The sequence below is a fragment of the Meriones unguiculatus genome, chromosome 16 (genome assembly GCF_030254825.1).
Source record: "Meriones unguiculatus strain TT.TT164.6M chromosome 16, Bangor_MerUng_6.1, whole genome shotgun sequence".
NCBI classification, from domain to species: domain Eukaryota; kingdom Metazoa; phylum Chordata; class Mammalia; order Rodentia; family Muridae; genus Meriones; species Meriones unguiculatus.
Window position 1 is genome coordinate 52,804,518 of NC_083363.1, and position 140,640 is coordinate 52,945,157.

General features: G+C 37.4%; 1 pseudogene; it reads left to right on the forward strand.

Annotated features, from left to right (window-relative positions):
* The first annotated feature begins 63,741 nt into the window (after window positions 1-63,741).
* LOC110563921 (ADP/ATP translocase 2-like) lies at window positions 63,742-121,620 on the forward strand (annotated as a pseudogene).
* Window positions 121,621-140,640: the final 19,020 nt, after the last annotated feature.

A 140,640-nucleotide genomic window follows, 5' to 3' on the forward strand; every position in this document is an offset into this window, starting at 1 on the left:
AAGGACCACGTATGAAGAAAACTTAGAACCCCTGCACAGATGTAACCCATGGCAGCTCAGTCTCCAAGTGGGTTCCCTAGTAACAAGGAACAGGGACAGTCTCTGACATGAACTCAGTGGCTGGTTCTTTGATTACCTCCCCCTGAAGGGGAAACAGCCTAACCAGGCCACAGAGGAAGACGATGCAGCCAGTCTTGATGAGACCTGATAGTCTGGGTCAGATGGAAGGGGAGGAGGACCTCCCCTATCAGTGGACTTAGGGAGGAGCATGGGAGATGAAGGAAGGAGGGTAGAATTGAGACAGGAAGAGGGAGGGGGCTACAGCTGGGATACAGAGTGAATAAATTGTAAGAAATGAAAATAAATAAATAAATAAATAAATAAATAAATAAATAAATAGATAGATAAATAAATAAAACTTTAAAAGGCTGAACATACCATTACATCTCAACAACCATTACATTTCAACCATTGCATATCTATAGGATGTTTCTCTTTCTGTATCCAAGAAAAATTACTAGCAATCAATTAAAAATATACTACAGCTATCCAGTTTTTCAGCCTTGACTATCAATAGAATTTAAGTAACATATTTCTCTTCAAATGAAGTATGAATTTTGATTCATTGGAATAAAACGTTAAGCATTAACAGTAGTATGGATATACTTTACGTTAAAATTTAGTTCCCTCATATTATTACCCTTAACACTTACACAAATTTCATCTCCTCAGAGCCTCACAAATGTGATACTGTGTGAGCCTTAATCAAAAGTTTCCTGACTCAATATTTTATACATCCAGAGATTTCACACTTTGCAGCTTTCCTAGTGACTATTACTGTAATGTCTCTTATCTAATGTGTCTCAGTGTTCTAGTTGGCATGACTTTGTGCAAAATATTTCAATCAATTGCCAAAAACAATAGTTTTAAAATAAAATAAAAAAATGTGATAACTTACAAATAGTATGTTTTTTTTATTTGACAGGAAGAAATAGATTGTTTTAGAAGAAATTATGGTAGGGGTGATACAAATGGCATTCCAGAGTGCCAGCAACCAGAAGAGAAACTAAAGCTAGGAAATAAACTTGTTCTAAAAATTCAGAGATGGGGAACTTGGAAATGGCTCAGTGGATCAGGTGTATAAGGTGAACTCTACCACCCCCCATTCCTGTCCCAGTACACAAATGGGGTGTGATTCATGGGGAAAGCTGGCTAGATAAACCAGCCAAAATAACAAATTCTGGGGTAGTCACAGACCCTGGCTCAGTAAACACACTGACAGCAATTAACAAAAGAGACTGGCAACCAGCATTTAGACTCTGTGTGCACATGAACATACGTGCAAATATGTACACACTTATATAGTCCCATAACGGAAACAGATTTACACAGATGCTTGCGTAACACACACATATATATGCAAATTAATGAATTAGAAATGTTATACAGCAGCTACCTAGAAAATCTCTAAAAGCAATGTTTTCAATGCACTCTGCAGAAAGCACTGTGCAGGAAATCAGAATCTGAGAACTGGCACTGGGTAGACAAAAAAGACACGGTTAAATACTATGATAATAAGCAGAAAGAATGGAAACGTTTTTCTGCCAAAGAAATGAAAACCAACTAAGAAAAAGTGAAAGCATGCACACAGGTAACATCATGCAGACTAGGCAGGTTGTATTTATATATTTAGGAACACACATATGTCAACAATTTTAAAAGGTTATGGATTTAAAAGAGAGCAAGGAAGGGGTGGAGACCTGGGAAGACTTGGAGTTAGGAAAGGGAAGAGGAGAAATGAAGTAAATATTTCAAGAAATAAAAGCAATATTTTTGAAGTTGAGCTGTGTTAATGATATACATAAAAGCACACATACCTCCAATACATAAATAACAGTTTCTCAACACAGAAAAGGAACAAAAATGTATATGTGCTTTAAAATTATACAGTCTTGCGACTGGAGACATGTCTCGGTGATTAAAAGCCCTTGCTGTACATTCATAAGGATTGAAATCTGGACCCCAGTAACCATGTAACAGGGCCAGGCACCCAGCACACATCTGTAACCCACTTCATATGGAGACAGACACACAGAGATTATTGACACTCACTGGCTTCAAGGCTGGCCAGCCAAAGGAAGCCCTGGCTTCAGGGAAATACACTGCCTAGAGAAATAAGTGATGATGTAGGCAGTCAGCAGATGCTCTGTTCTGGCTTTCATTTGTGCACACAGGCACATGCACCAGCACACACACACACACACACACACACACACACCACACGTTTAAATGCCATATACTCACATACACATACATAAACAACTACAAGACCCTCTTAAAGAGCTGAACTACCTATCAAAATGACATGTATGTATGAAATAAAATGTGTGTATAGTTAATTAATACTGCTAGTTTATGGTGAGAACCAAATAGCAAATACTACTCATCTGTCCTTTTTGTTTGTTTGTTTCCTTCATGAAATTTTCTCTTCTGTTTAGGGATTCCATTCATTGGGTAAATGGTTCCACTCACTTTCCAGGCATGTGGGATATATCTAGGTATATGTAAAATCAGTGAGACCATTCAAAATTTATCTTTTTAATCTCTTTTTTAAATTATTATTATTAATTACACTTTATTCATTTTGTATCCCCCCATAAGCCCCTCCCTCCTCCCCTCCCGATCCCACCCTTTCTCCCCTTTCTGCATGCATGCCTCTCCCCAAGTCCACTGATAGGGGAGGTCCTCCTCTCCTTCCTTCTGATCTTATTCTATCAGATCACATCAGGAGTGGCTGCATTGTCTTCTTCTGTGGCCTGGTAAGGCTGCTCCCCCCTCAGGGGGAGGTGATCAAAGAGCAGGCCAATCAGATTGTGTCAGAGGCAGTCCCTCTTCCCATTACTATGTAACCCACTTAAACACTGAACTGCCATGGGCTACATCTGTGCAGGGGTCCTAGGTTATCTCCATGAATAGTCCTTGGTTGGAGTATGAGTCTCTGGGAAGTTCCCTGTGTTCAAATTTTCTTGTTCAAAATTTAATTAATAAAATAAATTTCATACAAAAAGCATGTGTGTCACAATCAACTCTTATAATGTCAGTTGTCCATTTTTCTCTTCACTATGAGATTCAGTATTGGGGAGCATAATAAAGAACAGGGATGGTCAGGCTTTAGTCCAGTGGATGTAAACTAGCGTCCCCAGGTAGAGGGAACCTTGACTGAGAGATTGCCTCCATCATATTGCATACAGGTAACTCTGCGGTGGCATTTTCATGTAGGAGGGCCCAGTCCTTCATGGGAGGTGTGTCACCCCTGTGCAGTGCTCCTGCATGGCATAAGGTAGCTGAAAAAGACCAGAAGCAACATGTCTCCACAGTGTCTGATTGAGTTTCTACCTGCTTGATTTCCTGCCCCAATTTCCCTGCATGACACATTATAAGCTGAAAGCTGAGAATACCCTTTCTCCTGACAAGTTGTTTTGGGTTATGGTGTTTATTAAAGCCATGGAAATCAAACTAAGACAAACACCTACAATTTCCATTACAAAGCTGTTAAGTTGTATCTTGGAACAAATTGTACAGGAATTCCTCCTTTTAGTTAAGACTTCTGTTACCTCAGTCAACAATCAGGAAGCCAGTCTCCCCATGCCACAAATTTCCGTATTTTTCTTTCTTTTGTTCTATTACTGCATGTTTATTTTCTTCAATAAAGTAGGAGAACTGACTGTTTTTTAAAGTTAATCTATGTAGCAGCAAATTGTTGTCTGTAATGACGCCATTAGTTTGTGTCAACCCATACTGACAGATCATGTACATATGTATATATGCACAAAATATGTATATTGGCATGTTGCATTAACTTTTCTTTGGGAGTCAAGTACAAACACTTTTTTTTTTCCAGGTAAAGCACCAAGGACAAACAAAAGAAGGGTTTTGACCAAAGTCCAACATAGGGAACCAATGAGTTCACTGTTCTGAGTTATAGATGAGAAGTTACTTACAGGAATGTGAGCAGCCCCAAACCACTGCCTCGAGACAAAAGTACCTCCTTTTCAAGGATAATGGAGTCTCACGTTCACCCATTCAACTTGTTTCTTTTAATATTCTTTTTATTTAAAAAATCATTTATATATTTACATCCCGCCATAGCCCCTTCTCTCCTCTCCCCCCAGTCCCACCCTGTCTCCCCCATCCTCCCTCCCCTGTTCCTCATAAAAAGGGAGTTCCCCTACCCGTCCACCCCAGGTCATCAAGTTGCATGAGGACTGAGTTTGTCCTCTTCTCCTGTGGCATGGTAAGGCGATCCCATCAGGAGGAAGTGATCAAAAAGCAGGCAACAGAGTCCATGTCAGAGACAGTCTCTGTCCCTTCCTAGTGTACTCACTAGCTTGAGCTGCCCATCAGTACTTAAGAGGACTTAGAGGATTTAAATCCAGCCCATGGACTTAAGCCCTGTTCTGTTCTGTTCTGTTCTGTTCTGTTCTGTTCTGTTCTGTTCTGTTCTGTTCTGTTCTGTTCTGTTCTGTTCTGTTCTGTTCTTTTCTTTTCTTTTCTTTTTTTTTTTTTTGAGCAATTTCAGCCTAGGCTTTATTTGATAGATATATTGTGAGAAATACAGGTTACAAGTGACTTGATACATCATTTTGTGTAAGCCTCATGAAGCCAAGCTTCTTTCGTTTGCGTTTGTGATGCTCTATAAGGGATTATTGTATGAAAAACTAGAAAGAGAACAACGCACAATGCCACACACTTTTACACTGTTAAAGTAACATACTATTTCTCTATTTTTTTCCTGTTGGTCTTCTTATGGAGCTCTTGTCACCTCTATCTCATTTTGTCCTTCCTCCACTTTTTCACTAGACTCCTTAGGCTTCACCCAGTGTTTGGCTGTGAGTCTCAGTAACTGTCTCAAATGGTTGATGGGTGGAATGTCTCAGAAGGAAACGCTGAAAGGCTCCTCCTGTCTGCAAGCATAGTACAGAATCCTTAATAGTGTCAGAGGCTTGTTTTCTCCCATAGTGTGGGGTTTGGGTTGGGCCAGGCATTGGTTGGACATTCCCTCATTCTCTGCACTATCTGTTCTAGTCACTTTTTATGTACTCTAACACTTCCCAAGATCACTTCAGCTGGGGGAGGGCAGGAATGAGCAACAGATGGAAACCCAGGTGAAGTTCCTGTGACCCTTTCTGCCCTCATTCTACCAGGAAGTGCTCGAGATCCAGTACTTTCCCAGGGGCCCAGCTACCACTGTACTGTTCTGCTTCCTCGGTTTCCAAGGCTGCCATCCAGGGACATGTTAATCTGTACTCAAAACTGGCAATAGGACATCATGTCTAGAGGGGAGGAATCCATACTGCAACATCACAAATAAATCTTGTTAGATGACACCATTTCAACTAGTACTAAAAAGTGGAATTAGTAAATTAAACAAGGATGTTTAATTTACTTTCAGATTTAATATGCTGACAATACTATCCAAGGAATTTTTATCACAAACTGTGATTATAGAGGATAATATTAATTACCTGTAATTGAATATATTGACAAGCTTTTTATTGATTTTTTAGTGTTTTTTTATATTTCATAGTACAGGTTAACGGTAGCTCTAAACATAAATTTCTAATATCAAAAATTGCCTTTCTGAATGACGATAGATCATCATACCCCGTGTCTGCTTTCTTGATTATCTTCTTTAGGTGTATAGATTTCATTATGTTTATCATATCTTTTAGGTCTATATAAGTGAGTATATTCAATGTTTGTCTTTCTCCTTCTGTCTTTCTACTTCACTCAGAATGATCTTTTCAAGATCCCACCATTTGCCTGCAAATTTCATGATTTCTTCCTTTTTGATTGCTGAGTAGTATTACATTGTATAAAAATACCACAATTTCTGTATCCATTCCTCCGTTGATGGACATCTGGGTTGTTTCCAGGTTCTGGCTATTACAAATAAAACTGCTACAAACATGGTTGAGCAAATGTCCTTATTGTGTACTTGAGCAAATTTTGGGTATATGCCTAGCAGTGATATAGTTGGGTCTTGAGGAAGCACTATTCCTAATTGTCTGAGAAAGCGCCAGATTGACTTCCAAAGTGGTTGTACCAGTTTACATTCCCACCAACAATGGAGGAGGGTTCCCCTTTCTCCACAACCTCTCCAACATGTGTTGTCATTTGAGTTTTTCATCTTGGCCATTCTGATGGGTGTAAGGTGAAATCTCAGGGTCGTTTTCATTTGCATTTCCCTAATGGCTAATGACGTTGAGCATTTCTTTAAGTGTTTCTCTGCCATTCTATATTCCTCTACAGAGAGTTCTCTGTTTAGCTCCGTTCCCCATTTTTTAATTGGATTACTTGGTTTGCTGCTTTTCAGCTTTTTTAGTTCTTTATATATACTGGATATTAGCCCTCTGTCAGATAAAGGATTGGTGAAGATTCTTTCCCAATCTGTAGGCAGTCGCTTTGTTTTGATGACAGTGTCCTTTGCTTTAAAAAAGCTTTTCAGTTTCATGAGGTCCCATTTATTGATTGTTGCTCTTAAAGCCTGTGCTGTTGGAGTTCTGTTCAGGAAGTTCTCTCCTGTGCCAATGAGTTCTAGGCTGTTCCTCACTTTCTCTTCTAACAGACTTAGCATATCTGGTTTTATGTTGAGGTCTTTGATCCACTTAGACTTTAGTTTTGTGCAGGGTGATAAATGTGGATCTATTTTCATTTTTCTGCATGTAGACATCCAATTAGACCAGCACCATCTGTTGAAGATGCTATCTTTTTTCCATTGAATGGTTTTGGCTGCTTTGTCAAAAATTGAGTATTCATAGGTATGTGGGTTTATTTCTGGTGCTTCTATTCGGTTCCATTAATCCTCCTTTCTATTTCTATGCCAATACCATGCAGTTTTTATTACTATTGCTCTGTAGTACAGCTTGAGATCGGGGATGGAGATACCTCCAGATGATCTGTTGTTGTACAGGGTTGTTTTGGAGATTCTAGTTTTTTTGTTTCTCCATATGAAGCTGAGAATCTTTTTTTCAAGGTCTGAAAAGAATTGGGTTGGTATTTTGATGGGAATTGCGTTGAATCTGTAGATTGCTTTTGGCAGGATGGCCATTTTCACAATGTTAATCCTACCAATCCATGAACATGGGAGATCTTTCCATCTTCTGAGATCTTCTTCAATTTCTTTCTTCAGAGACTTGAAGTTTTTCTCAAACAGGTCTTTCACTTGCTTGGTTAGTGTCACCCCAAGGTACTTTATGTTATTAGTGGCTATTGTGAAGGGTGTTGTTTCCCTAATTTCTTTCTCGGCCCTTTTGTCTTTGGTATACAGGAGGGCTTCTGATTTTTTTTTTTTTTGAAAACAGATGCATGGTATGATAATCTATCCTCATTTAGAAAGACAAATGGGATATGCATTGAACATATGACAGGAGTCTACCGCAGAAAGCATCTGAAGGACTCTACCTAGAAGTGCTCCAAAGTAGATACTAAGACTCATAACCAAACCTTCGGCAGAGTGCAGGGAATCATATGAAAGAAGGGGAGCTTGATGTGGAAAGGATAGGAGGTCCACAAGGACCAAACATATCTGGGCACAGGGTCTTTTCTGAGAAGGACACTCAACCAAAGACCATGAGAGGATAAAACCTAGAACCTCTGCTCGCATGTGAGCCGTGATAGCTCAGTAATCAATTGGTTTCCCATAGTAAGGGGAACAAGAACTGTTTCTAACAGGAACTCAATGACTGGCTGTTTGGCCTCCCCACCTCCCAAGGGAGGAGCAGTACTGTTAGGCCACAGAGGAGGACTTTGCAGCCAGTTCTGAAAATACCTGACAAAAAGGAGTCATATGAAAGGGGAGGAGGTCCTCCCCTATCAGTGGACTTGGAAAGGGACAGGGAGGAGATGAGGGAGGGAGGGTGGGATTGGGGAGGGAATGAGGGATACAGCTGGGATACAGAATTAACAAAATGTAACTAATGAGAAAAATAAAATTAAAAAGAAAAAAATTGCTAAAACTTTGAATATGTGTGGTTAGTTTTCGAAACACACCATCACTAATTCTGCAAAAATCAACAGATAAAGATTTCTTTTGACTAGAAAAAATACACTTACAGTGGAACTAGAGATTTCGTCCTTCATATCAAACTCCTTGAAGCTGTGGCTGAGAAGTTGGAACCAGTTTTTAAAATGCTTGCTTCCTACACATGAGGATCTGAATTTGCATGCCCAGAACTAATATAAATCTCTAGGTATGGCAGTACGTATCCCAGGGACCTATTGCCAGCCCGTTTAGCCAAAAAGTCAGGTCCAAGTTCGGCAAGAGACCTTGTGCCAAAAATTACAATGGAAAAGTAATTATGAAAGACATTTTGACATCATTTTCTAGTCTCCACACATGCCTACATGAGATAAGTAAAGTTAGTATAATTTCTCTAATTAAATTTTAATAAATAAAAAGTTTATTCTATAATTTAATTTTAAATGGTCTCTTATATATTATGCTGATATAAAATATGTTCCAAATGCATTTAATAACATGTCTCTGATATGCAAAATAAAATAAGTAAAAACAAAATTTCCTGAAATCAAAAACACATCAATGAGTTCAACTGAGCAATGAGTTAACAATAAAACTACATATTAAAAAAATCAATTATAAAACCAGTAATGTAATAATAAAAAAGTTATTTAATTTCAATAAAAACATTGTTTTATAAGGACATATAGTTTTTAAGGAATTGGAACTTAATATTAATTGGCATTTTTAAAAATTTAAAATAAAATATTCCCTAAAAGCTACAGAGAAATGATTTTAATTCATTGAGCTCTTAAAGCATACACATAAGTTTACATTTTATGATTGTAACTCCAGATTGGAACTTCTTTTGTTATAAAAACATAGTAGCTAAAATTCTGTAGTCAATGTAAGTTATTTACTATATTTTCAATATAGTAGAATTGTTTGTTGCTTGCTATCAGATACTAATTATACTACATCTTAAGAGCAAATATGTAAAAATATGTAAAATTCCTTATGATACAAATATGTAAAATTCCTTTCTGGAAAGACTTAGGTATATTCTAAATTTAAAATGATACACACATTTTCTTATTATCTCTAGGCAAATGCTTAATGAAAATCCTAGTTGAAGACTTTAAAATTGTCAAGTATCACGAATAACATTCTTAGTTATCAACACTTTATTTTTGGTAAAAAAATGTTTACTGCTTCTTCACTGTACTAGTGAAAATATTTAATCTATGATTTAAATAATTTAGTAAAATTTGAAATATGACCTGTGAACTAGCAAAATAGTATGTGTTTGCAGGTGTTTTTCTCACTGAAGAGGAGAACATGGACAGTCTTAGAGTGGACACACACTACAGAGCTTTCTATTCACTCTAAAATCTCTCTACTTTCTTGCACTGTGCTCGAATATCTCTTCCTAATTCTTTTTGCTGGAGCATATCAATCTATACTTCACACAATTTACAACTTTTAAAATTCATATCTAAGATGTTCTGCTTGACATAACTAATAGTTCCTCAGACTTGTTTTCTACTTGAGGATTGTAAGCTTCTCCGCACCTGCCCTCTATTAGTACTTTTTATTGTGCTTTAACACGAATTCATATATAATTTATAACACATCAAGCAAAGTTAGATGCTTTATGTTAATTTCTTTAATTATAAGTAATCTTATTAAATAAGGACAGTAATTACGCTAATTTTTTCTCTTTTAATCAGTATAGTACCTGGCATATAATATGACCGTTAAATATCAAATTTGAATTTGATCGTGTATTTAATGAATATGCATTTACTAATGTCCAGCCTGACCGCAGGACAATGTGTGGAATGCCTCATTCTCACTTTCTCATCAAGTCCAAGAAAATAGAACTGACAGGTTAGCCACTATGTTTTCTAGCAGGAAGGTGAATAATCAGGCCACATTTGAGAATGCATTGTTTCTTTTTAACGTGCATATTTCAGGTAGCTAAGAGGAACTTACATATTCTGAGCAATGGTACTACAAACTATGAAATTTGAAGTTCTATGGCCACAGCATAGAACAAAATACAGTAGGCCCAACTACCTTTGCCACACATGCCAGACCATGTTTGATCCTGATTTTTCAGTGCTTCTTAGAAAACACTTGTTTTACATGACCTTCTGTGAAAAGTTAGGTAGATGAGCAGAACATGTAAAGCAATCTACATTCATACTAAGGGAACTATATTAAAGATCACTTCTTTATTCAAGTTGCAGTAGATTAATCACATTTTATGATACATTCTAATTTTTGTGCACACTGCACATTCTACTAAAATATTAAATATTATGATAGAAGATATATGCTATTATACAGAAATGAGCACTTTGATCATATTTACAGTTTTTTTATTCTTTCTCTGATATAACATATAAAGTAAATTATGTTTTAGTTGTGTGGGGAAAATATTGTTAGCCACCATAATTTTATTCCTTATTCACTTCAGTTATTATTTAATAGTTACATTTCATCAAACTTGTCAGTTTAAGATCTGACAATACCAAGGATGAGGATGTTAAAATATTTCGAATAAGATGCCAGGAAAACACAAATGTCCCTAAAATTCTATTGCCAGGGCTGTTGAAATCCTGCCATTTGCTTACAGCAATGGGCTTGTAGGCATCATTTTATTAAACGCCTTTTATAATAACAAAGAGAGAGGGGAAGAGAAGAAGGCCCTTGGGCCTGGCACATCATTTCATTTTGTCCCACTCATTTCCATTTCTCAACTCTCTTCTTGGTTGTTATTTAAAGTAGGCACTGGAGCCTGCCATATGCTGTGCCCAGGAGCTCTCATAGAAATGCATTGCTTTCTCAAATGTATGATCATTTGTTTTCTTAAAATATTTAGTAAATCACTATGTTTCATGCAGCTCCTAGGCTTGTTGTAGTTATTTACTTTTTATCTAGGTCTTCCTACTTACCTCACAAAATCATTTAAATATTTCAGCAGGGAAGAAACTTTTCCATGAGTATTTTTTAATGCAATTGTTTTTTCTAAAAGCATTGTTGAATAAACTTAATATGTGACTTCCATTGTGGAATTTTCTTTCTTTTTATGTTTTATACCGATGGTGTTCAAAATTACTGTGGATGGCCACTTCAGATTTAAGCCAGAATAAACCACAGTGATTTTGTAGCTTAATACTAGCATTTAAGTATTCTTATTAATGGTTATGCTAGGATTTTACTAAAAATTCCAGTTTTGCTGTTTGATTATGTTATTTAATCATGTAGAGTAAGTGATATAAAAAGACAAACAGAAATATCAATTAACATATGTGCCTTGACCTCTTTTCTCGGTTTTCTTTCTCTTTACTCATATTTATATAAATTACGTTATTACGTTCAAAGGTAAAATTTCATAACTGATAATATTCTGAAAAACAATTTCTTACATATATTCTATATATCCAAAAATAAAATTTAAAAGTATAGCATAGGTTAAATTACCAATAAATAACATTTTCACCATTATGTAATTTTAATTTTTTTTTTTTTTCTGCACTCAGGGTCAGCCGCTTTGGACCCAGAGAAGAGCCTGTCTGGTTGCATGCAGGTTGATGCCCCAGGTCCTGCCTCTGAGAAAAAGGTATCAGACGGGTCTGATGCTCTTTGGGTGGATGACACCTAAACGAACATCGGTACAAAGTCCCAATTTATTTCTAATATCAGAGATCAGACTCTTGCCTGATGCGTCTAAAACAAAAAGGGGGAACTGTAGAGAGCTGCGGAATGCTATGCCTTAAAGAAGGAGCTGGTTTCCGCCTTCCACCTTCCCGATGGTGAGTGCTCTCTGTCAGGAACAATTCCACATTTGGCTAAGGCTGAGGATCTGGCTTGCTTCCATGTATGTGGACCTATCTGCATTGCCCACGTGGCACGCCTGGGTTGGCTACCCAGAGGCTATTTAAGCTGTGGGCTGGCTTTCCCCAGGGTCAGATGATTGTTCAAGGTTCCTGAATAAACTGCATTGAAAAAAAAAATTTAATTTTATAGAAAATAACTAAAAGTTTAAGTAACAGAAACAGACCTCAATTTTTATGTACTTTTAAAATGTTAATTTCAATTAAACATACTAATATTAGTTATGAGTCTCTGTGTTGACTCCTATTGGGCAAAAGACTCAAAGGTAGAAGCAAAAAGATAGAGCAGGACATCCACTAGAGCTTTAGACATTAGAAATAACATGAAACAGATTTTAGTATGTTTATCCTATATTAAATGTCTAATATCCACTCATGAGTAACTGTCTCCCATTTGTGTCTTTCTGCTTCTGGGTTACCTCAATCAGGATGATCTTCTATAGTTCCCACCATTTGCCTGCAAATTTCATGATTGTATTGTTTTTAATTGTTGAGTAGTATTACATTGTGTAAAAGTACCACATTTTCTGTATCCATTCTTCCACTGAGGGACATCTGGATTGTTTCCAGATTCTGGCTACTATGAATAAAGCTGCTACAAACTTGGTTGAGCAAATGGAACAGGAGCTGTCTCTGACATGAACTCAGTGGTTTGCTTGTTGATCACCTCCTCCTGAGGTAGGAGCAGCCTTGCCAGGCCACAGAGGAAAACAATGTTGCCAGTCCTGATGGGAACTGATAGGTTAGGGTCATATGGAAGGAGAGGAGGTCCTCCCCCATCAGTGCACTGGGGAGGGGCATGGAAGAAGATGAGAGAGGGAGGGTGTGAATTTGGAGGGGATAAGGAAATGAGACACAGCTGGGATACAAAGTGAATAAATTGCAATAAATAAACAAATAAATAAATATGAAAAAATAAAAAAAGAAATAACATGGGACATTTGGAGAATTGGAAAACTGCTCTCTAATGACTTGGTTATCTGGCTTATTTTTCCTGCTATGATTATCTTTCTCCCTTCTTCAAGTAGAATTATACACTTTTTTAAATCCATCCAATGTCTCCCATTGAAACATTAGAATTATATTTCTATTGCTTCCCACCTGGGTTCCCTCTGCTTTGTGTTGAGAAGTGGATGCTGTTGCACACTGATATCATATTTTTTTTCAAATGCATAGAGTACAATATCAGAAGAAATTTACAAATAAGTATGTGAGAATATTCTAATATACTTTTATTCTCTCTCTTTCTCTCTCTCTGTCTTTATATATATATATATGCATTTTCCTTCCTCAAATCTGTCCCATGATTTGTCCTCACTCTTTCTCAAACTGATGGCCTCTCTTAATTATTACACACACACAAATATTCAAATGCAACCTGCTGAGTTTATTTAATAGTTTTTTTTAACTATTAAATAAATCCATGTGATTTTGGGACTGATCACTTGGTATTCTGTAAGTGAAGGCTCACTGTGAAGGTTCATCCCTGGGAAAGACTATATCTCCCTCTCTCAGCAGTCCTTAGTTGTCCTTAGTTCTTTTTGTGTGGGTGGAACCGGGAAGTTTCCCTCTTCCGTGCTCAGATATTTATTGATGCTGTCACTGTTCGGGTTTTTTTTATGCACCCACGTTGATGAGGTATAATAGGTGAGGCTGTTCTTTCATTTCTAGGAGACTCACTCTCACAGTCAACTTACTGGTCTTCTGGTACTTAACCAAATATTCTACCCTTTCTCTGGTTTTACCTGAGCCTTAGGTTTAGAAGTTATACTGTAACTTTGTTAATTGGAGCTGGGTACCCTATTATTAGCTGGTATCTGCATTTTGACCACTTGTGATTTTCTTTAATAGTTTCTGTCTTCTAAAAACAAGCTTGATGACATTGATGAGGAATGACGTATTTATAAATGAAAGAATAAGTTTTAGAATGCAGTTAAGAGTTAGGCAGGTCAGAGGGAAGGGGAGGAGAACCTCCCCTATCAGTGGACTTGGGGAGGGGCTACAGCTGGGATATATAGTGAATAAACTGTAATTTATTAAAAAAAACAAATTAATGGAAAAAAGAGGCAAGTCTAGAAAAGTGAAGATAGTAGTTGTTAATCTAAGATTCATAAATTCCCTATTTCCAGATGATTAGCTTTCTAGTACTGGTCATGATTTTTTTTTTCCTGTTGAGGGTCTGGAATTCCATTTAAACAGGTGTTGGTTACACCAAGATATGAGTGCCACTATGACACCTTTATGAATATCTTTCTATGATGGTTGTAGTTGTGATTTGTTGATGTCACAGCTGGGTAGGGTTGGTGATTGCTTTCCTCCCTTGGAAGCTTGCACAGCACATTCTCCTATTTTGAAAAGTAGACCACAGAGAGATTTCATGTCAGATCCAGGCTGAGTATTCCATTGAATTGATTTCAGGTTTGTAATTATTGATTCAAATATAATGGAAACATTTTTCAAAGACTTATTGTTACATTTTTTAACTTTATTTTACTTCAATTATTTATCCAATAATATATGTGTGCATATACAAACATTTAATTTTACCTGTAAATTAAAAGAAAGAATTTAATTACCTGTTATTGCTTGATCTAAAAGGTAGGGTTTTTTTAGATATGATCTTTTGTTTGATCTCTCTTTCACCTTGTTTCATGATAGAATCAGAAAAATATAAAGCAGAAACAATCCAAGCAATGAGGTGATCATGGAAATCCTTTAACCCGATGAAATTTAACATCAATATTTTGGTCATCCTCTCAGTTTTGTAAAATTTTTAAGAAGAAAAGCAAAGGAATGGGGGTTGTACAGAAACACGTATCAAATGAAAGTGTTGAACTAATTAATGTTTAAATCTAGTCTGTTCATTCAAGGAATTCTCCTGTTTCACTTGAGACAGCCCTTGGTCACTGCATTTTTCATTCCTTCTTTTTTTATTTTTTTTGGTTGTACTTTGTCCTCTCTAAAAAGTGACATTCATATCTCCTCATCCTGTATAAAATTATTTCAGTATTCTCCTCTAAACTTTGGAACCACTAACAGAAATCACAAGTTGGGAATTAAAATTCTCATTTCATGACCTTTCATGAATATCTCTCACTCTGCAGAATGATGCAGAGAACCCTTGCCTTGTGGATGATTATGAAGAAGTATTGGTGATGGAAGACCAGACAATGTCCCTCCAGCTTGAAGCTATTTATGTGAATTTACCCTGCGTAGACTGAAATAACAAACTATGAGAGCGATGAGGAGAAGAGCTGATGCAACATCCAAGGACCATGGAGAGGACCTAGACCCCCTGCTTAAATGTAGCTCATGGGCAGGTCAGTCCCCATGTGGGTTCCCAAGTAAGGGGAGTAGGGGCCGTGTCTGGCATGAACTCGGTTGCCTGCCCTTGCATCACTTCTCCCTGGCTATGCAGCCTTGCCAGGCCACAGAGGAAGAAGGTACAGGCAGTCCTGATGAGACTTGACAGGCTAGGGTCAGATGGCAAGGGAGAAGGACTCCCCCTTTCAGTGGACTAAAAGAAGGGGATTGGTGTAAAAAAGGGAGGGAGGGTAGGACCAGGAGGAGATGAGGGAGGGGCCTACAATTGGGACATAAAGTAAATAAATTGTAAAAAAATAAAAAGTAAAAATAAAAATTAAAAAAGAAAGTGATGCATAGAAAGAAAACAAAAGAGAAAGCTAACTTTATTCTACATTGCCAAAAAGTCCTACATAACTAATATTCTTACTTTGCTTCAACAAATCAATTCCTAGGTAGAAAAAAAATCACTGAAAAAAAAAGCATCTTTTTATTTATTTTATTTATTTTTTTACTCTTACCAACAGGATTGAGCTGTAAGCTCAAGTAGGCATACTAACCGCTGGCACTGTTACCTTTATTCTATAGGAAAAACAATTTATCAGCTTTAACTAGAATATAGTGTCGTGCCCTGACACTTTGGGTTTTTGTTTAGGCGCTTGCTTTTGATTTTGAGCAGACATTGTGAAAGGAATCTCTGCTAGGTTTAAATATATAATTGATTGACAGAATATTCTTTTGATCAGCAAACAGAAATGTGTAGTTCACATCGCTGTCACCTGAAGAACTTAGTATTCAAAAAACACTTAATGATATTTTATGCTTTGCCTTGACATTTGCTTTATTTACAGGTTGCTCTGTACACTTTTAACCCTCAGGAATCAAGTATATTTGAACATGAAAAGAGTTGAGTGTGTGGAGGACAACCAGCATTTCAAGTCAATGTCTTTAAAACATATTATGTATGAGAACGATAATTGCAGGCTGCAAAACTTCCTGTTCACCGTTCAACCTGTGAGTCTCCAAGCTCTGCATGCATACCCACAGGAGAAATTCAAGGAAGTTTGGGGACATTGAAAAACCGCATATCAAACTGGCTTCACGAAAGTCCATAGTAATGAACTTAATCAGACCTTAATAATATTGACTGTGTCCTCTTACCAGAATGCTTACTTGCTCTGATAGCACAAGAGCAATTTCTTTCCAATACACTCCATTTCTCCCTCAAGTCTCGGTTTTCCTTTGTAGTTTCCCCACATCCCTGTAGTTTAAAATAGTGTGTTAGGGCTAAAAATAGTTGCTCAGCTCACAGTGTCCTCGGGAATAAACTTTCTTTATATATGTTGCAGTGTGAAGTTTCCTTTTAAAAAAGATATAAAGCTGAGACTTTTCCCTGGTACCTATATAATCAGCTGATATTTAACGCTAATTTTTTGTGCTGCATGAGAAAAGACACCACATGTCAAAATCCTTTCCTCAACTTTTCAGATGTTGCAGTTTTGTTCATCCAACTGATTTATGATAATGGATCACTTCAAACTCCTGAAGATGATATTTATCTTAGCATGTTGCTCTCCCAGAAATGTATCTTTCCCAATGTTAAAGACGAATTTTTAAACACTTGAATGTGTATTTACTCATGATCTCTCTTTCTTTTGTGATTATCAAGTCTGAAAAATTGGAGGATTAAGAATACTTTTTAAAGATATAATTTTGTGTGTGTGAGAGAGAGAGCATGCACAAGTGTGCACACAGGTGGGGCACACACAAATACCTTGGAAGACTAGCTAAGAGAATCAGACCTCCAGGGCTGAAGTTATAGATAGTAGAGATCCCTGGATGTGGGTGCTGGGAACCAAACTCAGGTCCTAACTAGTAAGGCATCTCTTCAGATAGAAAAAGAATATATTACAAAAAAAAGCTCTGTCTTTTCAGTCCATGCACCAAGAGCTTAACAGCAAGGCAGAAATGGACCTTGAACTTCCATTGTATGTTCTTGAAATAAGTGAGTAAATCAGTAGAATTGCTGACATAAGCAATAGCACACGTAAAACAGTATAAGAGTAAAGCAGCAATAGAAAAAAAAAGTCACTAAGAAAAATCATGGGTAAACCGGATAAAATGTCAGGAGAACTGCACTGCATTAGAGGTTTAACTCAGAATCACTGTTTCTGTTTTCAGGAAGAATCTTTCAGTGAGAAAAACATGGACATGGAAGGTTACATGGGTGTCTGCGATTCTTTTTCTTCAATTTTATTTTTTATGTTAATTACAGTTTATTCACTTTGTATGCCAGCTGTAGACCCCTCCCTTGCTCCTTCCCAATCCCACCTTCCCTCCCTCACCTCCTCCCATGCCTTTCTCCAAGTCCACTGATAGGGGAGGTCCTCCTCCCCCCTCCACCTCACTCTAATTTATCAGGTATCCTCAGGACTGGCTGCATTGTCCTCCTCTGTGGCCTGTAAGGCAGCTCCCCCATCAGGGAGAGGTGATCTTTATGCTCCAGGCACATCTCTGGGCATGTAGCTTGAATCACTCCCTTAAATTTAAGAACTTAAGCTGGCAGAAATGTTTATCAAGAGTATTGTCAAAGGTGGGATTAGGAAGGGAGGAGGGAGGTGGCTACAGCTGGGCTACAAAGTGAATAAACTGTAATTAATAAAAATTAAAAAAGGAGTACTGTCTATGCCACAGAATAAAGCGATGGCACTATGGCATGGAACTTTCAGTGACTTCTAGACAAGCTCCTGAAACCTCTGAGAGCAAAGAAACACCCCTGAAAACACCCCTGATTGCCACTCCCAGGGCGCCCTTATCTTGTTAACCCTCAGACTCCCAGAAATGAGGTCTTCCTCACCTTTACCATAGAGGAGTGTCTTTTTTCTAAACTTAATATAGCTGAGGTATCAGATTCTGAGCTTTTGTGTGTTTTGTTTTGTTTTTTAATTCAAAAGTTGGTTTCAAAGTAAACAATTTAATACATGCTGTCAAGAAGTTCACAGTGCCTAGAGCAATGTTAAGTGGTTCCTTGAACAAGGGAAGATCTCAGGTCAAAGTTTTAAAGCGTGAGACCAATGTTTCTCTCAGTGTTGACCTTGCATTCACTCTTGTCAAATAGCAAATGTACACAGCCCTTAGATTTATTTCAACGGTGGATTAATTTGTTAACATTTACATCTAGCTTAGTAATATAGTGACATGGAGGCTCCCCTCAAAACCATGTCTTCTCTCCCGCAGCCCAGGCCCCAAGATGGGAAAGGAAAAGGCACTTCTTTTCATTTTGTTCTGTCTTTTATTATTAACCGGTGAACCTCTACAACTTAGCTGTGGTGAAACATGCTGCTGAAATGTTGATGTGCGAGTGTCTTTGTTGGATGTTGAGTTGGAGTTATTCAGATAGAATACAGGAGGGCTGTAGTTGAGCCGTATGGAGGGTATCTTATTAAGTACTGATTTCCACAGCTTCTGGAATAGTTCACACGTATAGCAGTACTAGAGGAGGTGTCATTCTAACTGAAGTAAGAGGAACCTGAATACAGGCAGCTTTTTTTTTATTATAATTACATGTCCTCCTTTCCTTTTCTTCATCTAAGCTTTCCCATACTCCCTGTTCTCCATTAAAGTCATAGCCTTTCTAAAGAATTAATTGCTATTGCATGCATATATACATTTAGAAATATATTTTCTCAGTTTGATGCAAATTTAATTTTAAGTTCTCTGATTGCTAGCAACCGTGTTTTTCTTAATGTTTATCAACTCCCTGTGTTTTAGCTTTTGAAAACTGTTAACTTCATCAGCCCAGCAATTTATTGGGATTTTTGATTGTTTAAGGTTGTTTTGTTTGCTGTTAAAATTTTTAGATATTAATCTTCTGTTAGATATGTAGCTAGCAATGATTTTGCCCATTCTGAAGGTTTATGATGAGTCAACTACTTATTTTGAATACAGATACTTTTTACTTCCTGAGGTCCTATTTGACAGTTATTGGAATTATTTGGTGAGCAAAAAAAGTCATATTCAGACACATTTTCCTTTCCTATATCTTATAGTTTTTCTACATCTTTCATGTAAGAATTTCAGAGTGTTAGCCTGGTTTGGTGCTACACTCGGGGAGGCAGAGGAGGATGGATCGCTGTGAGTTCCAGACCAGCCTGGTCTACAAAGCAAGTCCAGAACAGCCAATGGACACAGGGAAAACAAATCTTGAAAAAAAACAATTTCAGAGTTTCATATCTTATGTTAATATTGAATACTATCATCTGCATCACCTATCTCATTCCATCTACCTGCATTACGATGAGTGACCTTTTCAATATTATCGTGATAATTTGTAAGAATTGTATTAAAAATATGCATGTATTTTCATTAGAGGTATTTGTCTTAACTTCCTTTTTCCCTCTATTAAAAAATCTTGTCCTACTTTTGGCATTGTGGCAATGCTAGCTTTATAAAAAGATTTTAGTTTCATTTCTACATGTTCTCCTCAATGAAATAGTGGAATAGTTTGAAAATCATTGGCATCAGTCATTCAATGAATGTATGGGAAAATTCAACAGTGAATATATCTGGCTCTAAAATTGTTTCTAAGATGGTAGATTATATGTTAGTAAGTTTTAATGACCGCCTCAATCACACTGCTTGATTTGGTTAGTTCATCTGGGATTAATCTTGGTGAGTCATATTCATGCAGAAATTCATTAATATATATATTTTTCCAGTTTAGTAGAAAATGAGCTTTAGGTTTGTCCTAATAAATTTCTTAGTAACATTGTTATCTGCTATTACGACCTCTGAACTGTGATAGTACTAATTTGGGTCTTCTCTCTTCCCTTTGGTCACTTTAGCTATATCTTGATTATGTTTTTATGTTGTGAACTAACTCTTTGAAACACTGATTCCTTATATTTTGTTTTGTTTATATTTCATTAATGTTTGCCCTTATCTTAATTAATTTACATTTACTGATTTGGGAAGTGGATTCTCCTGAGTTTGCATCTGGATTGAGATTGTTTCAATAAGGCTCCAACCTACATTATTAATTAATTTGAGAGCACTTCAGTTTTTAAATTTTTTGTATATACTAGATATTAGTCCTCTGTCAGATATAGGGTTGGTGAAGAGCCTTTCCCAATCTGTAGGCAGTCGTTTTGTTCTGACGACAGTGTCCTTTGCTTTACAGAAGCTTTTCAGTTTCATGAGGCCCCATTTATTGATTGTTGCTCTTAGGGCCTGTGCTGATGGTGTTCTGTTCAGGAAGTTGTCTCCTGTACCAATGAGTTCTAGGGTCTTCCCCACTTTTTCTTCTAACTGATGTAATGTGTCTGGTTTTATGTTGAGGTCTTTTATCCACTTGGACTTTAATTTTATGCAGGGTGATAAGCATGGATCTATTTGCATTTTTCTACATGTAGACATTCAGTTAGACCAGCACCATTTGTTGAAGATGCTATCTTTTTTCCAATGAATGGTTTTGGCATCTTTGTCAAAAATCAAGTGTCCATAAGTGTGTAGATTTATTTCAGGGTCTTCTATTCGATTCCATTGATCTACAAGTCTGTTTCTATGCCAATACCATGCAGTTTTTAGTATTGTTGCTCTATAGTACAGCTTGAGATCAGGGATGGAGATATCTCCTGAAGATCTTTTACTGTAGAGAATTGTTTTATCAATTTTGGGTTTCTTGGTGGTGAAGAGTATGAAGGTGAGAATTTTTCTTTCAAGGTCTGTAAAGAATTGTGTCGGTAATTTTTTTATTACATTTATTATTTTTATTCAGTCATTCAGTCAGTGATTTGTTTGTTTGCTTGTTTCCTTTCTGGTTTTGTTTTTCAGGAGAGTGAGTGTGTGGGTGTGGGTTTGTACATACCACGATGTGCATAAAGAAGTCAGAGGACAAGCAGAGTGATCTAGGCCATTACCAATGGTTTGTTTCTGATTTCTTTCTCATCAATTGTATTATCAATTGTATGCACGAAAGCTGTAGATTTTCCTTCCTTTTTTCTTTTTTCTTCCATACTACTTCCTTTTATCCTTCCTTCCTTTTGTTCTTCCTTCCCTTTTTTTTCCATCTTTCTTTCCTTTGTCCTTTCATTTGTGGTATTGGGTGGGTCTAGGGCTATACACATGCTAAACCTGTACTCTGCCATTAACCTACATTGTCATCAATTGATTTTTATATCTGAATTATAGATTTTCCATTTTGATGAAATTACAAATGTAAACTTTTTGTGATGTTGTCTTTAAGGTCTGTTCAGCAAATAACAATATCTTGACTTTTCCCTTTCCTATTTGTACTTTTTTTTTCTATCTAATTCACCATTTTATTCATTGTTTGTGATGACATATGGTAACTGCATTACAGGGGGTTTAATGCTGCATTTCAGTGCATGTATGCACTGATGACCAGAGCAGACTGATTGGCATTTCTGTCACACTGGAGACACGTGGCCTTGCTTTGTGATGGTCCCTTTCAAGGTCCTCTGTTCATCGTCAGTCTGCGCCATTACTGCAGGCTGCTCATGTCACGAGGCCAGCTGAGCTTGGTAGTAGGCCCACGTCAAACAGTTGACCAGAGCTGCTGTTGAGTGGGCCTGCAGACATGTGATCTAGGCTGCACACATCTCATAGCATTGCCCTATGGTCTTCACCATTTCCTGAGCTGCCACTGAGACCATTCACCCCAGTCTACAGCCTCCATCTAGCCACAATATAAATTTTCTTCTCCTGTCTTAGTGCTGTAGCTCAAACTTCAAGTAGTACAGTCAATGAAAGCTGAAAAAGTAGACACCCCACATTTGTTCTTGGCAAAGATATATTGTACCTATATTGGCTACTTATTCCTGATATAATGAAAGAAGTGTTTAGTTTAGCTCATAATTCATCAGAAGAGTACAGGCATGGTGGCAGGATATTGAGAGAGCTGATAATAACATGGCATCTAAGGTCAGGAAGCAGGGAACGGCAAAGCTTATGCTAAGATGGCTGTATTCCTTTCATGCAGTCCTGGACCAAGCCTATAGAATAGTACTGTCCACAGCTAGGGTGTGTCCTCCCATGCTGATCAACATCTGGATGGTTTATTTTCTTAATCAATAAAAATGTGTCTGTACCTTTTTTTCTCCTGGATAATTTTGGTTTTAAGTCAATTTCTTTTTGGATCCAAGGACAGAGACACCTGCATGCTGTTAGCTCTATTTGCTTGGAAATGCAATGCTACACCCTTTTACAATGAAGCAGCTTCTACCTTCGGTGATGCGTGATATTTCTTGAATGTAACACGTTTATGTATGTTGTTATGAAAAAAATATTTTTTTCTTTGTTTTATGTGTATGGGTGTTTTCCTGCATGTGTGTATGTGCATTGAAGCCAGAGATTTGCCATATTGCCTAGACCGAAGTTACAGAGGATTGCAAGTGACTGAGTGGGTCATGGGAATCAAATGTAGGTCCTCTGCAGGAGCGGCAAGTGTCCTAAACCTATAAGCTGTCATTCTGGTCCTCATCATGTACTTTAATTCAATCCTCTCATCTCACCTTTTGTTTGGCCAATGGAGGCAATATTCAGAATTTCTACTGAGAATTGTGTATACGTTTGTTCTTTTTTATTTTGTTGATTTTGTACTGTTGGATATTTAGTTGTTCTTCATTTGCTTAACTGATGTTCTAGCATAGTCTCTTGTGTTTTTCTTTCTCTTGAGCCAACTTCTTTAAAAACCTTCTATAGATATTGTGTAGTACTCACCTATTCTTTTAGTCTGTATTTTTAAGTTTTTTTCTTCCCTTTGTATATTTTTCTGTGTATAATAGTCTGGGTTAACAGTAATATTTCATGTCTTGAAATAGATCCTCAAAAAACCCTATTGTGTTTTTTTATCTGCTGAGAAATCTGCTGTTACTCTGTTGCGCCTGCCTTTATAGGTGACCTGGTTTTTCCTTGCAATTTTCAATATGCATTTCATGTCATGCATATTCAGTGCCTTAATTATAATAAAATGTGGAGAAATTTCTTTCTATTTATTTGTTTTTATAAATATCTCTGCACTTGGAGGAGCATATCTTTCTCTGCATTTCTGAAATTTTATACAGGGTTTTATGTTATTATTTTTATTTCAAATAAAACTTATTCTATGCTTTTGAAGAGACAAAATCAATTTATTCAGAAAACTAAAATTTTTCTTGGCAGATATTTTCAGGAGCAGAGTTTTGAATAATTATATCATTGGAAGCAACCATATTTTGTACAAGTAATTCATCACAGTTCTCTTTGTTCTTATACTTTACAGATTTAATCTTTCTACATTGTCTCACAGATTGCAAATTTCTACTAATATTTATTAAAAAATTCATCTTTGCCAGTGTCTGAAACAGATTTTTCTGCCTTGATTTTAAGTCCTGAAATTCGGTGCTTTTCTTTTTCTATTTCATTGGTAAGATTATCCACATAGTTTTATATTCAACTTACAGGTCTTTTTGTTGTTGTTGTTGTTATTTCCAGTTTTCTGTCAATGTTTCTCTCTTTTTTTTTAATTAACTTGCACTATCATCCTGTATTAATTTCCTTATTTTGCTTAGCTTGTTTGTTTCATCTTGGATCTCAATAAAGAAATTGATTTCCATTTGAATTCTTCATGTATATTTTTTAAAAACCTTTCAAATTATTTTTCCAGGGCTTTATCTAATTTACTCCCATTGGAGACAATTACTGTAGAGTTAGTACTTCTTGGATGAGTGCATGGTGCCTGGAATTTTAATGTGTTTTGACATTGGATTTTCCACATTTGAGGTTGATCCACTTTTTGAAAAAAAAAATATTGTTCATTTTTGGAAAGGATTTGCACTAGATTGTAGTAAGATTGAGGTATTACTTTCTTCTACTGGATTTGTATAGGGGGTACCTTGATCTTCGCTATTCCCCTAAGAGTAGAATACTGTCTACAAATAGACTCAGTAGGAAAGGTTAGGCAGACTAGAACAATACAGAAGTAAATATAAACCAACTCTTAAGAACAAACCATTTTGAAATAAGAAGCACCAACAGCACTGGAGACTCTATGAGACAACATGAGAAAGCCCAATCTATGAATCATGGAAATGTGAAAGGGAATTTCATGCTATATGATGTTCCCCTGAGAATGTGAGACTTCCTAAAGAAAGTCAGTCCCTCCAAGAAGGACCATGAATGTTCCGTTTTGTAAAGTTCCCTGTTTTGCTTTTCCATTTAAGATAGAGGTATTTGGGCATCTCCCAGGTTTGGTAGCTGTAATTCTGCTTTCCTCAATTAATTCTCTAGAGACTCTACAGGGTTATACCTTATACCATTTTCAACTTCAAATGCCAAGTGAAAATTGTTTAGTTAGTTTTCCCCAGAAAATGTTTACTATAGTTTTTGTTAATGTTCACATGATTTTGTCAAAATATGTACTTGGCCATTAAAATTGAGTTATACTATAACCTTGCATAACATTTGAATTAATCTTCAAAATCCCTTCAGATTGTTTTAATTCAACTGAATGAAAAAATGCCCCTTATCACTTTGCAGCTATATCTCTTACCATAATAAAAGATGAAATTGATCATCTTACCCCGGGTCCACTTTCTTGTTTATCTTCTTTAGGTGTACAGATTTTAGTATGTTTATCCTATCTTATAAGTCTAGTACCGAGTTATAAGTGAGTATATACCATGTGTGTCTTTCTGCTTCTGGGATACCTTACACGGGATGATCTTTTCTAGATCTCACCATTTGCCTGCAAATTCCATGATTTCCTTGTTTTTCATTGTTGAGTAATAGTCCATTGTGTAAAAGTACCACCATTTCTGTATCCAGTCCTCCACTGATGGACAGCTAGGTTTTTTCCATGTTCTGGCTATTACGAATAAAGCTGCTATAAACATGGATGAGCAAATGTCCTTGCTGTGTACTTGAGCATATTTTGGATATATGTTTGTGAGTAGTATAACTGGATCTTGAAGAAGCACTATTCCTAATTGTCTGAGAAAGCGCCAGATTGATGTCCAAAGTGGTTGTTCAAGTTTGCATTCCCACCAGCAATGGAGGAGGGTTCTCTTTTCTCCACATTCTCTCCAACATGTGTGGTCACTTGGGTTTTTGATCTTAGCCATTTTGATGGGTGTAAGGTGAAATCTCAGGGTCGTTTTGATTTGCATCGCCCTGATGGCTAACGATGTTAAGCATTACTTTAAGTGTTTTTCTGCCATTCTATATTCTTCTACAGAGAATTCTCTGTTTAGCTTTGTACCCCATTTTTTAATTGGATTGCTTGATTTATTGCTTTTCAACATCATTAGTTCTTTATATATTCTGGATATCAGGGCTCTGTCAGATATAGGGTTGGTGAAGGTCCTTTCCCAGTCTGTAGGGTAAGATGATCACTCCTCACTTAGATAGACAAATGGGATGGGCATTGGAAGTAGGAGAAAACAAGTAACAGGACAGGAGCCTCATGCAGAGGGCCTCTGAAAGACTCTACCTAGCAGTGTATCAAAGCAGATGTTGCTGAGACTCATAACCAAACTTTCGGCAGAGTGCAGGGAATCATATGAAAGATGAGAGAGTTAGTTTGACCTGGAGAGGATAGGAGCTCCTCAAGGCCCAAATATATTAGGGCACAAGGGTCTTTTATGAGACTGTTTCTCCAACCAAGGACCTTGTATAGATATAACTTAGAAACCCTGCTCAGATATAGTCCATGGTAGCTCAGTAACCAAGTGAGTTTCCTAGTAAGGGGAACAGGGACTATTTCTGACATGAACTCAATGGCTAGCTCTTTGACCTCCAGAACCCCCCCTATCCCGAGGGAGCAGCAGCCTTGGTAGGCCACAGAGGAGGACATTGCAGCCAGTCCTGAAGATACCTGATAAGCTAGGGTGCAATGGAAGGAGAGGAGGCCCTCCCTTATCATGTGGACTTGGAAAGGGGCAGGAAGAAGATGAGGGAGAGAGTGTGGGATTGGGAGGGAATGAAGGAGAGGGTTACTGCTGGGATACAAAGTAAATAACCTGTGATTAGTATAAAAAATAAAAATTCTAAAAAAAAATAAATAAAATATTTTTTTGTTTTTTATCTTCAAAGTTTTTTTTTAATTTTTCATCAATTACACTTTATTCATTCTGCATCCCCCCATAAGCCCCTCCCTCCTCCCCTCCCAATCCCACCCTCCCTCCTCCCTCTGCTTGCATGCCACTCCCCAAGTCCACTGATAGGGGAGGTTCTCCTCTCCTTTCTGATCTTAGTCTATCAGTTCACATCAAAAGTGGCTGCATTGTCCTCTACTATGGCCTGTTAAGGCTGCTCCCCCCCAGGGGGAGGTGATCAAAGAGCAGGCCAATCAGATTATGTCAGAGGCAGTCCCTCTTCACATTACTATGTAACCCAATTGGACTCTGAACTACCCTGGGCTACATCTGTGCAGGGGTTCTGGGTTATCTCCATGAATAGTCCTTGGTTGGGGTATGAGTCTCTGGGAAGTTCCCTGTGTTCAAATTTTCTTGTTCTGTTGCTCTCCTTGTGGAGACCCTGTCCTCTCCAGCTCTTACTATTTCCCAGTTCTTACCTAAAATTCCATTCACTCTGCCCAACAGTTGCCCATTTTACAAATGCGAAAAAGATGAAATTGAAATGATTGATGGAAAAAAATGTATTATGCCAGGTCTCTATTAAACCCTTCTAAATTAAAACAGGTAATGTCTTTTTCCTTTCAGTGTTGGACTCTAGCTGATCCTGTCTGGGCCTTTACTTGCACGCTGTGCTGTGAGTTGTTCAGACCTGGGGAGTCTTGTATTGCACTTGCTGTTCAACATGTTCATGGTTTAGGGCGTAACTGTAAAGAATTCATCTTTCACTCACCCGTTACACCATCTGCTGCCCAGATAGATGTGTACTTCAATCAACTTTGTGGTCTTTTAAGTAAATTTTCAGAATACTTTAATAGCCTTTGATTTTTAATATTTGATTTGCTGTTTTGAGATTCATTTAATAGTACAAAATCATAAATTCAAATTACATGATGCAATTATTACACAATAATTACATTTTAGATGACTTTTAAAAGCTGGAATTTAATGAATATATATAAAAGAGAAAACCTAGTTAATATACAATAAAATTATATGGGAATTACTTAAACTTGGATTATAAATGTAAATTATATTCTTATTACCATATTAAACTTTCAGTATTACTGTTCTCAAGATATTTAGGCCTAGCTATAAAGCATAGTTATAGCTAGAGTTAATATTTTTAATGAAAACAAAATCTTTTTATTATATTTTCTGGTGGTTATAAAAGGAATCTCATTATCCTCTTAACAATTACATTAAGTAGAAATTAAGAAATAGATACTGTGAGCAATGCATAAAGACTGTATCATGAACACATAATTATCATTTATAAATATGTACGTACAAGTAATTCACACAACATGCACACACATATCTGTTAGTATATTAATACCAACCTTTAATAAGCTCTTTGAAACTTAGAAGTTGTGTAATGAGGATCTATTTTAAAGAGAAAAAACAATATCAAACAATATCAAAAGAGACTTCATTTTCTTTTTTTTTTTGAGACAGGGTTTAATGTATTTCAGACTGGCTTCAAACTAGCTACAGAACAAAGAATGACCTTTAAATCCTGAACTCCTAACTCTTGATCCTCCTGTCTCTCTACCTCCTGTGTGCTGGGAATACAGGTATATAACACCACACCCAATTGAAATGATGATAGTGATTAAACTCAGGGCTCCATTCTAGTTCCTACTCTACTGACTGAATCAAGACATCAACCCAGCTGTTTTTAATTAACACACCAAAGAACATAAGATTATTTAAATCTGAACAATTTCAACTTGTTATATCTATTTCTGTAACAAGTGTAGTCAAAAGGTATTTACTTGTGTAATTCAGTTTATATTATAATTTCAAATTATAGTTTCAAGCAATTGAGCACATAGAAAATCAAATATGATTTTGATATCGAGCTACAGATTTCAGCATGTCTAGAAAATGCAAATCAATCTACAGTAATAGATTAAAACTGTGTGACTATCATTTTAAGGTTGATAACATGCCAGGCATGATTTGTGGCACTCAGATAATGCACTGGCCTTTGTGTTTGTTGATAAGAAATGCTGCTCTCATTATTTTCTTTCTCACCTTAGTTCCCTTTGATCTACTGTTCTTTCCCTCCTTTCTCTCTGCTATCAAGATTTCCCAGTTTTGAGTTCTATAGTCTCTTCTCTCTACAGTTTATTCTTTAATGATTGTGAATCTGGTTCTATCTGTATAGGCCAACTGAAGGGTTTTTTTTCCCATTTTTTCTCCTTTTTATTAATTATTATTATTTATTACAATTTATTCACTTTATATCCCTGCTGTGGCCCCCTCCCTCATCTCCTCTCAATCTCACCCTTCCTCCCTCTTCTCCCCCTATGTCTCTCCCCTAGTACACTAATAGGAGACGAACTCCTTCCCTATCTGACCCTAACCTATCAGGTCTCATCAGAACTGGCTGCATTGTCTTCCTCTGTGGCCTGACAAGGCTGCAACCCACAGGGGGAGGTGATCAGAGAGCCTGACACTGAGTTCATGCCAGAGACAGCCCCTGCTCCATTACTAGGGAACTCACAACTATGCAACAAGGACATTTGCTCAACCATGTTCATAGCAGCTATATTTGTAACAGCCAGAAGCTGGAAACAACCCAGATGTCCCTCAGTGGAGGAGTGGATACAGAAATTGTAATACATTTATACAATGGAATACTACCCAGCTATTAAAAACAAGGGAATCATGAAATTTATGGTCAAATGGTGGGAAGTAGAAAAGATCATCCTGAGTGAGGTAACCCAAAGGCAGAAAGACACACATGTTATACACTCACTCATAAGTGGATATTTGCCACATAAGATAGGATAAATATACTAAAATCTATAGTCCTAAAAGGACTAAACAACAAGGAAGACGCCAGGAAAGATGCTTAATCCTCACTCAGAAGGACAAATGCGATAGACCTCGGGAGCAGGAGAAGACAGTTGATTCTTACATGGAGGTCACAGACTCTTTACTTGAGGAACAGATATTTTTGTAAAAAGCTGGATAAAAAGAAAACCACAACAAGAGAATAATTACTCATTTATTTTCCATCTCTGGATGTGTTTTGGAGACCTTCAGTCACAATCACAACCTTTGTGGCATTCCCAGGTGCAGACGTGCATCACACCAGTCATTGATCTTACCTGGTTCAGATGCACCATAGTCCAAGGTATAATTATAAATAAAATCACATTCATGTCAAGATATCTGAGAGCATATGGTCTCGGATTTTCTATGTCCCTAATACTGTTTTCTCCTGGACTTGCACATTGGCTGTGAGATTGATTGGCTTCTGCGTAACTACTATCTCAGTGATTTTTTTTCCCTTCTCTTATGTAATGTTACAGTTCGTCAGAATTTTCCTGAGGCATATAGAAGGAACGTAATTATAATAATGAAAAGAAGAGTTGGAGAGCTTAATCCTGAATTGCAGTTTTATGTGATAAACACCCCTGTGATCAGAGAAATAGAATTCTGTACATTCAGATGTAATGGGAATCAATTAGGAATTTTAATTCGTTGTAATTCTTTTCTACTCTCCTACTCCTGGCTTTGTCTCACTGATTCCAGTCTGTTCATCGTACATTTTCTTCTAAAAATGTTCTTCTAGCATAGGAACATTCCATACCATTTTGTTTTCTCATACCTTAATTGTTCACCTTTATCAGTTACAGAAGGAAATCTGTGATCTTTGTCCCACAAAATTTCCACACTATTTTGCTACCATAGGGCACCATAATTACACTTATGCTAATCATATTTCTTATATTCGAGGGCACTGAAAACTACACTGATTAAAACATCATCATAATTGATATTTTTACCTATATTTTATTCTGTATCTGTAATGTACGACTCTCTGTCCTTCTTTAAAATGTCATTGATAGCTAGACATTAAATGTCAATAACAAGGTATAGCTTTCCTTGACTGCCTTGGCCTGAGGAATTCTTCCTAGTGTTATCCACTGGCTAAACATTAATCATTATCTACTTAACACTTAATCATTTGTACAGGGACAAGGACAATAACCACTTACTTTCTACTTAATGTCTGAGCAAGTCTGTAGGCTCAGAATTCTAACCTAAACCAATCATTTTCTGTCTTTAGACATATTAGTTTACCATTTCAAATATTCTCATGGGGAGTTAGTTAGTTAAAATATAAATAAATGAATCAATATACATCAGCAAATATTTTAACATGGAAAATTGTGTATTAAGTGATGAAAGTTTTATAAATTTGCAAAGTCTTGTAGGTAGGGAAAACAGATCACATACTGCTGATAGATTTTTAATTCAATGATGTGCTCTTTAATGAATCATGTCACCTCTCATAAAAATGTCTACCTGTTGCTTTTGTAATTAAAATTAAATTAAATTTCCTAGTAGGGTTCAGCCTTAAAAGCACCTTATGTTAAAACAATTTCACAATTTCTATAGAAACAAATAGAATAAAATTTTCTGGTCATGGACAGTTGGAGTATTTGTGCTTCATTCCCCCTTGTTCCATTAGGAAGAATTGTATTATAGCCCTGAGTAACATATCTCCTGCTATTTCAAGATGTCTTTATTCTAAAAATGTTCTTAGAGCATACCAATATTTGATGTTTTGTGTTCTCAGAACCTAATTGTTCAGCTTCTCACTACAGAATGAAATGTGTGATCTTCATGTCATTGTTTCAAATTTTCACAAAATGTACCCACCATGGATCACCATAATTATACTTATGTTAATCAGAATACTTAATATTCTGATTATACAAAAAAGTATAATACCAAAAAGCTATACTGATTAAAACATACACTTGTAATTTGGTCTCTTTCTTATAATATGCCTCTATTTCAAGACTAAACAAATATACTATGTAAAAGGAAAACAAAAATACATTAAATATATTTTTTTCTTAGAAGTATTTCATACTTTTGCAATGTACTTAGCACTGAAAAACTGGTTTAGAGCCTACCACAGAATGCCTCTGGAAAGACTCTACTGATCAAGGTATCAAAACAGAGGTTGCAACTCACAACCAAACTTTGGGCAGAGTGCAGGGAATTTTATGAAAGAAGGGGGAGACAAAAAGACCTGGAGGCTGCTTGACAATGCAGCCACTCCTGATGAGATCTGATAGACTAGGATCAGAAGGAAGGAGAGGAGGACCTCCCCTATCAGTGGACTTGGGGAGGGGCATGTGTGAAGAAGGGGGGGTGGGATCAGGAGGGGAGGAGGGAAGGGCTTATGGGGGGATACAAAGTGAATAAAGTGTAATTAATAATAAAAAAAGACCTGGAGGGAATAGGAACTTCAAAAGGAGACCAACAGAGCCATAAAAACTGAGCCCTGGGTCCCTGAAGAGGATGATACCCCAACCAAGAACAATGCATGGAGAGGACCCTGGCTCAGATGTACCCATACTTAGTCTCCAAGTGGGTTCCCTGGTAAGGGGAGGAGGGGCTTTCTCTGGCATGAATTCAGTGGCAGGTTCTCCGATCATCTCCCGTTGGTTTTGCAGCCTTGCCAGGCCACCTAGGAAGACAATACAAACAGTCCTAATGAGACCTGATAGGCTAGGGTCAAATAGAAGGGGAAGAGGACCTCCTCTAACAGTGGACTAGGGAAAGGGCATAGGTGAAGAAGAGAGAGGGAGGGATGGTGGGATTGGGAGGAGAGGAGTGATGGGGCCACAGTTGGGATACAAATTGAATAAATTGTAACAAATGATAACAATAACAAAGGTTTTCAAACCTACAATTACTGTATCTCTCAACTTCACTTTCTCACATGTGGACTCACTATTTTTCCTAGACAAATTTCTATCCCTGTATGTTGCCTTACTATTACTCTGTTTTTATATTTACATCTATGTATTTATGTTTATTTCATCCACCTTTACATACATATTTATACCTCGAATTCTTCCTTTGTCTTTGATCTTCCTTTCCTTTAAATATTACAGATCAATTATAGACTAATTATTAGTTTTGGGAATTAGTAGGACTATTACATCATTTAATTATTGTCATTTTGTCATCTTTTCTCTCCATCGTCCAAGCAGTGTGGTTGCTGCTTCTCCTCTCCTTAGAATATGAACTTACAGAAATTTGTCAACCACAGTCTCAAAGTCTCTGGTCTTCAGAGTGTTTTTATTTCTGATAAAAACCGAGAGCTCACTTCTGGAACTGAGTTCCCACTAAGGCCAGTGCTCTCCTTCCCATGTCCTTTCTCTTAATAGTGCTCTGACCTTTACTGTGTCAATGCTCTCCAACAGCATAAACTATGTTCTCAGTGTTTACAATTTTACAATAAAACAGGTCTCAGTTACAACCAGTGCGACCTAACTCTGGGTAACTTCATTAACATGCACATCACACATATTCTAATAACATGTATAGCATACAAACACATGTGTCGTTAAACAACCGTGCAAATGTGAACATATACATTTGTATGAAAGGATGACTTCTGGATCAGAAGGAAAATCAGGAGAAAAACTGAGTTTCAGCATTGCATTCAGAACAGTCAAGAACAACTAGCTGGTGCTACTGCAGGACACGTGAGAGTCCTTTCCTGGGGTCTTGCTTCAGGTATCACTATTCACAGATGATACGATAGTATACACAAGTGACCTCAAATACTCAACCAGAGAACTCCTTCAGCTGATGAACACCTTCAGCAAAGTGGCTGGATACAAAATTAACTCAAAAAAATCAGAAGCCCTCCTGTATACCAAAGACAAAAGGGCCAAGAAAGAAATCAGGGAAACAACACCCTTCACAATAGCCACTAATAACATAAAGTACCTTGGGGTGACTTTAACCAAGCAAGTGAAAGGCCTGTTTGAAAGAACTTCAAGTCTCTTAAGAAAGAAATTGAAGAAGATATCAGAAGATGGAAAGAACACCCATGCTCATGGATTGGTAGGATTAATATAGTGAAAATGGCCATTCTGCCAAAAGCAATCTATAGATTCAATGCAATTCCCATCAAATTACCAACACAATTCTTTACAGACCTTGAAAGAAAAATTCTTCACTTCATATGGAGAAACAAAAAAACCAGAATTTCCAAAATTATCCTGTACAACAACAGATCTTCAGGAGGTATCCCATCCCTGATCTCAAGCTATACTACAGAGCAGCAGTAATAAAAACTGCATGATATTGGCATAGAAACAGAATAATGGATCAGTGGAAACAAATAGAAGACCCAGAAATAAACCCAAACACTTAAGGGTACTTTGTTTTTGACAAAGATGACAAAATCATTCAATGGAAAAAAGACAGCATCAACAACAAGTGGTGCTGGTCCAACTTGATGTCTACTTGCAGAAAAATGCAAATAGATCCATATTTATCACCCTGCACAAAACTAAACTCCATGTGTATCAAAGACCTCGACCTAAAACCAGATACACTAAATCGCTTAGAGGAGAGTCTAGAATTAATTGACAGAGAAGACAACTTCCTGAACAGAACATCAGAAGCACAGGCTCTAAGATCATCTATCAATAAATGGACCTCATGAAACTGAAAAGCTTCTGTAAAGCAAAGGACACTGTCATCAGAACAAAACAACAGCCTACAGACTGGGAAAGGATCTTCACCAACCCTATATCTGACAGAGAAGAAACCCCTGTTTTCATTCCTCAGTGTGGCATCACTGATTTTGGTATCTCCACTGGGATTCTTGAATGTGCAGTCACCACTGGAGCTAACTCGTAGAAATAAAACTCTAGCTATTTTATGAGAATAAATGAAAGTAGATTGAGTAGGCTGAAACAACAGCCAAATGTTATGTCTTCCTTTCTTTATCCACCCAAAAAACTGTCCTTGAACTGGAATGTGGTTAACCTATAGAAGAAAAGGACCCAAAGTTGAGCAGATGCAGAAGGCTTTTGTGTCTGAGAGGAATTCAGAAAGGATAGGTCCTTGTTATGAGAAGATAAACAGAGAAGGAGTTTGGGTGTAAAGAGATATATTAGTGAGGTAACAGGGTAGAAGAGCCTATGGGTCTCAGCATCCAATGCCTGCCGCCATCTTTGATCAGTAATGCTTCACAATCATGACAAAAAACAGGCCACATAGAGATGACCTGACAGAGGAACACAATTACTATGTGCTATATTAGAGAACACAGAGTTTGTATTTTAGACAGTTTTAGTTGAGCACCACTCCTTCTCAAACATTGCTCCAAGATTTCCTAATGAAAGGCACGTTAATAGACAATTTGGAAAGAAGCAAAGAAATAAGTATTGTTTCTACATAAAGGAATCTTCTGCAGGATAACATGTTCAGATGACTCACATGTACACCTAGCTCAACCCTGTGAGAGTTCTCCCTTCTCTTCATAGGAATGGGAAAATCACACATGAAACGAAAGACTGGTCAAGAGTTGTAGGTGAGAAATTAGTAAGTTGTAGAGAACATCATTTCATTATTACTTATTTGCATAGGAATATTTTATATCAAAGTTCAGATTTACAAAATCAACACTCATTTTTCCAGCATTTGGTGCAAGTAATCTTAGAAGAAAAGGACAGAACAAATGATACCCTGTAAACACACACACATATACATACAAAAACACACACATATACATGCATACATAAACACAAACAAAAACACAGAGTGCGCACACACACACACAAAGGGGAAGTAAGACATCCTGCTGAGACATAAACTGTGGTAACAATATTTGGAAGAAAATTATTGGGGCTGTTTTCAAGATATTCTTGAAATAACCTTTATTCAACATGTATTAAACATGTAAGAGAAACATAGACTTTCTAAGTTATTGCGTCTGTATTTAAAATCTGAACATATTTATTTCTATCCTGCTTTGATGACTCTTTGGCATTCTGAAGTTACTCATATTCGAATTTTCATTATAAACTCTTATTTTAAAATGCTAAGTCTAAAACAGCTCACATTTTGTTCAGTATGCTATCACCTTCCTTAACCAGAGTTCATACAGGAATATTTTTAACATTTAAAAGTAGCTGTGTTTCATGATTTTCAAGTATCACATTAGTTTTCATATGGTTTCAAGCTCTTAAGGCAGAATGAAATAAAGAATATTCATGAATGAATTTTTCATAAGTTTAAGATATGAATTTCACATTAGGAATAAAATTTGGAAAAAACATTAAATCTTAAAAAATGCAGAATTGTAATAAGTTATTTTGGAAAAAGGGAATTTATAAAAATCAATTTCTCAACATAGTTGATAATTCGCTATTTTATGATATCACATATATTTACATTTTCATTATTTGAAGAAGTATAACGTTAGGTAACATTTAGCTAATAATTTTTTTCAGGATTATTCTGTCCTTAAATTGTTTGTAGAATTTCCATTATTGTATGCCATCCTATGTTCTACGTGTTTTTATCTGAAAAAAACAATTGGGGGTTTATTTGCTTATTTTCACTTTTCCAGAAATTAGTGTCCAAACATTGTGTCCAGTGTATAATAATTACTGCTACATGGAAGTTTCTACTGTGTAGACTTTAATAAACATTACAAAACTGGAACAAAAGGTAATAAAAAAATTTAAAAATAAAATGATTTCCACTATTAATTGTGAGAAAATAATAGCTATACCAAAATTTGCATAGGGGAAGAGCATTACACACACCTAGCTTTGTGAATTTGCTTGGCTTCTGCATATGGTGTTCCAGAAGGAGCACTTTAAAAAAGTCAGTCATTAGGTTTCCTTTTCATTTTTATTTTGTGGGGTACAATAAATATTACACACATAAGTTCTGCCAGGTTAGAACAGAGTAATACCCAATCCCTTCATGACTGTTTTTTATAATCATCATCAAGAGAGCTGTTCCTGAGGACTACGAAGGCCTATTGATAGGTATAATTGCAAAATGATCCTTTTGCCACAGAGAAATGACCATACGCCATGCTATATCCGTTAATGAGTACTTCGTACAACTGTAATTGATTAGTATTTTAACGGAGCCATGATGGTAGCTCATCAGTGCGTTCCTAAGCCCATCTACTGAAATGCATATAATTTAAGTTTGTTCCCATAACAACTATGAGTGAAAAGAAGAACTGCAGTATGGTACCTGTCACTTGTCAAAGAATGTGTAATTTCAAATAAGTACTTGTGGTATAAGCAGGTGGGAAAAAAAAATGTGTCATAGCTACAAAGAGTCCTAGGGATCTGCAGCCTCAGATGACAAGGGAAAGACAATCCAAGGCTTCACTGGGCAGACAAGCCAGGGAGAACGGAGTGATGCCTGGGAGAAGCCGTATACCAGGAAGCAACCTCACTTCATCTTCACAACAGCACGGAAAACACTTTAAAATCCAAGAAAAACACTCATAATGTTTTAAAAAGAAAAAAAAAAAACTCGGGAATTGCCACAGCTCTACTTTAGTAAATTTTTATTTTTGTGTGTTAACTTTCATATTTAACTTTGGATGAGAGAAAAACCAGATATTAACAGGATGAACCCTACCAACAATCCTGTTTTTGTTAGTGAGACCACCGTAATACTGTTTAATTCTCCTTAACACTCAATGAAATAATGAAACTCTTGAGCGTTTCTACCTACACGGCATAACATTGAACACCATTTCAATTTAATAACCGTTTATATAAAATCATCTTACTTGTGATTTCCTTTAAAAACATTCTAGATTCTGATATCATACACGGTTGACATTAGGGAATTTACACCATCACTCCTCAATTCTCTGTTGCCTATATTCTACAGTGTGCATGCAATTAAATGTTATAAAAGGTTCTTCTAATACAATTAAATCCACTATAATATTTATTGAAAATTAAACTCATTCACACACGCACACACACACAAATTACACTTAAAACCAGTATGTTCACTCTTCGTTAAATATTTGAACCATTCATCAATTTTCATTTGGAGGAAGTAGACAGTAGCAATCACCTTCAGAAGAATCCTGAGAAAGTGTCAGAAACCCTGTGTAAAAGCCTGAGCATCTTGTCTGAGGTGACAGCAGTCTGGTAGTTTATTGTTGGTGTTAGATTGACAGGAATAGATTAATGGTATACAATGTGATATTTCAACACATACACAGAACGTATATTGATCAATCAAGATAATTAACATTTTTTTCTCTTTGTGTCTGAGATGCCAATAAGGAAATTAATGCCTTTTCTCCTAGGATTGGTTCTGAATCTACCTAAACTGATGAAACCTGAGAATTGCAATGGAATCTAGACAGAAATAAGTGATAGTCTTTGTGTCCTCGGTAATTATCAACATAGGAAAGTTATGACATGATAGCATCCAAAACCAAACAACAAAAACACCTAATCTAAGATTACAAATCACACAAAATGCAAGATGAATTCGAGACCAAGCATACAGAAAAACCTGTACCATCATAGTTATGAATCGTAGGTAGTTATCTGGTCCCAGAGCTTAAAAAATAAGCAGAACTTGCTCTTCTCATGGATACTTAAGATGCAACTCAGAATATAAACAACTGGTTGGCATTTAACACTAGCCAGGAACCCATGAATGTTGGTGGGAGGAGGGTGAAAGTCAGAGAGGCCAGTGTTATAGAGCTGGTTTCTCTCCTTCCAACATCTGAGGCCCAGACTTCAGATTTCAGGATAGGTGGCAAGCATCTTCACCCACTGAACCATCTCTCCAAGCACAAGAACCCACTAATACTCTTAACAGTTTTTCAATGGTGTGTTATTTATAAAATTTATATTATTTTTTATTTTGATTTATGTTGTGGTCTGAATGGGTAATATTCCTAGTAGGCTCCAAGTCTTCAGCATTTTATTGCTAGTTGGTGATGTTGTTTGGTTATAGACAATGAGGAAATGGAGCTTCTGGCATTACAATTCATCCCATGGTCTACCATACTTCTCTAGCTCTCTCTCTCAGTTCAGAGAACCAGATGAGTACAGTATGCCCAGCTATCTTTCATTCAGTGGTTCATATTACTATTTTTTTTCCTTCACCTGTGGCTTTCATTAATGTGCATTATCTTCTCATGCAACTCAAAATTTGAGTGTATTTTTTAAGCTTTGCTTTTCAAAAACTACTAGACTAGTAGTCTTAAAATGTACCAGACATCATTCTTCTAATTACAACACAGGAAGGGTTCCTGCGCAGGCTGTCCTCCCTGAGAAGCTACTCAGCAGGAACAAGATGGATTGTATCACCAGCCTTTGTTTTCCAACTTTTCCACCTTCAAGTTAGTGGTGAATTAAATGCAGTGCAGTGAATCTAGGTAGCAGGAAGTGGGAAGTCAGAGACACACCGGCTCTCCTGGAGAGCTTTCCAGCTTTACCAAAAAACTTCCAATTTAGTAGAGCCAGTACTTGGATACCTTTAGCTATGAAGGTTCCAAGCAACATTTTTAAAAGCGATAATAAAAGCAATATGCGGTTGTATCCCAACATCCAGCAGCAAATAATCAAAACGGAGAGAAGAAAATTAGCAAGTTGTCATTTCCCATACGATAGTTTTTTTAAAGTTACTAAATTTCAAGCTACTAGGTGATGATGAAATTTGCTTAAATTAGCATACATCCATTGTTTTTTAAAATATGTAATAATTAGGAATTATTTAAATTTGCAAGTCTGATAGTATGAGATTTTTCTTTTTTGCTGGTGGCACCATGAAAGTAAGCGAGAATACAAATATATCTAATGAATATTAATTTTTTCCTAGGGAATGTTTTAGTGTAATAAATAATATTATGCATGCATTGCTTTTTCACATCTGTGGAGAGGAAAATGGAAATTGTCTTTTCCTTTTCCGACATGGTTTTTATTAAACCTCTCCCATTACATCCTGCTGTGTGTTAGAAAACCTAAACATTTTGATATTTAACAAAAAGCCACCAGATACTCATTCTTCCAAGTGGTCGGGGTCGTTCTACATGGCTTCTGCTTAGTTGCTACTGTCAGACACAGAAATCATTGTGTTTCAAGGCTTCCTCTTCTCTTGTTGGGGTGCCCCACATATACTATTTTCTGTCTATGAAAAATTGTGTTCTTAGTTTTTGTTTTTTTTTTTTTTTTTTTGAAGCTAACAAGATATGTAACTGTCTTTCAAAATAAGGCAAGCTGCCATGGGAAAGGTGACCTTCCCAGCCTTCTAGCTGAATAAGGAATGTGGCTTTTTGCATAAAAAAGAGCTGGTGCCAGAGCTGGTGCCAGAGCTGGTGCAGGAAGTATAAGCCAGACTTCTGGGTTGACAGAGCTGAGGAGATAGAGGAGATAAGTAAGGCAGAAAGTAGAGGGAAGGTAGCAAACAGGTAGGCAGTGTGAACCACGTGGAGAGACAGAGTGCCTGAGACATCAGGTTAAGTTTGAAGCTAGCTGAGAGGCTGCCCTATGCAAAAGACCAACAGCATTAAACTATGTAGACATCTCTGTGTCTTTATTAATAAACCCCAAGCAGGATCTGAGAAAGCCCAGCAACATTCTCTAATGTATTTTAAAGAGACATATGCTCTCAAAATCTCCAACCAGGAGAGGATAGAAGTTGATGGTGAGACTCACAGCCAAACTTTGGACAAAGCACAAGGAGTCTTATAGACGAAGGGGGATATAAAAGGACCTGGAGGGGACAGGACCCACACAAGGAGATTAATAAACCCAGAAGAAAAAAGCAGGGCCCATGGGGACTGCAGAGACTGATGCATCAATGAAAGACCATGCATAGAGAGGACCTAGGCCCCCTGCTCAGATGTAGCCCGTGGGCAGCTCAACTAAGTGGGTTCCCCTTATACAGTCTCTGACATGAAGGCAGTTGCCTGCTCCTCCATCACTTCTTCCTGGTGGGGTGACCTAGCCAGCCCACAGAGAAAGAGGATCCAGGCAGTCATGACAGGACCTAACAGGCTAGGGTAAGATAGTAAGAAGGAGTTTTTCCTCAGTGAACTAGGGAAAAAGGATAGGGGAGGAAGAGGGAGAGAGTGCGAATGGGAGAAGATGAGGGACGGTCTACAACTGGGATACAAAGTGAATGAATTGATGATGATGATGATGATAGTAATAGAGTGATAAAATATGTGTTCTCAAAAGAAAATGTTAACTTTAAACTATGTATACTAACAAGTGCATAGATTTCAACATGCATAATAAAGACTTGTATAATTTGCTCAGATAAAAGTTAAAATATAATTTTACTGAAGCAATTCATTAGCGTACATTACTTTAATTATTATAGTGGTTCTGTGAGTTAATGATTTGTCTTAAACAAGGCTACAAGTTTCAAAGATACTGTCTGGTTGCCTGGATAGTGGCCTCAGCGGTGTGGTAGGACTGTCTGTAATGCCACATCATATGTTGGATTGCTATTTGTCAGAGGTTCTCTTATTAATACGAAATGTTAAGATCAAAAGTGTTGGTAACTGTTCTTGTGTAGTTATAGATGATGAAATAAATGAAATAATTTCTGCATGTCTTTAACATTTAGTTTTTTTTTAATTTAGAAAATAATTTCATGAGGTCAGAGTGAAATTTTTACATATACTACTTAAATATGTTTGGTTTTCTTTTTTTATTTATAAAGTTCTAGAGCTAAAACATACGACTTTTCATATACTGGGCAAGTCACCCCCTCAGACTTTATGTTTAATAAATACCAAGCTTAATGACCTTTTCCTAGGCACATTAGCACAATGCTTACTTTATTTCTGAAATTAAAAATATTAAAAGGACAAGTGAGAATCATTATTAGGATAAAGAAAGAGTTTTGAGTTTGCAGTATTCTAAACAAAAGGAAAAACTGGGGATGTGAATGAGTGCCTTGTAAGCCACTTCCAAAAAGACTTGTTCAGGGTGAGTCTGTGGCTGGGTGCAGATAGGGTTGTTCCATTACCATTCCTCTGTTTGGAGAGGGCTGAAATACATCAACACAGTTGCCCTAAATTTTTTTATAAGTGTGTATTCATCTCTCTCAAAAGTATCCCCAATCATACTAGAGATGATTAATAACAAAAGTAATACCAGACTTAATAAAATTGAAACTGAAAATGCACTTTATGAAAAGGAAGATCATCTATTCCAACTATGAGGATCACATACATCTAAAGTGCAGCTATGAATTTTCCATCCCTCAGAAAACAGGAGAGAAAGGGTTGAAACATCCATACACAAAAGAATGATTATTAGAAAAGATCTAATGGATGCTCAGCCAACACTTGAACAGAACAAAGCAAACATGATCCAGCAAGGCAATTTCTTCTTGAAAAAAAAAAGTGGGAAAAAGAAAGTGATTCACCAAACAGTATGAGCAAGCATACATGGCAAAGGTGGCCTCACTGTTTTATTTCTAACGCAAGGGGGACTTGTCTGCTTCTTACTATCTGAAGCTCAGTCCCACAATCTTCTATAACTGACCAGTTTGAAACAGAGAATAAAGGCACCCAAGGGGAACAGATAAAATGAAGAGAAAAACTAGGACACACAGTCTTTAAAGCTCTTAGTAAGAAAGGTTGTATTTTTAACAATATTTAAATGTATCCCAAACCCAATAGTATGTCGCATCAGATTAAATTCACAAGATTTAAGTATATGCTGTTTTGAGGTATACATGCTAGAATCTGGAAATACAAGAGATTTTCAGAGGACAGTAATCTCATGATTACAGTAGAACCAATGAAATACAAGAATGTTGAAGCACAGAAAATAACCTGTTACAAAGTCATTTCTCGGATTGTCCCTCAAGAGAGAACTTACTGAGTTAAAACGCTTTTTGTACAAGTTCGTGAACGTAAGTCCAGATCCATGATAAAAAGCCAGGCATGGCAGCAGACCACATCTGTAACTGCAAAGGTAAGAGGATCCCTGACTTTCACCAGCCAGCTGGACTAGCCAAAAGATATTCCGGTTCATGAGAGACCATTTCTAAAACCTGTCTTGGACAGTGACAGAGTAGGGTACCCGGATTGAGCTTTGCTCTCCACAGTTTCATACAGGGACAAGCATACCTGTAAACAGATGAACACACTTACTATATGCACAGCTACACAGACTGAAACACACACAAAGAAAAACATAGAAAAATAGATTCTGGTGTTTCCGGTTGCATCCTTCACCCACTTTAAATCCATCATGAATTATTGGCTCAGAGAGGAAAACTGGAACTCTAGCTCAGCACACCAAATCTTTGCCACCTGCTCTCAAAGTGTCTTTTCAGCCCCTACACTTGGCAGTTTTCCTTACAACTATGTGGAACTTTTAGGAAACCACATAAGTGCTCTCTCATTGTTTATCTCTTATACTTATACTTTGGCAACCGTCAAATATCTTTTCCCAAAGCCTTTTCCCCTTCTTTGACATGAAAATATGTGTTCACAACTAAACACCATCCCAAATGTCACCTTTCTTGTAGGCCTCATCTTTAGTATCCCAGGAAGTTGCCTCTGCCAGGCCAGCTCTTGGCAATACCTGTGTTCTCTAGCTCTATTTGAGCGAGGTTTTGAGAGCATTATTGAACACCTAGCATCTACAAAAAGCTCTCACTTCCCTGGAAGTAGATCAATATGCCTTTGATAAATAAAAGAACAAAAGGTGAATGGCATTTTTTGAAGAAAGGTCTTTTTGCCTCATTTTAAATTATAGCAAAAAAGTAAGAGCTGTTATCTAAATCCATTACATTAGAGTCATTCACCATCAGAATGTAAGTGTTGAAGAAATTTCCAAACCTGAAAGTTTTATACAAATACCACCGAAATTTGACAGAATAACCATAAACAAGGATGGAGCTCACTCTGAATCCTGAAACAATGAATGAACCCTCTTAGTTATCTAGCCATCCATGTAAATGGAAGATGACATGTCTCTAAAAAGAGATGTTGCCATAGGACTCAAGTTCCTTTTAGTGTTTTTAAATGTTTCAAAGCATACCCTGTACCCAGCAGCAGATGACCAACACAAAAGAAACTCAAGGGCATTTGGAAAGGTTCTTTGTCTCATAATGTTTTGTTTGTTTTCTTTGTTTGATTTTTTTTGATTGATTGTTTCTTTGTTTTACCTTACGGGTCCTTTGTATATTTATTATGATTCTTGGTTTTGTGTTTTTATGGGATTTCTGTGTGTGCTGATGTGTGTGTCTGAATCTATATGCCTTTCTTGAGCTTTTTCTTGCTTTTCCTTTGGCTTTTTTTCTTCTGTTGATTTCTTTGTTTTGTCCTATTCTGGTTTTATATATATATATATGTATATATATGTATATATATATTCACATAAATCTGTACATAAAGCTTTATATTATTATTTTAGATATGTGTTTAAGGCATAATAAGAGAGAAAAAATCTGTGGATTGAGTGGTGAGAACACAGGGATGATCTCGGAGGAATGGGGGAAGGTAAAACATAATCAGAATATATTGTATTAAAAATCTACATCCAATTTTAAAAGAGTTAATAAATGTAAAGGTCTTTACACTGTACCCAATACACAAATGGTTACCTTGGGGCTCAGCTAGGAATGTTGTTGCTCTGGAAGTGTAAGAATTGGCTTTGAGAAAAGGGAAGTAATGTCCATGTTGTCTCCTGAACATTCATCTCTCCATATTGTATTTCTGCATTTTCCACTTCTGTCACACCTAAGCTAGGTTCTCAATATGTTGCTCACCTCCTTCTCTTCTTTCCACGAAATTCTACTCCCAAAAAAATGGTCCTGATTAATTTACTCACCATGAGGTGGTAAGGGTTTATCTTATTTTAATGATCTCTGCTGTTAGGATATGAGTATGGAATGTCCCTACAATGGAATAAAATTTTAAATAAATATTTCAAAAGTGCATTCAGTGTACAGATTGAGGTATTAGATTCATAAGAGCTTCAAGTTGATGTTTCTAGACTGGTTTTTGGTTCCTAAATTGTTTAGATACTATAATACAAAGTCAGCATTGACAATTACTTCATTAGTGGAATTACCAGAAAAAATAATTAAACTCTTTCCAACAAGCTCTCATTAATATCCTTGGAGGCCATTGGAATGGCTAATGACCCTTTCTCAAAATCTTGATAATCTGGGCTCAGTCCCCAGGTGCTGGAGGAGAGAGCCAACCTCTGCAAAGTATCTTCTGACCTCCACTCAAGTCTGCCATCACGTAGGCAAATCTCACACAAACACAAAGAAGCACATACAGGCAGAAAGAGAGAAAGAGAGAAAGAGAGAAAGAAAGGAAGGAAGGAAGGAAGGAAGGAAGGAAGGAAGGAAGGAAGGAAGGAAGGAGAAAGAAAGAAAGAAAGAAAGAAAGAAAGAAAGAAAGAAAGAAAGAAAGAAAGAAAGAGATGAAAATATATGCTCGAACACCTCAATTATCAAAAAAACAGCTTTGCAAAAGTTTAAAACGAGTTTTTCTTAAGCAGCATTATCAGATACACCTTATGAGGAGGAAGCCTTGATTCAGACAGCTCACCACTCCCTTCCAGAATTTTGTAACAGAAGCCTGTGATGAGATGGTTTGACCTGGATTTTTTATTCTTCAAATGAAGCCAGCTGCATCAGCCATAGAGGATAGATTCCAAGGACTATCTGTCTTTGAGCTACCCAGTATTCCTGTGAGGAATATATAACTGTCATATTTTTGCATAAGTACCCGAACAAAATTGACTCATTTTGCAAAATTATCATATTGACTATTTGATTAAGTAAAGGTACCCGACAAAGGGAAATTCACGTTTTGACAGAAAACATGTCTTGTCTTGAGAGAAATAGCTGAATTCTTAAGACCTTAATAAAATACCGGCCACCCAGAGGACACAGTTGCACTCTAACCGTTACAGCAAAAGGATAGAAGGGCAGATCTTCAGCAACCAGTAGTGGCTCATTAAGAACTTCTATTCAGCTCCAGGACTCAAAAAGCTCAGATATATGCCATGAGGAATCATTCTTCAGAGGGCAAGGGGAATATTTTTGCCTGTCTTTGTTCTTGCAGTAAATTTAAATTCCTGATATTTAGAAAAATCAAAGACCTATTTTTCACATGATTTCAGTTTAATAAAATTGAAATTACTTTAGTAAAAGATTACTGATAAATCAACTGATGCTATTGTTTTCCTCTGAGTTCAGCACAGGATAAAACAGAAGTCTCCACTTACTCTGAGACTTATGGCCAACTGTTGGGCAGTGTGCATGGAATCTTATGTAAGAAGTGGGAAATAGTAAGGGCTGGAGAGGACAGGAACTCCACAAGGAGAGCAACAGAACCTGAAATTTGAACACAGGGGTCTTCCTGGAGACTCATACTCCAACCAAGTACCATGCATGGAGATAACCTAAAACCCCTGCACAGATGTAGCCCATGGTAGTTTAGTGTCCAAGTGGGTTACATAGTAATGGGAAGAGGGACTGTCTCTGATATAATCTGATTGGCCTGCTCTTTGATCACCTTCCTCTGAGGGGGGAACAGCCTTACCAGGCCACATAAGATGACAATGCAGCCACTTCTGATGAGATCTCATAGACAAAGATCAGAAGGAAGGAGAGGAGGACCCCCCTATCAGTGGACTTGGGGAGGGGCATGCATGAAGAAGGGGGTGGGAGGGTGGGCTCGGGAGTGGACGAAGGAGAGGCTTATTTGGGGATACAAAGTGAATAAAGTGTAAATAATAAAAATAAAAATAAATCCACTTACTCCTTGAAGAAAACAAAAAAGATAGCAGAAAAACAACTTAATCTGCAGTTTTCTTTAAGAATGATAGGCATAAGGAAGCCTTTTTTTTTCTTTCAATTAATGGATTATTAAGAGAATTGAAAATTACCCTTCAAAAAACACTAAGTTCTGTTACAATCTCGCATTTGTTTGAAAGTGTCTGTGCTCTCCTTCTCATATTCCCAAGCTGACTTCAGAGATACCATTAACACAGATCTCGTTCTTCTTGGAATGTATGACCTCTCGTAGGTTTCCCATGCTCCGGTCAATGACTCTCTGCCTGTATTATATAAGCTCTAGTTGGATTTACTGAGTTAAAGAAAATAAAAAGACGGTGATGTGAGGTTGAGAGGAGAATGTGTTGGGAGGAGGATTGTTGGGCCAGATGGATTGAGTTGCACTGGGGAAAAAGAGGATGGATGTGATCATATTTCACTGTATACATGTATGAAATTTGCAAAGAATAAAAATTATAGGATTTACTTGATACAAATACAGCCACCACAGCTAGCGTTGGTATCACATTGCTTTTAGCATCCAATATATGTAAACTAATATTTAAAGCAAATCTCTGAAATCGATGTTACATTATCACTACTATGTTTATAAGAAAACTGAGGCTCAAAGGTAAAGTAATTTCTCCAGTTGGCTGACCCAAGACACCCAGGACTCATTCTGACGCTTGAACATTGCACACAGGCTCATCTGTCTTATGTTTTATGCCAAGCAGGATCACCGTCATTTATGGTGATGGTGAGTCAAGCATAAACTCCTAGAAGCCTAGCCCTCAATATTCACGTTCACAAGTTTTTCATAAATGACTGATATGCTCATTCAGTTTTAATTTCTGAAAACTTGTGTAAACCGATTTTCTTAAACTGTGTATATTACCAAAGAGTTGTCCCTTGACACCAAGAAGCTTCAAACCCTGACTCTGTCATACCCAAGGGGATTATCCGTTCTCCAGTTGGTGAACACCTAGGTCATTTGCATTTCCTGGCTATTGTAAATAAAGCAGAACATGAAAGAAGTTATCTTTTTAGGACAACATAGGTAAGTTGTTTCTTTATTAAGATATAGAGTCCCTTCGGCATATTCCAAGAGCATTATAGCTGCAGACGGTGGCAGATCCATCTCCAGCTTATCAGGCAAACTGTATGCTGATTTGTAAAGTGGTTGTTTTAGTTTGCACACCCAACAGCAGTGAATAGTGACTCAGTGTTTCTCTTTCTCCGCAGACCTACATCTGCTTTTACTTTAATTTTTGAGAATATGATATAACTAAATCCATCCCCCTTCTTTTTTCTTCCTACAAGCCCTTCCGTGAACTCTTATTCTCCTTTTTCTAATTGTTTTTACGTGTGTGTGTGTGTGTGTGTATGTGTGTGTCTTTATTGAATTACTAATATATCTGTATTATTAGGATAAAGCCTACTTGGTCATTACAGGAAATCTTTTTGATGTGTTTTAAATCTTGTTTGCAAGTATTTTATTGAGAAATTTTGTGTTCATGTTTATCAGAGATATTGGTCCAGGTTTTTTCTTTTCATGTCTTCTTTTGGTTTTTGGTTTCAGGGAAATATTAGCTTTGTAAAGAAAAACTGTGAAAATTCCATCATTCTTTGATATTCCCTCTTTTGCTTTATCCTCAATAGTATTGAGACTTTAATCTGAAGTTTTTCTTGAATTCCTGAGTTTCTCATTTCAAGTTTTATTTGTTTTCTTGTCTAGATATTGTATTGCTATTTTAAATTTAATTTTCATATCCTGATTTTTTTCATTATTTCATTCAATTATTTGTGTTTTTGTAGTTCCGAGTGAGGCATTTGTTCATACTTTCTTTGAGCTCCTTGAACATATTCATAATTGTTTGATAGCATTGTTTTATATACTATCTAAGTACCTTTTAACATATTTATAATTTCTCTTTTCTATCACTGTTTTGTATAATATATAAATTACTTTTCTCAAGGAACATTGCAGTGTTGATTGCTAATTTCTGAAGGTGATATGTTTTCTTGGATATTCATGTTCTTTATGTTTTTGTGATAGGATTTGGCATCTGTAGTTATGCCATTGGTTTGTCTATCCTGGTGTGTATAATTGCTCTTGTCCTTATGGAATGGGTGTTTGGATCCTTGTTTTCTGTTACCCAACTTGTCAGTTTGTGGACCTGTTGAATGGTACTTGGTGTTCAGTCTTTGAATTAGTTTGTTTAGATATGAAAATGTGGTGTGAGAGATGGTCTCACCTCATGTAGGGGTAAATGTAATTTCTGAACTCAATAGTAGATTTTCATACTGATATTCATAGTTTGTGGCTTCCTTGCCAAGTGTTGCCCATAATATTTAGGTGGCAAAGGCTGGGGTCACAGTGAAAGTAGGCTGTGTTTGGGTCCTGGGGATCAAGAATCCACATCATATTCAGTCAGATGTAATGGAAGCCAGACAAAATGTCTTTATCTTTGGCCAGGAGTGGAAGATACTATGATTTCTAGGCATCTTCATAGACAGGTATGCTTTCAGGCTAGTTCTGGGAGTCTCATCCTGGAGTTCCTGGTAATACTCAGGGCGATTTCAATGGCTGGCATGTCTGACAAGCAAGGGAGAATGAAGAATGGGTGGTTCTGGGTGGCGCAGTTGTCTGACTGACTGGCAGTTGGCAGACAGATCAACCAACCTAGAGTTTCAAGTCTGACTTCACACGCTGTGTAGGGGCACAGCAGAGAGGTAAGCACATGGAATGTGTAGGAGAGGTAGTGGCTGTCTGGAGCTGTGGGTTGGACCCTAAATGGTGCCTGGTGGTAAAATGACTATGGTAACTGATATGTAGCGGAGACAGTTTCCTGAAGTCGCTCTAATAATCTGCTTTGCTTTATTTTCATTTCAGTACTTAACAGCTGGCAACACCACTATGTAAAACAAACAGACGTTGTCCCTTTGTTTCACTTACGTGGAATATTCTTTTGTTAAAAAGGCAATGTGTTCTAAGCTCCTCATTTTATAAAAATATTATGCACTTGGTCGTTGAGTATTAATAACTGTGGTCTTTTGTATTTCCAAGCACTGGAATTAGTTTAAAAGAACGAAAGCGACTGAGAATTTTAATCTGGGATTCAATATGGAAGAAAGAAATGTTAGGGTTTTATCTTTAATTTCGTAAAAATAAAGGGAAATAAGCTATACATAAACAACCCAAATAAAAGAAAAAATATGCCAGTGTCAATTTGTTATTTTCGTCAAACTTAATAAGCAAACCGGAGTTCTGCACAATTAACATAATCAATGTTATACAATCAATAATGAAAACAGCCAAAACACTGACTAAACCTTGCCATGGCCAATTTAGTCCCATCATCTTGACACAATCACATTGGTTTTCTTAAACAGTTTTCTTCCTGATGAATGTTCTGAGAACATAAAATAATCCATTTAAGGCTCTGCAGTAACAATTCACCTCAGTGTGCATTTGAATTAAAAATGTCTGTGCATCTTCCACTAACTCACTTTTATAAAGACTTCCCGGAACCCAATAAACTGAGATCATCCAATATAATAAAAAAAATCACAACTGCTTTTTGATATACACAGTAAGGATAGTTCAACACTCGTTGGTATTTAACAATTATAATATACTTATACAATTTATTTTTAAAGACATTAACATAATTTAAATGTATAGTTAAACCCAAAGAATAGTGTATTCAATAAACAAGAATATAATTTCGACACAAATTCTAGAGTTATCTTCAAAGCTGTAAAGGTTTATAAATGCATAATTGTTAGCATAACTAGTTCCTTATTTGTATTATGAAAATTGGTTGTATTTGGAAAGAATAACAATATGCTATTTCTAAGAACTCCTAAAAGTACTAACAGGTATTTATCCCTCCCTCATCTCTTCCCTGCCCCTCTCTAAGTCCACTGATAGGGAAGGTGCTCCTTCCCTTCCATCTGACCCTAGCTTATCAGGTCTCATCAGGAGTGCCTGCAATGTCCTCCTCTGTGGCCTAGCAAGGCTGCTCCTCCCTCAGAGGGGGAGAGAGAGGTCAAAGAGCCAGCCATTGAGTTCATGTCAGAAATAGTTCCTGTTCCCCTTACTAGTAGAAAAATTGTGGTCCTTCAAAAATCAATACAAACGTACCAACGTTAGACCCATTAAATTCATTAAGCTCATGAATATTTTAGAGCATGTGTGATCAGTATAAGTGAAAGACAGAAAAAGGGGGCTTTTCTTAGTAATGGTTTCTGTTGCTGTAATGAAACACCGTGACCAAAGCATAAAGCAGTGTAGGGAGGAAAGGGTTTATTTGGCTTACATTTCTTCCACATCACTGTTCATAATCAAAAGAGGTGAGGAAAATAAATCAAATAGAGAGGGAAGTAGGTGGACAGGGGCAGATGCAGAGGCCATGGAGGAGTGATTTTTACTGATTTACTTTTCATGGCTTTCTTTCTTATAACACCTAGGATGACCAGCCTGAGGGTGATACCACACAAAATAGCCTGGGATGTCCCACGTCAATCACTAATTAAGTAAATGCTCAACAGGCTTGCCTACAGCCAAATACTATGGAAGAATTTTCCTATTTGAGGCTCCCTCCAATCTGATGAGTGTAGCTTAAGTCAGGTTGACTTAAAACCAGCTGACACAGGACTGAATAAGAAAATGATCACAGCAAAAGGAAAAAGTGTGGAGACTTCATTAGACACAGTATCTAAGGCTTGGTTAACATCTGTTTGGGATGTGATAAGGGTCAAGCAACAGGACCAAAGCACAAAGCAATGCAGGGAGGAAAGAGTGGAGGGCGCTCAAGCTTCAGAACTGTTTCTGGGATTTGTAAGTTCTGTGCCATTTTTAAGAGCAGTTGGTTTCCCCACCAATAATATTGCTACTGTAGCACATGTGGAGACACCTTCTGTTCGGGTCACAACGTTCAAATCATTTCACTATATTTCAATAAACTGTCATTGCTTTTAATCTCCCTGCAACATCTGTCCTATAGAATTAGTAAGAACTTTTAAGTAACTATATAAGGCCTCTGGCATCTGTTTTCTTTTTTTTTAATTAAAATTTTTTATTGCTTAGGATTTTTTATTTTTTGTAATATTACTTACAATTTATTAACTTTGTATCCCCCTCCCAATCCTACCCTCCCTCCCTCATCTCTTCCCTGCCCCTCTCTAAGTCCACTGATAGGGGAGGTCCTCCTTCCCTTCCATCTGACCCTAGCTTATCAGGTCTCATCAGGAGTGGCTGCCATGTCCTCCTCTGTGGCCAAGCAAGGCTGCTCCTCCCTCAGAGGGGGAGAGAGAAGTCAAAGAGCCAGCCATTAAGTTCATGTCAGAAATAGTTCCTGTTCCCCTTACTAGAGAAAACGTACTTGGAGACTGAGCTGCCATGGACTACATCTGAGCAGGGGTTCTAGGTTATCTCCAAGCATGGTCTTTGCTTGGAGAATCAGTCTCAGAAAAGGCAACTGTGCCAATATTTTTTGGTTCTGTTGCTCTCCTTGTGGAGCTCCTGTCCTCTCCAGATCTTACTAACTCCCCTTTCTTTCATATGATTCCCTGCACTCTGCCCAAAGTTTGGTTATGAGTCTCACCATCTGCTTTATAAGTTGATACTCTGTTTTCTTAAAGTTAACTCAGATAGACTTCTATGTTCTATTGTGCCCCATACATAAGAGGAATAACTTCTAATAATGTTTGCCTTAAATAAACAATAAACAGCAATGTATAATCTTCATCATACCTATCACTTTCTGACACAATTATCATGTACAGCAATAATTCTTTAATACAGGTTTGACATATGGAGGATTTGAGGAATCAGACTATAGTTCAAGTAAAGATTATTAGAAATTTATAACTGCTTAACATAATTAAAATAATCTGCTGCCCTTTATTTGTAATACCCAGAAGCTGGGAAAAAAACCCAGATGCCCCTCAGTTGAGGAATGGACACAGAAATTGTGGTACCTCTACACAATGGAATATTACACAGCAATAAAAAGCAAGGAAATCATGAAATTTGCAGGCAAATAGTGGGAACTGGAAAAGATCATCCTAAGTGAGGTATCCCAGAGCAGAAAGACACACAGGGTATATAATCACTCATAAGTGGATACTAGACATATAGGATAAACCTACTAAAATCTGTGCACCTAAAGAAACTAATCAAGAAAGAGGACTCTGGCAACTTGCTCAATCCCCTTTCAGAAAGGCAAAGAGAATGGACATCAGAAAAGGGAGAAAACAGGGAAAAGGACAGGAGCCTACCACGGAGGGCCTCTGAAAGGCTCTACCCTGCAGGGTATCAGAGCAGATGCTGAGACTTATAACCAAACTTTGGGCTAAGTTCATGGAATCATATGAAATAAGGGGGAGATAGTAAGACCTGGAGGGGACAGGAGCTCTACAAGGAGAGCAACAAAACCAAATAATCTTGGCACAGGAGTCTTTTCTGAGACTAATACTCCAACCAAGGACCATTCATGGAGATAACCTAGCACCCCTGCACAGATGTAGCCCATGGCAGTTCAGTGTCCAAGTGGGTTCCACAGTAATGGGGACAGGGACTGTCTCTGACATGAAATGATTGGCCTGCTCTTTGGTCACCTCCCCCTGAGTGGGGAGCAGCCTTACCAGGCCACAGAGGAAGACAATGCAGCTAGTCCTGATGAGACCTGATAGATAAGGATCAGAAGGAAGGAGAGGAGGACCTCCCCTATCAGTGGACTGGGGGAAGGGCATGCGAAGAGGGAAGGGTAGTGGGTTTGGGAGGGGAGGAGGGAGGGAGCTACAGGGGGGTGACAAAATGAATAAAGTGTAATTAATTAAAAAAAGAAAAGAAAAAGTATGTTCACATCTGACACATTTTTTAAAGTCTCAATCACATATCAATGTGGAATGAAAGGGTGACTTAATATTCAAGAGTGCTTTCTATATTTCCAAAAGACACATGTCAGGTGGTTGACAATTGCCTGTACCTCTAATTTCAAAGGATCAAATGCCCTCTTCTGGTCTCATGGACACCTGCACATACATGACGTAGAACCACAGAGACAAACATATACATACACATGAACAAAAATAAAAGAAAATCTTATTACACAGATCTTCTAATGGCAATTTAATTAAGTTGATTTTGACCTGGCAGTTAGTTTTCCATTTTTTTTAACTGTAGTCATTAATGACTCATGCTACACAAAATAAAATGGTAAAATGAAAAAAATATGTAAGGAAAAGAAAAGTTCAATGTCTGAGTCTTCAATTTTTTATGCAGCCTGAGTTTATTCATTGCCCTAGTTCTGTAATTAACACATCATTGTGTTGAATAAAACACAAGTGGAATTTATAAAGCCTCCAGTTCTCTCAATTCCTTATTGGTGTTTTTAGTTCTTAGGACTCTGTATTTCTGACATTTTTTGCTGGGACAAAATGCCACAGTGAAGGCAACTTACAGGAAAGGAAGTTTATTTTGCCTTATAATCCGAAAAGAAAACATTCCATTCTGCAGAGGAAGGTATTGCAGCCAGTAGCATGTCTGGGAGCCACGCCAGGAAATAGAGGGAAGATGGCTTAGTGTAGGAAGGAGGCCTACCCCAGGGAAGGTACATTAAGCTTGAGAAGAAAGAAAAAGGTGTCAACAGACTATGTAACATAAGTCTAGGCATCTGTAAACTGTGCTAAAACTTTACGCTGTAGAAGAGAATGAGCTCACAAGACTTTTTCTTTTTCACTTAATATTTTTATTCAGTTAGTTGGTTAGTTAGTTAGTTAGTTAATTTGCTGTACCTCCAGACCGTCACCCCCTCCTTTTTTTTTTTTTCTTCTCAATGCAGTTTATTCAGGAACCTTAAACAATCTTCTGACCGTGGGGAAAGACAGCCCACAGCTTAAATAGCCTCTGGGTAGCCAACCCCAGCGTGCCACGTGGGCAATGCAGATAGGTCCACATACATGGAAGCAAGCCAGATCCTCAGCCTTAGCCAAATATGGAGTTGTGACAGAGAGCACTCACCATCGGGAAGGTGGAAGGCAGAAACCAGCTCCATCTTTAAGGCATAGCATTGCGCAGCTCTCTACAGTTCCACCTTTTTGTTTTAGACGCATCAGGCAAGAGTAGAGGTCTGATCTCTGATATTAGAAATAAATTGGGACTTTGTACCAATGTTCATTTAGGTGTCATCCACCCAAAGAGCATCAGACCCGTCTGATACCTTTTTCTCAGAGGCGGGACCTGGGGCATCAACCCGCATGCAATCAGACATGCTCTTCTCTGGGTCCAAAGCAGCTGACCCTGAGTGCAGTGCTTAGCCTCACATACTGAGCGTATCATTTTAGCTTTTTATGGTATCCAACCATGCTTGGGGAGACTGTCCTGCTTCAATGGCTGTAAAGGCCTGAATGATCATGGCTGCATTACACTGTTGTGAGACTCTAATCTTGCATATACACCACAGGCAAACCAAGGATACCAACACCAGAAGGCCTGCTAACGCTCCCATGCCCGCCCATTCCTTCAGATGATTCATGGCTGCAGCAATCCATGATGATAATCCTGTGGCTAGTCCTGCGTCCACTCTAGTAGAATTTACTATAACAATGGCCACTCTCAGCTGCTCCATTATAGTATCGAATTCTCCAGTCCAATTACCTAAAATATAGCTAGACAATTGTTTAGACAGATTTGCAGCACAGGGAAAATTCTCATGTTGTATGCTAGTGACACAAAGTCCAGCATACTTTCATTGACAGCCAAGTTGAGCTATTTGCCATAGGGTATCAATTTGTTCCTGCACGAGGTCAATCCTCTGATTGAACACCATCAAGCCTCCTTTTAGTTGAGTATTAATTCCTTTTTGTACATCTAAAGCATGAGCTACATTGGCTAAAAAATTATTTAGGGTCTGAGCAGTCTGCACAATATGACTCATGGCTAACGCCGCGGTGGTAGCTCCAACAGCTGCCAATGAGATGGCAGTAACAATTGCGGCTGTAATTCCAAGATCCCTTTCTGTCTGAAGAGAGTCATAGTGTGAGGGGCATCAACGGGCACAGGCACCCAGCGAGGCATGCGAGTAACCAGGGCATACCTAAATTCACTAGCATTCCAGCATTGGGCAAAAAAGCAAGTATCATTACCACAATTACTTGGCTCTATCTGGCTAACAATGAATAAAAATGGGGATAGGGCCTCCACAAAAAGAGCAACAGAACAAGAAAATTTGAACACAGGGAACTTCCCAGAGACTCATATTCCAACCAAGGACTATTCATGGAGATAACCCAGAACCCCTGCACAGATGTAGCCCAGGGCAGTTCAGAGTCCAATTGGGTTACATAGTAATGTGAAGAGGGACTGCCTCTGACATGAACTGACTGGCCTGCTCTTTGATCACCTCCCCCTGGGGGGGAGCAGCCTTACCAGGCCATAGTAGAGGACAATGCAGCCACTTTTGATGTGAACTGATGGACTAAGATCAGAAAGGAGAGGAGAACCTCCCCTATCAGTGGACTTGGGGAGTGGCATGCATGCAGAAAGGGGAGGGAGGGTGGGATTGGGAGGAGAGGAGGGAGGGGCTTATGGGGAGATGCAGAATGAATAAAGTGTAATTGATGAAAAATTTAAAAAAAAAGGAAAAAAAAAGATAATTTAAGAACCTTAAATGACTTTCAAAAGTGGAGGAAAACATGGAGTTATTCAATTTACATGTAGCACGTCTCGCCCCTGGGGGCAATGGTCTCCTGAACCTACTCAGACCTCGGATGTCACCCCTCCTTATTCTTCTCGGGTTGCACCGCCTTCCCTTCCTCTAGCTCCTGCCCCATCTCCTCTACAACTCAGTTTCAGATCACGCACTTTGATAGCAATCTCTTCCCAGCCTTTCCATAGTCATCAAGATCACAAGAAAAGTAGCCTCTCTGCTCTTCACGGTCAGCGGGAGTGCAGATAATGGACTTCCATGAGCCCTGTGAGACAGAAAGAATCCAGACATCACTAAAGCCTCTGGTGGCACCTCAGGCCATCACATCAAATATGGCCAGTGATGGCAGCAGGGCCTACTGACATCTATGCGACTTCAGCCTGCCTTCAGTGGTAGTGCATGCCACAGACATCATCTCCTACTCCAGAAGGGCACAGCCACACAGAACAAAGTGATCATGGTCCTGAGTGTCCACCCCGGCTCACAAGACTTTTAATCCGTTGAGGACTGTGATCAGAGCACACTGAATACTTTCTGCTGCTCACTGGAGGATGATACGAGAATGGACGGGCAAGGAAATCAATCCTGAGGAGTAAGGTGGGAGGCACATCCATTCCTCGGGACAATGAGAGTGACAGACAGAGATCTGCTCCATAGTAAACCTGTATTTAGCTCACAGAGTGCTGGATGACAGCGTTCTTACATACGTTTTTGTTTGTTTGTTTGTTTTCAGTACTGTCTGAAAAGGAACTGTTCGGCCCCGCATTTAATCTAGACAAGGAGGCTGTCGGCCATCTGATTCACAAAATAAGCTGAAACACCCTGCTTAGATGCCAGTGGGCACCTTTACCCACACTTAAATCAGCATCCTGTTTCTACGAGTAGGACCTGCACAAGTGAAGATGCTACCGGAAGGAGAGCCTACCTGTATCCCAGGGACTGTGACCAGATAGCAGTCACAGATAGCACTTCCCATAGCAAGTCGATCCTACCTCTTCATGTGCTTCTGTAATGTCAATCTGGACTCGTTCTTATGTTTAACTATTTTGATATGATACTCCTCTTTTGCGTTTATATTCCTTCTTGTAGAGAGCAAACTATTTTCTTTCTCTCTTAGTTTGTTAGCTTCATTTTATTGAGTAGTAGGTCCACCCGAATCAAGTTAAAATTAAAAACTTAAAAAAGGATTCTAATTTTCTTTTCATCATTGCTCCAAGCAGCCGTTTAGATATTCATGGATTGATGCATCATTAATTCCATTCATAGGAATTCTAATTCAAGAATGCTTCACACTTCTAACCTCATTTATTGCTATTTTCCAAGGATGCTTCCAAGATCTCCATAATTTGATGGGACTATTGCAGAGGAGGCAGAAATAGGTTCTCTTCTCTTCATCTTTGCAATCCAGCCTCTAGATTCCCCTCTAACACAGAGAAGACCATTTGAAATCTCATATAACCCACATTACTTTCTTTTATGCTTTCTCACCTCATGCCAGCTACACGGATTACTCTACAAGTCTGTGACTTTAATCTCTGAGCATTAAAGAGATTAATACACATAAAATATCTGTTCCATTATGAGGTGCTTAGAATTGAACACATGGAGTTGTACAAACTTAGCAAACACTGCCACTGAAGTGCACTCAGAATAGAAGGAGAAAGTAAGGATTGATGTGTGCTGTATATATATGCTCAGAGTCACTAGCTAGCAGTTTACTTTGTGCTGTTTTACTAGAAATCTAGAACTCCCACACAGATGTAACCCAGCTCAGTGTCCAAGTGGTATCCTAGAAAGGGGAACAGGGACTGTCTCTGACATAAACTCAGTGGCTGGTTCTTTGATCATCTCCCCCTGAGGGGCGAGCAGCCTTACCAGGCCATAGAGGAAGACAATGCAGCCAGCCCTGATGAGACCAGATAGGCTAGGGTCAGATGGAAGGGGAGGAAGACTGCCTCTATCAGTAGAGTGGGGAAGGGGCATGGGAGGAGAAGAGAGAAGAAGGGTTCAGTTGGGAGGGAATAAAGGAGAGGGTACAGCTGGCATATAAAGTGAATAAATTGTAATTAATAAAAAAATAATTAATCTTAAAAAAATGTGTTTTGTATGTATTTGGAATTTTCAAACCGTGTCCGTTTGTCGGTGGTTTTAGAATTAATGCTAATCTTAGTTCCCAACATTTCAGGCAATATTATTTGAGAAAAAGTAACAAAAAGGAATACAGTGGCCTTTTCAATATTTATAGATCTTCCATATACCTAGTAACTTCATTTCTTGTAATACTACATACTTTATTGCACTGTGTTGAATTTTAGAAAGGCCTTGTATTAATATTCTGTGTAATCTCATGATTTGAAGTCTTCATATCTTGATTAGAATGCTAGAAATAGTCATGTGCCCTACAGCAGAGGTTTCTACCATCATTAATCAAAAAACTAGATAAAAGCACAAATATGGCCGGATCTTGAGGAAGTGCTATTCCTAGTTGTCTGAGAAAGCGCCAGGTTGATTTCCAGAGTGGTTGTACAAGTTTACATTCCTACCAGGACTGATGGGCAAAGTGCAGGGAATCTTAAGTAAGAAGTGAGAAGTAGTAAGATCTGGAGAGGACAGGAACCCCACAAGGAGAGCAACAGACCAGAAAATTTGAACACAGGGGTCTCCCCAGGGACTCATATTCCAACCAAGGAACATGCATGGAGATAACCTAGAACCCCTGCACAGATGTAGTCCATGACAGCATAGTATCCAAGTGGGTTCCATAGTAATGGGAAGAGGGACTGCCTCTGACATAATCTGATAGGCCTGTTCTTCGATCACCTCACCCTGCGGGGAGAAAAGCCCTACCAGGCCACAGAAGATGACAATGCAGCCATTCCTGATGGGATCTGATAGACAAGATCAGAAGGAAGGAGAAGAGGACCTCCCCTATCAGTGGACTTGGGAGGGGCATGCGTGAAGAAGGAGGTGGGAGGGTGGGACCAGGAGGGGAAGAGGGAGGGGCTTATGTGAGGATACAAAGTGAATAAACTGTAATTAATAAAAAATAAAAAATAAAAAAGCACAAATATTTGAATTCTGGGTTATAACAATTTGCATTTGTTATCTATGGAAAATTTTCTTTGTGTATTTCCAAATGTTAATTTATATGAAGGGAGTAACCAGTTAGATATTGCCTATCTTTCAATCACCATGACACTTTTCACAGCTATTTAGACACTGAAAATTTCTTGGTAAAAATATTATAAAGAAACATGCTCTGATTCCTGAGATAAGTGGGTCCTTAATCAGTACTGACTTTAGAGCATTCATTTCTTGTTATTAGAATTTTACTTGTTTATTTAGGGCAAAAGTCAATTTCCTTTTTCCTACCTGCTCTCTCCTTGTTTGCCTTTTCTTCTTTTTAATAAGAAGTGTTTCAAATAAAAGCATATTTCCCAATACTAATGTCATATATAATTGATGTCATCATTGTTTGTTTTCATACAGCACTGGAACACAAGAATATGGAAGGATTCTAGCTAGGTAGACTTCCAACTTACAGAAAGGGGTGTCTTCAAATTCTTTATTGAAAGCTTCCTATTTGGAGCCACTTCTTTATGTAATCTTTTAGCTTAATATGTATGACTGTAAATAGACTAAACATTTGTCCCTAGGTCTCTGTGCTATAGGTTACATCATTGATTTGTCCCAATGCCTTTATATAGCAATTCATCTTACACCCTGGATTGCTACCTTCAGTAGAAGGAAAGATAATTATTGTTCTCTTCTTAATTTATAATTTCACTTTATGCTGCAGAAAGACAAATTTATTTAGATGAACAAACATTCTAATAATTAATAAAACTCTGTAAGAGCTAATTTAGGTTTGACATTAATTGCTTTGCTGGAAGACTGCCCTCTCAGAATGCCAAAGTGTGTGAGAGCCACTGTCATTATGTTACTCTGCAGTGAGCATTCTTTATGAAGCATGTGTTCTCCCAAGATTATGATCTAATAGGGAGAGACCTTTCTAAGGTTGCATGATATGTAACCAGAAACACAAACAAATCTCTTCTTAGAAGGAAATATTGAAACATCTAAGGAAGTAACAAATGTTTTCTATTATTTATTAGTTTTTATATTTTAAAAATCTACAAGTGTTAATTAAGTAGCAACAGTAGTCCATTAATCTAAGATGATAAAAGAAACATAGTATAACCTGTTTTTTAAAAAACTACAAATTGCATAGATTTCATACTATACTGTTTCTCCTAAGTTATATATATATATATTAAATGCTTGTTAGAAAATATTGCTTTTTTTATTTTTATTTTTTTAGTATTAGTTACAGTTTATTAACTTTGTATCCCAGTTGTATCCCACTCCCTCATTCCCTCCCATTCCCACACTCCCTCCCTCATCTTCCTCATCTTCTTCCTACCCGTTTCCGAGTCCACTGATAGGGCAGGGCCCTATGGCTACCTCGCCAGTCCAGTCACCATGGTGGCACACAGATTTACAGCTTTATTTTATTAAGAACCATTCTATTCGTGGACAGCTTGCATAGAACCTTCTGATATTGTGAAACCCAGTTCTCAAGGAGGACTCCTTTCGGGTCAGTTCAAGATCATTTCTTCCATTCCCTCTATCAGAGTGCGTGGTGTCTCAGCAATACAGCTCTTGTCTTCAAGTTCTGGATGGTAACGAGTGACAATACCCATACCCCATATTGTTTTGGGAAACTCTTATATTCCCCTGATGACCAACCAGAGGGGGAGGTTTACCATATCTAGCACTGGGGCTCTTATTAAACAGTGCACAGCTCTTGGGCAATGTACCATCATTCCATTTTTTATGACTGCATTTTTATGACCATGTGTGTATAGAGACACCACACACACATACACACACATGCACACCCTACACACATACATGCACCTACTACAATGTTACACATATATTACACATCATGCATGCATGCACATACACACACACACACACACACACACACAATCTCTCTCTCCTTCTCTCTCACACACAAATTGCTGAAGAGGAAATAGTGAAAAGAAATTACTACTGACAATTTCCTAAACCAGCATAATTTATCATTTCTTCAATAGATAAGTGTAACTCGTATCCCTCACCAGAGAAACTTATTTCTACAACAGAGAGACCATCACAGAAATCTACAGCTAGACATGATTCAGAGAACGCTGACTACGGGGTTCACATTCCTAGAAGATACAGACGCTACACAATCTGTTAGAACTAAGCCATACATAATATTGCAGACGTGGGAGCAAATTGTAAAAGCCAGAGGAAGAGGATGCCTGGTGCTAGAGAGCATACCCCAGACATGACAGGGAAAAACTCTGATGAATTCATAATATGATTGCCTGGACAAGGCTATCATAATGAACCATACACCAGCTGGCATGCCAATGGGCCCCGGAGAAATCCCATACAGTCTCATACTTGCATAAAGAGCTGCAGATAATCAACAACTACTGAAAATGGGAGAATTGGTTTTTCTAGAGAGATCACATGCATATATTCTCTAAACCATAATAGAAAAAGTATATGTGAGCGCTGATAAATGGCATCATAAATGTATGTACACACAATAACAGTGATAAATAAATATGATACCATGAATTGGGGAGGAAAGGGTGAGACAAGAAGAACTGGAGACAGGGTAGGCAACTAGAATGAGGGTAGTGAGCTCATTTATAAGGTTCATATAAAATAAAATTTAAAACAAGGCAAGTTCAAATATTACAGTACATTGAATTGTTTTAATAATAACAATAATTTCTAAAAAATGGTTGTGCTGAGCACCATAGATCACTTTATGAATATCTCTTTACTAACTCTTGAACTCTTCGACTTTCACCTTCCAGTTATAAAGAATCACAGAAAAGCATAATATATAAAGTATGATTCTAAAACTTTTCATAGATGAGACAAAGAGTAGAAGTCTAACATGCTATCTGTATGACCTCTCTGCCAAACTTATATTCTATTGAAGAAAAGTCAAGAAAGTAGCTGGTTTTATCTTTAAAAATTGTTTGATGGAAATATACATTCAGTATATAATATACATAAATATGTTAATAAAATACAGACTTAATTTCATGATATTATATGAACTATATAATATATAAATAAATAAATTTATATACTTAGATATAAATATATATTTTAATTATATACAATTGAAACTAAAGAATTCTTCTATAATTGTGGAATATTGAAATTGGAAGCAATGTAAATTTTTTCCTTACCATCTTAACAAACTAGCATGTATTCTCTGACTTGATAAATACAAAGCCAACACAAAATGAGCTAATCTCTCCTGGTGACAGAATACTTAGTTTTAGAATTATCCATGGCTGCTCTGTCTTATTCATGTGTAGCTTTATCTGTCTGTCTTCTTAAATTAAAGTATGAGACAGATCACAAAACTGATTTCAGGAGCAACGTGGTCATTTATTAATTCTTCAACTATACAAGGGTGTTTTATAAATCACAATGTATGGTTTTTATTTAACTTAGTAGTAAGTGTAGGCTATGACAGCAAAGAAACCTAAGTAGCAAACTACAACAGGATTCCCTCTAAATATTTACTTATGTTTTAACTCCATAGTCATCTCACTGTGAAAGGAGAGTATCTTACAGCACAAAACTGAATGACTGACATGGAGAGATTCTGTGCCCCAAGAGAATCCAAGTCAAGCAGTGACATTTGCTATTGACTTTTACCTTCATAGAACTTTCTTGGCACTCGGCCAGATCACAGCATTTGAAAATTCTTCTGGTGACCATCCTAAGATTTTAATTTATCAAAATATATTATTTCGATAAAGGCATTTTATCATATTTCCCTATGATATTATAATAATTCTTTTCTCTACATTAGGTCAAACAACCTTGCCATTTTATGTATGAAAAATAAAAATGAAGCAATTATGACAAATTAATAATTTCTACTTGATAAGTATAGAAATCACTTTCTATAGAGCCAGTTGAACCGGACATGGAGGCAACAAGTGCAGATAAATGCAAAAACTTCTGCTTTGTCATCCGGTGACTTTGAGGAAATTTGTTCAACTGGGATCTTTGTAGATAGGAGACAACAGATTTATAGCATGCACAGTTTACTCTATAAACTGGTGGTGTTTACTTCATCATTTTAATTGAGGTCTACCATTACATTCTTGTATTACAGTTCACATTTGAATTATCCTTACATTTTAAAAATCAACTTTAAAGTGTGAGAATTAATGGATATGTTCTTTCTTTAATTCTAACATTTGCATTGATATGAATGGTAATTTTTGCAGAAAATATAACTGATAATTCATATGCATTGAATAAACATTAATTCTAAAAATTATGCTCATCATTTAATACTGTGGTGCTAAATGAATCATATGACTAAAATACAAACAGTTTTGATTTTCTACAGCATTGCATTTTCCAAAGATCCATACATTATCACTATTGAACAGTTGGTTTTTTTTCTTTCATTCCCATTTTGTTTTCGATTACTACATAATTTCTGCTTAAGGACTAGTTCAGTAACAATTTTAACAGAAATAAACTGCTACATAAAATATTACCCCTAAGTTTCTTCAAAACTTTTGTGTCTACTTAATAGGAATAAAACATTTAAAAATCAACCTTTATCGGGTATTGTCAGTGAATCTTTATCGATAAGTCATCACAAATACTAAATAATTCTTTAATTAGTTGAAGTCTATCAAATCTTATTTTCTATTCATTTTCATCTACCCTATGGTAAAGTATAAGGAACAAAGCTTGAACCAAGTATTCTGAGATTCCCAAACTCAGCTACATGTTTATTCTAATAACCTGTATTTTCTAATGCATTAGCTACAAAAATAATCAAGAAAAAAGTTAATGTAAATTGTAACACAACGGCTGTGGCTGTAGGGGCGAGTCCACCTCCTGGGAATGTCATCATCCTTTTGCCTAGACAGGTCTCTCAGTCTCCCAACATTCATTATGCTTTGGTGATTTATTAATGACCACGAGGACTGAATTAGATGACCCTGAAAGCCTCCTTGGAGAATCACAATCCTGTGTTATTCTCAGATGACCTTCAGTACAATCCAGAATTGATCATTTCTGGGCCCATGGGCAGTTTCCTTAGAAACATAGCGAAGGCAGATGGTTAGAGTTCATAGTTTTAGCATAAGACCACATACCTGCTGCTCTGCTAATGCATGAACAATTTATCAAGTAAATAATTGTGCCCAGACGCCTTTGTCTACTTACCAGTGATACGTTTCATGAGTAATTTATAGACTATGAAAGTTTAAAATTGAACATAATATTACTTATCTTAAAATAAGATGCTAGTCAAACTCTATTAAGTGTTTTGGAGTTTTGTTAGTGGATCACATTGGACTCTGACATTCTACAGATACTCTCAAGCAAGTTGTAAGATAATTGAAGATACACTCTGCACTTTGAATCGTAGTTGATATATCTGAAACCTAAAATATAAAATCTTGATCCTGCCCCCAGAGTTCAGGAGTTGTCAACCCAGTCCTGCCCCGCAGTCGCCTGCCTCCTTTTTTTTTTTTTTTTCCAACTTGACAGATGCAACTGTGTCTTTTGCCAAAGACTTCTGGCTGGTGGAGTGGCCGTGGACATGTCTGAGACTGCAGTAATGCCCATCAAGTGGGTCAGTCTTCTGCTGCACGAACAGCATGCCAGCAAGCAAGTCACAGCAGATAAGCCATGCAAGGGCATTATAGACTGATCAGTTCATATCCCCAGCAAACAGGGAGTCCTGTCCTTCTGGTGTGGTAACTTAGACAATGTTATCAGATACTTCCTCACCCAGGCTCTCAACTTTGCCTTCAAAGATAAATACAAGAATACAAGAAGATCTTTCTGGGTGGTGTGGACAAGAGGACCCAGTTTGCTCACTACTTTGCAGGAATCCTGGCATAAAGTGTTACCAATGGGGCCACATCTTTGTGCGTTGTGTACCCTCTTGGTTTTGCCAGTACCTGTCTAGCAGCTGATGTGGGCAAAACTGGAGTTGAAAGAGAATTTAAAAGCCTTGGTGACTGCATGGCTAAGCTCTACAAATCAGATGGGATTAAGGGCCTGTACCAAGGCTTTAATGTGTCAGTACAGAGCATTACCACTACCTAGCTGCCTACTTGAATATCTGTGACACTGCAAATGGAAAAAAAAGTGGGTAACAGCCTAGAACTCATTGGCACAGGAGACAACTTCCTGAACAGAACACCAACAGCACAGGCTCTAAGAGCAATAATCAATAAATGGGACCTCATGAAACTGAAAAGTTTCTGTAAAGCAAAGGATACTGTCATCAAAACAAAACGACTGCCTACAGATTGGGAAAGAATCTTCACTAACCCTTTATCTGACAGAGGACTAATATCCAGTATATACAAAGAACTAAAGAAGCTGAAAAGCAGCAAACCAAGTAATCCAATTAAAAAATGGGGAACAGAGCTAAACAGAGAATTCTCGACAGAGGAATATCGAATGGCAGAAAAACACTTAAAGAAATGCTCATCCTCATTAGCCATCAGGGAAATGCAAATCAAAACGACCCTGAGATATCACCTTACACCCATCAGAAAGGCCAAGATGAAAAACTCAAGCGATAACACATGCTGGAGAGGTTGTGGAGAAAGGGGAACCCTGCTCCACTGCTGGTGGGAATGTAAACTGGTACAACCACTCTGGAAAGCTATCTGGCGTTTTCTAAGACAATTAGGAATAGTGCTTCCTCCAGACCCAGCTATACCACTGCTAGGTATATACCCAAAGTTTGTTCAAGTACACAAAAGGGATACTTGCTCAACCATGTTTATAGCAGCTCTATTTGCAATAGCCAGAACCTGGAAACAACCCAGATGTCCATCAACGGAAGAATGGGTACAGAAATTGTGGTATTTTTATACAATGGAATACTACTCAGCAATCAAAAAGGAGGAAATCATGAAATTTGCAGGCAAATGGTGGGATCTAGAAAAGATCATTCTGAGTGAAATATCCCAGAAGGAGAAAGACAAACATGGGATATACTCACTTATATAGACCTATAAGATATGATAAACATAATGAAATCTATACACCTAAAAAAGATAATCAATTGGGCGGACATGGGGTAAGATGATCAATCCTCGTTTAGAAAGACAGATGGGATGTGCATTGAATGTATGACAGGAGTCTACTGAGCCCATCTGAAAGACTCTAACTAGCAGTGTTTTCAAAGCAAAGACTCATGACCAAACCTTTGGCAGGGTACAGGGAATCATAAGAAAGAAGGGGAGTTAGTCTGATGGGGAAAGGATAGGAGCTCCACAAGGACCAAATATATCTGGGCACAGGGTCTTTTCTGAGAGTGACATTCAACCAAGGACCATGTATGGATATAACCTAGAACCTCCACTCAGATGTAGCCTGTGGTAGCTCAGTAACCAATTGGTTTCCCAAAGTGAGGGGAACAAGGATTATTTCTAACAGGAACTCAATGACTGGCTCTTTGGTTTCCCCACCCCCGAAGGGAGGAGCAGTCCTGTTAGGCCACAGAGTAGGGCTTTGCAGCCAGTCCTGAAAATACCTGATAAAACAGGATCAGATGAATGGGGAGGAGGTCCCCCCTATCAGTGGACTTGGAAAGGGGCACAGTGGAGATGAGGGAGGGAGGGAGGGGCTGGGAGGGAATGAGGGATCGGGACACGGCTGGGATACAGAGTTAATAAAATGTAACTGATAAAAAAAAATAATAATAATAAAGGGCCTGTTCCAAGGCTTTAATATGTCAGTACAGAGCATTACCACTACCGAGCTGCCGACTTGAATATCTGTGACACTGCAAATGGAATGCTTCCAGATGCTGAGAACACTAACATCTTCATAGGCTGCATGGTTGCACAGTCTGTCACTGCCCTTGCTGCCCTGATGCCCTATCCTTATTTTGTTTTAATTTATTACAATTTATTCACTTCGTATCCCAGCTGTAGCCCCCTCCCTCGTTCCCGCTCAATCCTGCCCTCCCTCCCTATTCTCTTCCCCTGCTTCTCCCCCAGTCTACTGATAGGCAAGGTCCTTCTCCCCTTTAATCTGACCCTGACCTATCAAGTCTCATCAGGACTGCCTGCATTGTCTTCCTCTGTGGCCTAGTAAGGCTGGACTCTCCCCCACCCCCAGGGAAAGGGGATCAAAGAGCAAGCCATTGAGTTCCCCTTACTAGGGAACCCACTTGAAGACTGAGATTTCTTGGGCTACATCTGTACAGGGGTTCCAGTTTACCTCCATGCACGATCCTTGGTTGGAGTATCAGTCTCAGAAAAGACCCCTGGGCCCAGATTTATTGTTTCTGTTGTTCTCCTTGGGGAGATCCTGTCCTCTCCAACTCTTTCTATCTCTACCCTCTTTCATAAGATTCCGTGCACTCTGCCCAAAGTTTGGCTATGAGTCTCAGTATCTGCATTGATACTCTGATGGGTAGATTCTTTCAGAGCCCTCTGTGGTAGGCTTCTGTCTTGTTCCTTGTTTTCACCCTCTGCAAGTTGTTTTTCAAGGGTTTATGATCCAAAGTTCTTGGGAGCAATGGTGATGCTTCTGTGCTTGTCTTGTATGATGAGATCAAGAACTACACATAATTATGTCCCAGGTGCTCCACCTGTGAACAGGCATGTTGTATAATGTACCATATCTTGCGCATTCTGGACAGATTCTCTGGGCTGGTCTGTTTTGTTAATGGCAACTACTGACCAGTTGAAAAGTGGGTAGCAATAATATTTATCTGAGCAGTTTTCTCTTAAAGACATTTCCATAATGACAATAATGATGGGACTCATTTATATTTTTTATTTCAATTGGTCCTGATAATAAAAACTAAAGTAATAAAAAATATCTGAAAACAAAAAATAAAATCTTAATATAGATTTTTACAAAGCCATGGAAATAACTATGTTCTCATTTATCTTTTGTCACCTGAACCATAATTTTCAACACAGAAAGAAGTCTCAGTTTTATGAGCTGACGACTTATGTTTTTCATTTCTAAAATTCTGCATATAATAATCATACAATTTTGCTATACCCTGTAACTATGAATAACTGTGTTTCATTTGCAACAAAAAGCTTAACATTATACTAAGGTTTCCTCTGAGACTGATACTGTCTTTTAATATATCCATCAATGTAAATACAATTATATTGTTTAAATATGGATGAAATAATTAAAATGAGAGTTGCTGATATTCCATGGATAGTGGTGAAATCCTAAATGAATGTATGTTGTTGATACAAAGACAGTCATGTCAAGGATGTCAGTGCCTCATAACCACAGGAATGGCAATGCCTTCCCTGATCAGAGTCAGGGATGTGGCACAGTCTTTCTCTAGTCACCTACAGATATTGTTGTGTGCAGAGGAGTATGTACCAAATCTTCCCCCTCCCTAAAGTTTACAGCCTGAGACTTCTCCCATGTAGGAGAGCCCTGCCAGAATTAGGTAAACCTGCTCCTTGTTCAACTATATACACTAAACTCATCTCAAGTCAAGTGTAAAATATCTTTAAAACAATCATACAGAGTTTTGTGGCTGCTACTTGGTGTATCTCTGCAAAAATCAACCCAATTCTGGTGTTTTTCTGCGTTTATATATTATTTCAACATTCCCCATTGCCCTACTTAGGTCATCCCCTTAGCCTCACAGGTCATGGCTATAGTCTGTCTTGCAGACTCATTCACCCCGTGGCAGCCAGGTCATGTGTGCTCCAACCTAGTTAGGAAGGAGTCCCCACACAGAATTGTGAAATTCTTTAAGCATTGTTCCAATTTCCTTTCTGCTGCTGTGATGAAATAGTCTGACCAAAGCAACTTCAGAGCGGTAAGGATTTATTTAGTGTGTGACTTTCAAGTCACAATCTATCACTGAAAGACGTCAAGGCCAGAACCTAAGTAGTTGCTGAGAACAGCACGGAGAGATGCTGTTGCTGGGATGCTTTCTGGGGTGTAAATAGTCATGTAGCTAACTGTTTCACAGCACATGACAACATGCCTAGCAGTGGATGAGACCCGGCTCCACCCATGAGTAATCCAGACAGTCCTTCATCGACATGCCCACAGGCTGACTGGATGAAAACAATTACTAAAATGGGACATTTCTAGGGTGATTCTAGGCTTGCCGAGTTGATGGTGTTAACTAGGACAAACATTATGAGATATTTTTCTAATACGTTAGTGTGTGAGCCACTCGATTGTGTGACTAAGTGTGCTACTCGGTGTATCTCTGCACAATCAACCCAATTCGGGTGTTTTTCTGCGTTTATGTATTATTTCTCAGATGACAACAGTTTGGCACAAATGTTGGACACACTTGATAAACTCAATGCATTTAGATTCATTTTATTGTTTTATAATCTGAAATTTCTGTTTTAAGAAATTTACTAACTCTCTTAGTCTGCATGTTTCATTTGGTAGTTACCACTTTTATAGCATTACAGAGAGTCTTTCATGCATGGTCCTTGGTTAGAGTATCAGAAAAGACCCCTGGGCCCAGATTTTTTGGTTTTGTTGCTCTCCTTGTGGAGCTCCTGTCCCCTTAAGGTCTTGCTATCTCCTCCTTCTTTCATAAGATTCCCTGCACTTTGCCAAAGTTTGGCTATGAGTCTCAGCATCTGCATTGATACCCTGATGGGTGGAGTCTTTCAGAGTCCCTCTGTGGTAGGCTCCTGTCCTGTTCCCTGTTTTCTCCCTCTTCTGATGTCCATCACGCTTGCTTTCTGAGTAAGGACTGAGCAACTTCCCTAGGGTCCTCTCTAGACTCCTTGCTCAAATGTAGCCCATGGCAGCTCAGCCCCCAAGTGGGTTCTGTAGTAAGTGGAGCAGATGCTGCCTCTGACACGAACTCAGTGGTTGGCTCTTTGATCACCTCCCCCTGGGGGGTGGGGAGTGCAGCTGTACCAGGCCTCAGAGGAAAACTATGCAGCCAGTCCTGATTAGACTTGATAGGCTAGGGTCAGATGGAAGAGAAGGACGACCTCCCCTATCAGTGGTCTTGGGGAGAGGCATAGGAGAAGAGGGAGAGGGAAGTGTGGTATTATGGGAGGGGATGAGAGAGGGGGCTACAGCTGGGATACAAAGTAAATAAATTGTAGTAAATAAAAAATCTTTCATAACCAATGGTAGGATATACTAACTGAGGAGCTATAGTAAACTCCAAAGCCCTGAAATAGAGGCATTGATTGGCCGTTATGGTTGAAAAGAGGAGGGACGAGTCATAGCCCATGTTTCTTCTTATTTTTTTTTTCTTTTTTATAAATACAGTTTTAATTCATAAGGTCATTAACTCATAAAGTCCTGGTTTCCTCATTAGTAAAAAAGTAAATAGATAACCAGACCAATGCTATGATGACTGAAGTCACTGAATCTTTCTGAGAAAATATTTCTTTTGGAAAATAAAATTCTGACCTATTACCAGATTTTTCAACAATATAATTGTCCTCTGAGTAGTCTTGAAGTAGTCTTGAGATGAACTACTGTTTTACTCTTCTAAGTAAAAGCTTAGAAACCATGACATGATGGTACATGCCTGCAATTGCAGCACTCAGGAGGTGAAGGTAGCTGAATTAGTAGCTCAAGGTCAGCCTGGGCTTCAAGAGAGCATGACTTTAAACACCTACCTCTGAAAACTATCTCAGAGAAAAGCAAGTCTTCTATCTTAATGCATGCTCTTTCCTTACTGTTTTTTTTTTTCTATTCCTGCCTTTCTTATTCCATCAAGGATCAGTAAGATATCCTTTTTCATAAGCTGGTCACCTCCCATCTCTAACACAATATGTAGTACCTATTTTCCTACCTCTCAACAATTTCCTTTTGTGTTATAACCCAGACATTCCCATCTTTACTTATTCTTAAATTAATAAATTATCTGCCAAAAGTACCCATTACCCAAAACCATATTCTTCTCTGTTCATATTTTTTGTTTAAAATGATACTAAGTGAAAGTTCTTCTATTATAAGACCATTTGCATAAAACCAAACTACTGCACTGGCTTGTCCTTCTTGGCTTCTGGGCCTTGATCAGTGTCCTACATCCATAGAGCTGCTAGAAGATGTACCGTATTTATTAACCTCAGTATCTCCACAATTAATTTACTCCTTTAAAATTTTATGGTTCTTAGGCCTGAGGATAAGTTTCATGAATTTCCCTTGGCCTAAAGTGCCCAGTGGAATCTGGGGCACTATCTTATACCAGCAGCTTGGTCTTTGAAAAGAAGATTTACATCTAAATGTCAACTAGAGACTCGTGAAGAAATAATTCACCTTTTCGCTTAAAGTAAGACATGTTATCATGCTCACAAATGCCTAATACCCACGGTGAACAGCCTTCTTTCTTAAAAGAAAAGAAAAAGAGGCTCCAGCATTGAAGATCAGTGTAAAATGTCCAGGTTAGGTCGCTGCAAACTCTACCTCAAGTCAAACCAGTTAGTCATTTACTTTAGAGATGGTACTTCGTTCAAATCACAAACCTGTGATTTTTACTTTCTGACCTTTGTTAGTGCCATATTTATAAGAAAGAGAGGTGTCCGGGCATCTGTCTGCTGAACTGTAGTCCTTGCGGAATGTCATGAATTTATGGAATCAGCAGAACCTGATTTGTATATACTAGCCATGAGCACCATCAGCACTTGACAAGGGAGTTTAGATGTAGTTGCTTTTTTGTAAAGTAGCTGAGGCCTTCATATCTTCAGAGTTTAGGAGGGCTCCCTGGCATAATCAGGTGCATCATGAGCATTTATGTCTCAAACTTCCTGGCTATCTGATGTGATCATCGCTGGAAGCGCGGAGATGTGCTGAAGTCACAATAGCAAAAATTCAACACAGATGTATCTTGTCCGTCATGCCAGCCAGTACTAACCACCAAAGTCAAAATTATTTCTTCACATGTTAATATTTAATATCCAAAGCTAAGTTATATCAATAATCTCTACCAAATTGAATCCATGTCTATGTGTTGTGAATACAGTGACAGAGAAGTTTATGTTAACACACCAAAAACAGAGCATTGCAAATCTCCTTTCTTACCAATACATACTAAAATCTAACTTGTAACTAATGCTAAATAACTTTTAAAAAGTAAATAACTTTAAAAAAGTTATTTAGAATAACTATTTAAAAAAAGCATCTGGAGAGAGCGACTATACAAATTACCTGTCTACCTGGCTACACTAGATGAGGACAGGTATCACCACACAGAAACAGAGTTTTCGCTTTGCATCAGTTAGCACATTTAAGAAACCTCAGAAAGAGCATCAAAATGTAAAAGTGTTGAATTAAGGAAAGAAAAAGAGCATCTTGCTCTTGGGTTAGCTTGAGCAAGAGCAACCTCAGATTTGAATTATCTTCTTCTTTCCATGTGGCTTTCATCTGCGCGTAGTTTGCGGTTACTGCCCTGTTGGTACTGCCCTTGAAGTATGGGTATTCTGTCTGTCCCTATTGCTTCTTTCAATACCTGAGTGTTCCTCTGTCTCGGGGCTTATGTGTGAGTTTGAATCTGCGCCTGTTACTAACAAAAGGCTTTGTTTTTGAAAACAAAAGGAGATGAGAAATACTTCGTAGAGATCTTTTTTATATACTTTTTACTTTTTATATTAATCACAGGTTATTTACTTTGTAGCCTCATTCCCTCCCAATCCTACCCTCCCTTCCTCATCTCCTCTCATGCCCTTCTCTAAGTCTGCTGATAGGGGAGGTCCTCCTCCCCCTTCTATCTGACCCTAGCTTATCAGGTATCTTCAGGATTGGCTGCAATGTTCTCCTCTGTGGCCAAGTAAAGCTGCTCCTCCCTGGGGGATGGGGGATAGGGGACGGAGTCAAAAAGCCAGCACTGAGTTCATGTCAGAAATAGTCCTTGTTCCCCTTACTAGAGTACCTACTTGGATACTGAGCTACCATGGGCTACATCAGAGCAGGTGTTCTAGGTTATATCCATTCATGGTCCTTGGTTAGAAATACAGTCTCATAAAAGACCCCTGTGCCCAGATATATTCGGTCCATATGGAGCTCTTGTCCTCTTCAGGTATACTAACTCCCCCTTCTTTCATATGTACTCTCCTGAAGGATTGGTTATGAGTCTCAGCATCTGCTTTGATACACTGCTACGTAGAGTCTTTCAGAGGCCCTCTGTGGTAGTCTCCTGTCATGTTACTTGTTTTCTTCTACTTCCAATATCCATCCCATTTGTCTTTCTAAGTGAGAATTGTTCATATTACCCCAGGTCCTCTTTCTTGTTTATCTTCTTTAGTTGTACAGATTTTAGTATGTTTATCCTATATTATAGGTCTAGTACTCACTTATAAGAAAGACGTGTGTCTTTCTGCTCCTGGGATACCTCACTCAGGATGACCTTTTCTAGATCCTACGATTTGCCTGCAAATTACATGATTTCCTTGTTTTAATTGCTGAGTAGTATTTCATTGTGTAAAAGTACCATAATTTCTATATCCATTCCTCCATTGATAGACATGTGGGTTGTTTCCAGGCTCTGGCTATCATGAATAAAGCTGCTACGAACATGGTTGAGCAAATGTTCGTGTTCTGTACTTGAGCATCTTTTGGATATATGCCTAGGAGTGGCATACTTGGATCTTGAGGTAGCACTATTCCTAATTGTCTGACAAAGTACCAGATTGATTTCCAAAGTGGTTGTACCAGTTTTCATTCCCACCGGCAATGAAAGATGGTTCCCTTTTCTCCACAACCTATCCAGCATGTGTTGTCACTTGAGTTTTTGATCTTAGCCATTCTGATGGGTGTAAGGTGAAATCTCAGGGTTTTGGCATAGAAGCAGAAAAGTGGATCAATGGAACTGAATAGAAGCACCAGAAATAAATCCACACAGGTATGAATACTTGATTTTTGACAAAGAAACCAAAACCATTCAATGGAAAAAAGACAACATCTTCAACAAATGGTCCTGGGCCAACTGGATGTCTACATACAGAAAAGTGAAAATAGAGTCATATTTATCACCCTGCACAAAACTAAAGTCCAAGTGGATCAAAGACCTAGACATAAAACCAGACACACTAAATCAGTTAGAAGTAAAAGTGGGGAAGAGCCTAGAACTCATTGGCACAGGAGACAACTTCTTGAACAAAACACCAACAGCACAGGCTCTAAGAGCAACAATCAATAAATGGGATCTCATGAAACTGAAAAGCTTTTGTAAAGCAAAGGACAGTGTTGTCAGAACAAAATGACAGCCAACAGACTGGGAAAGGATGTTCACTAACCCTACATCTGACAGAGGGCTAATATCCAGTATATATAAAGAACTACAGAAGCTGAAAAGCAGCAAACCAAGTAATCCAATTAAAAATGGGGAACAGAGCTAAACAGAGAATTCTCTGTAGAATATAGAATGGCAGAGAAACACTTAAAAAGATGCTCAACATCCTTAGCCATCAGAGAGATGCAAATCAAAATGACCCTGAATTTTCAGCTACGTAGAGATCTTTACCAAAGTTTTTGTTTGACAAGGTAAGAAGTTCCTTAACTAACCCCAGCAGACCGAGAACAATATTCCAATACACAAACAGAAGTCCCCAACTCATATGTTGCTTTTAATGTTTATGGGCTATTTCTTGTTTAACGTTGTATTCTATCTAAAGTTGGCTATTTTGAGATGATTACCATAGTTCACACATGTGCACGTGCATTCTTCTGGAGCATGGAAATAAAAAGTACATAATTTAAGATTAAATCTATGCATTTAGCATAGGGTTTAAAAGTTGATTGCAGCAGAGTGCAGAGGCAGAGGCAGTCAGATCTCTGTGAGTTTGAGGCTACCCTGGTCTACAAAGTGAGTCCAGGACAGCCAAAGCTTCACAGAGAAACAGTGTCATGAAAGACCAAAACCAAAACAAACAAACGAACAAAAAAGCCCAAAAACCAAAACCAAAAAGTTAATTGCAAGAGAAATCTCACGTTAAACTTAAAGGGTTGAAGTAGTCAGTAGGATAACAGGTTAAGTACATAGTCTTGAATGATCTCAAGGCTTATTATTAATTTAGTTTCAAGGCCCAGCAAAAGTTCAGAGTCTTTGGATGAAGATATATTTTCATTAAAAATTTACTACAGCAGAAGTTCCACATTACGAAAGAACAGGTATATCATAACTACAGCTTTCCAGGTTTGTAGCTGGGTGAGACTGATAGTTACTTTTCTGCTTCTGTAATCTGTATAGTACCTTCCAGGACCATGTAGGGCAAGTGGGAGTGATCAGCAACACAAACATTATGGTATTAACCAACCTCCATTTCCTTTCTTTTGTTTTGGGGATTATAATATAATGTTTCCCTTGCCTTTTCTCCTGACATAGATACATCTTTGCTCCTTCAAATTCATGGCTTCTCTTTTAAATTAATTATTACTATGTGCAAATATGATCTAATTAAGTATAATAATAATATTAGTAGTAGTAATATATTTATATTGTTATTATATGTATTATATAGCATCATATTATATAATATTTATATAATATTCCTAAAGAACTTGTCTCTGTATAATGTTATTTGTATGTATGTTTTCATGGATGAGCATTTGACATTGGATAACTATCTTAGTTAGGGTTGCTGTTACCACACCAAAACACCATGACAAAAAAGCAAGTTAAGAATGAAGAGGTTTACTCTTCTTACACTTCTGCATCCACGTGGCTGTTCACCATCAAAGGAAATCAGGACAGGTACTCAAGCAGGGCAGAAACTTAGAGGTAGGAGCTGAAGTTGAAGGTGTTACTGGTTTACTTCACATGACTTTGCTCAGTCTGCTTTCTTTCTTTCATTTTTTTTGTAACTCTTTCTTTTTCCTTCTTTCTTTCTTCCTCTCTTTCTTTCTTTCTTCCTTTCCTTCCTTCCTTCCTTCCTTCCTTCCTTCCTTCCTTCCTTTCTTTCTTCCTTTCCTTCCTTCCTTCCTTCCTTTCCTTCCTTCCTTCCATCCTCCTTCCTTCCTCCTTCCTTCCTTCCTTCCTTCCTTCTTTCCTTCCTTTTTTCTTTCTTTCCTTCCTTCTTTGTTTATTTATTTATTTATTCACTTTACATCGTGATCACAGCTCCCATCCCTCTTTTCCTCCTAGTCCCTTACATCCCCTCCCCCACTTCCCCATCCACTTATCTTTAGAAAAGGGAACCTCCCCAATGTGTATCAGCCCACCCATCAACTCACAGCAAGACTAGGTGCATCCTCTCCCCTGAGGCCAGACTAGGCAGCCCAGCTAGAGGGAAAGAATCCAAAAGCAGGCAACAGAGTCAGAGAAATCCCCCACTCTAGTTGTTAGGGGACCCACATGAAGAACAAGCTGCAAGTCTGCTACATTAAGTGTGGGCTGCCTAGGTCCAGCCCCATGCATGTTCTTTCAGACTAAGGATAATACCACCCATCATGGGCTGGGCCTTCCTCCAATTATCACTAATTGAGAAAATGTCTTACAATAAATCTCATGGAGGCATCTCCTCAACTGAGGCTTCTTTCTCTCTGACGACTCTAGCTTGTGTCAAGTTGACACACAAAACCAACAGGTATGATAACCAATTGGTGTGCTCTCTCAGCATTCCATAGTTGTCTGCAGTTCTCTGTGTAGGGCTGAGGCCTAATGAGCTCTGCCCTCTTCATTATCACATGCCTATTAGTGTTGTACTTCCTCACATCATGTGTAGGCAGATATTTTGGTGAGATTTATGGTTCTAGCTTCTTACACTACTAAAAGACAAATTCTGTCAGCAAATTACCTGATCCTGTCTTTTATAATCTTTCCACCTCGCTTCTGCAATGTCATCTGAGCCTTAGGTATGGGATATATTTTGTAGCTGTATCCATTAGAACTGGGCTACACAACTCTGCATTTTGATTGGTTGTGGGGGTCTTCTATATGAGATAGAACTGATACCTAACACTGTTAATAAGGCTGGGAACCAGAGGCTCGACAGGTCAGAGCCCTGGGAAAAGCATGCATTATTAAGCTAAATGAATATAGAAGTAAAATTACTGCATGATGTATTATTATACTTATATATGCATGAATTGATGATCCCTCATCAACCTTCATCAGAGAAGCTTCTCTTGCAGTAGATGGGAAATAACATAGAGACCCACATTATAACAAAAGGCAGAACATGAGAGGCTTTGGGGCACTTAGACCTGTTTCCTTGTGGTCATCCACCATCTTTTTTTTTATCCCCTCTTCCACAAAGATCCCTGATGCTTTGGATAAGTGAATGCAATGCAGAAGTTCAATTTAAGGTTGAACATTCCAATTCCTTGTTCTCTGTGCCTTGACCAGTTGTAGGCCACTGTGCTAAGGACCATTTAATGAAAATAGAGGCTTCTATTTTCAGAGGCTTCTCTGATAAGTGTTGCATTAATCTTTGAGTATAATGATAAGTCAATGGGGGTCTGTTTAATACTCTATTTTACATACTAATGGTAAAAGGTTTTCCTCTAGGGTGCAAGACCTGTCTATCTGAATTCTTGTTATGGTACCAGGCATGAGTAGAAAGGGGTTTGCATTATTTTCTTTAACACCCGATTTCATCTGTGCATTTATATATTAGTTGTTTATTATAAATTAATGTGTGTAATTAATACTAGGTCTTAGATTTTTGTTTACATTCTGGATCAAAAAAGGTTGTGGCTTATTGTATTAACAATAAAATAATAGCAAAAAAATCAGAGTATAAATTACCTTCAAAACTAAAAATGTCAAGTTTAAGAACCACTGTTTACTTGAAATATTGGATTCTTCCAAACATAACATTTATGAATATTATAAGGTATATAAAAAATTAAGATTATTTGTAGAAACTATTAGAAAATGTGTTGTTAACAGTCAGCTTAAATACAATAGAGTATGAAAGAATGCATGTTTTCCTCTAAGCTGATGGCCAGCAATTTACAATGTGCATTGTAGTGTCTAGTTGAGGATTTATGCAGCGGCGGGAGGAAACATGCCAGCTGATTAGAAAAGTGATTGTGTAAGCAATGAGCCTCATTTTCACTAAACTCGATTTGACAAATTGCATGACATTCTGTCTAGTAAACTTGAGATTTATAATGTTTGCCACTATCAACAATAATGAAACAGCAGAGAAATTCAAAATCTGACATTTTTATCTACATATTCCGCTTTTCTTCTTGCTAATCAATGCTTAATTCTGGAATATATTTTATGTTTTCTTACTCATTTAGTTGTAAAGCTTTGTACTGTCTTCTCCAGTTGAATTAAATGTTGACTCGGCAAAAAGGCTTACATCCCCTTACATTGAGGTTGAAAATTGCTGTGGGGAAACTATTTTTAAACATAAACAAAAGCTCATAATTAAATTTTGTTTATGGCAAAATAAAACTTGGTGCCACATCTTTTGAATCAGGATCTCTATCTATTGGTTTGAGTTAAATACAGTGTTTGGATTGTTTAATGAGATATGAAGGCAAATTATATTTACTGTAGCTTCTAGTGGGTCCAACAGGAATTGTTAACATATATAGGGAATGAGACTTCATCATGCATGCAAATAAATATTAAAATAGTATTACATATGATACTTGTAGCATTTATTGGACCCTGGAGGATGTGACTTGAATAATATCTTTAGATTCCTACAAAGTTCATTTATGTGATGTAACAATTATCCCCCTGTGACCCTTTGCACCAGTCTGGAAGCTCATTTCAAACCCTGCATTTCTAACTACACTTGGGTGGCTATGCTCTTTCTCTATTTTAACTGTTGATTCGCTATTTTCAGAAATATCTCTTAAGCTCTGCAGTCAAGATGTTTTCTTTGTGCAAAGTAAAGAAGTATAGTGTACAGTCATTGAATTCCGCTACTGAGATGTGGGTGACACTTTTTACCGTAGTGTAATGTGACCTGCTCTGATGCGTTTGAAGGTTGCAGGAAAAGCTAGCAATAGAATGCAGTGTCAGTATAAGTGCTTTAAACGCTGTGAACTACTTCAATGTACTTTAGATACAATGTTTTGAATCTTCTCTAAAAAGGTGGATACATACATAAGGAGGGTTAAACATCAATAACAAAGCCAGTGATCTCAGATTCGGAGAAATGCTATATTTAAAGATAAGAGGCCAAGCACTTAACGGTTCAGGGAAAGCTGCTCGGGAAACGTGACAAGCAGAGTAATTGCGTGCTGCCACATTTACAGGAAGAAGCTGGTTGGAATTGGCTACCACAGGCAATGATGGAAAGTAAATGGCAAAATGAGAAACTGACTTTCATTGAAAGGTCGTAAGCATGGTGCTACACTGTCCAATTTCATGGGCTATGTGATATTATGAAAAAGGAAGATGACTTCACCTGTGATAAGAATTGTAGAAGAGGTTTTGGTCTTAAGGCACTCAATCAGTTATTATGGTAGTCTAGAAAAAAAAAAAAAAAAAGCTGAGGCGATTCACCATCTTCCTGGAAAAATATAAGATGATGCACACCTCCCTTAGATCACTGTGCTTTCTAGGAAGCATTATTCAAAGTTATGCTCACTGCATTATCATTCTGTTGATTTAATGTTGACTATTTGAGGGTATAGAGAAAATATTAAACACCAACTCCTCTAAGCAACATAACATTATATGTAGCACACATATGTATGTATGCATGCATAAAGCATATATTTAAATAATAATAAATAATTTAATAAACATCCAGGACAACTTATCATGGCAGTTGATGAAATCACTGCGTTGAAAGAACAATGATTCATTGCTGCTTTATTTATTAATTAAATTTGTTCCTTGAACATTTCATATACTTGTGCAATGCAGTCTGGTGGTACTCCTGACTGTTCGTCATCTCCTTCCATGCTATTCATACCCCCTTGCCTATCTTTTCAAGACTGCTTCCACATTTATGTATTCTCTTATACAGAATCGTGATTAATAGAGGATAGGAAGAGTATCCATGGTTATGATCCTCTATCAGCTCTGGATTGAGAAGAAAGCAGCCTGTGATCGGTGGACAGAGGACAACTTCAGAAATACCACAAAAATTAATATGTTCAATTAATAAATCTTAGTTAAACAGTTGACAGTTGAAAGATCTAGGTGGTAGCCCTGCCATGGGGGAGTGATCAGAAAGCAGGCAACAGATTCCATGTCAGAAAGAGCCCCGCTCCCTTACTACGGAACCCACAGGAACCCGGAGCTGCCCATCCGTTTCATCTGTGTAATGCACCTAAGACCATTCTGTGCTTGGTCCTTGGTTGGTGCTTCAGTCTCCACAAGCTCCTCTAGGTCCTGGTTAGGTGGGTCTTTCAGTTTTCTTATGGAACTCCTGGTAGTGGTGGAGTCTCCTCTTATCTGAGGAATAGGGGAGGGGAGATGGGGAAAGAGAGTGGAAAGGTGGGACTGAAAGAAGCATAGGGAGAGGGCTACAGTTGGGATGTAAAATTCATTCATTCATTCAAAAAAGAAAGAAAGAACTAGGTGGTTAAAGATGGAGCCAGGTATATCTGAGTTTTTCATCTTTGAGAAAATGATACACAGAAGTCTAAAAAAATCTGAAGCTGGTTAACTGAAAATCCTTGAGTTGAAACACAAACATTACTAATTGATTATACATATGTATGTATGTATAATAATATATATGAAAATATATGAACATAATTTTGTAGTAATTTGCCTTTACAAAAACTTCTAAGTTATTACAAAAGCTAATAATAAAAACTGAAGAAATTTTTATTATGTTGATCCTGCCTATCTGTGATCATGGAGATATTTCCATCTTTTGATATCTACATTAATTTCCTTCTTCAGAGACATGGAGTTTTTGTAATAAAAGTCTTTCACTTGCTTGATTAGAGTCACCTCAAGATATTTTTTAATATTATTTATGGTTATTTTGAAGTGTTGTTTCCCTGATGTTTTTTTCTCAGCCACTTTGTCATTTGTATATAAGATAGATGCTGATTTTTTTTTCAGTCAGTCTTTTACAAAGCCACTATGCTGGAGGTGTTTATCAACTGTAGAGTTCTGTGGAAGAAGTTTTGGGGTTGCTTATGTATAGCATCATATCAACTTCGAATAGCAATACTTTGACTTCCTCCTTTCCAATTTGAATCCCTTGATCTCCTTTAGTTGTCTTACTGTTCTAGGTAGAACGTCAAGTACCACATTAATAGATACAGAGAACGTGGATAACCTTAACTTGTTCCTGATTTTAGTGAAATTGCTTTGAATTTCTCTCCATTGACTTTGAAGGTAGCTATAGGCTTGCTGTAAATTGTTTTTATGTTAGGTTTGTTCCTTGTATCCCTGATTTCTCCAAGATTTTTATCATGAGAGGATGTTGGATTTTGTCATTTTTTTCAGCATCTAATGGGATGATCATGTTCTTCTTTCTTTCTTTCTTTCTTTCTTTCTTTCTTTCTTTCTTTCTTTCTTTTTCTCAGGTTGTTTACATGGAGGATCACACTGACAAGTTTTCATTTATTGAACCATCCCTGCATTTATATAGGATGAAGCTAACTTGGTCATGGTGAATGATCTTTTTGGTGTGTTCTTGGATTCAGTTTGCAAGTACTTTATTGAGTATTTTTACATCTATGTTCATGAGAAAAATTGGTCTGTAATTCCCTTTGTTGAACCTTCATGTGGTTTGGGTATCAGGTTGACTGTGGCTTCATAAAAATATATTTTGGCAGGGTTTTTCTTTATCTATTTTGTGTAACAATTTAAGGAGTATTGGCATTGTCTCTTCTTTGAAATTCTGGTAGAATTCTATGTGAAAATAATCTGGCCCAAGGCTTTCTTTTGGTTGGGAGACTTTTAATGACTGCTTCTATTTCATTAGGGGTTATAAGTCTATTTAAGTGTTTATCTGATTTTGATTTAACTTCAGTAATTGGCATCTATCTAGAAAATTGTCCTTTTTCTTCAATTTATTCATTTATTTGATTATTTACAACCTGACCTCAGCACCCTCCCTGCTCTCCTCCAAGTCCCATCCTCATGTGCTCCTCCTCCTCTGCCCCCTCTCCTTCTTCTCAGAGAAGGGAAGGTCCATAAGGGGAACCACCCTAGCATCTCACCTAGTAGCAGCAGAACAAAGAGCATCCTCTCCACTGGGCCCTGACAAAAAAAAAAAAAAAGCCCAACTAGAAAAAAGAGATCCAATGGTAGGCAACAGAGTCGGAGACAGCCCCTACTCCCACTGTTGGAGGACCCACATGTTGACCAAGCTGCACATTTGCTACATATGTGAAGGGGTCTAGGCCTAGTCCAACCATGCTCTTGGTCATTCCATTTCTATGAGGCCCCCAGGGCCTAGGTTACTTAACTCTGTAGATTTTCATCTCTTTTTAAATGTTAAAATGTGTGTAGCACAGGTTTTTTTGGAAGAAAAAGATATTGATTCTTTAAATTTCTTAAGTGTCTGCTGTTACATCCCCCTTTTTATTTCTGATTTTGTTAATTTGGATATTTTCTCTCTCTCTTTTATTTAGTTTGGGTAAGGGTATATCTATCTTGCAGATTTTCTCAAAGAAACAAGTCTGTTTCACGCATAATAAAAAAGGCCATATTACCAAAAGCAATCTATGCAATCAATGCAATCCCATCAAATTTCTAATGCAATACTTTACAGACCTTAAAAAAACAATACTCAATTTCATATAGAAAAACAGACAAACAAAAAATATGACTGTTAAAACAATTCTATACAATAAAAAAAAAACATTTGGATGCATCTCCATCCCTGATTTCAAGCTCTAATACAGAGCCATAAAATAAAAACCAAATGGTATTGGCATAAAATCAGACATGTATCAGCAGAATTGAGTCAAAGACTATAACATAAAGCCACACACCTATGGACACCTGAGTTTTAATAAAGAAGCAAGAAATATACAATGGAATAAAGAAATCATCTTCAACAACTTATGCAGGTCTAACTGGATATCACTACGTAGAAGAATGCAAATAGAGCCACACCTATCACCCTGCACAAAACTCAAGTCCAAGTGGATCGAAGACATCAACCTGAAATCAAAAACACTGAACCTGATAGAAGTGAAAGTGAGGAATATCCTTGAACACTCTGGCAAAAGAGACATATTCCTGAACAAAATACCAATAGTGCAGGCAATAAAATAAAAAAATTAATAAGTGGGACCTCATGAAACTGAAAGGCTTCTCTAAGCAAAAAACACCAATGGGACAAAATAATAGATCAGAGAATGGAAAAAAATCTTCATCAACTCCACATTTGACAGAAGGATAACTAAGAATTCATCTAACTCATGACCCACCCATACCACTCCTGATCATGTAGTAGATGATGTTCTCTCATAGCATAAGGGCTCTCGCCCAAATATGTTTCTAGCAGTTTTATTTATAATAGCCAGGAACTGGAAGCAACCCAAAGGTCCCTCAATCAAAGAATGGATTTTTTTTAATGTGGTACCTTTACACAACGGAGTATTACTCAGTTGTTTAAAAAAATGGCATAATGAAATCTCTGACAAATTAATAGAAATAGAAAAAAAATCATCCTAAATGAGGTAACACAGACACAGAAAGACAAACATGATATATACTCAGTTATAAACAGATATTAGCTACAGAGTAAAGGATAATCATGCTAACAATCCACAAAGCCAGAGAAGCCAAGAAAAAATGAGGTCTTCAGAGGGACCCAAGAATCTCCCTGGGAAAAGGAAATACAATAAATGTTGTGCATGAACTGGGAGCAGGCAGGAATGAGAAAGGATGGATTGGGTGGAGGAAAATGGAGGCAGAGGATACTGGGAGAGATGACTGAACTTTGGCAGCATTTTGGAGGGAAGGCAGAAACCTAGTGTCGTGGAAACCCCATGGAATCTATGAGGGTGACACTAGGGAAGACTCCTAATAATGGGGGATAGGGAGCCTGAACTAGCCATCTTCTGTAACCAAGCAAGTCCTTAAATGGAATGATTAGGACACCAACCCAGCCACAAAACATCTAACTGACAGTTTGTCATGCCTACAGGATGTGTTGGGACCAGAACCTAGCACAATCATTATCAGAGATACCAGACAGACTTTACCCAGCAACTGGTAGAGATATATGCAGAGTCTCACAGCCAAATATTAGGTGGATCTTGAAAAGCCCTGCAGAGGAGGAGTTGGAGGAAAGATTGGAGGAGCCAGAGGCATCAAGGACAACTCAGGAACACAGCCCACGGACTCAACTAACTGGCCACACAGAGATTATGAAACGTATGGGTCTGGCCTAGGTCCTCTGAATATTTGTTATGGTTGTGTAGTTTGGTATCCTCGTGGGACTCGTAACAGTGAGATTGGGAGCTGCCTTTGATTCTTTCGCCTCCCTTAGGAATCCTTTTCCTCCTACTGGATTTCCTCGTCCTGATGTGAGAATATGTACCTGATCTTATTGTAGTTTGTTATACTGTATTTAGCTGATGCCCCAGGGGGCCTGCTCTTGTCTGAGATGAGACAGGGAGGGATCTTGGGGAAAGGGGAGGTGGTGGGGAGAGATTTGGGGGAAAGTGGAGGTGGTGGGGAAGACTTGAGGGTAGATAGAGGGGAAAACTTCAGTCAGAGTTTATTATATGGAAGAAAAATAATAAATAATAATAAAAGCAAGTGTTTTTCAGGGCCAACATGCTATGGAGAAATAAGAAAATTAAATTAACACCTAGGATGTCATGTTTGGTCTAAGATGTGAGCAAGCACTGCATAGGTCAGATTAGATGAAGGGGGAATATAAAGCCACAGTTCTTCTTCCTAAAACATGTAGTGAAATATTTAAGAAAAAAAAAACAGTACAATATATGATACACATAAAACAGACTGCTAGGTGTGACATTAATAATTATAACAGATTCTCAAAGGGAAGAAACTGCATAGAGAAATCTAGATATTCAAGTGCCATGTTGCATGCTTGCCTGGCAACTGCACCTCCCCTGATTATTTTCCTGTCTTTCTTTTAAAACTAAGTGCAATTTCATAATGAATAACTACAATAAAAGACTTCCAGCCATCCTATGGTTTAAGACAAAGATTAGTAATAGCTTTTAAACTCTAATATTATATTGCTTGCATCACTGAGGTTCAGCCATTTCCCAGCCTTATAATTTTCAGACCTCCTGGTGTCTTCACATTTCATACTTTGTGCAGAACAGGTACTCTTAAGAATATCTCAATTAGAAAACTATATACAAATAATATTGATGTACGTATTATTCTTGTGTTGTTGGTAATTGATGTTTTATACCAGAAAAGAGTATTTGTAAGACTTTTCATCTGTGCTTTGACTGCTTTCTTTGCATAGCAGCATATCGGCAGACTTGGTTTTGGCAAAGTAGCTGAGAGTTCTTCTACATTGGAATCTTAAGACAGCAAGAAGAGAAAAATGACACACTGGACCTGGCTTGAGAATCTCAAAACTCAAAGTGACACACTTCCTCTAAGGCCAAACCAACTCCTGATAATGCCATTCTCTATAAGTCTACAGGGGCCATTTTCTTTTATACCACCACAGTATGCACATGAATGCACAAATATCTAGCAATACATTCCTTTGAATCTGTTTTTGTTGTTTGTATATGCATGGTTTCAAGGCTGACCACTGTGACTGAACAACCAACAAAGGAGTTCAGCCCTGGGAGGCACTAATTCTCTTTCTTGCAGAAGAAGTACGTTCCCTATAGTTCTTTAATCATTGGGACCCTATAAACATTTCCCCCTTTTCATTAACATGTCATTTGATTACTACCATTGTTCCCATCCTTCCAGGAGATGCTGTTTCATAGCCATCAGATAGTCCAAGTGATTCCCACAACAATGTAGACAACCAATATAACTCCTGGTTGGCTCTCAGAGGTTTAGGGGGGAGCCACTATTGGTGAGACATTGTACAGATAGGACTTAGGATTCAGATGATGGATTCAGCCAGGATCTGATTTTAAAGCTTCCATCATTCCAGAAAATTAAGTGGCCAAAGAAAGAAAGCAATTGAACTGGCCTATCCAGCTGTAGCACCTGCGAGCCAGCACAGGGAGATATGTATAGAGGTATATGTTTATGTGTTACTCAGATGGTGGTAACTGTTAGAATTTAGGCTCCTGCTTCTTGGTTGCCTAGCAACCTATGACATCATCATGTGTCACCTGCCAGATGGCCACACCTGGCAGGCATGGTTACCTTGATCCTTAAAGGGAGCAACCAGCCACGTGGTCCCCCTCTTGTTCTCTTGCTCCCTCTTGCTCTCTCTTGCCCTCTTGTTCCCTCTTGGCCCTTCTTGCCCTCTCGGCCTCTCTTGCCCTCTCACACTCTCCCCTTTCTCTGTAGGGGGCGCCCCTACCTCACTCCCCCCACCATGTCCTGTTCTCCCCACTCTCTCTCTCTCTTCATCTCCACCTAATAAACCTCTTTCATATAATATCTGTTGTGCTCTTGATGGTCATTATTTAATATGTCCCATCAATAACCAACAACTATCTAACCATGCCGGGAGCCAAGGCCAGCTAGTGGAAAGTTACAGACAGCTGCAACAAGGTCGTAGGTGAGAGATTTACGTTTCCGGAACCTATGAGACATCTGTGTGTCAGGCTAGACATTTTGAGATATCTTAGCTGACATTCTTGTAGTATCTCTTTCAGTAAACATTCTTGCGGTGTTCTGCATCATCATTAATCGCCCTGTTATGTTTTGTAAACTATATTGCTGACATATTTTCCCTTCCTGCCTTCTCCCTATAAAGTTGTGTGAAATTCTTCAAATAAATGAGAGCAAGATTAGACTAAGACTTGCTCTCATTCTTTCTGTCTCTTGTCGCCCAGTCTGTTCACCCCTCCTTAGGAACTCTTTGAACTCCCGCTGGACGGGACATAACCAGACTTAGGACTCACACAACAGGAGCAAGATCACCCCTAGTACTGAAAACCTAACCAGATTCCCCTCACTAATGAGGTCAAGAACACTATAAAAGTTTCCATTACAAACACTTTGCTAGACTAGCACAGTTTCTTGATTATTTTGTCTTTTTATGGCATTCATTCTGACAGGGGCAAGGTGACATCCTGTTGTGATTTGCATTTGCATTTCATTGATGACTAGTCATGCTGAGCATTATTTCCATCCTCATGTTGACCACTATGTCAACTTTGGGGGCTTTTTTCTCTTTTTTCTTTCTTTTTTGTTTTTGCTTTGTTTTTGAGAAATTCTTTAGTTCCTTGGACACTTATAAATTTCATTATTTGGTTTTGAGCTATTGGGTTGAATGCCTTATATGCTTTAAATATCAGGGTTTATAAACTTTTTTTACACTGGGTATTTTATCTCTTCACTCTATCGGTGATATTCTTCGATATGTAGAAATATTTTATTCTGAAATAATCCCATTTATATGTGTTCTGCTCTTTTGCTTTTTCTTCTTTGGTAACATTTGAAAAAAACATTATTCAGAACATTGCCAGTAAGTTTTTAATTGAAATATTTCTTTTAAGGCTTTGATTGTTTTAGGTTTTATATCTCAATCTTGAATAAAATTTAAATTCATGTAGGCCATCTGAGGGTCTAATTTTACTTTCTGCATATAAATATCCTATTTTCCTCAAAAATGTACATAGAAGCTGCTGTACTTTTGTAATGTGCTTTTCACACCAACTAAAAATCAGTCTTTCATAATGTGTAGATTGCTTCCTGGAGAGTTTGCTCTGGTCTCTATTTCTGTGTGTGCAATTCCGTGTTGCTGTGAAGCACTCTGATTATAGCATCTTTGCAATAGGATTTAGATTAGTCTGGTGTTGCTACCTGCTTCCCTCTTTTCAATCGAGATTGCTTTGGAGTTCCAGGGATTTTGTATCATTTACAAATTGTAGGGGCTGTTTTCCTTTTAATTTCTCTGAGGAATGTCATTGGAATTCACACACTGTACTGTTGGATATTTTACAACATTTGACCTTCCAGTCTATAAGCACATACTATCTTTCTGCCTTCCAAAAAACTTCTGTAAATGTTTTATTTGTTGCTGTTTTCAATGCCAAAATCTTTCTCTTTTAAATTTGTTCAATCATACTGTATCATTTTTTAAAGCTACTAAAGTAGAATTTTACTTTTTGTATAGTCCAGTCAACAGACTGACTCAATGATGTTTATATATGTAGATTTCTGTATGCTGAAACTATAGTTAAATCATTTGTTGTGCCAATAGGCTTTGGGAGGGGTGCATTTAGGCATCTTTTATGTAAGAAAATAGTGCTTGAAAGAGAGATATTTAATCACCTTTTTCTGGATTCCTTTCCTTTCTTTTCATTTATTCTGTTTACCCAATTGCTTTGAATTAAACCCTCAGTGCTATATTGAATACATGTATCCAAGGTGGGCATCTTGCTTTGTTGATGATTCTAGGAAAACACTCTTGAAGTTCTGTATTATGTACTCCATCTGACTATAAAAAGAAGAAGTCTAACACCACCGAAGTCCAGCAAAGAAGGTCATCCTTAAACACATAGCTGACATGTATTCCTTTACTTTTCTAAACATTTTTTGCATCTATTTAGTTAGTTGGGGGAGGGATATGCACACCCACAATGCACAAGTGTGAGTCAGAAAACAACTTATAGGAGTTGGTTCTCTTTCCCCAGCACATAAGATCTGGGAATCAAATCAGGTCATCAGCTTGCTGGCAAATGCCTTTACCTACAGAGGTATCTCCCTGATCTCCCGTACTGCTTTTCCACATGCTACAACTTACCTATCTAGTCTCCAGAGACTTCTTCAGTTCAACCAAGCTTTTGAAGTGTTTATTAAATATATTAGTTGATTTATTTGATGAAAACTATTATGCACATCTAGACCCACATTCTTGCAAAACCTAGCAAAGAACCAACATATGACCGTTCTATTATCATAAGAGTTTCTCACTAGAGTCAGCATGTATTCCACAGTTGTTCAGGAAAATCTTTGATTTTATTTTGAGCTAGTTTGAACTACATATGTACTGACATTTCTTACACAATGAATCAAAAATATTTTTATTTAACTATTTTCACCAAATAATACAGTTCCATCCTTAATCTACACTTTAACATAAATATTAAAAAGCACAAATGATGTGTATCTCAGTCTGCCATGTTCTTTTTAATGTTAATTAAGCTTTCTTCTCAGAACTATTCACTTAAGGAAATAAACTCTAAAATACATCAACCTATAGTCTGTAATAACATCACTTCTATTTGTAGACATGGACAGATATGTCAAAATGCAGAATGCTATCTTGATAGGAAGGAAAACTACAAGCTAAAATTCTGTTTCTAAACTGACTAGGTTTTAACAAGTCAAAGGTTGGTATTATAATATAACTCTATAAGGATAGGCCAGTCTTTATATACTGAACATCAAAGTTGAGAGTAACGTTAAGTCAATTCTATAGAAATGAAAAGAATTTTGACAGACTTTCTAAATGAAAGAGCTACACTAACAGAAATTAGTATTCTGGTTAAAGTTGGCAAATCAGCAAATTAGAATTACCTTTCTATGTTTCCTCCTGAAATAACACACACACACACAAAATGAGCATAGATATGGAATGTACTTTTTTTTATCTGCCCTCTTCAAATTCTTTTTTAATTAATTTTTTATTTTTTACATTAGTTACAGTTTATTCACTTTGTATCCCAGCTGTAGCCCCCACCCTCATTCTCTTCCAATCCCACCCTCCCTCCCTCATCTCCTCCTATGTGCCCCTCCCCAAGTCCACTGATAAGGGAGGTCTCCTCCCTTTCCATCTGACTCTAGCCTATCAGGTATCTTCAGGACTGGTTGCATTGTCCTCCTCAGTAGCCTGGTAAGGCTGCTGCCCCCTCAGGGGGAGGTGATCAAAGAGCACGGCAATCAGTTCATGTCAGAGACAGTCCCTTTTACTAGGGCACCCACTTGGATACTGAGCTGCTATGGGCTACATCTGAGCAGTGGTTCTAGGTTATCTCCATGAGTGGATCTTGGTTGGAATAATGAGCATTTTAAAGGAAGAATCTATTAAAGAAAACAAATGACAGAAGAAAAAAATAAAGAAAAGTTTCAAAAAGATTAAAGAAACTTACTTAGAAATAACAATGAAGAAGCTGAACTCATGAATGGAAAAGAAAACAAAGAAGCATCACAATCTAGAGTCAGTGACTTCTGTTTTCACATGACAATATTTATGTACATCGCAATGCAAATATAGTAACTTGTCAAGTTTTAAATTTTTCCCAGAAAAACAAAACCAACCAACCAACCAACCAGCCATCAAAAACCACCGAGACCTGAACAATTAACGTATATGCAGAAGTGGTATTGTTAAATGCCTTGGCGATGACACTTGTTTCATAAAACCATCTACCTGCTGATGCATCTATCAGCCTTTCAATGAAAAAAGACTAATTTTTAATATTAATACAAGCTCCACCTGATACCATAGCCCTGAAAAAGACAGCTAGATGATACAGGGCCCAAATATCTCTAGACATTGCCCTAATAAAAAGTGTGCTATACAATTATCACTCATCCAAGTTAAACTGAATTAACATCCTGCTGTTCTAAAACAACATTGAAAATAAAGAGGTGTATTTTATTTGCAGAGTTAAGTTATACCTCAAGATTGTGAAGTATGCTTTAAAATTTTTAGATTTTTCTTCAACTGACAAATTTTAAAAGTTTAAAGATAAATGGTTTCATTTTAACCATTTATTTGTGTATGTATTTCCAAGTAAAATATATTAACAAAGTTTTAGTGAAAGAAATTTAGTTTTTCCTAGTAAAGGAAAAGATAACAGCCTTTTTATTCAGTCTTATGAATTCAAAATCATTTCTTTGAAATTCAGACTAAAGTATCTTTAAAATATGTGTCTGAAAAACTAAAATTTGAAAGATCATCTGCAATATGGCATATGTAAAAATCATAGTGCAAGCATATTTTCATAATGTTTTCTAAAAGCGCGTAGCTGTGAAGTCCTGAGGCCCTCTTCCAGGTACGTCTTCTGAGCGCAGACACAATATTCCTGCTTTCAGTTATAGTCCCTGACGTCATTATTCTTCACTAACATAAATGTGTGTTTCAGTTAGTGCACTGCACTTTCAACGCTAACAGATATTAAAAAAAAGTGTCATGATATTTACAAAATGTGTCTAAAAGGAAGTGTACACTCAAGGCTTTTGTTGCTCCATCTGCCCCTGAGGATGCCCCTGACGTGGCTGCCATGTCTCAATCCCACTGCCCATTCATCCTGACCCTGATATCCTGCCCCTCATTCTAGGCTGAGAATGACACTGTTTTGTTTCTCTGCCACGTTCTTACAGAGAAAAATGTGTGAGTTCTTGCTTCTCGTCATGGTTCGTTTGTAGAGTATGGTACATGATTTAAAATATTGCCATACAATGCCTATGCATATGGCTTATACCTAACATGGGATTTTTTAATGTTTTATTGATTCCTCACTCAGATATTTTATCCTAAGCCCAGTTTAATGATTACTTTCAGACCATAGCTAAACTGTTGGTAAGAAATAATGCTTAGAGTTTTCTAAAAACAGCCAGTCCCAAAGTATGTCTGCCAACTACCTACCTACAACTGAGGAAAAAAATGTTCACGTTCAATCAACCACTTCCCTCACTAGGATTCATTTTATGTTTTGCTCTTTGTGTGTGTACATTCCCATGAGGGAACATGTGTGCAAACATCCCCGTGATTGCACATGTGTGTATGCGTGCATGGAGATCACATATTAAGTAGATATCTTTCATTGTCTCTTTCAATAGGTACTGTAATTATGAAAACTAAAACTCTGGCATTCTTTTCTTCTCTTCCCTATGGTCAATTGCTGGCTAATTGCAGAAATCCATTTTTAAATTTTAAAAATGTCAAAAGATCATGTGAATAGTTAAAAATTATATTTAATTAAAATATATTTTAAATATATGTTATTCAGTAAGTAAAACAAATATATTTTATTATTTACATAGGAGAGACATTCTGCTATAAATTAACAACAACACATCTGGAAAATTGGGAAAAGAATTTTGTGTTTGAATTAAACATGAGTTACTGAGGCAGATTATTTGCAAATAGTAGTACTAGGTGCTAGCATTTATAGTAGTAGAATTTGCATTTTATTTTAATAGAATTTAAACAGACAAAACACATGAGCAAATAACTTTTAGATCTCACTAAATAGCTTCTTTATTCCCAAATGCATTCTGTGCAGCCATTATAATCCAAATGTGATAGCTTCCAGTGAATATACAATATTACAGGGCTGCCTAGTTTTATTCTTGTTTTTTGTTTCACTGAGTAGGGTAGAATGATAGACATTGGTAGATAAACTTTTTCAGTCAACTTATGTTTTACATACGTTGTCATCACCAATTTTTCAAGCATGAAGTAGAACCTGTCGAATTATTTAAAAATAAGCACAAGGACTTCTTAACATTGATCAATGGAGCTCTCCTATATCTTCAGGAAAAGGAAGTTATTCAGGAAACTCCCAGAAACACAAAAATGTTCCAATTCTCTAGTTTTGTTTTCTCTGTAAAGTAGTTAATCAAGACAAGAAAACTGGTGCACCAAAAAAAAAAAAAAAAAAAAAAAAATTATGCAGCAGTGCTACATTTTTTATGTCTTCATCAAAAATTTTTCTTTGCTAACTGATGTTTAAAGTAGTGGGAGCGTATAGCTTACCACTAGAACTCTATGAGGCCTGAAATATTCCTCACATGTAAAACAGCAAAATACGGACAATGTCCATTCAGGTCATCTCAAGGATGAAATGGAACAATATCAGAGCCTATTTTTTCTTTTTCATTTTAGCTCTGCGTAAGAGTGGTCATAAATAAGCATATTAATAAATACTAGACTGTATTGAAATTTTCTTTTCCAAAAAACTTAGCCCACCTCTTCCATTGAGCCTCAGGAAGATTCTTCCGGCAGGGAAATACATACATACATACATACATACATACATACATACCAGCCACAGTCTTTTCTAGCATACCACAAGAATTTTCTCTAGCTCAGTTGTTCATTTTATTTCTTCCTGAAACCTCCACAATGCTCTCAGTACTGCCTTCTTCCAAGATCCCACTAAAACAACAGCCCATTACACTCCACTTATAGTATTTAACCACTTTCTTATTCCAAAGTCCCAATATTTTTCACATTTCTCCAAATCACCGCATGGCTTGAGCTGTCACAGCAAGAGATGTCCATGTCTTGCGACCAGCTTCTGTCTTAGTTTCTTCCCTACAACTATGACAAAGCAGCATGGCCATGACAAGTTATAGGAGAAAGTTTGGGGGAAATTACAGTTCCAGCAGGTGAATTCACGACATCATGGCGGGCAGCATGGCAGTGGGCCGACAGGCAAGGCACTGTAGCTCTAGCTGAGAGTTTGCATGTTGTGACACAAACAAGGAGGCAAAGAGCTAATTCAGTATGGTGTGAGCTTTAGAAATCTCAAAGCCTTGTTTCAGTAACATACCTGCTCCAACAAGGCTAGACGCCCTAATCCTTCCCAAATGGTTCTACTAGTTGTGGACCAAGCACAAAAATATATGAACCTTCGGAGGATGTCATCGTTATTCAAAGCACAGTAACAGGGTAGGGCCACAGAGACCGAATTTTATCTGAACATCTTTTGAGGGGTTGGGTGGTGGGGGTCACTGTGTCTTTTGTTGATTTTGTTCTTTTCATGTGATAGGAGTAGCTAGAGACTGATAGGCAGTGAAATCTCCTATAATTATTTATAAAATTCCCTTGGCCAGTTCTTCACTAAGGAACAAGTAAGTTTTAGGTACATGTTTTAGTAGCTAGTTTAATCCTTATCCTGAAACTCACTTTAAAGTTTAGATTTAAAGTGAAAGATGCTTCTCAGAAGGAGCAGGGAGCTTGCATGGGAAGTTGAGGGGGCTTCCGCTTGCATTAATATGGAGACCAGGAAGTCCTGTATCGGTCAGTGAGACAGGAAGCAAGAACTAAGAATTGAATACTGAAAAATACTGGCACTAGACTTTGAGGTATTCTTCCCAAAAGAATAGCAACCCTGCCCTCTCTTAACACATTATGCCTGGAAGTTCTTTCTGCTCCTCATGAATAAAATACAGGTAAGTGAGTGCCTGAAAATGAAGGAGGCAGCTTGTCCCCTAAACTCCAACATATTACCAAAGTAGTATCATGAGAAATTCAAGTCTCAGCTTAAATATTACCCAACAAACTTCAAAGTGAAGGTAGAAAAAAGTCTCAGAATTTCTCTTGAGCACAAATCTACAGTCATCTGAAACTCACTTATTTTTCAACTTCTTTTTACCAAGCCATTGAATTTCCTTTTGCTGAAGTTGTTTTTATAAGTCTTCCTTTTTGTTGGTACCAAAATATGCAGACTAACTTACACTTTAAGGTATGATCCAACAGCATAGAATACAGATAAATATCCCCCTGTTTGGGAAAATGAGAACAGAAATGCAACATTTTATTTAATGGTTAATAATGAAAGACATGTAGGAATACTACTTTACTTTAGCTCAACATTTTTGGAAATCATTTATATAATTTTCTGTGCTTGTTCTCACCATCAACATCACAAGTATTGTGATGGTGAGCTGAGAGATGCTCAGTCATTAAATTGCTTACCCCAGAAGCTTGGGGACCTCAGGTTGATCACCAGCACACACAAGAGACTAGACATGATGGTACATGTGTTTAATCCAAAGACTGGAATTGGAGCCTTGAAGTTTCTTGGAACCTGACAGCCCTCACTGCCAAGTTCTAGGCCAGTGAGTGACCAAAATACAAGGTTTTCAAAACTGTCTACTGCTTGAAGAATAATAATCCAGTCTGACTCCTGACAAGCACATCAACATATTTACACATGCCCCTGAACTCTTCACTCATGCATATAAGAGCATGTACATGTACACACATATACAATATATTTTCACTAATATCAGAGCAAGAGTTTGTATTCACACATTTGAATAGAAAACACACAAACTGAACACAATGAATAATATATTTTCAGACTTTTAAAATACAAATCTAATAAAATGTAGTTTTTGAAGTACAATTAATCCATAACAATCTTATTCTTAGGAGATGGTAAATATTTTCAATATTGTAAAATATATCAAGTACTATGAAAAATACTTGTAATAGATGAGAAACCAAGTAAACCCTCATGTAATCTTACAACTGAATGTATAGGCTGGTCACATACTGATTAGTGATTTCTTTTCATATTTAATCTATACACATGCTTCTCTTAAAGCAGAAGAAATTGAGACTTATCTATTATTACATAATGTGTACATATGTATATATATTAAAATTGTTTGTTACATTTTAAAATCTTACCTATGTTAGATAATTTAATGGCAGAATATTAGTCTTGGAAATTTTTGTTTTAGATTTCTTTCTATTTCTGTTATAAAAGACAAAAACCCACTTGTGGAGGAACAGGTATATTTGCTTACATTTCTCTGTCACAATTTAGGAAAATCAAGATATGAATTCAAGCGAGAAAGAAAGATTTCATCTTATTTTTCCAAGTAACAGTGACTGAGGAAAGTTGGACATCACCTAAAGGCAGAGAGCTGGAGTCAGGGACTGAAGCAGAGAGCATGGAGGAATGCTTCTTAGTGGCTAGCTCTACACGGCTTGCTTAAACTGCTTTATTATATAGTCCGGGGGTACTTGTCCAAAGATGCTTTGCCTACAATGGGCTGAGTTTTCCCAGGTCCCTTATATCAACCATTAATTGAGAAAATGCTCCACAGACATATGCCTGCAGGATAATCTAATGAAAGTGATTTTTCCATTTGGAACCCCTCATCCCAGATATGCCTAAGATTCTATCAAGTTGACAAAAATTAACCAGCACAGTTTTTATGCTCTTTCATGGTATGAACCATAATGAAATGAGAATTTGACTTCAGTCTCAATTTTCCTGAATAAGTGTCTGACACCTTTTAAAAATTGATGTGAGAAATTCTATTGTACTGTCTTTGAAATTGCCACTGAATCTTCATGCTGAAAATAGATCTGTCTAGACAACATAACAACTCAAAAATAGAATGTCAAAACTGAAGGCATTTTGTCCTGTGTTCAATCTTTGAACTTTCATCACGACTTAATTATTTGATTAAAGGACACATAGCTACTTCTTTTCCTACCAAGCAATAGTGTTTTCTGGTAGTATTTGAAATTGTGCCTCTAGTTAAAATAAAAAGAGGGAGGGGTTTTTGGGAGGATACAAAGTGAATAAAGTGTAATTAATAAAAATAAAAATAAAAAAAGAAATAAAATTTCAGAAAACTGAAAAAAATGAAAAGCAATTTTTGAGGTTTAGTTGGTTACATTTTATAATTTCTTAAACATGTCTGAAATTTTAAAACAATGGGTATTTTCTACAGCTAAGTGTTTTATTGGATAGCTATTCCTAGTAGAAAAAAACTCTATAGAGGTTTTTAAAAAGAATTTAAAGTATGTATTACCCTACGATGAGCAACATACTAAAATTTATGGGGCTTCATAAATTACCAATTAAATACAACAGAGTTAGTGATATGAAAATTATATTTTAAAAAAGAACAGTTTTCAGTTGGCCTCGTTGGTTACAAAATGAACAATGGAAGGTAAAAAATGAGAATAACAAGATCCATTACAGCATTTTCAGATTATCATTACCTACCAACAGCAAAAAATGATTTACATATTAAGATAATCAGTTAAATTGTATTCAGATAAAAAGTTATGTGAGTTGCACTAATTATATATTTATAAATATAAGATTGAATTATAAGAGTATTTTGCTGAAAATATTCTCAAGTTTTATTTTTTAAATGATAGCTAAAATGTCATTGAGGAAACTAGAATGGGGAAATAGTTTGATAAGTAACTAAAAAAAGATTACATAGCTTTATCACAAAGTAATAATTTAGTTAATATTTAAAATAAATACATGTAAAAAAAGTGTTAATTCCTTTGCTTCTTAGAAATTTCTGCCATTTCCTCATATTTTACTCCAATCAAAGAACTATAACATAAGCCCTAATTCTATACCCATATTTATATAAACAATGTAAAGGGGCATTGCTGAATATGCTTCTATGTGTTGACTCAAAATCTAAATAAAAGCAATGTCAGAAATTCTTCATCAAATACCATTATCTTTCAATGAGAATTTAGTGAGAAGTCTGCCCTCACATACAAAAGAATTGTGATTTTTATCTTGTTTTCCATATATTTTAAAATACCTTATATTTCTTCTATTGGCCAGTTTCCCAGTTTCCAAATGGTAATAATCCTTTGTGTTTGTAATAACCTCTGCCATTGCTTTTGATTACACAGCATAACGATATGGTAAGACCCTATTTTTGCAGACATCACACATTGGCTACAAGACATAGAGAATCAATCTCAAATAAACCTGGGAACTTCCTTTTTGCTAGCTATGCAAATTGCCAGGAGAGAAAAAATACATCATGGGTCTTTTGTAGTACTGGTCCCTGGACGCTACAACACTAAACTGCTGTGCAAGTTGTGTGTTCTGGTGCAATAGTGCATGACTGTCATGAGGTACACAACTGTTTTCTACTTGAATCTGAAGCTTAATACACGGCAGAAAATTAACACCTGCTACTGTAAATCTGCCTCGGAGCTCCTGGCTGGCGAGGTCAGAGGCCACTCCAGGAAGAAGGCTGCTATTGTTACTATGTGAAGTGATCATGCTGTAACAATGTATTCTGAATATCTGTGTATATACCTGTAGACCAGGGATGCTCTCAACATGGGTCACAACAGTTTCTTTCTGCATTGGGCAGAGTCAATTTAGAGACTCGTATCTGTGCTGAGAAGAAGAGATGATGTGCTCAGCTCTGAATGTGGCATCTTTCTCAACCTCTCCCCACCTCCTCCCCTGCGCAACCAGGACCTAAACCCTCTTCAACGCTTAGGGCACATCAAGAAAGAGGAGACTTCAAGAATGTGAAGGCTGGAGGGTGTGGAAGAGTGTTATCAAATGCTATTTTCTGGACAGAATGTTGTTACACTCAGAAGCTCAGAGCACTATTGTTTCCACTGTTTGCTGCCAGGCCAAGGTGGTCAGCTCTGGGTCATTTCGATCCAGACCAGCTGTTCTAGAGCAGCTGTTACCTGACAAAGACTAAAGATAAAGGAAGTAAAACAAATTCTGGCCTGGTGAGACGGCTTAGCAATTAAGACCCAGTCTGCTCTTGCAGGTGACCGTATTTCAGTTCCCAGCACCCACATCAGGAAACTTGGTTCCCTGTAACTCCGACTCCACGGTATCTGAAAATCTCTTCTGGCCTCTGTGAGAACTTGCATTTATGTACACACACACACACACACACACACACACATACACACACACATGCACACGCACTAATAATAAAACCTGAAGAAGAAAGTCCCAGCCATGGGCAGGAGTAGGACCTCAAAAGACACCACTCCTGAAAAGCTAGCTATATGCAATTGATAGCTGCTGATACAGAGGGAATCATTTCTCTTTGCTGGTCTCTGGTACGTTGCCCATGATCCATTCAATAACCACACAGCAGTTCGCACATATTCAATAATAACTTGATTTCATGGGTATAAATCTGGGAAGAGGTATATGACAAGATCCAGACAATGTTGCAAGATAAAAATTGGAGTTCTGATTATATTTCAGTTTATACGTGTATGAAATTCTTTTTTTATTTTTTTTATGTATGAAATTCTTAAGTTATAAAATTTAAAATCTAGAAGGAGAGTAAAATTTAAGTTAAAATAGCTTCAGTGTTAGATGTTGCCTTGAGACAGCTCGGCCACTCTCAGTTTCCTTCAGAGAGTCGTGAAAGAAAAAAAAAATGTCATGATAATATTAAGATGTTTTTAGCCTACTTTTCTACCAGAGCCACAAGAAGACATGGTATTTTCTAGAAGACACATGATAAAAATGCTATCTTAGATACGACTTACAATATCATTTAAGTGAATGCTTCTCTGTAGATTCACAATGTCAATTTTAATTTTATAGATATTGATAGAGATAATCCAGTCAAAACACCTTAAAAGTTTGTAATAACTTAAAATTCCAAAAGAATTCTCTAATATTAAACAGAACAAACATGTGGTAAAGTTTGTCAACCATCTTCTGTTTGGGGTGGTTTTTCAATTACTATGTAGTAAGGGTCAGATTTATAGAATACACTGTGATGTTTTTATAGATATGTTTACTATGTAATTATCAAATCAATACCTGTAAGTACATTGGACATTTCAAAATAACTATTACAAAGGGTTTTGAATGTTTCATATAAAGAGTTATAATGTTTGAAGAAAGGGAAATAATATTTTTCTATAAATCTAAAACTAAACATCTTATAAAAATTAAAACCTAATTTTGTTCCAAAGTATATGTTATTTTCCCATCATTGTACTTTAACAAGACATATCACTAAAAGCCAGCTTAAGGTGATGTCCCAGATACCACTTCAGCAAGCTAGTTAGTGCTACACAGTATTTGTATGGAGTATAACAACTGAATTTTGCCAACCATTTTCTCCTAATGTTGCTAACTTGTACCAGAAATCTTTTATGTAGTGAGTCAGTCAGGTATAGCTTAGACTGCAAATGAATCCATTTTGGTGTTTGATGCTTTTAGTGCTCATCTTTCTTAAGTAACATGATAAATGTTGGGCATTGAACACTTAGCACAATGTCTCATGTTAGAAATAAATCTCACCCAGGCATATCAGCAGAGTGGAAGCAGGGGTGATGTTGTTTATGAATGTATTTCTGATTCATTCACTCAGAAACACATCCCTCATTTGTCACTATGCCAGATGCCTAAGATCTGTCCTGAAGAGAGCACACTTTCAGTACTTACGGTTTTAGTAGATTCAAGTAAAGATACAGGTAAACCAGATGTCCGTGTTCAGAACATTTACCAACATCACGAACAGTAGAGCTGGGCTCGCCGGGTGCGGCTCCCAGATTTTCCTAAGGACCCTCAGGTTATTTCATGCATTTGAAACATTGAGGGGATATATTCTGATATTTAAATTAATAAATAATTGCATATGAAGGATATTTAGTGGCTTTACAAGCATGTTGAGGGCTGCATGCTGACTACACAGCTCACAAATTCCCAAAGAACAAAAAGCCTCTCAGAGAACAGAGAATGTAGCTCTATTATATCTGCTCTTCCAACTTTGTTAGAGATGAGACATCAGTGTTTTCGCTATTTTATGGAAATCTAAGCTCCCTATTATTTTGACTACATAATACTGCACCCTCGGAGGGATTTAGGAGAAATTTTGGCATTATTCTGTCATTATGAGTTTAGAATCTCCTGTTTGGCTGTGATTTGTAAGATGATGCTCCAAATTCCACATCTATTTTAAAAGTATAATCATAAGGAGATTGCATTTGTAGAACATTTTCATAAAGATATATTCACGATCGAAATTTGGAATGGTCATAATTTAAGACTCATTCAAATTCTAGGATTGTCTGTAAAGACAGTTGAGGAAAATGTACAGTTTTAGGAAAGTTTAATACATCAGAGTTATTTTAAAAAGTATTTCATTGAATTTTGTCGTACCAAAAATACAAGTAGATTACTCCCTGTCCGAAGCAGCCTACTTAGTGTCTTCCTCACAAATCAGTTTGTTCATGTGTGAAGGCAAATCATTTCACCCCAGTTATCAGCTCTGAATACTGGAGATAGAAAGATGGTGTGTACTTCTCATTTATACCACTTTGCCTGATGAGTAAGAAATTAGCTCATACTTGTGAGAGATTTTGAAAGATACCTGATATACAGTAATAAGTGCCAGTTATTTATAATAAAATGTCATGTAATTTTAATAGAATTGTATGTAAAATACTTTATAAATGTTCAATTTTGACAGCCCTGAATAAAAAAGATTTTTAAAACACACTAATATATAAAAATGATAGTAGTATATTTGAATTTAAGTGGGTCACATTATGTAAACAATATTAGTTTGTTATCATTTTAGCTTAAATAGCTTAAGTAACACAGCAATGCAGATGTTATAGTTATAAATATAAGAAGACTACTATGTATATTGTATAAAATATTAAAATTTTTGGTAAACTTGCTTACCCCCAAGTAATAATGTAATAATTCAATAAATAATAACTTTTGCTTAATTATAAATACTTGAAAGGAATGACTAACTAAATATTATGAAACTGGATTTTTTTGTAAAGCAAATGTTATTTTGTTTGTTAAAATCTCAATGGTATTTAGTATACTCCTGAAATTATTTTGGGATAAAATATTTAATAAAGGAACTTTTTAAATTTACAAATGCCCTAGACATTAGAATATGCAATGCTATATTTATTTTTGGCTTATATGTAGTGATATTTAAAGATATCAGCTCAAATATAGTTGGATGTATGAGAATAATAAATCATATCACAACTATCTCGGCATACTATACATTAAAATTTATTGTAGACATAGTAACATACTTTAAAGTCCCTCTCAGGGACAGAAAAGCCACACATTAATCAATATGTATATATTAACATGCTTTCTAAGAAAATCAATAGTCACAACACAGCACTCATGCAATACCAGATGTTCCTTTTAATGACTCATAAAGGCCCCCTTTTCTTTCGATAGACAGTATTTTTTTCTATCCATTGTATCAATTCTCTAAGTGGCCACAGGTACCAACAAATATTAGAAATCCTGGAATAGTTTCCTTTCAAAATAATATTTTTAATTCTTTATTAATTACACTTTATTCACTTTGTATCCCCTCCCATGGTTCCCTCCCTCCTTCCACCCCAATCCCTCCCTTCCTCCACCCTCTGCATTCATGCCCCTCTCCAAGTCCACTGACGGGGAGGTCTTCTTCTCCTTTCTTCTGATCCTAGTCAATTAGGTCTCATCAGGAGTGGCTGCATTGTCTTCTTCTGTGGCCTGGTAATGCTGCTTCCAAAATTACTTGTCTCTGTATAGCCCTGGCCGTCCTGAAACTCACTTTGTAGATCTACTCACCTGAGTGCTGAGATTAAAGTCATATGCCACTTCCACCAAGCTCCCTTTCAAAAATTTTTAAAAATATTTTTAATAATAATTTTTTATTACAGTTTATTCACTTTGTATCCCAGCTGTAGCCCCACCCTCATCCTGGAGATAACCAAGAACCCCTGCTCAGATGTAGCCCATGGAAGCTTAGTCTTCAAGTGGGTTTCCTAGTAATGGGAACAGGAACTGTCTCTGACATGAGCTCAGTGACCAGCTCCTTGAGCACCTTCCCCTGATTGGGGAGCAGCTTTACCAGGCCATGGAGGGAAACAATGTGGCCAGTCTTGATGAGACCTGATATGCTATAGTCAGATGGAAGGGGAGAAGGACCTCCTCTATTAGTGGACTTGGGGAGGAGCATGGGAGGAAAGGAGGGAGAAATGATGTGATTGGAAGGGGATGAGACAGGGGGTTACAGTGGAGATACAAAATGAATAAACTGTAATTTATAAAAATATAAGTAAATTTTAAAAAGTTCTATCTTCCTTAGACCACAAAGCACTGTTTTGCTGCTCAGAACTCAGATTCTCACAGACACTTAACAAAATTACCAATTACCAAATTAATTAGGAAACCCTGTGTTTCCTGAGCCTTCTCTGAACACTCAAAAGGCACTTGAGCATTTCAGACCTCTAACAAATCTCCATTTTCATTGCTTGCTCATTCCAACACAATGATACTAATTTCTTTTTATCATTTGAAAATAACATATAATTACACTTTCTCTCTCTCTTTTCTCCAATCTCTCCTGTGCACCCAACAATGCCTTGCTCAAATTCATGGCTTCTCACTTCTTTTCCCTTATGTGTTGTTACACACACACACATACACACACACGCTAAGGCGTTGTATACTCTGTATATTCTGTTGAAATTTGCTGGTGAACTTAACCCACAAGTACTTCCAAATGTGACTATTTGGAGACCGAGTTGGCACATGACTAGTCAGATGAAGAACTTGAGAGAAGGCTTAGCACTGCCGCGTGAGTACTTACTGCTCGCTCTTAGACGCAGAGCATCTAAGTTTTGTTTCTAGAACACATGATGGGCGACACACTACTGCCTGTAAGCTTTCGAGGATTCAAGACTCTCTTCTGGCCTCCGCGGGCACCTGCACACACGTAACACACACATAGACACAAAGAAGCACATTAATGAAGGTGAAATAGTTTTTTTTTAATATATTAATAATCAGTTTTAAAATAAAGCCATTAAGATGGTCCTTAACACAGCATTATGACTGCTTTCTAAGAAGAAAAATGAAGATGCAGGTATGCCTCAGGGGTGGCAGAGGTGGGGGTTGTAAGGCTACGTGTGCTGGGACATACAGATGCAGAACAGGGAAGGGATGGTCCAGTTCCCGCTGGTCTTAAATTTTCCAGGTTTGGACATGCCTTGACCTCACTCTTGCGGCTTCCCTGGTTGCATGATTCCTCCATACTACACAGATAGACTGACAAGCTCAAAAAGAAAAAAACATGTAGATATGTACTGAATTGGCACATAGAAAGCCACAGATGCCCTGAACTGACATATTAATAATTTAGCCTCGGACACCCTTTGATCTTGCATCTCTAGCCTACAGAGTTTTGGGCTTAGATAGATAGATAGATAGATAGATAGATAGATAGATAGATAGATAGATAGATAGATAGATAGATAGAGATAGATAGATAGATAGATAGAGATAGATAGATAGATAGATAGATAGATAGATAGATAGATAGATAGATAGATAGATAGATAGATTGGCTTAAGCTAACCAATTAGTGATACAGGATCTCTCATTCTCTAGCTTGAAGGTGAATTCCGCTGATAAGAAAAGTATCAGGAAATGAGAACAGGAAAAGAACACGGTCATCACACAAATTTCCTTATCTTCGCAGAGCATTCCATGGGCTCTCTGGATCATAAATCCAAGCTCCGGCTCCTGGCAGATGGCTTTGTGCTCTAGGTTCAGGTGCATCCTTTCTTTGAGTTGTTAAATGCAATGGTGAAACCAGAGTGACTGATGAGGCACAAGTGTAGTTCCATTTACATATGAATTCAGAATCTTAGACTCTCATAATTGTTAAAAGTTCTGTTGAGAGGGTGAGTTTCTAGTGAGAGTGGTGCAAAATCGACAGATACTTTTGCAGAACAAGACCAAGGATTATACATATTCTACTTCATTTTGTATTCTCTTGTAAAGATCTATTTATACAGATCATCTCAATGTAAAAGCTACTGGCTCGGTGTCCCAGTTTTGCATTCAAGAGGAAAAATGCAGACAAGAGAGCAAGGTGAAATGGATGACACATAGCACTGATCTGTTATAATTAAAAATTTTAAATTATCTCATTTTGATCTTATACTTTTGATGACCTTATACTTTTGATGTGTTTGAACAATAAAAAAATGAAAAGTGTGTTCAAAATACAGTGTAATTTTAAATAAATCACTTATTTTTGTAACAGTTGAACAAAGGAATCAGAATAATATTGAGAAAAAAAATCACTGACATTATATATGTCTCTTAAAATCCATTAAGAAATAAAATTAGGATTAAATGTGTGTGGGGAGGGCACAGAGAGTCGGTACCTCATCTGGAATTTATGGAAAACCACTGGACTAGAAGCAAAAAGAAGTGAGTAATTTAATCATTAATAAAATAACAAAAAATTGTTTATTGCTAATAAAATGTGTACATATTTTGTTAATCTTTGTATTAACCACTATCAACAATGTCAATAAAAAATGCAGTGAAGTAATGATTTTACTTTTACTTGAACAAAAAGTAAAGAAAATAAAGCAAAAATCCAATTAAGTTTTAAATTGCAAGGGTATTCATTCAACCATCAAAATGACCATCTGACATACTATCTTTTTTTTTTCCAGACAGTGTGTCTACACTGAAAAGTAAAAATTTAGTAGAGAAAAAAAAATTAATGTTTTATTTGGGAAAGGAGAAATTTAAGGTTCTGTCTTCAAAAAGAAAGTAAATTGAACTGAAAACGAAGCATGAGAAACATGTAATTTTATCTAGATCTACCTCAGGGGGCCTTCTCTTATAATCCATTCTTAAGTGCTTACTGAATGATAATATATTAAGTGTAAACACATAGTATAATTTCTTCTGGGTAGGTTGTGCCATCCTCCACAACGTAAAGTAACTCGTGTAAATGCAGGAAATTTACTGCCGCCATGCGTCTTGTGGAGGAACGCAGCCATTTGTACTTATGGCCAGTACTGTGAGCTGTTTATTTGCTGTTCCCCACGTGGAAGAATTAATTATTATTGTAGAAAACTAAAGATGAGGCTATGTAGTTCATCTTCAGCTAAGATATGACATAAATATTCAGCATTATTTTGGGTCATATCAGCTGCAGAAGGGTACACAGCACAAACATAGAGAGAGAGCTACTATGCCCAAGTATTTTACATGTATCCAGAACATAAAAATTCATTGTACAGAAAAGCCAAATATGTATATTTGCAGGAGATATATTTTCTGAGAAATTTTTAAAACAAGATAAAGCGCAAAATCGATAGTTAAGTAGAGTAGGTTTCTTAGTTGTTGAAGATTTAGTGACTGTGACTGAGCCATCCCAAATGCCTTATAAGAATCAATACTACATGGAGGCAAAGGCTTAAATATCACTAGCGCAGATTCCTACAGGCTATCATTATTTATGCATATCATGAAATTTGCCTAACATGCCTTTGTGCTCTCATCTAACTTGAAAGGAACTTATATAAAATGACTTGGAGCTGAATTTATAAGTACTTGAATATTTACATTGCATATTTTGCTGCTTGGCTTATAGCTGTCATTCTGACTTGCTTGATTTGCTCCTACCACTGCCAAAAGGTACATTCATCTAATATTAATACACTGAAGACCAACTGCAAGTAGCTTATAATTTTATGTTGCATAGTTTAAAGAGATTAAAATCATCCTATTGAAATAAGAAAAGTTTTTGCCAGTTACTTTTTGGAGACCCTTTCTGATGGCTATGTAAGGGTAAATACAAAAATAAACATATTAGGATATTTTATTTAAATAAACTTAAAATATTGAAGGCAATTATTGAGTGGTACTGTTTTAAAGCTCCCAAACAGTTAGAGTCCAATTTGATGAATCCTAAAATCTTAACTGTTATGAATTTAATTTTTAAATACTTCTTAAAATATTACATAGATGAGACCACAGTATGTTTAACTTACTAAATCAGTAAGTGTGAGAAAAGTCAAGTGTTGGAAAATAACTGTGTGGTAGGTGGTCAGCTCACTTTTGAGAAACATTTACAATAATTACTATCATTTCAGAAAATTAACACAACAGAACTTGTCTCATGAATGTTGTCAGAATCGTCTCATAAGTTTTGAAGGACTTTTCTTCCCTCATTAGGTTCAGTTTTAAAATTGCTTCTGTGAATAAAAGTGATTTTTGTGAGTGGACACTTCAAAACATGACTAAAAATTACTTCTAGGTATTGTTTCAATGTGTTTCTTGAACTGGCTTCAGAATCAAAAGTTATCTCTGCTCACTTTCTTCAGCTGTGTATTTTGTATTCATTACTTTACCCTTACCATGATGAAACAGTGACTTAGAGAAATAGTTTATCATGACAAACAGTTCTAAAAGGATAAGAGGCCTTCCTGGCAGGAAAGCAGGGCAGCAAAAAGCAGAAAGGAACAGGAAGATGAGAGATCACATCTTTGACCACAAGCATGATGCAGAGATAGAGAACTCTGAATTCTGAAAGTCTGTCTTCCAAGAAGAATACACCCTACAAACATACCCTAACATCACCCTCAAAGGGGGACATGGATTCAAATCTCTGAGCCTTTGGAATGAGAACATTTCTTGTTTAAATGACTATTTTTCCCCTCCCTGACTCTCTTCACTCTCATTTTCCAATTTGCCCCTGGCCATTTTCCTTGGGACTTTGGGACCAGAGAAGTGACTGAGAGCTGCTCCCAATAAACATGCATTTATATACTTTAACTTGTAGTGAATTAACTCTAATTAATTTTACCAGAAGAAAGAATGATAATGTATCAATGACTCTACTTGTAAAACAAAAATGTATTTAGCCTAATGCCAGGAATAGTACCATAGTCTTTAATATTTTTAACTCTGTTTAAAAACCAAAAGTCTCTTTAGAGACTCAAGGCAATTCTTAAGAGAAAATGTGTACTTCTAAGATTTAATGGCACAAGAGATACATCAGCATTCTAAAAATAGAGGAACGGAGGGTACAATGATAAAATTCTGAACACACTCCAAGCCTGGTAAGAATCAAGGCCTGTCCATATCCAGCGTCCTTCAGTTTAAAAGGGCTGAGGTAGCCCAGCCCTTCCAGAGTTGCTGCCTAACATATATATTTCTCTTTGGCTTTTCCCACTACTTACATGCAGCTATGTCACCAACATCTCAAGGGCTCCTTGCAATCCAAGTTTCACACTTTTCAGCTTCATACAAAAATCTTTCATGACCAATGAGAGGAGGCCCTCTCAGAGCCTCTATGCAGAGATTTATTTCACTGCCACACACTACTTGGCATCAGTTTCTTCCTGAAGCCTCAGAGGAAGAAGAGAGAATCTCTTCACTCTTGGATTTTTTCATACCTCTAAATCCAGCACCACAGGGATGATATTGTCAAGGCCAGCTGCCAGCTGCCAGCTGCCAGCTTTCAATGGACCCTGGCCCACTAAAATCACATTAGCAACAGTCCTTTTTATTCTGTTGTTTTCTAGGAGCAGAAAAACACCTTGAATTGTCTTTCCAGAGTTGGAATTTTAACTATGTAATGGCCTTCCTCTGAGGGCACACTTCCCTTTGTTCTAGTGCAAAAGAGGCCTAATTTTGCATGTACTAATGTCTTTAACTATTACAGTCCCTTTTTTAGCACATGTCTAGGCTATAATATCAAGCTTCCTTTTCTTTCCATCTGTATATGTTACATCTTTCTTATCGATTTGCTCTTTTATGAGACTTATTAAAAACAATCACACCAAAGATTTGATATCATGCTGTCTTGAAAGTTTCCTTGCCAAAGAAATTAGTCCACCTTTTTTTTTAAATTAATCTCAGGAAAGTTCTTAGGACAAAGGCAGAAGGCAATCATATTCTTAGCCAAAATAATAATGGGAGACAACTAGCTCCGTTGTTATTAATGCCCTCTGAAACCTCTGTCATTACACTGTCTCAGTCTATGGTCTTCCTGCCTTCAAGCTGCTCTCCTGGATAGACAACAGTATTCAGGCGATTTTCTAGTCCAAAGTTCCAAAGGCTTCCAATGTTCCAAACAACCAACGAAACAAAGAACCAAAAACAGAAGTTCTTTACAGAAATAACCCACTCTCAGGTATCAACTTAGATAATTCGTTACTTTTCTGTTGCTTGATGCAAGGAAATGACCACAGCAATTTGTATAGGGAAGAATTTACTTGGCTAACAGTTCCAGAGAGATACAATCATTATGGAAGGGATGCAGAGCCGCAAGCAGGAAGCACAGGAGCAGAATCAGGACACTAGCAGATCACATAATTTACCACAAACTTGGAAAAGATAGAAAACTAGAACTAGGGGAAGTTATGAACTCTCAAAGCCCTACTGCAGAGACCCACTTCCTCCAACAAGGTCTCTTAAATCTTCCCCAGCAGTGTCATCCACTGAGGACCAATACAGAGCTGTTGGGAGACATTACTCATTTAAAACACGATTGTGGGGCTTTCATGGATTCTGCTTGAGCTTTAATTAAGAAGCAGAGACATATCTATATAGTTTAAAGCTGTTGGCCTTTTACGGGAGCAGTCTCTCAGCTAGCTACACTAACAACCCTGCATTAATTCTTTTCATGTAATTCTCATTGCCTACCTCCTTGCTTCTTCCATCTCCTGTCTTTCTTTTGCATCCATTTGTCTGTGTCTCCCTGTCTCTCCATACATCTCTCTCTTCCAGGAAGTCCCGCCCCTACTTCCTGCCCCAGCTCTGGCCATCAATTCTTTCTTTTTTTCAATTAATTAAAATTCTAGCATTTGTTCAGGCTTGTGCTTTAAACTTTAATTCAATAACCCAAAAAACTAATTTTTTTAAATTCTTTGGTCTCTCAGAGTGCCCCCCTTTAACCCCCACGTACACACCAATCCATCCCAGCTCATCAAGTTATATCAGGACTGAATGCATCCTCTTCCCTTGTGGCCTTGTGACAGAAGAAAGTGATCAAAAAGCAGGCAATGTAGTCCATGTTGGAGACAGCCCTTGCTCCCCTTACTGGGAACCTATATGAGGACTGAGCTACCCATTGGCTACATTTGTGTTGGGGATATAAGTCCAGTCCATGCAGGGTCCTTGCTTGGGTATTCCAGTCCTCCAAGCACTCTGCGCCCTGGTTAGTTGGCTCTATGGCTGTTCTTATGGAGCCGCTGTCCCTTCCTAGTCCTACTATCCTGCTCCCCACTTTTCCATAAGATTCCTATGCTTTGCCCAATGTTTGACTGTAAGTCTCAGCATCTGTTGCCATCTGCTGCTGGGTGGAGCCTGTCAGAGGACAGTTAGGCTAGGATCCTGTCTACCAGCATTGGTAGACGCCTGTCTTCCAACATAGAAGAGTATCCTTACAGTATCAGGCTTGGCTCTCTCCCATGAGGTGGGGCTCAGGTTGGGTCAGGCATTGGTTACACATTCTCACAATCTCTGCTTTATCTTTATCCCTGTCCATCTTATAGACAGGGAAAACTTTGGGTTGAAGTTTTTATGTGTGGGTTGTGTTTCCCTCCCTCCACTAAAAGTCCTGTCTAGTTAGAGGGTATCCTCTAGAGTTTCCACGAGTCTCAGATGGCAGCACTCAGCAAGTACAGTGGTCTGAATAGCAGAAGATCAGAGATGGAGGATCAAATAAGTGGCCTGGCTGCTAACTCCAAAACACCAAAGTCTGTGTTTCCCTGATGAAAGGAGACATCCTGAGAGCTAGGAATGCACAGTTCTAAACTCCCTCAGGGATTGCTTCCTGGTCTAAGAAACACATTGTCCTATGATTCACCCAGACTACTCGATCACCACTCCTCAGTTTCAGAAATGAATGACTCCAGCATCTGGACCCCAGACTCCTTCTGCCTACCTGAAGAAAACTTCTGGATACCATGACTTGGTCCCAGCTTCTGGTTCACCATTCTATCAGAGACTGGCTAGACAATAGTAGCATTCAAGGTCCAGTTCCAAAATGGCAGCATCCAGCAAAGTCTGAGTACCAGGAGTGCAGCGTTTGCAGGCCGAGAAAGACACCAGGCTTTAGTCTCCATGCCCCTGTGTCCCCAACAGAGGAGAATACCTGGGCTGCCAAACATGCATGCTCTTTAATCATGTAAAAAAAAACACATTGCTTACTCAACAAGTAGTCTGGGAAACACATGGCAGCTTACTTTATTTTTAAAGGCAGAGGAAGAAGTGACATTTACATATCCTGTTGTTGTGGGCTTCAAATAACAATTAAGAACACAATTTTTCAAAGCCTGGAAATACAATATTTGTGGTCACCTCAATAACCACCCACATATTATTAGTGTAGAATTGTAACCTTTTTTTTTCTGCTTACATCAGCCATTCTCAAAAAAGATAGCCAAATATATTTTGTACTATAGCCTCTTTTGAAAGTTAGAAAGCTTAAGCTAGAAAAACTACAACTTATGGTTCAAGATAATCCCAGGTGGGACTGCAGAACTTCCGCAGATCTCAGGTCACTCACACAAATTCACAAAATGCTGTGCTTGTGCATGATGGAACTGTTTGCTTGAGTTGACACTCTCTGTCATTGCTGGGTGTCCTGTGGCTTTCTCTGTTGTGACCTTGCAGGTTGCTTTAATCCTGAAAGCCTCCATTGATCACTACATGTCACTAGAAATTAATATATTAAGGCTGCATCCACAAACTCACTAGCAGAAAAATTCAGCAAGCATTGAAATGTAAATTCCTAGGTCACCCTGTCAGATGTATTTGTTTTTAAGAGCACAAATCATTAATGACTAATTATCATGCTCCTGTGAAGAAACACAGTGCTAATGAATTTGCTCAATTTTTTTTTTAAGCTGGAAAAAAATCCAGTTCTTTGTTTGAGGGAGTGTGAGCTTTCACAGGTTTCAACAATACTGACTGAAACAGTGTGAACATACTGTTTAAAATGGTTGTCATATATAATTGGGCAAATTATAATAAATTAGGAACAGAGGTTCCCAATTTGTCTCAAACAGTTACTGATCTTAGGGAAGTGGAGAGTCAAGCAGAGCCATGGGAGACTTCCATTTGGGAACTCTGAGAGAGTATGAAATGACAAATTGCCTGTAGGGAAAATAGGGAAAGTTTAGGGTGGAGGGATTCTAAGTCTCTATCTTACAGAAACTGTTCAGAACTTTTAGTGCTTGGCAGACTTAACTCATGTCTGTCCACGGAGAACACTGACACCCGTAACATTACTGCGTCACTCTTCACACTCCCAAGCAACGTTTTCTGCTACAATACTGTCTCTTAGTATAAATTCAAAGATAGGGTTATCTCTCTTTCACTTCAGGACTAATCCTCAGAAAGTAAAAACAAACTTTAAAATTCCCCAACCGAAACACAGCCTCAGTCTGATTTTCATTCATATGTCACAAACGCTTTAGTATATCACCCCACATACTAAATCAAATTCCCAATTGCCCTACCACTTAGATTTGCTCCCATCTTTGTGCACCTTACAGCCCGTTTTCCACAGCCCCTCAAACTAAGCAAGTAGCACAGAATAACCTGAGTAATGCTGGACTTTTCGTTTTGTTCTGTTGTACCCCGAAAGACCACCAACCTGACCAGGAGTCAGAAATCATCTGCAAAAGCAAAGAACCTTTATTTCAGACTTAGGCTCGGACTCCCAGCATGAGCTGACACGCAGTCAGAGGCCAGGAGCCCCTGGTGTAGAAAGAAGGTGATTTTTAGAGGGTTTATAGCAAGGGGAAGGGGCTTCCAGACTTGGCGGTTACAAGATAGGGTGAGATTTAGCAAGAGAGCAGGCTTGTTACATAGTGAGTGGCTAAAGGCAAGTTGGAGTAACTATTTTGGCAACCACAAGGAAAACACATAATTGTTTTATCAACCAGAAGGAAAACATTCTTTTTGACCTGTTTCTGATTGACTGGTGTCAGGATGGGCACACTGTGTCTTCTGGAATGCTATGGTTTCCTGCAAGTGCAACCACGTTTTTTTCAGGTTCTGGGGGTGAGAGCTAGGTGAATTACAAGATGGAGGCTAGTACCAAAATGACGTCTGTTGTGTTCAGATTCTTCAATTGTTGATCTGTCCCCAAATTTAGCCTTGTATCTGCCAATTTATGTCAGTTTTCTTTGAAACAATTCTGAACAAGTCTCCTTCACTTTTCATTACCAATACAGCATTTCTCTCGACTGCTTCTACATATTCCCAGTTGAACAATGTATTTATTTAAAAGCATATTGCATCAAGTTACATATCTAAAGGTTCTTCATACTTCCTTGTCCTCTGGGTATAAATCCCCAGATTACTTTCCAGGGTAATTTGCAGGACTGGGATTGTACCTGTTTCCTACATCATCAACCATAAAACAGCTATCCACCTGTCTTTCTGTTCTATTCATTGTGTAAAATACATTTGAACAGAAACCTGTAATCTCACAGATTCTTTCAACTTCAAAATGTGTATTGTTGTTGTCTTTTCCTTCTCTCTTCCTCACACTGTCTCCACATCGGCTTTCTCATTACTCAGGCTTCGGGGCAGAAGTCATTTCCTTAGGTGGAAATTTTTAAAAGTGTTGTATGTAAATCTTTTCTTTTAGGAAATTATCTCAAATGGGACATAAGGTAACATTATATCTGTTCATTTATTCATGATTTTCCATGTCCTTGAATAGATGGGAAGTTTCATAAATTCAGGTGTTTGTCTTATTCTGTGTTGAATACATCACTTAGCATGTCACTAGAATATGAGCAGTATATTAAAAAATATTAGCCAAATAATGAAAAGCATAGAAGAAATTTGATTTTTTTTGTCTGAAAATAAGCCTTCTCTATGTCCTAAAACTAAACAGAGTTAAGGAATCAACAAACTGAGAAACTATGAAAATCAAATGCTAGTTTGGTAAAATCTCTTGGATTTTAACTACATTCAATCTCAAAGTTTTCCTCTAAGAATATGGTATTGTTTATGTTATGCTAAACTGAATGATAATATCATAAATAGTATAAAATTAATAAAATATTGATATCACTATCTTGAATGTATACAGTTTTCTTAATCTATCTTAAAATGTTCCCAATCTTTAACTTTTTTATCTTTTCATATATTTACTTGTAGATATGAATTCCCAGTTAATATTTTAATTAATTACACTTTATTTACTTTGTATCCCCCATAAGCCCCCCTCCTCCCCTCCCAATCTCACCCTCCCACCCTCTTCTTCACGCATGAACAATCTTTAAACTTTTAACAGATGCTTATAGAATTTAGTAGGTACTGTAATCTGCATGCATACTTAATTTAGATTGTAGTCTGACAAAACTATGAATATAGAAATAACCTAGCTGAGTTATTGTTATTATGGTTATTTTAAATAAATAAAATCACTACATGAAATCAAACTTTATCTTACAATAGTTTAGATTTGAAAACATGGGAAAACTATGAAAGAACTATCATGTTAAAATATAAAATTTTTATTGAAATGCTTGAAAGTTTGGATTTCCACTTAAGAGAGATGCAAACTAGGAATCTATGTATTGAAGTCAGCATTGTCTTCCATAAAATCAGTGCATGTGGTATAATTAGGTCTCATTTTAAAGATATAAAACTCCTCTGTTTGTGCTACCATAGAACCACAAGATTCACCTTAAGAGTTAGGAAGTATAGTCTTCTACGTTTCTTTTTTTTTTCTTTTTCTAAATTTATTTTTATTATTAGTTACATTTTATTAACTCTGTATCCCAACTATATCCCGCTCCCTCATTCCCTCCCAATCCCACCCTTCCTCCCTCATCTCCTCCCTGCCCTTTTCCAAGTCTACTGATTGCAGAGGACCTCCTCCCCTTTCATCTGGCCCTGTTTTATCAGGTATCTTCAGGACTTGCTGCAAAGTCCTCCTCTGTGGCCTAGCAGGACTGCTTCTCCCTTGGGGGGTGGGGAGGTCAAAGAGCCTGCCATTGAGTTCCTGTCAGAAATAGTCCCTGTTCCTCTTTCTAGGTCACTTGGTCACTGAGCTACCACAGGCTACATCCGAGCAGAGGTTTCAGGTTATATCCATACATGGTCCTTGTCTCCTATGTTTCTGCTAGAGACATACACATCATAGATATGAAATACTTGCTTAGTATGCACCAAGATATAGGTTTAATCATGAGTACCAAAAAACATATACATTAAATATATAGCTTTATTTTTTTACTTCTGTCAATTTGGAATGGATACTGATTTTTATAACTAGAGAATGAATTATTTGATATTTTAAATATAATGTTAACAAGTTCATATGTACAGCATATGACATCAATGTGAAATGAAAGTGGTTATACAATTGGATTGATTTTCTTTTCATCATCCTTTAAATACCAGTAAAAGTTCAGTTATGAAGATAAAATTATACAACTAAAAGCTTCACATTTCAAGAATGAAAACTTTGGTTAGTCCCCCCCCCCGTGGAATTTAACAAACCACATTACCAAACAATGAATAAATATTTATTGAATAATTGAGTTTATTAATAAAAAATTACAACCAATACTTGACACTGTCAAAACAAAATATTTTTAAGAGTAGAAGTAAAAACTCTCTGTGTTCTAAAGCCATAGACTATATTTCAAAGACAATTATGAAATGACATATATTCTAACTAAATAACTATTACTATGCATGTTACTTTTCTGAATAAAAAAATACACTACAAATGAAGATAATTGGTATTCTCAGATATATGTGTGAGGTGATAGAATCATTAAACTAGCAGTAACACAGGTGAATATGGATATTATGTTCATAGTAATTAACCTCTTGCTTCATCACTATAAGAACAATTAACAAATCTATTAATGGTTTTGTGGCAGTAATAACCATTATGGAAATGTTGTTTCTAAGACTTAAATACTTAAAAAATAAAAAGCAAGAGAGAAATCAAAGATAATAGTAAGGAAGTATTTTATTCTCAGTAAATGAAGCTTTCATTCCAGAAAGCCAGGTTTTCCTTCCTGAAATTTTCAATTCCTCTAATTCATCAAGTAACCTAGAGCTAGCTTCTAAGCTCCCTAGCAGAATAACAATGTGTTTCCTCCACCACTGCCATTATTTTATACCAGAGTATAGATAATTATCCATGCTGTGAGAATGTTATGCCCTTGACAACTTTAAATCCCAGTGTTTTCAACCCTATATCCACTTAATGAAATAAAAAAAATATAGTGAATACTCAAAAGGCAACAATAATAACATATTTCAGAGAGCACAGAGTTCATCTTTCAGTGAGCATATCATTTTTTTCTCACTTTGGAAAATCTTTTTCATATCTCTCCTGAGCAATGAAAAATGTCTACCCAAATCCCTGGCTCCTATGCTTCTACTCAGTTTTGAGAAGTCCAGGTCAAACCTTTCTGGAGTTCACAATCACAAAACCATACATCCCTTCTTTAGACTTCTTCTTGTGATACACACATACACACATATACACACAGAGATACACACACACACACACACACACACTTTAGAGTTATTTTAAAACTCTTATTACCCATTTCCAAATTATTATAAATAATAGGTAATTATTTTTGCTTTAAAAAACAAACTATATATTTGTGTTCCTTTTAGAAATAAATCATTTATATATTTGAACTCAGAAAAATGGATTATAGCCAAGCAAAGTGGCAAATGTTTACAAATATTACTTCTCTAGACTCTGTAGAGAGAAGCAGAAAGAGGACTGCTGCAAAATTTTAAGGCCAGTCCGGTTGTCCTCTTGAGTTCTAGGCCAGATGTGACCTCTTATAAAGATCTGTCAAGGGTGTCATGTGGAACATTCATGTCACATCCCTCAAGGACCACCAAAGGAAGGGGTGGGGTTTATGTAAGGTAGGGAAAGACTTGAATGAAAAAAAGACATAGAGGGGCACCATTGCTCATGTTATAACAGCAGCTGAGGTTGCTTGCACAAAACCTGCGCAGGATTAAGCCAGTCAATATTCCAGCATGGAGCCGAAAGGGGCTCACTGCAAACATTCTACTGTCAGGAGAGTAATTTTTCATTAATGGTATAGGCCCTGAAATTAAAGTTAAACATACCTAAATCATTAATTTATTTTGTAGTGCAGTAAATTCTTTTTTTTAAATTTTATTTTGGACAATTATCAAAATAATACATCATGCCTTGATTTATAAAATGTTCAATTTTCATGGCATGAACACTTTTCATATTCTATCTCAGCTTACCAATTTGACATGAATGGAATGCAATTGGAAGTGATGCCATAATCTTAATACAATAGACATAATCTCAGAAACACAGATAGTAATGAAATGCAATAAAATAATTCAAAAGTGGTGATTTTTGAGTATTTAGCAATAAAGTTGAAATAATTTAATTTTTAATACTGGGAATAGTGCTACCTCAAGACCCAGCAATACCACTCCTGGGCATACACCCAAAAGATGTTCTACCATACCACAAGGATATCTGTTCAACTATGTTCATAGAAGATTTATTAATAATAACCAGAGTCTGGAAACATTATACAACAGAATGCTACTCAGCTATTAAAAACAAGAAAATCATGAAATTTGCAGGCAAATGGATAGAACTAGAAAAGATCATCCTGGGTGAAGTAACCCAGAAGCAGAAAGACAAGCATGGGATATACTCAATTATAAGTGGATATTATACATATAATACAGGATGAACATACTAAAATCTACAGACCTAAAGAAGCTAAACAACAAAGAGAACCCTAAGGAGTATGCTTAAACTCATTCAGAAGGGCAAACAGAATAGACACTGGAAGCAGTTGAAGAAAGGGAACAGGATGGGAACTTGCCATAGATGTCCTCTGAAAGACTGCACCCAGCAGGGGATCAAAGCAGATGCAGAGACTCACAGCCAAACTTTGGGCAGAGTGCATGGAGTCTTATGGAAGAAGTGGGGTTAGAAGGACACAGAGGGGACAGGGGCTCCACAAGAAGACCAACAAAGCCAAAGTTTCTGGGTCCAGAAAGTCCTGCAGAGACTGGTGCACCAAATAAGAATCATGCTTGGAAAGGAACTAGACCTCTGCTTATATGTAGCCCACAAGGAACTCAGTCTCCAAGTGGGTTCCCTAGTAAGAAAATCAGAGGCAGTCTTTGAAGTGAACTCTGCTGCCTGCTCTTTGAGCACTTCCCTCTGACAGGGTGGCCTTACCAGGCCACAGAGGAAGAGGATCCAGGCAGCCCTGATGAGACATGATAGGCTAGAATCAGACAGTAGGGGAGAAGGACTCCTTTTTTCAGCATACTAGGGGAGGGAGAGGAGAAAGAAAAAGGAGTAAAGGAGGAGATGGGGGGGCTACAATCAGGATACAAAGTGAATATATTATTATTAATAATAATAAATAAAGCTATACATAGCAACTGACTCACTGGCAATCAGTCCTTCAGGATTGAGAATTAACTGGCTTCAGAAGAAAATAAAACATTTTAATGTTTTCTACTTCAAAAATAAAAAAGATATGGACCCTGGTAAATCAATTCTAGTCATATGTATATGTTAAACACAAACTTAATTCTGTTAACTAGTTTTTTTAAAAAAAAGGTCGAAAGAAAGAAAGAAAGAAAGAAAGAAAGAAAGAAAGAAAGAAAGAAAGAAAGAGAAGGGGTCGGCATAGTACTAGTACTGGGAGAAGTGGGGTATGAATATATACAAAATACATTATATGCCTGTTTGAAATTCTCAAAGAATTTATACAATGTTGTATTTTGAGAGATTATCCTGAATCAAAAGTAGACAAACTTTTGTCTACAAGGACTGACAAAAGGAACTTTCCTGATTTATGAAGAGAAAAATAAAACAAGACCACAGGCTACATGTTGGTATTTGAATATTTGAAAGAACTACACTAACATGGAATAACAGTTCCTTAACTAACCACTACTTCCTGATCACAGAGATCTAGGATAGTGTACATTTTCTACTGAGAGAACTGTTAACACTCAAGGGGAAGCAGTTGATGAATTTCTCATAATAATCGCAGATTTGCTTGTTTTCTTACATTCTATAACTTCCAAAAGATGACCCCTAAAGTGTCTTAAAGTGCACAGTCTAATATGGAGTCAATGTGCACTCAGTCATGAATAACTGCTTTCTACATCTAAGTGGAGTATCGTGTGTGGAGCGCTTACTGTGAATCACACAATGTAAGACATCACAGTGGATCTTCTGAGGAAGATCTGTACTGAAGCACTGCAGGAGTTATCAGGCGAAAATGTGCTGATTAGTGTTACTCAAACTTGGCATACAAGCTAGAGTTATCTGGACGATGAGAGCCTCCACTGAGAAAATGCCTCCACAGGATCCGGAGGTAGGGCATTTTTTAAATCAGTGACTGTTGTGGGAGGTCCCTGTCCATTGCAAGTGGCACCATCATTGGCCTGTTGAGCCTGGATTCTATAAGAAAGCGAGGTGTAATTGAAGCAGGACAGTCTCCCCAAGCATGGTTGGCTACCATAAAAAGCTAAAATGTTACGCTCAGGATGCGAGGCTAAGCACTGCACTCAGGGTCAGCCGCTTTGGACCCAGAGAAGAGCATGTCTGATTGCATGCGGGTTGATGCCGCAGGTCCCGCCTCTGAGAAAAAGGTATCAGACGGGTCTGATGCTCTTTGGGTGGATGACACCTAAATGAACATCGGTACAAAGTCCCAATTTATTTCTAATATCAGAGATCAGACCTCTACTCTTGCCTGATGCGTCTAAAACAAAAAGGGGGAACTGTAGAGAGCTGCGGAATGCTATGCCTTAAAGATGGAGCTGGTTTCCGCCTTCCACCTTCCCGATGGTGAGTGCTCTCTGTCACGAACAACTCCACATTTGGCTAAGGCTGAGGATCTGGCTTGCTTCCATGTATGTGGACCTATCTGCATTGCCCACGTGGCACGCCTGGGTTGGCTACCCAGAGGCTATTTAAACTGTGGGCTGGCTTTCCCCAGGGTCAGAAGATTGTTCAAGGTTCCTGAATAAACTGCATTGAGAAAAAAAAAAAAAAAAAAAGCGAGGTGTAAATAGCATTCTTCCCTGGCCTTTGCATCAGCTTCTGCCTCCAGGTTCCCGCTCTGTTTAGTTCCTGTCCTGACTTTTTTGATGATAAATGTCAATATGGAAGTATAAGCCGAATAAACCCTTTGATCTCCAACTTGCTTTTTGGTCAGGATGTTTTGTTAGAGAAAACAAAACAAAACAACACCTAACTAAAACAGTAACCTTTCAACATGCCAAAATCACCACTATAAATATAAGCAGTTAAGTGAACATATTTTAAGAATCATGGCTCCAATATGCATGCTTTGCCTTGAATAGCAAACTTGTTATAGGACATATACTAATTTTATGGAGTTAAAATATTATGTATTTTGTGAATTATGATGCAACTAAATCAATGAAGAGTGCTCCTTCTGAACTTCGCTAGTTTTAATTATGTGAAAACATCACTACCTTGTGTAATTTATTTCAACAATAGCAATGTCTTTATTTTTGTATTTTTCTTTTTACTTTTTATTCTTGATTTTTCTTTCTATTGTAATTCATAAACCAACAAAGATGTGTTACTTAAGGGAAATATTATATTTCTTTTTTTTTTTTTACTTTTTCTTTTTTTTTAAAAAAAAGATAGCAATATGTCTTAATGGCATATTTTTATAAAGTGGATACACTGCAACATTTTTTTTATTGTTAGAGAAGTATAATATGCCAATTAAAACATATTTGTGAAGACAAGACACAAATCCCAACACTGCTTTTGACTGTTACACAGTATTTTTGTTCCTGATCAATTCAGATCTTTAACTTCTCTGCCAGTTAAATCCAGATAATTGTACTCACTGCTAAAGGTCATTGTCTATAACACATTTTTTTTATTCCATGTTCATTACTTATAGATAGCGCTCAATAAGTTTTTGCAATTATCTCCTTAACTAAACTCTTCACAATTTGAAACACATGTGTTCAGCTCCTTATAGCATTGGGTCAGATTTTTACATGCAATCTTACTGTGCCTAAGATGTCAAGATAATAAGACTTCAGAGGCATGATGCTTACACATGTAGTCTGGCCTTGAAAAGCCAGAACTGTTCGATAGGACAGAACTATTCTACCATCCGCTGTAATTTTCAGTTGTTGCTCAATTTATCTGTGTTATTTTCTTGGCCTTTAGAGAGTATACAGAATTAAGACAGCTAATGTAGATACAACCAGTTAACAATCACTTTACAATAATAGGTAATGTAATACTACAACAAACAGTAACAGTTTTCTTAGCCCTCTTCCTACCATAATCTTTTAACCAGCGCTCTCCATACTCTGTTCTGTAGATTTAAATTTCTGTGCTGTGTGCCTGAGTAGGGCCTTAAATTTTTTAGTGTGATCTACCACAAATGTCACAAAGAAGGTCAATAATAAAATACCAGAAATAAAGGGAGTTCAACTCCATCTGTGTGAAAGGATAAACATTAAGTATGTACAAATCTTTGCTGAAAAAAAAAAAAAGAATGGTGGCTATGTGGATAAGTGAATTAATCAAGATATGGAAAATGAAAATAAGCCCAGGGAAAAAAAAGAGGAGAGGCATGCTAGCTTACAGAGACTCCCTGCTGATATTCATCTGTGTGAACTACAATGAGAACTGATTTTAAAGAGCTAAGAAGCTAAATGGTTTATTGTTGCTCTTGCTAACGTGCTATGATCTGAGGTCCTATAGATCAGAGTCCAGAGACAACAGACTTGATAACATCATGATGAGAATGGCTTTAAGCACTGGAATTTTACACCAGGGTAGTTTCTTATACCCTTTTTATTATAAGTGTAGAAAAGGAGATTTGACTTTGAAAGTACTTGCTGAGGGAACAATTGTACAAGGAAAAACACAAATTCTAGGAACTGAGCCAGGCCCTGATTTCCTCTGTTCCTGGAGTGTTTTATTTAAGGAAACCATTGATTTCTGCCACTACACTGAAGAAACTCCCTTGCAAAGGTGGCCAAAAAAAATCTGCCTCCAATTCCATTTCTTAGGTCCCTTTCCAATGGAAGATTGCCACATGGGAAGCTTTGCTGGAAGTAGCCTTTCATACCTTGAGCTCCGTTTTTGTGTAAGATGTTGAAAAGAAAAGAAAACTCTCTGTGATATTTTTCAAGAAGCTTAGAAACTTTGCTTAATTTTAATATTTAGGAGGGAAAGCACTTTCATAATCAAATGAAGTTTTTCCAAAGGAACTGTCAACGGCTTACCATTTGCCTCTGGCTTACTGTAGGGCATATTTTCATGAGCTACAAAAGTACAATTAAAGGCATCTAGCATTATGCCTTGTGGTTTGAAGAAAGCTGAAATATCATTAGTGATTCTTATTAATGAGTAAACACTTCAAAAACAGCGAACAAGGAAACCACTGTTTTCTGCGCAGTGTGATGAAACCTCTGAGGCCTCTCCAGGGAAATGCAGCGTCCTGCGGCAACACACATGGACTCCACACTGTGCTCTCAGAACTGGCTTCAGACTTACACCAAAACCATCAGAGAACAATGTGACACAGTAGTGGGTGTTAGACACTCTTGTCAAGAGGGAAAGTAAACGCTGAGGATGCATTCTTAATAAAAACAGAAACGTGTAAGGCTGGAGAGATGGCTTAGAGCTTAAGAGTGTTCAGCTGCTCCCGTAGAAAGCAAGAATTCCGTTCCCAGCACCTACACATAGTGGCTGATGACTGTCAGTAACTCGGGGCCCAGAAGATCCACCGCCTTTATGGACACCTTAGGTACTATCACTCACATGAGCACAGACACAAACATACACACACAATAAAAAAAAAAAAAAAAGAGCAGTTATACTGTGACAGAGAAATTGCAAATATGCCTTTTAGTGAGCCTCTGGTTAGGTCAGGATGGTCGTTTAAGGTTCAGTTGAAAAAGACAGGGGAAGCAATGCAGCTTTGCAGTCTTAGCTTTTTGTAAGAGGACACATAAGGTCTTTGTCTGCCCTTTCAATAAATTTACCTGTAATGTCACTTACAAACTCACTGTGCAGCTTGCGTCAATGCGATTAAAATCAGTAACAAGGGCTGCTACCAGACATAAAAGATACTGTAATCTATTTATAGTCACAGACTCAGAAAGCTTTCTTTTCCAATGAGATTATTCTGTTCCAGTGCAGGCTAATATATTTCTGTTGGTTCCCCATATTTTGAGTATTCGTTGTGTCTTTATATTGAAATTTTGAGATTTATTTGACTTTTAATCATGTCTGTGTGTGTGTGTGTGTGTGTGTGTGTGTGTGTGTGTGGTGTTGATGTAAACACGAGTGCAAATGCCCTCATTTCTAAGAAGCATCAGATCACCTGGAGCTGGGGAAACAGGCAGTTGTGAGCCTCCCTACACAGATGTTGGAAATTGATCTCAGGTCTTCTGCAAGAGCAGCGTTGCTCTTAAATGTTAAGTTAGCTCTCTGGCCTTCTATTAGATTTTTAAAGAAAATGTAATGAGTAATGTATCTTGAAAACTAAATAGGAAAGTAAACCTCCTTTTGAGTAAAACTTTTTTGATGGGCAATTATAAGTAGCAACTGTACATATATCTTTGAACTTATAAATGCCCAAGTGTGTTACTACTACTTTGGGTATTACTTCTAAATCTGTAATTAATTTTTATATAAATGATTATGACTTACTTTTCTTATGTGAACTTCAGATATCTAACCTGTTACTTCTTAAAATTGAGTAAACTTTTTAAAAAGCAGTGAGCCTTTCAGTGATGCACAATGATGAATATCTCATATTCAAATGATTAAAAATATACTCTGTTTATAGGCTATTTTATTTTTAATTCTTTCATAATTCCAAGCAGCATATTTTGGTCATATTCACCACCTTCCTCAGCTTATCCTCAACCTTTTTCTCTTACTCTATCCCCACTCCCCTATTTTGTGTCTTCAGGTTTTTCTCAAAAGCCCATCAAGTCCAATTTGTCCTATCTATATACACTTGGATTTGGGGCTAAACTGTGTATCATGTTGAAACTATGTACAAGTCAACAAAATCTTTATTCTGTTTTTTTGTTTGTGTGTTTGTTTATTTTTTGAGGCAAGGTTCCTCTGTGTAATCTTGGCTGTCTTGTACTCACTTTGTAAACTACGGGCGGCCTCAAACTCACAAAGATCTTCTTAACTGCATCTCCCTGATTGTTTGGTATTATAGACATGCACCACCGCATCCTGCAAGGAACCAAACTCTTAAAGAAAACTAATTTTGACCTTTCCCAGCAACTCTCAGTTGTCCATAGTTGTGGACTGATAGAACATTTACCTCCATTCTCCGTGCTAGGATTTTCTCTGTCTTGAGTTTACAAAGGTCACAGCTTCTATGTGTTTGTGTGTAGAACTGCTCTACTGTGTTCAAAAAATACTATTTATTTGTAGTCACATACCAATTCTGGCTCTAATATAGTTTCTGTCCTGTCTTCCACAATGAGTCCAGAGCTTGGGAAGGAGGCATGCAGGGAGTGGTAGATGTTCTTCTTAGGGCTGAGCCTTCTTCACTCTCTCCTTCTACACACAATGAACCGCAGTGAATCGCTGTGTTAATCTACTGTATAAAGTTGCTTCTCTGCTTAAAATAGAGAAGTGCACTAATCTATGGGTAAAGTAAGTCATTAGGAGTGGTTTAAAATTGTTTGTTTAGTAAAAGAATGGAAGTAAATGCTCCTGCAGGTTTATGACATGTCTGTCTACAGGTTCTTTGTCCTGATAATAGTGACATTAATTTCATCTTGTGACTCAGGCCTTAAAAATAGGCAGAAAGTGGTTGATTACTCCCATAACATCCATGCCGCTAAGGCATTCATGGAAATATCTTGCCAGGCAAGTTGTTATGACAGCTCGCTGGGCTGACGGCTTTTGACTGAAGATAATGTTTATCTATTGATGGTGTGTCTAGCACTTTCCAGTATCATTAAAGCTAGCCGGTAGGAATGATGCTTTCAAATCAATTTAAGTTTTATTTTGCCATTTTTTAACCTAAATATGTGGTAGCTTCAGAAATAGGGTCTTACTCTCATGTTCTGTACAGTAATCAAGAGCATTGACAATAGTCTGCAGTGTTTGAAAGAAAAACGGGAACTCACAGGCCTACAACTTCAAAAGAGGCAATCGATTCCTGGCACTGAGCTTATCATTTGTAAGCCCAGGATTCAAGTATGGGCATCGCCACTTTGTAATGGGAAATTCCATCTAATCTCATTTTGTATATGTGTATGTATATATTTTTAGGAAACTTCTACAGTAGTGGGTTTCTGTATGACTTTTCAAAAGGACTTTAGCATGTGTTATTCCTCCGTTTACATGTTCTTCTAGCTTGCACTCCCATTCTCTATTCTACTTAGCTTTTCCTGTTCCACTATATACCTTTATCCCTTCATACATCTGTGTTCTATTTCCTCTCCCATTCAAGAACCACCCCTCCAGGGCCAGTACTAATTTTCTGACCTCTCTGAATAGTCCAAGTAAAACACATACACACATCTAAAGACTCATTGAGAAATACCAGAAATAAGAGAAAACACACAATTTTTGCCTTTCTCAATCTGGGTTACACTATTCTGTATGAATGTTTGTTGTCCTATCCATATTCCCTGAATTTTATAATCCCATTTTCCTTACTAGCTGTCAATATTCGGTTGTATGGATGTGTCATATTTTTATTAGGCATTCATTAATTAGTGGAATCAAGGCTGTTCTTTTTCCTACGTATTGTGTAAGGAGCACCACTGAACATGGGAGGGCAAGTATCTTTAAAACAGAAGATAGAGGCCTTTAATCATATGTCTAAGCGATACACCTGAGTCATATGCTCCATCTCTTTTGGATTCTTTTGAGGAATTTCCACATTGATTGTCATAATGCCTACACCAATTTGCACTCCCACCACTAGTGAATAAATAGTCTTCTCCTTTTCCCATATGCATGTCAGCCATTTGAAAATCCCCTTGAGAAAATTCTAGCCTTCCTTCATGATAAACAGTCGTGAAGAAGAATATAGAAACACAAGGGGCATACCTCAGTATAATAAAGAAAACACACAACCCCCTACACTTACATCTTGCTAAACAGAGAACATCTCAAAACGTTTCTTCTTAAGTCAGGAGCGGGACAAGGGTTTCGCCCCTCTTGGACAACATAGCACGTAAAGTCCTAGCTAAAGCTACATCAGTGTTTGTTACTATAAGACTGATGCTGGTGAGGCTATGGAAACTCCAACAACACTGGTCCTTGTGGTTAAAGAAGTACACGAAGGAGAACGTTCTACTATCAAAGAATTAAGAAAATAAAGAGGAACAAGGTAAAAAAAGAGAGAGACTTGATATGAGGTAGAAACTAAGATAAACAAACTTGTATGCTGGCGAGACAGTGTTTCAGGAAAGAGTACACTGCTTCAGGTATGCTGGAGTTGATGAGTAAGATAACAACAGAGAAGTGGCATAGATCTCAGATTTTTAACACCATTTCTTCGGTTACGAAATTATTCTAGGGAGACTTTTGGTTGTCCAGCTTTGATTCAGAATCTAAGAACTGCACCACACTTTGATATGGAGGAACAAATTAGAGTGCATTGTGACTACATTTTTCTAAAATGCAGTTTCTTTCATGGGTGGTTTGGATAGGTAGACTAATCCAAGTGCAGCATAGAAAAGATTATTACAATAAGCACAAAGGAAAAAAAATAGCCCTGAATGGCATAGAGCTACTGCCGCTTAGCAGTTGTAATCAACAAAACTTATCTTCTATGCTGGAGACATGCAATATTTTTATGGGGTAGCTGTGCAGGTTTCAACGGGAAGAAATTATTTGTCAGTCGTGGTTCCTGGCATCTGGAATACCCCTTGGCATCACTCAGAGACAACTTCTTCTAATTTCACTGGGCATATATTTCCAAAAAGTAACTAACGAAGTAAGAGACACAAGATAAGTAGCTGTGTCAGTCTCCTTGAGAAAGTGAAAGCCAGCTGGGACTCGGATGATGCTCTGCATCCAGGGACTTGCTCTATCAATGACAGCTTCTTCCTGGCCTTTCAAAAGAAGAGTGTCCTGGGCTGTTACTAAAAGTAAGGTCTTCCCTTTGATGATAAATCATTATTAAAGTATGTGAATATTCTGAGATCCCTTGCAGAAATAATCACAGATACATTAAAGTGCCTTTCTGAACTATATCTCCATTAAGCAGGCTCAGTAATTTGTAAGGGTAATTTTATTTCATGAAGACTTAACAGAAACTATTTTTTAAAAAAGCTGACTTGGACTATATGTTTACAGTTAAAAATAACATTAAAGTAAAACTTAATACTCACCTGGAATTTCTCAGTATTTAATATCTAATGTTTCTCACTTACTCAACATAAATATTATGCATGCTGTCTTAAAAATTAGATTTCACTGAAACGTTCATAGAAAACTTACCTTCAACGTTCATAGAAATCTTACCTTTAATTTTAGGAATATAGAGACAAGTGAACAAACCAATATTCATGGATCAGAGTGACTTTATTAACCATACTTGTGTTATTATAAATAAATAGCTATAATCACTAACTTGTGAGGATGAAAGGTTTGCTCCCTTAAGTCCTTTGGAGGTCCGAGCTATCAAGATCCACGGATTCTGCTCTGTAGGAACAACATTGCACTTTTGACTCACAAATTCTTCCACAATACATTATGCCTATATCTTCCTTATCTTGAGTAATACAGTCCTAGTAAATCTTAAAAGTATAGAGTTCTTAAACCTCAAGCCACATAAAAATTGAGCTTACCCCCAAAACAAATGAAATTGTTTCATCCCATTTTTGTCTTCCAAAAAGATCTTCACAAGTACCTGCACAGCACACTAGTTATTACCAATATTGATATTCAGTTTAAATGAAACAATCATAAAGGCTCTTGAGCAACTTTAGACCTCTGAAAACAAAACTACTGATGTATATTACATTATAAAATGACCCAACAGTCGTCTTGCTTATCTCAGACTTACTTGGATTTCAGTTTATATTTCTTCCTCAAATGTAAGACAATACAAAGTCAGAACATTTGTCTGATACCACATTTTAAAATGTGTTCCTGGTGAGCTTTGTCCAGCAAAAGATATATGAGGTGCGGCCTATTCTGTTTGTGACCACCTCTTTCTAGGATCATGGTAACCTAAATTCTAAAACCTGTTCCTGGTAAAATGTTTCTGTTTTGATAGATTATATTTCAGTATGTTTTCTGGAAGAAGTGAAGTATGTATAGTAAGGTTTTATGTGTTCAAGGATCATAGCTGCTAAGGAATGATTTTAGTTTTCCTATTTTGTGTACTTCATGATATTTCAGAAATTTGTTTCTGGTTATTTCCTCTCCGATTGGGCAAATTTATTCAACATTCTCTCCCCTCTCACAATAGGATGAGTACATGACACACAGGGCTTTGTCAAAGAGATAATCTCAGCTTTAATATTCCACTTATCTTGACATTTACATTATTGCTATGCCCAAACCTGACCTATGATCTTTTAATTATTGCATGCCAATGTATATTACACACCTGTCTTATAAATGTTAAAATATAAAAATAGACACAAGCATTTCTCCACACTACCTAAAAATAGTGACAGAGTGGTCTTTCATTTTATTCCCAATCATCTTCCATCACTTTTCAAGTGACTGGATTTACCTATTTTGGAGACCAAGGCATAGCAGTTTAATGCCATGGCATTCCTTTATTTCTCTCATTTGTGTTATATAGTCATATGCCCTGCCAATTGTGACTAAGCAACATTACATTATTTCAAATATATAGCAACAATAAAACATTTTGTTTACCTCATTGTGCTTGTTAGCCTTGGTCAATGTTTCCAAATGAGAGACACCTGGGAAGAGATAATATCAATCAAAAAATGGTCTCCATAAGACTGGCCTGCAAGCATGTCTGTGGGGGCATTTTCTTGAGTCCTGATTGAAGTGGGATGGGAGCCCACAACTGGCAGTATAACCCTTGAGAAGATGAAGCTGGGTTGTATTAAAAAAAAAAATCAAACAAACTCTGCAGACCATGGAGAACAAGTGAGCAAGCAGCACCTTTCTGTGGCTTCTTCTTCAAGCCCGTGCCTTTGTTTCCCTAGATGATGGGCGACAACCTCTAAGCCAGCTGCACCTTTTATTCCTTGAGTTTGCTTTGATCCTAGTTTTTATCAAAGCAAATGAGAAGCTAACTAGGACACTCATTATTTCTTCGTTTACTCTTCCGTAAGCCTTTCACAGTCAAATGGATTAAGTTAAAAAGGGTGTTTCACAGATAATTTGTGGTGGAATTCTCGAAATGGGTTCTCTTTTTTTAAGAAAATAGATGTTATGTGTATGTAAACATATATGTGCACATATACGCTAACGTCAAATATTTGAAATAATATTCATCTAATTACTTAAAATAACAATAAAATAAGCTTTTGGGAGAGAATGATTTGCATTTGTGTAACAACTAATGTAGCTTAACCCCGTAGGTAGAAACAAACAGAACCACTCTACCCCTCATTAGTATGTCAGGATGCTTCCACACTTCCATTTAACATCTTTAAACAGTGTTATCTTTTGTTAAACCTGGTAAAGTTTTTGTCTAACACTTAATTTTCACTTAAAGAATGAAACAGAGTTTATGGGTCCAGCTGTATGCAGCTAATAAAGCAGGAAACTAAAATTTAATAGATCAACCATAAATTTCACTTCAGTTTTATAGTCCAACCTTGGCTAATCTGAATGAATGGTGTGTGTGATTTCTCAGTCTGAATTTGGTGAAATTTGGTACTCTACAGGGATGATGGACTTATTGTCAACTTACATTTGCATAAATAGGTGTTACCAGAAAGCTTCTGGCTGATGCCAAGCGGTAGATAAATAATCCATATCCAAGAAACCTTGATGCTTTATGAATATATTTGCATATATATGTTATGTGTGTGATGTATTTGACAGAAGTTTATGTTTTTCAATAATCCTGAGAAAATTGCCTTTTTTTTCCTTGATATTTCATAAAGTTTCATAAGTACAGTGCCTTGGGAATAAGTACACATGGCAGAGATCCATCATCATTAATAATAGTCAGTTAGGATTTTCCTCCCCAATATTTCAAATTTCAAAGAATGTTAAAGCTTCAACGTTTTGGAAATCAGGAAATAAGAAATTCCAGCACTAGAACCTGGCACTACCTGGTAGCTGCTTTGAACAAGTTTGCAGGGTTAGTCATATACTGAAGCTAGTTTCTCAGCTACAAAATGGAGAATGTGATAATGATTTTCAAAGACTATGATGTAATACAGAACAATGAAGAATTAGATCTATCTCTGTGTTTCAGGATAATTCCACAGAAACACCCCAAACTGAGTAGCTCATGAGCAGCCACGTTTCCCATAGTTCTCTAAGAAGGGAAGAAATTCTAAGAACACGCAGGTGGGAGATATGATGTCTAGTGTCTTTTATTACAGTTTTCTGTATCATCATGTACAAGAAGGGACCCCAAAATGAAATATTTTAGGTTTTGTTTTTTTAAACAACAAAAGTCCTTATGGTTTAATCATTTTACACGACTAACACCTCTTAATATCCCCACTTTTGTGTTTTGAATTTTAACAAATAGGTTTTAGAGGAATAAATTTATTCAGATGATATCAGCATGTAATATCAGTATTTCAGAAAAGTGTTAGTATGTTTCACCTAAAATATGTTAGTATTTTGATTACTTTGCTGGGAATGGGTGATGCATGCTGACAAGTTCCAGTGACTGATACTGATCATGGGTCTTTGAACTTTACTTTTCTCTTCATCATTCAGTTTTGACATCACCTTGGTAGTTTTCTAGTTGTTTGTAGTACTATTAATATTTATGATATATTATGTAATGTAATATAATTTATAGCCAATTGTTTTATTAATCTATCATCCTGTCAGTTTCACTCCAGCAGAAGGAATCTGCACTTGGAAGGTATACTTCATCACAATTACCTCACTTTATCCTACAGATACATAAATTGTATGAGTAGTCGCATAAATAAAGGATTATCCATTCTGCGATCTGGTATGGAAGAGTAAGCTCATATCAAGTATATCATAAACCTTCTGGTGCCAAATGGACACACTGCATACAAGGAATGAAATGTAAGTGGATGTTGACTAAAATCTCCTGTAAATGCTGACTAGCCACAAATGTCTGGTGTGGTTTGTCTTCAATAATTCTTTACTGACTTTTTGTATAGTTGGTGTTACCACTGATAAAAGTGTGCTGTTGAAGATCCACAATGTTTTTGTATTGGCAGCTATCGTAGCCTGTTCAAAATGAGTGTGTTCTTGTTTATTTGATTCTTTTATTCTTATGTAGTGAGCTTCAAAGTTTTTACACTTTTTCTTTTGTACTCTACCTTGCTTCTGGTCTGCATTCATATGGGAAATCTTTGCACATTTTTTCACTTTCTTATAGATGTTACTGGTGAAGTCAGTTTCTTCTAAGCAGAGTAAGGATACATATAAGTTTATGTAGCTGTTTTCTATACTGAAAGGGTGAACATAGTTCATGGCAACCCATGCACATTTTATATAATAGAGAGAACAGAACAAATTGAAGGCTCCAAATCAATAACAGGCTATAGCACCAGCAGTAAAAATAATAACACGGAAGCTTATGAATATTTTAAAGCTTAGGTGTTAAAGCTGGGCAGACTCTCACATAGCTCATCTAACTTTTCCCAACTATTCTAGTCCACGACTCACGTTGTGGTCAGCTCTGCCTTTCTGCTCCTGTTTGATTGGTTGTCTCCACCAACAGAATGAGCCAACTCAAGCCAAATTAGACTATATAAATGCAGGCTTATTGGGGGCAGCCCTCAGTGGGTTCACTTGACCTCACAAGAGGAGACAGTGAAGTCCACATACCAAGGGAAACAGAAAAGTGGGAGACAGAGGGAGAGAGAGAGAGACAGGAAAGCATACTCACAGAGAGAGGGGAATATATACCTTGAGAGTACAGAGAGATTTATATATACCTTATGGCATTTTATTGTAAAAAACTAATTTTCTCTTTCCGCTCAAGTTTCAACTGCAAGTAACATTTTGGTTATGGGAGAAATCCATGTCCACTTCCTCTTCTCAGCACTGGAATTTTGCTTGTGTAGAACCTGGAGAAGTGTTAATCATGCTGTCACAGTCTCTGTGAGTTTCTCTGTGTATCAGTGCCTAGAAGACATGCTTTTGTTAGCGTCATCTTCCACTGCTGGGTCTCTAAACATTTTTGCTTCCTCTTTCACATAGAACCTTGAGCCTTAGGGTAGGGGTTTAGGGCTGAGTGTTCCAGAGTTTCTCATTCTCTGCCCATTGTCCGTTTGTAGGTATCTGAGTTAATTTTCATCTTCTGCAAGAAGAAGCTACTCTGATGAGGGTTGAACAATTCACTAATCTGAAATGGAATATAAATTGTTTTTATAATCTCACACAGCTATCAAAGAATTGAAGTCCAGCAATCAAAAGCCCTCTCTGGATCACCTAACAGGTCCAATTAAAACTAAACACCTCTTCCTAAATGAGGTTTCCCATTTTACCTTTAAAAACCACTATTTGCCTATGGGCCATGTCTGTCTCCTCTCTATCCAGAGGCAGTCCTTTGTCCCACTCCAGGACAAATGCCACTTAAACCTCTTCTTTGCCCCTGTCTCTCCTCTCCTTTGTTCCCTTCCCCTTCTTGTTCTTCCTTTATCTTCTGTTTTTGTTGCTTAGCCATAGTCATCTATATCTCTGGGCAAATAAATCATTGTGCTGGGAACTTGGTCTTGCAGGCCCTAAACCAACAGATAGTTTTCCCCTATAGTATTATTATAAGAAGAAGCTGGCAGGGGTGCACGCATACAGACAAGGAACAGAAGAGCAAGAATGTGCTCATCTGCAAGACAAGAAAGGCTTTATCTAGAACTGCCAGCCTCCAGACCAGCAAGCAAATAAAGTCAGTGCTGAAGCCATTTAATCTGTGTTATGCCATGGCAGTACTAACAGACCAAAATACTAGACAAAAACCCCACCAAGCAGGAAAGGTAAAAATTAACCGAACTTCTAAATCTTTCTAACATTTTAAACTCCCAATGCACAATCATGGGATGCATGGGTTAAGATGCATATTTCTTGACACCACTTTAATTGCACATCTCATTTTATGAACCTGGGAACTGACATCACAAAAGGCAAGTTGCTTTTTCTTGCCTGTTTCTTTGGTCTGGTTTCCCCTTGACACACTCACATACATGATCTGGCCTCACCAGCTTCCTGGTCTAGCTTTCAACTCACCCTACTCCCACCTGTGCCAGGAATCCTGGGAGATACTGTTTTTCTTTTTTGGCCTCGTGCAACTTTGTTTAATTATGCCTTGATGCTCTTTATTTTTTCAAACTTCACCTCAACTTTTCCCTCCTTCAGAAAGTGTGTGCTGACATCTAAGATTAGATCATTCCATAACCCATAAAGCTTCTTGGTACCTAACACATGTTATCCTCTCCCCTGAGATCTGAATTACAAAACAAGGGCTCTGGTGATGTTTTGTCAGTCTTATATCCAACACAAGCTGACTTCCCTGATATATTGAGAAATACTCACCTGACAAATAGTGACTAAATGGCCCAGGGTAAAACAGCTAAGAGTTGGAGGACAGAGGAAATCTTTCCAACTCCAAAGTCTATGCTTTCTCTTTCCTGTCAAGAGAGGGAATGTTTACACATACATTTACATACTCTCTTCATATGTGGACATCAATATATAATGAGCACTCATACATAATTACAGTTACACATTTAAAATATGTTTATATCATTTTAGGGACAGCCCAAGGAATAGAAATGATCTTGATATTTCTAAAATAGAATTCAGGTGAGTAAATGGGATGGGTGATGTCAAGGGCTCTGCTGTCTCATTTTCTCTCATCTCACTTCAAAGAAAGTAAAGAAATGATGCAGTACATTGAACTAATCAGGAATCCTCAATGACATTACTCAAGACAGAAAGGTTATATCAGTGACTGTAGCAATGTAACTGCACTGAATATTAACTAGTATATTAAAGGTAAACATCTCACTAACGTTACTGGAATTTAACTCCCAGATTTTCACAGGGAACTTCCCATTATGATTTGAAAGAATGAAATGCTGAGCACCTCTAGTAGAAGACATGAGATACCTCCCTGGAGTGGAAGCCTTAAAAGACATCCATCTCAACAGAATGTGGTCAGACCTTTACATTCCAGAATAAAAAGAAGCGAATCTGATTCTCAGGAGATCCCAACAACAAAATGACTTTGAATAGGTTTTTGATCCCCACTGCATTTTTCCAAATAAGCAGACCTCCTCTACGACCTCAACCTGTTCCCCAAGGCTGATTTTGTGAAACTCAGTACACTGGTATGAGTCACAACATAGTCGTGACTACGACAGACCTTGATAAAAGAAAAGTGCCCTCTTTAGAACTAATCTTTTCTTTTTTTTTTTTTTTTGCCAACTTAAAAATTAGTGGAAGTAAAGATTTCAAATACATATTGTGTGTGTGCATCAAAACTATGAAGCCTATCTTTCCAAACCATCCATAATATGACTTTGACAGATACTAGAAATAAGAATGCATCCTAAATTAGACAGATACTTGCACATTTTTTGGTGCTCTTTTTTTTTTTTTTTTCTTAAAATAGGTATCTCACCTCAAGGGAAAGTTAGTAAATGTGACTCAATTGCTCATAATGCAGTAATTATCACACTGTTATAATGATAAAATTTTCCTGACTAAAATTAATTAGTGATTTCACTATGTAATAATTTTTTGTCAACTATTTCAGTATTGACTATTGTTTTTTTTTTTTTTTTGGTTTCTGCAACATTGTTTACTGAGAATGATATATATTCTTTATTATAATACTATAACTAATGTGGAGTACTAACAATTTCACTGATATTGAATCTCAACACAGATTCAAAAATGTATTTAAAAAATCCATTTATTCAGTAAAATGAATTGCAGTTTTATCTGGGAATAACGTTTGGGGAAAACTTTTCTTCCTCATATGAACTCAGGGAAAAAATACTGTCTATTCACATACTTTTAAGGATTCAGTCTGAATAAAGATCAAACATAATTTTTGATTACTTTGGAATTTGCTAGAAAAATAACTCAATTGCATGGTATTTTCAAAATCAAATTCAAAGCTTTTAGCTTCTCTTTGTTCAGCTGCCCATAATTGTTAGAAAATCTGATTATGGCTGAATGAATGCAAACAGTTAGCTTGCCAGTAGGAAGCCCCATGGACAGAGGGATTATCAGTCTTCACATGGAGCCTAGAGCCAATGTGCTGTCTCATAGGAGGTGGCTTCTAAAAATTAACAACTTTTTGTGTTCCTGTCCAAGAAAATATGTCTCTTTAGACTGACTTTTCAGAAAACATAACATGTCTCTACCATCGCAATTGTTGCTATGAACTAACACTTGGAATATATTTTTCTAACTTTAAAAGTTAATGCCAAAGTTATTACAGAGAAATCATAAAGTAATAGATGAAAATAAGAAACCCATGCATGCGCTGCTGAAATTGACAGGGAAGAATTGGATAGCAGATACATAGTGAGGAGGATGACAAAGAAAACACAGTAGTTTCAGAAGCAAAGAAATAAAGAAATTTGAGAAGGAAGAACTGGAGAGGTAAAGTCCAGGGTCCATTCTGCCATGCTTAGCCCCAGGTGGGAAGTGCTCTGTGCCCGGTGCCAGTGAATTCAAACACAAAGGTCAGCACCATGGCTTAAGGTCTGGGGAAAGCCTCAGCTAACTTTCACTCTGCTCTCAGAAGTACAAGAGGTATTGCATGGAGTCAGGCCTGACATTCATGGCCATGTAAGAGACTACACAAAGACAAGCATGCCTAGCACCTGCACAAACATGAGTGACAGCAAACAGACTCTCATTCCCATGTAGTTCTCTTTCCTTCACTTTTAGTAATCTCTAATTTAATCCCTCACTTCAATTTATAGGCCAGCTATAATCACCATATTTTTTATGAAAGATACTGAAAGTATGCACTGAAGAAAATATAGCATCTTCAACAAACAGTGCTAGGAAAACTGGCCATGCATTTGTGAAAGACCCATATCTTTTACCCTGTACAAAAATTAATCCACAATGGATTAAACCTTAAAGTAAAACATAAAAATCTGAAAATGTAAAGGAAAATAAATGAAGGTGCATGTAGATACTCAAATTTATGGAAACAACTCCAATAACTCAGGGAAATAATACCAAGAACTGACACTGGAACTGCATGTAATTAAAATGTTTCTGGACGGCAAAGGAGAATAATAAGGACATACAGAAACAGTCTATAAATAGAGAAATTCCTTGCTAGCAAAACATCTGAAAGAAGCGTAATGTCTAGAACTTATAAAGAACTCATAAAACCAAATGTCGAAGTCCCTGAAACAAAATAGATAGAATTTGCAACGCAATAAAATTTTCTTTTGAGTTCTAAATACTGAAAAGCAGTTTTAATAATTATTATAGATACATATATATTGTGATACGAAATATAAACAATTCCTGAGAATGTAGAAGAACAAGTAAAGGTAGTTCAAACTCCTAAATAGGCTTCTACAGTTTTTTAATACATATATTATGCATAAGAGCATGTATCATTTGAGTTTTAAACGCCCTTTGGGCTTATTTTAGAAGCAGCACTAATTTTTTTTACATTATTTCTTTTACATTTATTAAAAATAAATTCTATTTTCACATAATATATCCCGATTCCAATTTTCCCCCCTCCCCACCTACAGACTCATCCAGATCCATTCTCTGTCTCTTATTAGAAAATAACCAGCTTCTAAGAGGTAACAACAAAGTGAGTCTCTGATATGAACTGGATTGCTTGCTCCTTGATCACTTCTCTCTAGTGGAGCGACCTGATAGGCTAGGGTCAGATAGAAGGGGAGGAGGACTTCCCTATCAGTGAACTAGTGAGGGGGAAGAAGAAGGAGGAAGACTGGGACCGGAAGGAGATGAAGGAGGGGGGGCTACAATCAGGAAACAAAGTGAATAGATTGTAAATAATAATAATTATTAATTATTACCAATAATGTTTTTATTAATAATATTAATGATTATTAACAATTAGTAATAATTATTAGTTTTTATTACTACTAATAATAGTAACGTTGAAAAAAGAGATAGCAACAAAACATGACAAGATAAAATTTAGTGAAATAAAACAAGAACCATCACATCAAATTTGGACAAGGCAAACCAACAGAAGGAAAGGAGCCCCAAGAGCAGACACACATTTAAGAGTCCTAGGTCTGGCTTGCTTCCATGTATGTGGACCTATCTGCATTGCCCACATGGCACGCTGGGGTTGGCTACCCAGAGGCTATTTAAGCTGTGGGCTGGCTTTCCCCAGGGTCAGATGATTGTACAAGGTTCCTGAATAAACTGCACTGAAAAAAAAAAAAAGAGTCCTATATAAGATACTAACCTGAAACTATAATTTATACACAGAGGGCCTGCCGCATACCTGTGCAGTCCTTGTGCTTTCTGCTTTTGCTCTGTGAATTCATATGAGTGTGATCAGTTGACTCAGAGGCCCTTGTTTTCCAGGTGTCCCGGTGTCCTCCATCCCCTCTGGGTCTTACATTCCTTCCACCTCCTTAACCTCAGGAATCTCTGAACTCTGAGGGGAGGGATTTGATCAAGACTTCCCATTTAGGGCTGAGTGTTCCAAAATCTCTCACGCTCTACATAATGTCTGGCTGTGGAGCTCTGTATTTGTCCTCATCTGCTGCAGAAGGAAGTTCTTGGATGAGGACTGAATAAGGCACTGACTGATCTATGAGAACAGCAGAATATCATTAGGAATTTATTGTAATTTTTTTCAGACCAGTGGTATTTGTTTCACCCTAGATCTCTGCGCTATCTGGTTTCCGCTTCTCGGTCACACAGCAGTATCAGGCAAGGGTTTCGCCTTATGGAGTGGGCCTAAAATCAGATCAGACATTTCCTAACTGTTTGAACATATTATAAATGAAAGGTTCTGTGGCTGAGCTGATGTTTATGCTTCTCTTTTGGTAGCCAGCAGAATAACTTCCAGGACCAAAGACACTAGAACATAGGGTGAATGAATATTCTGTGTGGGTACCAGCTTGACCTCTCCATGTTCAGGGAATTGTGTGGGTATTGTCTTCGGCAATGGAGCCTTGCTTTCAATTAATGGATGACAAAGCTCTTGTCTTGGCAACAGCCTGGGTTGTTTGCAGATTCCCATGGGATTGTTTTGAGAAAAAAATCAATTGGGTATAACCTAGTTTCAATGCTAAAAGATTCATTTCACCAAGAGATGGCCATTTGAGACTCTATTTCCCTCATTATTTGGAGACTTCATTAGGATCACCTTCATACATTTCAGGAAGTTTCCATGTCACCAGGTTTCCACCACTCCACAAACACCCCTCAGTTTCAATTGTCTCTTTTTGCATTTCCTCCCTCAATTCCATCTTCCCTCTCTCTCCACCTGATCATCCTATTACCAAAGCCCCATGTGCTAAAATCTACCCATAAAACCTATTCTATTCCCTTCACTGTGGAAGATCTAGGTGCCCCTCCCCTTGCTTCCCCTCTATGCTTAGCTTCTCTGGGTCTACAGATTGTAGCTGGGTTAGCATTTATTTAATGGCCAATATCCACCATGTAAGTGAATATGTGCCAGGTTTCTCATTCCGGAATTGTGACTCTTCACTCAGGTTACTTGATAGAAAAAAAAAAATTCCACTACATAATGTGCACTTAGTAAACTGTATCATCAACAAATGTTAAGCAATAACACTGTGAGACCCATCTCCTATGTTCAATCAAGTCCCAGGCACAATCAGAACAGTACTGCCTCCATTTGAATGAGCCTAACGGGAAGATGCAATTGTTATTACAAAGTGTCTGACTGCAATCGGATAACAACCTTGATAGATAAAATATTAGAATTGCATTTTTGGCAAAGCGAAGCTGATTGTCTACATTGTTATAATAAAAGCACACTTGCCTTTCATCTTCCCTCCACATAGCCACCAGCTCTGTGAAATGTATGCAAGAGAAAAGACAATGTGCCACCTTTGTCTTCATTTACAATGATAATCTATTTCAGAAAAGATAATGCCTTTGAAAGCAAAAATAAACAATGCAGAATGCTAAGTATTCACAAAAAAATCCTCATACTCATTCAAGGGTACAATCTAGAAAAAAACTAATGCATAGATAGAGATACAGTTTATGGTGGTGTGGCAAGCACTTTGTAGCACTGAGGGTAGCACTGAGCTACCCTCTCCCCTCCCCCCGCCCAGGCCTCACAACCTAATCTTTTGCTAGTATAGCCAGATCTGCCATGGCTGGTTTCTAACTTAGGGCTGGTGTACAGAAGGCAATAAATCTGATATACTCTACTCATGAATAAATCTCATTGAGGAACTAAACTCTACAGGACTGATGCCGATGGGTTGTTTCTATACTCTGAACGGTAAACTCCTTTGCAAACCGTCAACAGAAAATACCTGAACTTGGAACCATTCAGGTCACCATTTAATCAAACAGCTGTGGACAACAGACTAAGGAAGATGACACAGAACTCTCTCCCAGGGTAGTCATACTGAGAAAAGCTATGAAGAAAATTTAGGAATGTGTAAGTACTGAGGTTTGTCCACCACAAGGTAATTTCTAAAATTCTTAAGAAAATTGTTACAGTAGGAATTTGGGAATATCTGTAATTATAGCTTCCAAGAAAACAGTAAAAAGAACTGAAGAAAAAAGATGGCAAGTACCGATATTTATAGTTACATTGTGAGCATATGAGTAGTTTGTATCAATTAGAATTAAAAGTTTTAAAATGTATCTATTATTGTACATATTTATAACATTGAAATAAAAAAGCTAGCTGAAAGATTAAACACCACTATACTAAAAAACTGAGAAAATTTTTAGATAATCTAATATTTTTAATTATGGAATAATAATGGTTGCTTCAGGTAAAAATGAAGGTTATTATGCCTTCTTGTTTTCTGTATTTTATGAAATAAAAATAAATAGATATGTTTAATTAAAACACTAGATATGACAGGATCCTACCACAGACGGCCTCTGAAAGACTCTACAGAGCAAGGTATCAAAGCAGATGCCAAGACTCAAAACTAAACTTGGGGCAGAGTTCAGGGAATCTTATGAAAGAAGGGGGAGATAGTAAGACCTGAAGGGGGCAGGAGCTCCACAAGGAGAGTAACAGAACCAAAACATTTGAACCTAGGATTCTTTTCTTAGACTGATATTCCAACCAAGTACCATGCATGGAGATAACCTAGAATGCCTGCACAGATGTAGCCTGTGGTAGTTCAGTTTCCTAGTAAGGGGAACAGGAGTTGTCTCAATGGCTGGCTCTTGATCACATGCCCCTGTTGGGGGAGTAGCCTTATCAGGCCACAGAGAAAGACAATGCAGCCAGTCCTGATGAGATCTGATAGACTAGGGTCAGATGGAAGAGGAGGACCTTCCCTATCATTGGACTGGGAAAGGGGCATGAGAAGAGAAGAGAGAGGGAGGGTGTGTAGGGAGAAGACAAGGAAGAGGGCTACAGCTGGGATACAAAGTGGATAAATTGTAATTAATAAAAGAATAAGTAAAATTTTAAAACTAGATATGTTTAAAAACTAGATATGTTCAATTTCAACAACATCATGTTGACATCTCTGACCTTTTCCACGCCCTCATCTGTGGACACATCTTTGACTCATGGATCCACGGAGCACTGATGCTGCGTTGTGCTTCCCTCTCAGGTCCTGAAGAGAGCATACTCTCACAGCCTTTCCCCGTGTCATTCTATTGCTTACTATCACCTTATTTCTATTTTCCCTAATATGTCGATTAGGCTGCCAGTGAGCCATTACTAAAGTAGAGCAGTTTCCTAGCTCTGAGATTTGTCTGCTCCTGTGATGTTCTGGGTTAATCAGATCTCCCGAGAAGGCTGGCAAAAGAGAGACCTCAGCCTGTGCCACAAGCAGTCCTTTTGACATAACAACCACAAGGCTGTTGGTTGATGAAACTCTTGGGCTCACGCTGCCTGAATACACATAATGCTTCCCACTGCTCTGTTATGGATGGCTCTGAGATACATTTTCTTATGTGATTTACTGGTGGGGTTGTGGTTTGTCCGGCTGGATGGAAAATCACTTACTGTTCGTGGGATTAGCTTGAAAACAAACAAACAAACAAAAAAACTAGATATGTTTAAAAAAACTTATGCTATGTTAAAAATAAATGTTAGTACTCCCTAAAAATCCAGTTAAGGTATGGGATGATTTAAAAGGTATGTGTGCATATACATACACTATAATAGTATTTGTAATCTCCTGATGTGGGTGTGAGGATCCAGTGGCAAGATAAAAAAGTCCTTTCCTTCTGAAGTTGGCAGGACAGTAAATCAGCTACTATTTCTATAAAGGCAGGTAAAGGCTAATCCCTT